The sequence below is a fragment of the Thamnophis elegans genome, chromosome 3 (genome assembly GCF_009769535.1).
Source record: "Thamnophis elegans isolate rThaEle1 chromosome 3, rThaEle1.pri, whole genome shotgun sequence".
NCBI classification, from domain to species: Eukaryota; Metazoa; Chordata; class Lepidosauria; order Squamata; family Colubridae; genus Thamnophis; species Thamnophis elegans.
This window is the reverse complement of record NC_045543.1, coordinates 13,081,090-13,225,268: the sequence shown is the minus strand read 5'-3', so window position 1 is coordinate 13,225,268 and position 144,179 is coordinate 13,081,090. Positions and strand designations below refer to the sequence as shown.

General features: G+C 39.4%; 2 protein-coding genes across 2 annotated transcripts in view; one reads left to right on the top strand and one right to left on the bottom strand.

Annotated features, from left to right (window-relative positions):
• Positions 1-779, bottom strand: part of TDRD15 (tudor domain containing 15) — a 13,483-nt gene extending 12,704 nt beyond the window's left edge. Inside the window, 1 exon segment of the mRNA XM_032212512.1 lies at positions 465-779. The gene's annotated coding sequence lies outside the window, so the exon portion shown is untranslated.
• Positions 780-75,361: 74,582 nt separating this feature from the next.
• Positions 75,362-126,813, top strand: APOB (apolipoprotein B). Its single transcript, XM_032214224.1, has 28 exons — positions 75,362-75,494; positions 80,519-80,634; positions 81,900-82,045; positions 84,326-84,479; positions 84,635-84,796; positions 86,004-86,128; positions 86,254-86,336; positions 88,628-88,850; positions 89,212-89,439; positions 91,241-91,358; positions 91,462-91,608; positions 92,230-92,438; positions 93,600-93,840; positions 95,290-95,466; positions 96,831-97,025; positions 98,584-98,751; positions 100,027-100,238; positions 101,192-101,374; positions 103,261-103,382; positions 103,719-103,929; positions 105,081-105,256; positions 106,284-106,471; positions 107,743-107,882; positions 108,889-109,262; positions 111,679-119,196; positions 120,025-120,139; positions 122,404-122,587; positions 124,902-126,813. The coding sequence occupies exons 1-28, from the start codon at positions 75,431-75,433 to the stop codon at positions 126,531-126,533; spliced, it is 13,611 nt and encodes a 4,536-aa protein (XP_032070115.1). The 5' UTR covers positions 75,362-75,430; the 3' UTR covers positions 126,534-126,813.
• The last annotated feature ends 17,366 nt before the right edge of the window (positions 126,814-144,179 follow it).

Genomic DNA, 144,179 nt, shown 5'->3' with positions numbered 1-144,179 from the left:
CAAGAGCGTTGGTAAGTGAGTTTCACCACATTTTAGAAGTTGGCCACACCCACCCAGTCACATGGCTGGCAAGCCACTCCCACTCAGTCACATGGCCAGCAAGCCACTCCCAAAAAGCAGGCCACACCTACAGAAGTTCTAAAAAAAATTGAAACCCACCACTGGGGCAGCATATAATAAACCAGTTTACTTACAACCCCCCCCTCCCCAAACCCTTTATTATTGGGGGAGGGATAACAAAAATGCAAATTAAAGGCTAAGAGAGAGCAGATACCAACCACCGGGGAGCCACACCTCAGTACGATAGCCATTCACCTCAGTATTAGCTGGTTAATTCCACATTCTGGATTTGCCACGCAGGGAAACAATTAGCAAAACGCCAACAACAGGAAAACATGCTTAAACACGCACGGACGCAAAACACCACACCACGCCTCATTTGAAAAGACAGCGAATGTACAGACCTCTTTGCCTTCCAGGAAATATCTAAAGCCAGTTTCCCGCTTAGGGGCAGTTATCGATGAACTCCTGCTTAAAGTGGCTCTTATTAAGCCTGCTAATGGTCTTTCTTTCTCTTTTTTTAATGGCAACCGAACTTGCGGAATAAAGAGAGACTTTTGCTCAACAGCCCAACGAGGTGTGTGAGTCGAGGCTGTTCCTTCTTGGGGGGATGGGGGGGGGGGTATTTATAAAGAGAATTCAGGCGAGGGGATTCTTCGCGCGCAGTCGGTAGCGACCAAAGTGGCTCTCAGCGACGCCAGCCTCCCTTCAGCCGGTTGCACGCCGCGGAACGCCGAGGGATGTAAACCTGACCGAAAGCGCCTTTGCTGATGCGGCTGCGCAAAGTGGAAAGGTGTGGGGGGACGCTGCTCTCTGATTGGCGGTTTTATTGGAGGCGGGACAAGGCGTGGCGGGCGTGGCTGGGGCGCGGAGCGAGAGGTAGAGCGGGAAGGCGGAGCCTCTGGATGGCGGGCGTGGCTAGGGCGCGGAGCGAGAGGCAGAGCGGGAAGGCGGAGCCTCTGGATGGGCGGGCGTGGCTAGGGCGCGGAGCGAGAGGCAGAGCGGGAAGGCGGAGCCTCTGGATGGGCGGGAGGGAGGAGCGCGAGAAGACGGAGCAGCTGCTGCGGCGGCGTTTTTTTCAACTTTTAATTTCAGTTCGATCAAATGTCCCCCCCCTTTTTGGGGGGGGGCGCGTCACAGCATCGGGTGGACGTAGCTGCCCCAAAGAAGTGAGGAGGGGAGGGCTGTTTCAACTTACTTTGAAGCACCAGGAGGCAAATTATTCCAGCATTAGTTTCCACTAATGGAGGCAAAAGCAAGAAGCAATGGGTGGAAACTAATGAAGGAGAGAAGCAACCTGGAATAATTAAGGAGGAGCTTCCTAACTGTTGAGGGCAATTCACCGGTGGAACGGCTTTGCCTTCAGAAGCTGTGAGTTGCTACATCACTGGAGGATTTTAAGAACTGACTGGGCCAACATTTCTCTGGAATGGTACAAGGTCTCCTGCTTGAGCAGCGGATAGGACTAGAATGAATGTGTTTGAATGTTTATTTTATTTATATGCCGCCCTTTCCCCCCCCCCCGAAGGGGACTCAGAGCGGCTCACAACTCAAACCAAGGGAGGGGGATACAAACAAAATTAAAACGACACGCAACAATACATAATTTAAAACACGCAACAGTCATACCATTCGAGGGGGGGGGGCAACAGTTCTTTAGCCCCAGGCCTGTCGGAACAGCCAGGTTTTAAGGGCTTTGCGGAAGGCCTGGAGGGTGGTGAGGGTTCGAATCTCCACGGGGAGTCGTTCCAGAGGGTCGGAGCAGCCACAGAGAAGGCCCTCCTCCGGGTAGTCGCCAGTCGACACTGGCCGGCGGATGGAATTGGGAGGAGGCCTAATCTGTGGGAAGACCTCCAGGGTCCCTTTTCGCTCTGTTCTGATTATTGTTGTTGTTTTTGTGTATTTATTAGTATTATTATTTGCTTTTACTTTGGAAAAAGTAAAGAATTCATTATCCCTGGTCAGATTTTTGCTTTCCTTCTGCTCAAACATTTCCTTGCATATTATCTCTTAGCGAAGGGGCCGCACATTGTTAATATTTCAGTGACAGTTGATAGCCAAAAATATCTGTACTTCAGTCCACATGTACTGTTATAATTTAGCCCGTGGATACGAAGCCCAGCAGCCTTGAAATAATCTCAAAAAGTTTAAAAACCATGTGTTAGAGAAGCATTAGATTGCATGTTAGGAAGAATCCTCACATTTACTCTTAAGATCGTAATAACTTAAGAGTGTCCCATTGTATTTCTGCAAATTTTTTTTTCAGAGTTGCTAAGTCATTACTACAGATGAGTTTTAAACAGGAACAAAAACATGCATGTCAAAATAAAATTAAATACAGGTAGTCCTTGACTTACCAGCACAATTGAGCCCAAAACTACTGTTGCTAAAAGAAACATTTGTTAAGTGAATTTTGCCTCATTATACGACTTCTTGCCATAGTTGTTAAGTAAACTGTTGCAGTTGTTAAGTTAGTAACATGGTTGTTAAGTGAACCTGGGTTCCCCATTGACTTTGCTTATCAGAAGGTGGCAAAAGGTGATTACATGATCCCAGGACACTGCAACTGTCATAAATATGAGTCAGTTGCCAAGCATCCAAATTTTGATCGTGTGACCAAGGGGATGCTGTAAGTGTGAAAAATGGGCATAACTCCTTTTTTCAGTGCCATTGTAATTTTGAATGTTCACTAGATGAATTGTTTTAAGTCGAGAACTACCTATATAAACTCAGTGCAACCTGGGTAATATTTCTTAAGCAGGTGGTGATGCAGAAAGCTATTTAAAGTTAGACTCACTTCATGCTACATGGCCTTCATCTTGTCTCCATCTCAGTCTTTTTTTTTAAAGCTACGGTTCCAAACATTTTAAGAGGGAAGATGATTGAGCCTCACCATTTTAACCACACTCTTCTACATTTTACCAACTCTATATATACTTTTCAAATGTCGTAACCAGAACTGTACTGAGTATTCCAGATGTGGAAATAACCATAAATTTGCATAAGGGCATTACAATGTTGGCATTCTTCTTGACAGTTATGGTTATTAGAAGGTTTTATTTTAGAGGGTTATGTGAATAAGTTCAACTACTTTGTGTGCCAACTCAGAAAGTTCAGAATGCCCCAGGAACTGCTGATATGGTTCTACAGAAAAATTATTGAGTCTGTCATTTGTACTTCCATAACTGTCTGGTTTAGTACAGGACAAGTACAAATTTGAAAGGCACAAATTTCAATGGATAGTTAGGATTGCAGAAAAAAGATATGCAGTGGAGACAAATTCCTTTATCTAATCACACTTGGCCAATAAAGTATTCTGTTCTGTTCCATTCCATTCCATTTTCTATCATGTTCTCCAACTTCTCTTCATTATATTGATTTTTATAGTGCATTATAATGTGCTTTTGCTACTACTATATTTTTTGGTCTTTGAAAGTAAGGTATTCCAAATGCAAACATACTATAGATTTGTATGAGGATATTACAATGTTGGCATTACAATGTTGGCATTATTTTCCTTTCCTTTCCAAATGCTGCTGTATACTTAGTCCACATGTTCATCGGGCTGCCCATTACCAGCTTTAAAGTCTTCTTCAGAGAGCTTAGATTTCATTAGCATACTGTATATGTGAAGTTAGGATGTTTTACCTCAATGTGCATCACTTTACATTAAGTTGAATTATCAACTGGTTGGCCTTTCATCCAGTTTAAAGATATCCTTCTGCAATTCTTCAGTAGCTTTGGTTTTTTTTATCTACCTGCAGAGTTTATACTGTCTGAAAATTTGGTCAGCATAGTGCTTATCCCAAGAGAAGATAATTTATAAGACGTTTTAAAAGCCCTATCCTGAAAACAGATCCTTTAGAAATTCCATTTCTTAATAATTTCTATTGAGAAAATTTCCCATTTATGCTTACATTTAACTTTTTGAAACCATTTAGACATTCATAAAAAGACAGATTATCTTATTCCCCAACTGCTAAGTTTACTCAGAGCCTTTAATGGGGAATAATGTAAAAAGCTTTTGAAAATCCAAATATTCACAGTTAACAGTTGTAAACAAGACATACTATTTTGCCTTCTGCATTATTACAGGGATGTTACTCTAAAATCCCATTTGAGAAAGATGTTTTGCCCACATGGAACTTGAGATGTTGAAATAATGCAGCGTGTGCTACTTTATTGTATCTATAGATATATTTGTAATATCCCGCCTCTTTTAATCATTACCCAGGATGATGTGACAAAATGTAATTTTCTTTTCTTGGATTGTAAGCCATTTATAACTCAGATTGTAGCAAAGCATTGGTGCAGAAATTATGAAAATTAGGCATTAATTGATGAAAGGTCTCCCATAATTGTAATATTTTAATTTCATCTATTAAAATTGCATATGTTGTTCTAGTTTTATTTAAGATTTTTAGCTGTTGTCTGCTGTACCTTTTATCCCTCTCCTTTGGTTGTAACAAAGATTCATTTGTTCATTTACTGTTAGTGATCATCTCCCTCCATGCGTCTGCTGAAACCGTCCAAAAATGTTTGCAAGTTCTTGAGGCATAATTTAAATTGTAGAGTCTATCGGTAATCCTCACTTAACGGCCATTCGTTTAGCAACCATCCAAAGTTAATGGTGCTGAATGAATGGTTCTTACACCTGTAACTGCCATTGCAGAACCCCTTAGTCACGTCATCAAAATTTGACACTTGGCAGCCCGCCCACATTTAAGTTCACAAGGGCGCTTCAACTCCTTCCCCATCTTCAGTGGTGGGTTTCAAAAATTGTTCGAACTTACTCTATGGGTGTGGCCTCCTTTGTGGGAGTGGCTTGCTGCCCATGTGACCATGGGAGTGGCTTGCTGCCCATGTGATTGGATGGGAGTGGCTTGCTGCCCATGTGACCGGATATGGAGATGCCAACGACACTTGTCAGAACCACCTTAAATTACCTCACACACAGCACTGGCACGCATAAGAATATGATGTAAACTTGTTTTTTAAAAGGCATCTTTGGTTTGCGTTAAAACAACTTCAACACACGCAATGTTCTGATTGCACCACAAACGCAGTAGTCATCCTTACCTTTCACAGAGGCACTGAGTTTTATAAATAAGAGCATGATAGTGTAGAATAATCATATCCAAGGACCAGTGGTGGGTTTCAAAAAATTTTGGGACCTCTTCTGTAGGTATGGCCTGCTTTCCGGGTCCACTGGTGGAACCTCTTCTAACCGGTTCGGTAGATTTGACTAACCGGTTCTACCGAATAGGTGCGAACTGGTAGGAACCCACCTCTGCCTATCTCCATGTACAGAGGCGCTCCTTGGTGGTAGTTCTAGGACTAAAGCAGCCTTCAGCAGTCTCAACTGGCTGCCCCCAGCCCAGATCTCTAATTCAGCTCCAGTCTTCCCACCATTGGGGAGTGCTGCCTCAAGCCCCGTACCGTGGTCAGCCACCCCAGGGCCACAGCACAAAGTTGTGGCTCCCACCCCAGCACTCCGCAGCAATCTGACTCCTTTTAAGAAAAAAAAAATGATAGCATCAAAATATAATTTTAAAAAATCATTTTTACTAAAAATAAGAAAAGGGGAAATGTAAAGCTCCCTTTTTAATTTTAGGGAGTTAAATGCCAACAATAATAGGTGGATTCAATGAAGTATTTAGCGCCCATATCCATGGATAGCAGCTTAAACACCCACAAAATGGTACAAAAGAGAAGTAAGATTGCTGAGCAGCAAATGCAATGAGTCACCAGCTCGTTTTTGTCTGGAAATGCTCCACATGACATGCACACACAAAACGCACAATCCCACAGAGCATTTGTAGCAAGCATATATCTAGAGACAGTAATGATAGATACTATATTAAAATTTCTGAAACCTTACAGCATGTAATTATACGCATATTAAAATAAAGCATGAAATTCTGATCGAGAGTTCTGGCTAAACCCATAGAGCTATAATTTGGGGATAAAAAGATAAGGAACATTTATTTTCTGCAGTTGTTTCTGTCTCTCTTTCCTATTAGTTTCAGAATGATCTTCCTTCATCTCTCTCTCCCAGAAATTTCTGCAGAGATCTCTCCCCTAGACAAAGACTGAAGAGCAAGTTGACTTTAGAATTCATTCCATCATTCATTATTTAAAACATTTATATAGTTTTTTTACCCAATTCTGAATTTAAAGAATAACCATTTTAAAACTATAAAACCAAACATTCTCCTTTTTTAGAGATTTACTACCCCCATCTTTGCTTCCCTATGTTTCAGGATCTTCTCTGATCTCCCCCAGATCTACTTTCTGAAAGAAAAAAAAGCTTAGTGAAGAAAGGAGAGATTTATCTGGATACATGGTGCCCTTCTTGTCTATTCATTACCACTTGGTTTATTTTCCTTACTTTATGGAATACATTTCAATTGAAACCAAATGATTGGGATTTTAAAAACCCTCCAGGTACTAAGAAGGGATTGGGTCCTTTTGTTGTATCATTTTAGTCTTTTCATTATCCATTCCCTCATTTTTAGAAGTTGCCTTTTGTAATCAACGATTTCCATTTTGTTATCAACCAATTTCTCAGTTAGTAAAGTATTGGAGAACAACTTTTCAGAAACCATAAAGATCAAAGAGCTTTCTGCTTCCCTGTCTAAAATAAATACCTTTTTTTCTTAAAATGTGAGCAAGAAAATTAGAGAAATTTACCTAACTTTATTAAAATGTATATTAACGGAGTATTTCACAGAAAGTGGTGTTTGGATTTAACCTGCATGCTTCATGCTTGTTGAATGTTTCAGATTAGTTGTGGGAGAGGTGGTATTGACATACTGTAGTGATAAGCCATTTATTATAAATTCTATTATATCCTGTGTGATATCCTTGAAAAAGTATTAAGCCCTCAAACAAAAATATGAGAGTTTTTAGAAGTATGAAAAGCAATCTTGAGAAATCTCTTTGAACCCTGTCTTCTGCCAATTTAGAGTTTAAATAACACTCTGAATTCTGCCTACACATTTCGCTGTCCACAGATTAACAATACATGTTATTAAGGGCCGATTTCACACAAGCATGCTAATAACTACAGGTTAAAGCAATGGCTCGCTATGGTGAGAGCAAATTACAGAGCTGCACATTCTCACATAAATGCAATCCTTAGCAAAACATTCTTAATTGAGTAAGCTAAGTATACATAAAATAAGGCTACCAGATGTGAGCTGCAAAGAGCTTTCTTTTGTCTTTGCTGCTACCTAAATGGTCATCCAGATTTTTTTTTCTGTTTATATCTGATACTCTGAGAGATTTTGATTGTAAAGCAGTACCATGAGTGATATAGAAAACTGCTTTGCTCCAAGTCAGATCAATTGTCCATCTAGTCCAGTATTGGCAATAGTAGAGGCAATACTGCTGGGATTTGGATTTTAACTAGAAACTTTTTTCTGCAAAGCATGTGCCCTATTACTGCGCTATCACCTTGCCTTATCTGGGGAATAGATGTAAGTCCCATCAAATATAGTGAAAGGAAGTGTATATGCAGTTGCAACAGAAATGAAATTCAGGTGATCCAAGCTTTAACATCTTGGAAGTTTGGTCAAGAGCCTCTTGATCAAACCTACAATTTTAAAGTGCTCTGTTGGCAATAAACTCCGGAGAAAATCAATAGAACTTAGTTGGAACAGATGTTTTCTGTAACAGGTCACAGCCTTTCCCCGTATAAAAAAGCAGCCAGAGGATCAACAATATATCAAAAAAAAGAAGAAGTGACAAGAGACATTGGCTGCAAACTATTCTTGCTGAAAATAGTCACTGTACCTATTTTGCACTCTATTGTCCCAGGATTTATTTTTTAAAACTTTATTGCCACTTCATCCAGCAAAATATAAAACTGGGAAGAGTTATTTCATTTGTTGATGAAGAAGGTTTATGTCATAAATTTGCTTGGGATCCAGGGCTACAGACGGCATTTTTTGCTTGCAACTGGCTAATAAGACTATCTCTCTGGAAGTTATTGGTCAGCTCCCAACCTGGTCTTAGAAAAGAAACTCATTGCTAGTGAAAGTACCTTTACTAAAGCCAAGTAGTTCCAGCGCAGCAAAGCTGCACCTAATTTGGTGCCATGCATCTTGGTTAAGTCTTCTCTTTCCCACCATTCCTCTGGATGTCTCCCCTGTCCAATTACATTCAAACAAATAGTTTTGGTGACAGTCTTTGGTTTGGTAGGTAGTGTGGTTCGCCGGCAGCCTGCAGAGCTGGCAGCAGAGTTGGACAGTGAAGAGGTTGGAAGGAACATGGACCAGTCCTGTAGTCTGGGGAAGGCTCAGATGAGGGCTCTGTGTTGGAGGCAGAGCGGGGTCCAGGGCCATTGGTACTTATGTGCCGTGACCCGTCAAAACTGCGGTCCACTAAAGCGCCCCCAATTAAAGCGCGTACCTGACATCATCAGCAGCGCAACAAATACGACCGCGGAGAAAAAAGGGCGCTTTAAAAAGCGCTTTTAAAGCAAGCCGATTCACATAGAGGTAAGGTTAGGGTTAGGGTTAGGTTAAGGGTTAGGGTTAGGTTTAGAGTTACGTAAGCATTAGGGTTAGGTTTAGGGTTAGGTTAAGGGTTAGCATTAGGTTTAGCGTTAGGTTAAGGGTTAGGTATAGGGTTAGGTTTAGGGTTAGGTAAGGGTTAGGCTTAGGGTTAGGTTTAGGGTTAGGTTTGGGGGGGTTAGGTTTAGATTTACGCGTTATTTTTAAGTTTACTGCTCACAGTGTGCTGTTTTCGTCGCGCTGTGATGACGTCACGTACGCGCTTTCGTCGAGCGCGCTTTAGTCTACCGCAGTTTTGTGGTGGAACCCTTATGTACTGCCTCCGGAGCCTGACATCAGCGAGGCAGAAGAACAGTGTGAGTCTGTTCCCACTGTCTGCATGCGCAGAGCTTCCAGAAAGCAAAAACAAGACAAAAAGGGTGACTCGGGAGTAAGGCTTGGAGAGATTGTCCCTTCCCATAAGACATAAAGAGGAGCAAAGGGCATAAGCCTTTGCAGGAAGCAACTTTGTTCATTCTAGTCGGTTCAAACTCTGAGAAACTCTGTTTGACACTCTGCTCTGTTTGGCCTTGCAAAACTTACCGTATATACTCAAGTATAAGCCGAGTTTTTCAGCCCACTTTTTGGGCTGAAAAAGCCGCCTTGGCTTATACTCGAGTCAGTGAAAAAATTGCCCGAAATGGAGGAGAAAAAGGGGCGGGGCCATGCCGCTGGGTGACGCTCGTGAATGGCCCGGCGCCCCTGTGAGTTTCCCCTCCCTCTGTGTCAGTTTGCCGCGCAGCGCGCACCGCACCATCCCCCTCCTCACGTTCTAATGTAATGCAGGGCTGTCTTACGATTCCCCTTCCTCCCCTCCTGCCGCTCTGCAACGATGTCCCACCTCCTCCTTGTTATGGCAAGCAGCCACATAACGATGTCCCAGAGCTAGTTTACTGTTTTTCTTTGAAATAAATATTCAAAACATTATTGGTATCTATTTTTATTTTGAAATTTACCGGTAGCTGCTGCATTTCCCACCCTAGGCTTATACTCGAGTCAATAACTTTTCCAGTTTTTTGTGGTAAAATTAGGTGCCTCGGCTTATATTCGGGCCGGCCTATACTCGAGTATATACGGTATTGGTAATTAGGTCTTTGGCAGCGTTTCAAGGGAGATAAAGGTGGGTGCTTATCAGCCTTACCCTGAAAGCCTGTGGCAGACTTCTGTAGGACTCTTAACAGACTGTTTGTGAATCATTATGGGCTGTGAATGAACATAATTCACAGCCGTTTAAATAAAAAGAAGTTTTGGGGACTAAGTGTGTGCTTTACGCTTTATCAGGAAGCCTAGGTCAGAATAGCAGGCTGGAGGCTGTTGCATTACATGGTATGACCTTGGACCAGCCGGAAGCTCATGGGATGGCACAATGCGTAGTTTTGATTACCCCTTATCCCTACTCCTTGCCTCCCCGCAGGTCCCCCCGATTGGGTACATGGCTGCTGCAGCAAGATGACAGTCCTGACATTATTGTACTTAGGTGGTAAACGTGGAAAGGGGGGAAATCAGTGGTGGGATTCAGCCAGTTCGCATCACTTCGGGAGAACCAGTTGTAACTTTCTGAGCAGTTTGAGGAACTGGTTTTTGGAAAAAATCATTAGGGCAGAGAGATGGTTGCTAAATTATTTGAATCACTACTGGGGGAAATGAAAATGTCACCTAATTATTTTTATATGGTATTACATCTTGACTGTTCGGAAGAAGCAAGAGAAAGGAGGATAGGTGAGCAAATAAAAGAGTTAAGAAGCCCATTCGGGGGGTGGGGGAGAGAAAGGCAAATGATTGCTAAACTGTTTGCAAATGGATTCCAAAGCTGCTTTCACAAAATTGGGAAAAATATGGACAAGGAGGATTAAGAAAACTTTCAATGATTTTTTTTTCTATTAGAATAATGAAGGCAGAAGACAAACTATTGTGCCTGCTCTCTAGAACAGCATCCCTGTTAGGAATATAATTCTAACGATTGGGTTGGCAATATAAATCATGTAACAATGTTGTACCTGTTTCTTTAAATCATGCCGTAAATGTGATTGGTTGCTGTTTCCTCAATCGGCCATAAGAGGGAGCCAGAATGACTGTTAGCTCTCTCTGTTCATTAGATGCTGGGCTGATCTCATCTGAGTGCCGTGAGCTATTGTAAGTTTCGCAACTATTAGCAAACTTTGTGTACCGAACTGATTATATGATAGTGGACTATGTTATTTGGATTATCCCTTAACTGAAAGACATTGATGACTGACTGTCTTAACTGTGTATGACTTGGACTGTTTGATGGACTCTGATACCTCATTTCCACGAAAGTAAAAGCCTATTTAAACTGCAGTGTCTCTGTATGCTGGTTTGTGTGTTCTCCAACACAATTCTCACAATGCTTCACTGAACATACTCGCTCTCCCAACGGGGAGCTTACCTAACAACCCCCCCCCCAAAAAATCTTTGTTTCCTCCACACACATCGCAAACATTTAGAAAGCAATTGAAAACTTGCATGTTCTCCTAAGCCTTGGGACAGCATGATGGCTGTAGCCACTGTAGGATTTTGATTGTTATGGTGTCTCCTTTGGATGACTCCTCTGAATCTTCCTCAGAGGCTGGCTCGAGGGAAAATGCGATCGTTCCTGGCACATCAGGAATTACTGACCCTGAACTGCCAGCAGAACAGGCTTCAGCTGGGGACAGCTTGCAGACCAGTGAAGAGGATGGAGAGGAACTGCCTGCCATAGTAGATCTCAGCTCATGCAGGGCAGAAAAATGGAGGTCTGCCAGATTGCTTGGGAAAAGGCCCCACCCCTCTTGATGGGCTGCACCAGGAGCTATTTAGCACAGCAGGCAGAGGGAGGCGTTGCTGGAAGCAATGTGTGTGGATTGTGGCTGTGTGCTCATTCATGTTTCCTGAGATTCTGAGTTTCTATAACGCATGAGCTAATGTGGGGGAAGACAATAAAACCCACCACCAACTCCACTGACCCCACTGTGAGTGTGAATGAGTGGGACAGCATAGTTGTTTATACTGTTTGACAGTAACAATTACTTTTCAATTAATTCCTTATTTACAAAGACTGGCCAATGGGTAATATTTTCAAGCATGGTTCCTAAGCCTATCTTGGGACATTTTGAAATCATTTCCTAGAGACAGAATCTGCATTAAAACGGTGTCATCCTTTTAGGAGGAAAAAACATATGAAGAGGGGGGAATATTTCCTACCAACTGGCTGTAAGCATATTGTTTGGATAAAAGAACGGATGTAAGGTACAGTAGAAAATAGCTGAGATTTTTTTTTAATCTGCCATTTATCTACTTCCATACCTAAGGCAAGATATATAAAAGCTTAGAGCTTTATGCCTTCTATTTCCAATTTAAGGTGGTGATATCTGCTTTGATGATCTGTGAGAGTATTTCTGGCAGGTAGAAAGATATATGTAAGCTCCCCCTGCTAGAGAGATCTTACAGTTCAGATGGTGAAATTGAACACAAATGTATGAACTATAGATGCCTATGTCAATTGCTTGATGCCTACTAATTATATAAGGGTAGGGTCAGTAGCATTTAACTTGTTTCAGAAGAAAATTATTACTATATACCAAATAAAAAGATTTCTTTGGTGCATGAATGTTGCATGCAAAAATTACTGCCATATAGTTCTAACCATTTGGACTGTCAGAAAATTACTCTATTATAAAAAGAATAACAGCCTTTTGCATGTAACTTTACTTCTATAAAGTAGGAGTGATATTGCAAAACTTGATATTGGGCTGATTGTTTCTTCCGATATTCCTTTGGCTACGAGCACCATGTAGCATGCAGGTTCTGTTCAGATAGAATAGGTTACAACAACTTTTACTAGAATAATTGATAGCCTGATGATGAAAGAAATGTCCTTCTGGGTTCAGCTCCAAGTGGGGAAGAAGACACTGGAAACATGGAGGCTGCTTGGAAAGATGGTTTATTGTTGGACAGGGCCACATGGCTTGAGCCCTGACCAGAAAAGGTGATCACATGTTTCAATGTTGATGGAGAAGAAGAGAAGGCTGAGGAAGGCTTGCTAGGCTTTTTATACCCTGTTTAGTCCCGCCTCTCTGTTTCCTGTTCCTGTGTAAGAAATGTATTCTGACTGGTTGTCAGACTCCCATGGGGCCATGCAGGGGGCTACTCTCTAGGCTGTGATGAGTTCTCAGTTGCCTTGTGGTCAGTTGAGTAATATCCCTTCCCCTACAGCTGCAGTGAGGAGAAGTCTTTATTATGTAAAGTGGGCTAGCCTGGCCATCTTAATGGCCCATTAGCTGGGGATGGGCAGAAAGCTATAGGCAACTATTCTGTCTTTTGAAACATGTTTCTTTTCACATCAAGAGAAATATTCTGCCTTTTCAATATTTCCTAGGATATTTCATTTTTCTGGGAGAGGGCTGGATGATAACTTCCCACACTGCCTTAATAGGCTTTAATTTGAATCAGGATTGTAGGATAATTACCTATGTGGAGCATATGAGAGAGCCAGTTTGGGGTAGCTGTTGAGGCATCAGACTGGAAATTCACGGACTGTAGCTCCTAGTCCCATCTGGGGCACAAGGGTGACCTTGGGCCAGACATGCTCTTTCAGTCCTAGGAAGAAAGCAATGGCAAACTATTTCTGAACAACCTTCCCAAGAAAACTGCAGGCTCTTGCTCAGGTAGTTTCCAGGAGTTCACGCTAATTCAAAGCAAGCCTTCCCCCTCCAAAAAAAGGATCATAAAAAGGATATCTTCCTATGAATTTGCCTTAAGTTGGCTCAAACCAGGAAAATGGTGCAACATGTCAGATGAAAGGAGGCAGGGAGGAGCATCCTATCCAGACACCCTTTTGTCAAGAAATCCCAGAATCTTCTGCTGCATCTCAGAGCAAGCTAACAATATAGACTGCAACAATCCTATTAGTCAAGGTGACTGTAGGGATCAGAAGAGAATGCAAAGGTTATCTGGCAAAAAAAACCATCCACCCTAGCGAAAAGTCTGCAAAAAGCTATTCACCGCCCATATAAACCAGCATGTTTTTTCATACATTGCAAGACCAGACATGTTTGTATGAAATTTTATCTTTGAAACGGGCAGGAGGGAGAGGTACCATCTTTCAAGAATTGTACAAAATACATCAACAAATTGCAGCTTCCTAAACAATAATAAACAAGCTATCCGCACAAATGCCATTAAGGCCAAAATTGAAAAATCCTCTGATGATGCCAAATGCAGACTTTGCAAAGAAGCTGATGAAACTGTTGATCACATACTCAGCTGTTGTAAAAAAATCGCGCAGACTGATTATAAATTGCGGCACAATTCAGTAGCACAAATGATCCATTGGAATTTGTGCAAAAATTATAATATTAAAACAGCAACAAATGATGGGACATAAGCCTGAAAAAGTCACCGAAAATCAGATGGTCAAGATCTTGTGGGATTTTCGCATACAAACGGACAAAATACTGGTGCATAATACACCAGACATCACACTGGTTGAGAAAAATAAGGTCACAATCATAGACATCGCAATACCAGGTGATAGCAGGGTCGCCGAGAAGGAACATGAAAAATCGCAAGATACCAGGACTTAAAATCGAAATTCAACGACTATGGCACAAACCAGCAGTGGTAATTCCAGTGGTAATTGGCACACTGGGTGCTATTCCAAAAGCACTGGAATTACATTTAAAACAGTTAAAAATTGACAAAATCACCATCAGTCAAATGCAAAAAGCCGCACTGCTTGGATCTGCACGCATATTACGAAAATACGTTACGACGTCCTAGGCCCCTGGGTGGGGCCCGACTAGTAACCAATGCCAAATCCGGCGAAACAACTGGCCGCTGTGATACAATTGTACAATAATAATAATAAATAATAATAATAATAATAAATAATAATAATAATTACAACAACAAACTTGGTTATGGTTAAAAACAGGTACATTAAAGAAAGAAACAGAGTCACTAATCCTGGCTGCGCAAGAACAAGCTATCCGCACAATGCCATTAAGGCCAAAATCGAAAAATCCTCTGATGATGCCAATTGCAGACTTTGCAAAGAAGCTGATGAAACTGTTGATCACATACTCAGCTGCTGTAAAAAAATCGTGCAGACTGATTATAAATTGCGGCACAATTCAGTAGCACAAATGATCCATTGGAATTTGTGCAAAAATTATAATATTAAAACAGCAACAAACTGGTGGGAACATCAGCCTGAAAAAGTCACCGAAAATCAGATGGTCAAGATCTTGTGGGATTTCCGTATACAAACCGACAAAATACTGGCGCATAATACACCAGACATCACACTGGTTGAGAAAAATAAGGTCACAATCATAGACATCGCAATACCAGGTGATAGCAGGGTCGCCGAGAAGGAACATGAAAAAATCGCAAGATACCAGGACTTAAAAATCGAAATTCAACGACTATGGCACAAACCAGCAGTGGTAATTCCAGTAGTAATTGGCACACTGGGTGCTATTCCAAAAGCACTGGAATTACATTTAAAACAGTTAAAAATTGACAAAATCACCATCAGTCAAATGCAAAAGCCGCACTGCTTGGATCTGCACGCATATTACGAAAATACGTTATGACGTCCTAGGCCCTGGGTGGGGCCCGACTAGTAACCAATGCCAAATCCGGCGAAACAACTGGCCGCTGTGATACAATTGTACAACAACAACAACAACAATAATAATAATTGATGAACTAACTCAAAAACAAAAAGAAAACTAACTCAAAAACAAAAAGAATTGAAGGATAAGATCATGGAGCATTTTCTGCTTAATGAGGAAAGGCAACGTTTACCATCACTAAAAACTGTGCCGAAGAAAATTTTGGCCCCTATCATGAAAATGGTTAATGCAGTGTTTTCAACAATTGAACCGGGATCCATCTTGGAAACAAACCAGTTAATGTACAGCGCAGCTGTAATAGTCACTAATGAACTAGGCATTAAAATTAAAGTACCTAGTCATACAACAGAAAAAGCATCAAAGCCAAAGTGGAAAATCCGTTTAGAACAAAAATAAAAAAATTAAGGGCAGATGCTAGTAACTTAAAGAACATGCATGAGCAACGGCTTAAAAACAACAAAATCATAGATCGGCTAATCAGGAGATATAGATTGGATACAAGAAACATCAATGAAGCTGTAGAGATTGTAAAACAGCAGATAACAGCAACAGCTAGAAAAATTGAAAGATATGAGGCACGAATCATCCAATATAAACAAAATCAGCAATTTCGATCAGACCAACGGCGTTTTTATCAAAGTCTTAAAGTAAATGGTGACACCAAAAGTGAAAAACCAGAAAAACAGGCCACAGTTGAATTCTGGAAAGAATTGTGGGAAAATGCAAAGGACTACAACAAGGAAGCAAAGTGGATACATGACTTTGAGAAAAGCATTGGCAACAAACAAATGCAAGTGTTAGAAATAACAACTGAGATGGTCAAAAATCGAGTTAAAAAGGTAAAGAATTGGACATCACCTGGAAATGACCAATTACATGGTTTCTGGCTCAAATATCTGACCAGTTTACATGCAATATTGGCCAGGCAACTGAATGAAATTTTACAAAAGGGCCAAATTGATGAATGGTTGACAACTGGAAAAACATACTTGATTCAGAAAGATCCAACTAAAGGAACAACACCTGAAAACTATAGACCAATAACATGCTTGCCAACAACCTTCAAATTACTCACAGGCATTATGCAGATAACATGATGGATTATTTGGAAACAAACAACATCTTGCCAGTAGAGCAAAAAGGCAACAAAAAGGAGCAGGGGCACAAAGATCAGCTCTAATTGATAAAATGATATTAGAAAATTGTAAGAACAGAAAAACAAACTTGAATATGGTCTGGATTGATTACAAAAAGGCATTTGACTCACTGCCACATAGTTGGATCATAAAATGCTTAGAAACAACTGGCATTAGCAAAAATATTACATCCTTTACTGAAAAGGCAATGAAACAATGGAGAACTGAGTTGGCAGTAGGGAATGAGAGCTACGGAATGGTTAACATCAAGCGAGGAATTTTCCAGGGTGATTCACTTTCACCTCTTCTCTTCATCATCGCAATGATCCCACTATCAGTAATCTTAAAAAAAATGAAATTAGGCTACCAAACAGCCAAAAAGCTGAAAAAATTTCGCATTTACATATATGGATGATTTGAAACTCTATGGAAAGTCAGAAATAGAAATCCAATCATTGACAAATACAGTCCGAGTATTCAGCACCGATATTTCAATGCAGTTTGGCATGGAAAATGTGCCACTGTATCCATAAAAAGGGGCAAAATCATGCATCTGAGGGAATTGAAATGCCCAATGGCCAACTAATTAAATGCAAAGAAAATGAAGCCTACAAATACTTAGGCATTCTGCAGTTGGATAACATCAAGCATGGAGAAGTAAAAACTATTGTCAGACGAGAGTACACCAACAGAGTTAGGAAAATTTTGAAATCTAAATTGAATGGTGGAAATACAATCAAGGCCATAAATACCTGGGCAATACCAGTTATAAGATACACAGCTGGCATAGTTAACTGGACACAAACTGATTTGGACCTTTTGGACCGAAAAACCAGAAAACTAATGACAATGCACTACAGTTTACATCCACGTGGTGATACTGATAGACTATATCTGCCCCGAAAATCAGGTGGCAGAGGATTATTACAAGTGAAGCAAACAGTTGAAGAAGAAAAACATGCACTGGCTGATTATTTAAAAGACACTCAAGAACATCTATTAATCGAAGTAAAGAACAAAAATCTACTGAAGGCCCAACAGACAAAACAAGAATACAGAAAAGATGTGATAAAATCAAGAATGGAGAGTTGGCAGAACAAAGCATGCATGGTCAATTCTGGAAAAAATAAAAGATAAAGTGGACAGGGAACAAACTTGGTTATGGTTAAAAACAGGTACATTAAAGAAAGAAACAGAGTCACTAATCCTGGCTGCGCAAGAACAAGCTATCCGCACAAATGCCATTAAGGCCAAAATCGAAAAATCCTCTGATGATGCCAAATGCAGACTATGCAAAGAAGCTGATGAAACTGTTGATCACATACTCAGCTGCTGTAAAAAAATCGCGCAGACTGATTATAAATTGCGGCACAATTCAGTAGCACAAATGATCCATTGGAATTTGTGCAAAAATTATAATATTAAAACAGCAACAAACTGGTGGGAACATCAGCCTGAAAAAGTCACCGAAAATCAGATGGTCAAGATCTTGTGGGATTTCCGTATACAAACTGACAAAATACTGGCGCATAATACACCAGACATCACACTGGTTGAGAAAAATAAGGTCACAATCATAGACATCGCAATACCAGGTGATAGCAGGGTCGCCGAGAAGGAACATGAAAAAATCGCAAGATACCAGGACTTAAAAATCGAAATTCAACGACTATGGCACAAACCAGCAGTGGTAATTCCAGTGGTAATTGGCACACTGGGTGCTATTCCAAAAGCACTGGAATTACATTTAAAACAGTTAAAAATTGACAAAATCACCATCAGTCAAATGCAAAAAGCCGCACTGCTTGGATCTGCACGCATATTACGAAAATACGTTACGACGTCCTAGGCCCCTGGGTGGGGCCCGACTAGTAACCAATGCCAAATCCGGTGAAACAACTGGCCGCTGTGATACAATTGCATAATAATAATAATAATGAGAAGAAGAAGAAGAAGGAGAAGGAGAAGGAAGCAGGAAGCAGGAAGAAGAGAAGGAAGAAGAAGAAGAAAGAAGAAAGAAAGAAGAAAGAAGAAAGAAGAAAGAAATAATCATGCATTTCACAAAGGATAGAACTTAGTTTTTATCGTAACCATTTTTCTCTAGAGGTTTGTTTTGTGAACTTAAGCCACTAGATGGCAGGCACATGTTTAGAAAAAAAAATGTCGACAAAGATACTGAGTGCTTGAACATGCTTCAAATGGATATTTCTGTTAGAATTCATGTATAGTGTATTTTATAAAATATAAAATACAAAAGCTCTAAATCTGCTACTTTTTTGGCATCTGTGATGGGGGATAGGAGTCAATCCTCGTCTGTTTTCCTGCTTTATAGGATTTATGGGTCTTAGTATCATTATTGAGGTTGACCCACATTTTATTGTTGTTTCCCCTTATATGAGACCCTGTCTTACTACATCAACTTATGAAAACAATGTTTTTGTGTTGCTCAGTGCAGAGAATGATTGCTGTAAAATAAAACTAAGAGAAGGGTGTTCCAGCTGCGTAACTTCATGGCATGTTCTTTATAAAGTCAGGGCCAGCATTTTTCATTTAATATCTGAGGTTACCCCCAGAGCAGAGGTTCCCAAACTTGGCAACTTTAAGACTTGTGGACTTCAACTCCCAGAATTCTGCTGGCTGGAGAATTCTGGGAGTTGAAGTCCACAAGTCTTAAAGTTGCCAAGTTTGAGAACCACTGCTCCAGAGAAATTAAGTTTGTTAACCCTGGGAGTTAATAGAAGGTTCACAGAGCAGCAGCAATCATTTTAATTTTGTTTATTGCCTTTACCCAAAACTGTTATTACCCCACTGGTTTCCCCCCACCCTTTCTTTTTTGTATTTTTCCTATTTTTTAGGATATCAGACACCAAGAGACAGGCAGCCTCCAAATTGTGCAAATAGAGTAAATGGAATGAACTGTTTGAGAAAAATCTATATAAGCAGTTGAACTTTTGCTCCTAGAAATTTTAAGTAGCCATTTGGCTGTTGTTTGGTAATAGTAAATGGAGTAGCATCAGCTAAAAGGTCCTGAGTTCAAATTTAATCTCAGCCAGTAGCTTATTGGTGACTTTTGATAAGGCAGTTTTTCTGAGGTGCTGCATACCTATTTGTAATACAGCTGTCACAATCTACCATAGAAAGATTATTGAAGTGCTACACACAGAAAAAAAGTACTTTTTCCTCCATTTGGGCATTGCATAGTCACCATTTTCCCCATGAATTATTCCCATAATTCTGGGCTGAAAGAAAATGGCTAGTCCAACTAAGAAAATGACTAGTCCATAGTGATCCAGCTAAGCTTTTTCTGACTGAATATTGGAAACCATTTCCATTTCCATTTATTGAATTTATAGGCCGCCCAATCCCGGAGGACTCCGGGCGGCTTACAGAAATAAGAAATCTTAAAAAGATTAAAACAAATAAGACACAACAAATTAAAAGAAACACAACATGCACCCAGTCTAAGCGGGGCTGGACCTCATCAAGAGGTCAACAGCCCCAGGCCTGCCGGAACAGCCAGGTTTTGATAGCTTTTCGGAAGGCCATGAGAGTGGGTAGGGTCTGGATCTCTGGGGGTAGCTCATTCCATAGGGCCGGAGCGGCAACAGAGAAGACCCTACTCCGAGGCGTCGCCAGCCGACATTGTCCAGCTGATGGCACCCGGAGAAGGCCCATCCTGTGCGATCTTATCGGTCTTAGGGAGGTATGCGGCAGAAGACGGAAACGTTTAAAGAGGTCTGCTTTATCAGGTCAAAGATACATTTTTCCCTTTTTTGGTAATCTCTCAATATTATAACTAGATTTATTCATAATCTACTTCATTGAGTCTCCCCTCCACTTTTAAACTTTTATTTAATTCTTAATAGTGTTATTTGATCAGTAAGTTGGATACCTCAATTTTAGATGACCTATGATCAAGTTAAAACATTTCCAGGATAGATGGTTGAAAGAGACTTTCTGTTCCAGGAACTGTGTATTTATTTTATTTTTTTGTCTGACTTTCTGTTACCAGTGAATAGGAAGCCTTTTCCACTTATCCCATAATTATTATGTTTCCTCTGGAATTTTCAGGGAGGAACTGGTGTAACCAAGTAAACAAGGATTATTCCAATCTGCACATTGTTGATAGAGAGATCCCTGAGTTAATTCCACTTCTATTGTCCAGATTCTACATCTGTAGAGAATGCTGTAAAAATGAAATATTTTCATCATTATCGAGCACCTAGGTAGGCTATGTAATCTTGCTCGATTTCATGGAAAAAGGAGTGATAGTAAATAATTTTGATAGTTAAATTATTGGGAAATGATGCAATATTCTCTGAACTCAGTCATTCTGCTACTTTCTCTGTTGCTAAAACAGAACATGTAACTTGGGAAGGGGGCAAGGCCTGTGCTTTAATTGGAAATGTAAAATAAATGTGTTTAACACAATTATTCTTTCTGTATTTAACTATTTTTCTGCTATGCTCCATATTACAATTGCGAGAGTAATGTAGAAAGTCAGCGCCTACCCCTCCTAGAAGAATAAAATATTTTAGGAAATATTTTTTTTAAGGCAGAATATTATATTTCCCCATAGAGAGAAATGGAGAGACATGTTTTAGAGGCAGAAAGCAGCCCCCATTTTGCTTAATAGCCCACAGCAAATGTCAGCACTTAAGAGATAAAGAGCTTATTGAGAACTAGATAGATCTATTCATAGGCAAAGCAAATACTGCAGCAAAAATCCATTCAAGACACGATGTTTTGAAACTCCCTGTAGCAAAGTCTGGACAAAGGCAGGATGGTAGGATTAGAAGCAAACCCCCTCACTCAAGATCCAAAACAGGACGAAAGCCAGTAAGCCACAATAGGAATTGCCCAATGCCCTTTCAGAACACAAGCCCCTTCATTACACCATCCCAGAGAAGGCCAAACTTACCTGGGAACTCAGATAAACAACAAGCCAGAGGATGACCAGTTTAGCTCAGACAAACACCTAGGATTTGCATTTTCTCTTTTGCCTATAGAGCCAGAGATGACCTCTACATAACCCTTCCATGACATCATAGGAATCTGACAACAACCAATAGAATACATGTTTTTGCACAGGAACAGGAAGCTCAATTGCAAAGCCCAAAAGAAGGCATAAAAGCCACCCACTCTCAACTCCATTTTGGTCAGCTGCATCAGAACCACACACCCATGTGGTTCTGCATCAATAAACCATCTTTCCAATCAGCCACCATGTTTCCAGTTTCTTTCTCCCAGCTTGGAACTGAACCAGATGGATATTTCTTCCCACAGTGACATTTGAAGAGGCTCTGGAGCTACAGTCTGATCTTCAGAGGTTTAGTTTGGGTTCCCCCACCCCAGCCTCTGGCTTTCTGTCAGAGAAAGATGTAACTCATGAGCTATGTTTGTGTTATAGTCTTCCATCCAAAGTATTGCAGAATTAGAAACAAGTTGCTGAATAACTTTTCGAATACCTGTTTTGTATTTTGGATTGCCCTGAAGCCAAAGGATTTATTTTGTGCTGAAATATCCAAACGGCTAATAAAGACAACCTATAAATAAAAATGCATTCAGTCTAAAAACAGTCTTTCTGTTTCAGATTGTCAGTTGGATTGGTGGGTGTTTTTCTTTTCTTTAATCTAATAATGTAGAACAGTGTGTTAACCATTATGTTTGGCTTGTTAAACATTTGACATTTACCCTTTGTTTACAAACAGAAGTGATGACCCGGAGCTGCCTCTTTTTTTGACATTTGCTATTGGTCAAGGCATTAAGCATGAAAAAGCACAGTGCAAATAAACATAGAGATCATGCTCTGTCTACATGATTTTTCAATTTTTTAGTGAACCATGAACTTTTATTACAAATATTCAGGTACATATGTGGCAGAAACACAAGTCTGACTGGGAAGTTGGATGATCAGGTCCACCAAAGTCATTCTTCCTCAGCAGTTTTCCTTAGGTTTACATGCAGCCATACATAGAAAGACCCTATAAATATTTAATAGTGTACTATAATTGTAACCCTGATATGTACCTAGCAACTGAATGTTATGTAGAGAGAAAAATATACTCTGGATTTCTTCTTTTGCTTGGATTCATAAAGACATTCATACTGAGACATAAACACACTCACACCGGCCTCCAAAATTGGTTGAACTCCTTTCAACCTGATAGATGCTTCTCTTATTTTAAAGTCATTTGCAGGAGAAGGACAGGCACAGCCTAAGGGCAGAGTCAGGAGAGGAATCAGCCTAGAGTCATTAAGTTCCCACAAGCGGTTTAAGTTCAATCCTTCTTGAATTCCGTTGACTCTTATTTAGCTTCAGTTTTGTGCTGACCATTTGGTGACTGGAGCGCAATGGGGGAGCAATTAAGATTGTCGGAGAAAAGATTGGCAGTTCAAGACTCAAGCACTGTGTGAGGGTGAGCTCCTGTTTTTGTCCCAGCTCCTATTGCCTACCTAGCAATTAGAAATCATGCAAATGCAAACAGATAAATAGGTACCACTTCAGTGGGAAGGTAACAGCATTCCGTGCACCTTGGCATATAGTCATACTGGCCACATGACCACAGAAATGTCTTTGGACAACACTGGCTCTCTTAGCTAGGAAATTGAGATGAGCACACCCACCCACCAGTGGTCAGTTGCTCCTGGTTCGGCCCGGTTCAGCCGAACCGATAATGATGGCGGGAAGCCCCACCTATCTGCCTGGATGCTTCCGCACATGTGCAGAAGCGTTGCGCATACACGGGAGCGCACAAACTGATAGTCAAAATATTTGCAACCCATCACTGACATATAGCCCATGGTCAGATATAACTGGATAGGGTAAGCTTTACCTTGTATTAGTTAATGATTTTTTCTGTACAGACATGGCCAATAAATCATCTTAACTGGACTTAATGTGTGGCCCTGATTCTTCACGCCTGACACATTTGTTTGTTAGACATGATGCACTTTTGAAAATGGCATTGCCATGTAGACCTATCTGGACATAAGTCCACTAGCTTCATTATAATTATAATTGAATTTACTACCAAATAAATATCCATGCAGTGGCATCATGGAAAGGTTTTCAGTATCTTGTGCTCCAATTATATTGGCATTTACTGGAGAACTATCTTCTAGTGGATTAAAAGAAATTAGAACCTGTCCATGTTGATGGACATGTTGATATCCATGTAATATATTGATGTCCATGTAGCACAAATGCTACTGAGACCATCACACAGGTGTTTTTACATTGCCCCCATTACCAATTAGTTGTGAAACTTTTTTTTTGCTTTTTTGAAATGTTATAGGTCATACCTTTTCTTGATTTTATTACATAAATTTCAATTCCCTCCCCAGTCCAGGGGAAGGTTACTGCAAAATCCCCATTTCCTCCCAATCAACTGAGATTTGGGAGGCAGAGAATAGATGGGGGCGGGGCCAGCCAGAAGTGGTATTTACCGATTTTCCGAACTACTCAAAATTTCTGCTATTGGTTCTCCAGGACTGATTAGAATCTGCTGAATACCACCTCTTCTGGGACCCCTGTGTTTGTTAGACTGTTGGTTTTGAAACTGATTACAAGCGAAATGTCATATACCGTATTTTTGGAGTATAAGACGCATCTTTTTTCCTCAAAAAAGAGGCTGAAAATCTGGGTGCATCTTATACAGCAAATACAGCATTTTTTTGCCTCCCAAAGCCCACCCCTTCACCAAAATGGCTGTGCCTAGCCTTAAGGAGGCTTTCAGAGAACTCCTGGGGGCTGGGGAGGGCAGAAATGAGCACAAAATGGACCGTTTTTTCCCCCCCCCCCCAGTCCCCAGCAGCCTCCATAAGCCTCCATAAGACTGCATGCAATTTTTTTGACAAAAAAACAGGCCCATTTTCACAAAAAACAGGCCGTTTTTTGCTCTTTTTGCCCCCCCCCAAGTACTCTGCAAGTCCCCCCCCAAGACTATTCATGCCTTTTATTTGAAAAAAAAAACAGGCCCATTTTCGCAAAAAACAGGCTGTTTTGGGAGGTTTGCAGAGTGCAAAAACTTTTTTTCCCCCCTTTTGGAAAGCTCTTTAGTTAGAGTGATTGATGAGAATTACATTGATCAAGTGCTGTGCCAGCAGAAACAAAGACTTAAGTGCTGCAGGTTGTCAGGGATTTCCTTCTCCAGCACATGGATAAATACACCTGGAAACATCTACCTACCTACCTACCTACCTAATCTCTCTCCCTAACTACCTACTGTATTTCTCTTCTCTAGCTCTCTATCTACCTACCTACCTTTTCTCTTCTCCCTACCTACCTACTGTATTTCTCTCTCCCCCCCTCTATCTACCTACCTACCTACCTACCTTCTCTTTCTCTCCCTACCTACCTACTGTATTTCTTTCTCTCCCTTTCTATCTCTCTATCTCTCTATCTACTTTTTTTAAAAAATTGCCTCTTCAAAACCTTGGTGTGTCTTATACTCCGGTGCGTCTTATACTCCAAAAATATGGTAGTTCTTCAAAATTTTAACATTTATTTTTGATTGCCAATCAATTTTACCCATATTGTTATACAATATGAAACAGAAGTTTTCACGTAGCTTTTATGGTAAAAAAAAAAGTGTTAAAACTCATTTAATTAAATGAGGACAGTTTTGTTTGCTGCAGGATGCTGACCTGTTTCAGAATTAAATTCTAAGACTGGATATGTAGAAAACGGTAAATGAAGCTAGCAGATATAATAGGGACTATGCCCTGCACCATTTTGCATGTAAAGAAAGATAAACATTTATAACTCAAATAGGGCTATAGATAATCTTCCAAAGTCAGAATGACCATTACGTAAGTTCCAGTTCTGGAATAAAATTGCCTGTCTGTCTTCTAGAGTGTGTTTTCTTGAAAGCTGAAAATAATGGAATGTTCTATTCCACTTTCAAGGTATCTAACATTCCACAAACCAACTGCTTTGCTTTTAATTTCTTTTCCGGCCATTGCTACATAAACACTGAAGGTTAGATAAGTGTAGCAAAAGAGCTATTCACATTTCTTTAAACAGCAGTCCCCTAGTCATGACTGTTGGGAAAAACAGAACAGGGCTATCCAGTGTTGGGATTCAAATAATTTAACAACTGGTTCTCTGTCCTAATGGCCAGCTGGGTAGGTTAGGCACAGTGGTCATGTGACTGGGTGGGTGTGGCCAATTCAATGTCACTCACGTCGATGGGCGCTTCGCGTTGGCTGTTACAATGTAATAAGGGTTAACCAGAGAGGCAGTTTTTGTAAGCAGGGCAATAAAAATTAGGCTAGAAACACCAGAATGTTTCCTTTCTGCCTTCCTTACAGGATTAGCCCTGCAAAATGAAAGAAACCAAAGGAGTTTTCTTCCAACAACCGGTTCTCCGAACTGCTTAGAAAGTTAACAACCGGTTCTCCCGAATAGGTGCGAACCGGCTGAATCCCACCACTGGGGCCTACAATGCTGTTATCTAGAACAGTGTTACAACTTGTTAATAATTTTTAATCTCTCTGTAAAACAGCATCTGTATATAATTGATTACACTGCTGCTTTAAATTCAGCATCCAGAATTCCCTTTATGGCTAATGACTTGCCCAGACAGTCTTACGAAACAAACAGAAGCACCCCTACACAATATGGAGGATTTTTTGTCCTTCAAGGAACTATTTCATGACAGTAAAATAGGTTAATTAATTAATTATTGAATATTACTTAAAGGAAAAGAAAGCAACCATCCTTCACCCAAGAATTAAATTAATATAAATCACTGAAATATATTACATATGTTGTCTCATCTAGTAAAATTTTTAATAGTAAAGAGCTGTGGTGACACGGTGGTTAGAATGTTGTACTGCAGGCTACTTCTGCTGACTGCTAGCTGCCAGCAGTTCAGCAGTTCGATTTCCACAGGCTCAAGGTTGACTCAACCTTCCACTTCTGAGGTAGGTAAAATGAGGACCCAGAATGTTGGGGGCAATAGGCTGACTCTGTAAATTGCTTAGAAAGAGCTGCAAAGCACTGTGAAGCGGTATATAAGTCTGAGTGCTATTGCTATTTTGAAATCTATGCCAGAAAGCAGTATCGTTTATTTATTTTTATGGCTTTTAAAATGACAAAACAAGAACAAAATCCCCAAAATAATGGTAGTAAAAATTATATGTTTAATCTCTATCTCAGATAGAGGAGCAAATAAGAGTAGGTTTTGTGTATCATCCAAATGTGGTAAGTTGACTTTATTTAAACAGTCCTTTATATCTTCATTCTCTGATTCTCTGATCTGCTATATAAATATTGACAATTTATATCCATTGAACTTTTATATATTTCATCTCTCACTACTAATTGGAACAATTCTCCTATCTTCTTTTAAGTGATTAGTCAAGATCTTACAGCTTCTTTCATCATTTTTTTAGTATCTCTGTTGCAAATATGTTAGCATAAATGTCTGCTGTGGAGTTACGGTAACTTTATATTTCTTTTTCTGCATTTCTTAGAATAAAATCATAGATGGGCATCTAACCTTCTGTGTCCATAAAATTTTCAATTCACCCCTCAATTTTTAAAATTATTTCTCTTATCATCTTTACTTGTATGATGTATACAGTAATTCAACCATGGATATATGTTTTATGCCTCCCTTTGAAAAATGCAGGTTCTCGGTGTTTCAGAATCCAAATCAAATCCACATTTGTTGTACAAATTCTTCATCATTTAATAGGGAAACATGGAAATACAAATTTCTCAATAGCTTAACTAGTTTCTGAAACACACATTTTGAGGCACTATGATCAGGTACACAACAAACAATGTCATTTTTGATTGGCAAGTAAAACAGCCTTTTCAAAAATTGCTAACTGTGCATATTTCTTGAATCCAGTGCTCAGTAACTAAAGTAGTAGCACTCTCAGCATAATTCTCCCAATTCTTGTCCTTGTCCATATTACCAAAGTTCCAAATCAATATTTATTTATTTATTTATTAGTTCTTAAACTTTTATGTCATCTATTTCCCCTATAAGATGGCTCTGCACAGCTTAGAGTTATAACATAGCAGGCAAAACCAAATCTCATAATTTAATATACCCTCAAGTTTTGTACATCCAATAATGAAAATCTACTCCCTCGTTACTGATGCCTTCTTTGGGCTATCTACTGTAATAAACACAGAACAACATCATTTGAAAAAAATAATTTTAAACAGTGCAATTTATGCATAAATTCAATTCATAAATGCAATGGAATATATGCGTAAATGTGCAATTATGCATATATTTCATTGAGGATACTGCCATGAGCATGATTAGATGTACATGATTACAGATAGATAGATAGATAGATAGATAGATAGATAGATAGATAGATAGATAGAGAGAGAGAGAGAGAGAGAGACAGACAGACAGACAGACAGACAGACAGACAGACAGACAGATCTATCTCAATGGCCATAAGATGGTGTTAGCCCCAAAGATGGAAAGATCATCTGTCAGGATAATGGAATTTTCCAGTGTCATGAACTACAAGACACATTCCACATTCCCAAAGTCTTCCATTATAATTTATCAAAAGTGAAGCCAAAGTAATTTTGGTTTCTTCTGTGAGCCAGCTTCCTTCCTCATTATATGTTGGCTATGGTGCAGTTTGACACAATGCCGCTTTGTAAAAGAGGCATAGCTAAATTCAGTGAATCCCATTAACCGAAGCAACAAAAAATATGACATTCCTCTTCACCAATGAAATAAATAGGATTTTAACTAACAATGTGTTGCTTATTAATTCATTTAAGTTTTGGGGATTCTAGCTGGAAATACCCACTATTAATTGTAATCTTCTCTCTTCATTAAGGGTTAAGCTTCCCCTTGCAAACATAAATGTAGACTTTAATTATTAAACTTGATTAGATGCTGGAAGAGTACCTGATAGAACTATGTTTAAAAGATTATCAGGTGATAGAGGACATTAAATATTTGTTGTTTTTTTAACATGACCGTGTCAGGTTGACATTTTATACTGGTCAGTGTGCTTGGAGTGATTATCTAATTGCTGAGCAGACCAAACATGTTTACACAAACCCCATTTATATGGTTTGGTAAAGGGGTGATGCAAGATACAGGAGTGTGTGATACTTGCTCTAAGTAAGGCAAGTTAAGGTTGCTTAATGTATTTTTAGCCCATAAACTAAAGTCTGATATCACTTTAGCTGATTTCCCTGATGTTTGGCCTGTCTTAGTTTTAGATTAATTTAATTTGCATTATCGCTTTCTTACATATATAATTGTTCACAGTTTTTTTTCCATTTGTATAATCCCCCCCTTGATGGTTCAGACTTATCAAATAAATACAAAATGATGGGCGAACACCTTTTTGTGGGTTAATGTTTGTTGTGGATTATGCAGATGAAAATAAGCCCCAAATATAGATTCATTATTTCCAAGGCCTAAGGTTAAATTCCAAGAGTAATTAAACTGATGATTGGAACAACCAACTCGGTACTTTATAATCAAAGAGTGGCTCAGTCATTTTCAAGGAAATAGAGTACATGCATGCCTCTGTGTGTGTGTGTGTGTGTGTGTGTGTGTGTGTGTGTTAACCTTGCAGTAGACATCAGAAAACAAGTCAGAATGTAGGTTAAAGGTCAATGAATCTTACATCTAATAATTACATCTGATCTGATCCTTTTCAAAACTAGAGTTAATGTCTATTTTAAAGCAATCATTGAAAAACTAAAATAATTGTTTAGTAAAGTGGTGACTCCTAAAGGCATAAAAAATCGTCCTAGATAAGTCCATTTAGCTATCCATCATACCTTATTTTTTGGAGTATAGGACGCACCTTTTTCCCTCAAAAATGAGGGTGAAAATCTGGGTGCGCCTTATACACTGAATGCAGCATTTTTTGGTCTCCCAAAACTCCACCTAACTTTTCAAAAAAAATGGTCGTGCATAACCTTTAGTAGGCTTCTAGAGTGTTCCTTGGGGCTGGGGAGGGCAAAAATGAGAGAAAAGCGGGCTGTTTTTTGCTCGTTTTGCCCCCCCCCCAGCCCCCAGGAGCACTCTATAAGCCTCCTAAAGGCTATGCATGCCTCTTTTTTTTTTTTTTTTACAAAAAATGGGCCCATTTTTGCAAAAAACAGGCCATTTTTTTAAAGGTCTGCAGAGTGCAAAACCCCCTTTTTTAATTTGCCTCTTCAAAATCTTGGTGCATCTTATACTCCGGTGCATGTTATTCTCTGAAAAATACGCTATGTAGAAGTGTGGTGGCTCACAGGGTTAGAATGCTGGGTTGACAATTTACAAGCCGGTGTTCGACACCCAAATGGTATTGCATGGTGGGGTGAGTCCTGTTATTTGCTCCAGCTTCTGCCAATCTAGCAGTTCAAAAGCCTACAACTGTGAGTAAATAAATAGGTACCACTATCGTGAGCTCATTAATGGGGACATGAAAAGAGCATCATCTGGGCATCCCCTGAGCTACGATGATGTCATGGCCAATCCTTTCACCACTGAAGCACTTCAGAGCTTTCAACATGAAAGTGTAGAATCGATCATATATCTGATCGGCAACAGCAGTTCACGATTTCTGAGAACAATCCTTTCCTACCAGGACAAATCTGGAACCTTTTATATGTAAAGCTTTCCTTATGTCAGGGAGTTGCCTCTTTTCTAAAACAGATTTTTATAACAAAACAATTGTTTTTAAGATCTACATTGTTTCTAATTGGGCTTTTTAACTAACAGAACATTTTTATGAAGTAAACCCTATTTAGGTTTTATGCAGTTGTGGGATCCAGTTACCTTCCCTACCAGTTCGCAAATATGAGTGCAAACGAGCACATGCTTGCTTTGCTCGCACATACCACCTTTCGTGCATGCGCAGAAGGTCGTGCATTACATCCATGGCACGACATAACCGCGAACGTCAAAAGCGCGCCGACAAAACCGTGGCGCTAAAACCGCAATGTCAAAAGCGCGCCGACAACAGCGCGCCGACAGAAGCGTGATTTAAGTTAAGGTAAGGGTTAGGGTTAGGGTTAGGGTTAGGGTTATTTTACAGTGCGCTTCTGTCGGCGCGCTGTTGTCGGCGCGCTTCAGCGCTCATTCGTCTCCGCGGTTTTGACAGCACGGTTTTGTCACCACGATTTAGCCACACACGCTTTTGTCGTACGCGCATTTGTGGTGGAACCCATTACATCAGGGCGGGTGGGAGGAGCCTCCTGCAGCCGCTGCTACAGGTTCCCCTGAACCAGACAGAACCGGCTGAATACCACCTCTGGTTTTATGAAACCTAGAAGCTTTTTTTCAAGCAGTTTTCATTCAGGAGTGAATCATTTAACACTATGAAAATCAAGAGACATTTCTCACCCCAGTCAGAAAAATGTGCTGCCAGTGGTAGAAGTGTCAAGGAGTTGGCATCAGGCTATTATAAATATCTGAATCAGGTAACAAAAATGTGTTCTCAAGCATAAAAAAAACATCATTTTGGATAGAAATCCATCTGCCTGTACGCAATCCTAAGACACCAGGAAGATTTAGCAGTGCTGACTCTGCCGTTATTTATCAGCATTGTGGATGTGACTTTAAAAGGGGTATCAGTGTTAAACCAAAGTGAGATTGAAACCGGCATCTGCCTGTTTTTCCGTTTCTTTATCAAGAAAGTTATAAAGAAGCTGCTTTATCTGAAGTCTGTCGATTTCTTGCAAAGCAGCAAGAAATGCTTTACCTTAGTTTATTATAAGATTCAGAACCCCAGAACTTTGCTCCAAGCATACTTGTTGGCTGCAACCTTTGCTCAGGGTAGTAAATGTCTTTGCCGCGTGGCAGTGAGCTATTAAGGTAGGAATGGAACAAAGACCGTTTCTCAGTTACTCATAGCAAAACTCCCTCTAAACAAGAAAGGCTTTACGTACAAATTTATTATCTGCAGCCTAGTTAGCATCCTGATACAATAAAGAATGATAGCATTACCTTTACCAGTATTGCTGAAATGGGCATACAAACAAATTTGAGTTTGATAGCTATTATAAAATGAAGTCATTCAAAACAAGATCTGACAGCTTTCTTACTACTGAGAGTCTCAGCAGTTTATTAGCAATGGCTTTCAGTCTTTTTCTTTTGTGACAATTAATAATTTAAAGGGGAGTTTCTTAAGCTCTGCAATTAGGTTAAATGAGACCTGTGTATACTTAAGGAAATTCCTTAAATAGTAGAGGATTACTGTGGATTCAAGATATGACATGGTCTGAAAGGAAATTACCCTCAACAAAGTAGAGAATCATAAAATCGGATTCATCCTTTGTGTGGCACTAAATATTACAAGAAGAAAAATTAAACTATATACCCATGATGGCGAACCATGCATGCTTAGGGGCCAGGGTGCATACAGGGGACATGCGAGCGCATGCACGAGGGCAGGGCACATGCACGGGGAGACAGTTGCATTGCACTTTGGGGCCTCGTGCAGCGCCCCACCCCCACCCCATTTTGGGCCCGGAAAGACTCCTGCACCATCCTGGAAGCCAAAAATGGGCAGAGGTGGGGTGCATGCATGGGGGGGTGGATGCATGCACCCACCCCCTTTCCCATTTTGGGGGAGGGCAGAAATGAGCAAAAACGTGGCACGACAAAACCGCGGTCCACTAAAGCGCGCCCGATTAAAGCGCGTCGCTGACGTCATCAAGAGCGCGACAAAAACGACCGCGGAGAAAAAAGGGCGCTTTAAAAAGCGCTTTTAAAGCAAGCCAATTCACGTAAAGGTAAGGGTTAGGGTTAGGGTTAGGGTTAGGTTAAGGGTTAGGGTTAGGTTTAGGGTTACGTTAAGCGTTAGGGTTAGGTTTAGGTTAGGTTAAGGGTTAGCGTTAGGGTTAGCGTTAGGTTAGGTTAGGTTAGGGTTAGGTTTAGGGTTAGGTTTAGGGTTAGGTTTAGGGTTAGGTTTAGGGTTAGGTTTGGGGGGTTAGGTTTAGGTTTACGTGTTAATTTTAGCTTTACCGCTCACAGCGTGCTTTTTTCGTCGCGCTGTGATGACGTCAGGTACGCGGTTTTGTCGAGCGCGCTTTAGTCGACCGCGGTTTTTTGGTGGAACCGAGCAAAAAACAGCCGGGTTTTTTTGCTCAATTTTGCCCGCCCCCAGGAGCACTCTGAAAGTCTCCTAAATGCTATGCATGGCCATTTTGGTGAAGGGGCGGGGTTTCAGGAGGCAAAAAATTCTGTATTCAGTATATATAATGCACCCAAATTTTCAGCCTCTTTTTGAGGGGAAAAGGTATATCTTATACTCTGAAAAATACAGTAGTTTCTCTGAACTGAAATTCATGATAATGTCAAAATATAAATATTCAAAAATGCCAGAAAAAGATATATGTGATGCTGAAAATAGATAATGAAAGAAATCTAAAGCGACAGAGACAGAGGAGCAATAGGCAAGGACTGGAAAATGCCCATTTATATTTCAAAATGAAAAAAGGCCGAATTAAAGATTGTCCAAACTACCAAACAACTGTGATTATCTTTAAATCCACTAACTCCTAAGATTTTGCAGTTTGGATTTCAACAATATAAGGAGCCAGAACTGCCAGATGCACAGTCAGGATTCAAAAAGGGCAGAGCTAACATCTGAACAATAGTGGAAAAGACAGGAATTTAAAAATTATTTTCCCTTTATTGATTACATTAAGGCTTTTTCAATACATTGGCCCCAACAAATTACAGATAGCTAATACAAATATAGATGTTCTGTTTCATTACAACTATGTTCTGGTGAATATGTTTAGTAACCAAGAAACAACATTTAGAATGGAATACAGATAAATTAAATGGCTCATGAGTGATAGTTGTATATTGCCACTTAATTGATATGCAAAATGCATAAAACTGAATTATAATTGTTTAGGAAAACCATCAGATATCTCAGCTATGATTAGGATACCAGGTTGATTGCTGAAGATCAGAGACATAAGGAAACTGTTGCTAAGAATGATGTCAGCGTTCTAAATAACGCATCCATAGAAACAGAACTCTGAGGCAGGGAATTCTTCAAAGAACAATTTATTGGATAAATCATATTGGCACAACTGGTGAAAATTGACTCTGAAGTTCCCATGGCTTTCATCTAATTAAAAATAAAAGTTTCCCCTTTCCCCCAACTCACGCTGTCTAGTCAAGGTGCTGGCCAGTTACTTAGTTACTTCACTCCTCCTCTGGCCGGCCACCTGTGAGAATGTCCTTGGTTCCCACAAGAAAACTTTATTGTTTGGTCTACAAAACCCCATCTAGCTATTCCCCGCTCCCTCTATTGCGTGGCAATCCTGAGCCTCCAAGATGGCCTCAGCCAGGTTCACTTCAGGGTTGACAAATGAAAGGATAAAAGAAGAGCAAAACTGAAAACTGATTTGCTGATCAGTACTTCAAAACAGGCCCTGAAATTATATCAATACACAATGCTAACCCATCATCAACAGCTACAAAAGAAGCTGTAGTGACAGAGTTTATCTTCTTGCATTCAAAATTTTATAGGAGGTTGATTACATCCCTGAAATACAGAGGCACTGCTACTTGAGAAAAAACAACAACTATGATACAGATAAAATATTAAAGAGCAAGGACGTCACACTGACAACAAAGATAAATGGCCATAGTTTTCAGTATTGTATAGCAACATAAACCCGTGAAAGCTACACCACCAGAAAAGCTAATAAAGAAACATTGAAGAAAAATTGCCTTTGAATTGTTGTGCTGGAGAAAATTGTCAGGAATATTTGAGACCGTAAGCAGAACAATTGTTCAGTACGAGATGAAGTAAACAAACTGTTTAGTAAAAGCACTATACTAGATATTCTGGACACTAATACAAAGACAGGAATCAACAGAGAAAGCCCTCATGCTCAGAAGAATCAAAGACAATAGAAAGACAGGGAAGACACGCAGCCTAGATATTATCAACTGATGACACAAATCAGAGCCACCACAACTCAAAGCAACTAGACAAGCCTGGTGAAATGAACAACCACAAAAAATATTGCTATGACTGAAACATCTATAAAAAAATCCAAACAATTTCTTCCCCCCCCCCCCAATTAACAAAATAATGGATGCAGATCTTTGCTCTCCCACAAAGTCTGCCCATTGTCAACCTCAACTAACAATTTAAACTCATAATTGAATCAGATTGCCTGCCAGAACAAATGGTGTTTGGATTAGGCATATACAGCTCGATCTTGTCCTTTCCATCAGCATTTCAGTCTTCTTTCATTCTGGCACCATTACACAGCTATCTTTTGAAAAGAGATATTTCCATTTCAGGCCATGCTGCAATTCTGCAGTGTATCTCATCGGAATGTTGTGCTTTTCAACCTGAGTTCAACCTACATATACAGAATTTGCATAGAATTGTCCTACACATAGTCCTTGACCTATAGCATAATTGAGCCCAAAATTTGTTGCTAAGTGAGACAGTAACTCCTTGAACTTACGACGCTGTCAAAAACATTGCCAGCTGCAGAACTCCCCTAATTGGCTAAGACTCAAGCCCTTTCAGTGGGATAATGCAGCCTTCTGATTGATTCAACTGTCTGACAGCTACTATATAAAGAACTATCAGATGGCCAAAGTTGTTGCTGCTGGTTCGGGATTTGTCTTAAAATTAGCATTGTTAGCTGTTACAATAAAGGTTATTTGTTACTGTGCAACCTGCTTCACCTCAGTTCCTGCCTGCTTAGTTCTCTCTTCTGTCCCCCACTTCCTCGCTCGTTAACAGACGACAAGGCAGACAAATTTAAATGGAAAGAACTTTATCAGTCCTCAGCTCTGACTGGCTGCGAGCCCAAAAATAAACATCAAGTCTCTGACAAGATAACAGAATGCAAAACAAAACTCTTACAAAGCAATGCACTTCTCCAAGTGTCTCCTTGAATCAGGTTTACAGAAAACAAATCACTTCTCCAAGTGTCTCTCACAAATAAACCACGACCTAGGATCAATGAACGTTGAACGTTGACTCCTGCAACCAGGGCGTGGCACCATCCGTCCTTTTATCACCAGAAGACGCCACTAACAAGCCCCAGCTGCATTGTTAATCTTGCATCCCGAAAAGACTCACAGGAGACGCCTGCTGAGTCACAACAGTTCTCCATACAGAGCAGTTATTAAATGAGTTTTGCCTCATTTTGCAACCTTTCTTGCCACAGTTGTTAAGTGAATTACTGCAGTTGTTAAGTGAGTAACACAACTGTTAAGTGAATCTGGCTTCCCCGTTGACTTTGCTTGTCAGTAGGTCAGAAAATGTAATCAGATGACGCCAGGACACTGCAAGTGTCATAAGCATGATCCCAGTTGGCAAGCATCTGAATTTTGATCATGTGGCCATAGGGATGCCGCAATGGTTGTAAGTGTGAAAAACAAAGTGAGTCACTTTTTGCAGTGCCATTGTAACTTTGAAAAGTCACTAAATGTATGGTTGTAAATCGAGGATTAGCTGTATATTATACATCTGCAAGCCTCTTCATGCTTAAATGAGACTGTCCCATTGAACTTGGTATGATCTAGATCAGCGAATGCTGGCTGGGGAATTCTGGGAGTTGAAGTCCAGACATCTTCAAGTTGACAAGGTTGAACACTGATCTAGATTGAAAGGGACCTCACATCGTCCCATTTTCCCACAAATGTTTAACACACATAGGAAGCGTCAATCACCTTTTTATTACAAAATCACCATGACTTTGCTGAATAAGTAAATATAGATGAAATTGATTCTGTTAACTGGTTACAAAAACAATTGTGGGATGTCTACTTATCTCCTCTCTTGACTTAACTGTAATTAGACTTTTCTATAAAAAGTGGTAACTATGTATTGAACATATAGTTAAAATGGGATTCAAATCCTATCACAATTATACAGTATAAAAGGACTTAATCATGCTATTGGTCTATCAGAGAGCGTTATCATTAACTCACATTTGAGGCCTTTCAGATTGAGATCTTGAACTGTAGATAAGGGAACTTTAGCACTAGCAGTTCTGGGCAGTGTAGTTGCAGGGCTGTGGAAGAAGTCAGATAATTTTGCTAAAATAAAAATGTGGCAAATTAATGAATCCTCTGTAGCTAATGAGCAACCTAATTTCAGTCATTTCCTACATAATAGATAATAGGGGTTATTTTTTTCCACATGAATTAATATGTTGCTTAATTCTTAAATGACATTAGGCAATTTGTAATATAATAGAAACATGATTGATTTTGGAAGGTATGAGTACTTATGTAATTCTTCAAACATTGAGAAATAGGTTGAAATGACACATATAGAAAGTTTTTAGGACTCAAGTTAACAGTCATATCTAAGATTCATATATTTAAATGGGAATCATTTAAGTAATGTTAACAATGTATTTAAAAACAAAAAATCCCCACTGCCTTCCATCTCCACTATGACTGCAGACTAAGGAATGAATAAAAATAGCGTAGCCATCCAATATACCCAAAACCAAAGTTTTTCCTTGTTCTTCCTAATCATCTTCTGTGTCCCATTAGCTAGCCCTTATTTCTACTCTTGTCCAAGATTCTGAAACTCCCCAGTGTGAAAATGAATTACTTAATTTTAAAGTATGGAAAATAATGGGTGAATGGGATAATTAAATTGAAGGATTTTGACATCTGGTCTGAATAGGAATTCAAAAATTAAAGTAGCTCATTCATCTGTCTATGCTTTGTTTTTGGATTATGCTTTGTCCAGTTATTGTCCAAACCAATTTTGAATTTAGAGTTATTTGGATAGGAAATAGTTGGGTAGATTTAGATTTAGATGATGATGATGATGATGATGAATGATGATGATGATGATGATGATGATTTATTTTTTTAAATATGAGAGGAGGGGATAGATTTGTGTCATGGGTAGCCTGTATCCACATCTTTCAAGTGCTTAATGCCATTTCTAATTTCAGCCCTGACTGGGTTCTTCCCTTGATCTGTAGACTCACAAAAAGCTATGGAAAGGAACTGGAGGATTGTGTAATAAATGTGTCCAAACATAGATCCAATGACCTATTCCGTTTAGAAATAGTTCACTTTTGACCTCACAGATATTTTCACCTTTAATGTGGAATTACACAGACTGGGGTGGGGTGGGAGTTATCCCCAAATCTTTCCAGTTGGAACATCTGAAGCCCATAAAGTCAGCTGCATGCCTGATCCCTCCTCTGAAATCAAGAGAGCCAATGCCCTTCATTTTCTCAGAAATCCCTCTGCATTTACCACATCTTAGTCATGTGTAATCATAAGGTAGATTAATACCAGAAATATCCTTACTTTTTAGGTTTGAGTATTTTTAACCACCCCAGAATCGCATCATTCTTTTCTCCTTGACATTTAATAAAACCATGTTTTGATCAAGATTCAATTTAAATATGGCCCTGAAAAACTAATCATACATTCTGTTTCTGTGGGAAAGTAGAAACGGTTTCTTTTGCAATGCCATTGTCATGTCCAAGATCAACAAAGCAAAGCAAACAAGAATGACAAGCAATTACCAAGCACTGATTTTATACAGTATAAAGAAGTAAAACAGAAATTGTATGATTATGGCTAAAGAAGAGGCCTTCGGTTATGTTCTCGTGTGCATCTATTATTTTTTATGGTATGAAATGAAACATGGTTTAAGTGAATTCAAAATACCATATGGAGCTTTTGTGAATTTGTCTGTGTGTGTGTGTGTGTTTTGTGTGTGTGTAAATCTGTTGCCATCATCATCTATTGATTCTGATTATGCACCATCAAAACTCTCAGCAACCTCACAGACAGATTTTTTTTCCATGACAATCTGATTCTAACTTGTATTTTTTGTATTTTGTATTTATTAGACATTTATAGGCCGCCCTTTTCCCTGAGGGGACTCAGGGCGGCTTACAGTCAAAAAGGAAAGGGAGTGTAGGACAATACAAAAAGAAATGTGCACAAAAGTAAATTCAAGTAAAACTCAACATTCACTCAACATTCGGGAGGGGCAAAAGTAAACTTATCCCCAGGCCTGACGGGCTAGCCAGTTCTTGAGGGCTGTGCGGAAGGCCTGGACGGTGGTGAGGGTACGAATCTCCACGGGGAGATTGTTCCATAGTGTCGGAGCCGCAACAGAGAAGGCTCTCCTCCGAGTAGTCGCCAGTCGGCACTGACTGGCGGATGGAATACGGAGGAGGCCAACTCTATGCGATCTGATGGAACGCAGGGAGGTAATTGGCAGAAGGCGGTCTCTCAAATAGCCAGATCCACTACCATGGAGCGCTTTAGGTGGTGAGTAGAACCTTGAAGTGCACCCGGAGATCGACAGGTAGCCAGTGCAGCTCACGGAGGATCGGTGTTATGTGGGCGAACCGTGGTGCGCCCACAATCACTCGCGCGGCCGCATTCTGGACTAGCTGAAGTCTCCGGATGCTCTTCAAGGGCAGCCCCATGTAGAGCACATTACAGTATTCCAGCCTGGAGATCACAAGGGCTCGAGTGACTGTTGTGAGGGCCTCCCGATTCAGGTAGGGCCGCAACTGGCGCACCAGGCGAACCTGGGCAAATGCCCCCCTGGTCACAGCTGAGAGATGGTGGTCAAAAGTCAGCTGTGGGTCCAGGAGGACTCCCAAGTTGCGGGCCCTTTCTGAGGGGTGTAAGTTTTGTCCCCCCAGCCTGAGTGATGGTATGTTGGTCAAATTTTTGGGAGGGAAACACAACAGCCACTCGGTCTTGTCTGGGTTGAGTATCAGCTTGTTTGCTCTCATCCAGTCTTTAACGGCTTCTAGACCCCGGTTCATCACGTCCACCGCTTCATTGAGTTGGCACGGGGCGGACAGATACAACTGTGTATCGTCCGCATATTGGTGGTATTTTATCCCGTGCCTTCAGATGATCTCGCCCAGCGGTTTCATGTAAATGTTAAATAGTAGGGGGGATAGGACCGACCCCTGCGGCACCCCATAAGTTAGGGGCCTCAGGGACGATCTCTGCCCCCCCACCAACACCGACTGCGACCTGTCCGAGAGATAGGAGGAGAACCACTGCAAAACAGTGCCGCCCACCCCTATCTCCCGCAGTCGTCGCAGAAGGATACCATGGTCGATGGTATCGAAAGCCGCTGAGAGGTCCAGGAGAACTAGGATGGAAGCATGGCCTCCATCCCTAGCTCTCCAGAGATCATCGGTCAATGCGACCAAAGCGGTTTCTGTGCTGTAACCGGGTCTGAAGCCAGACTGGAAGGGGTCAAGTCTTGGTCTTTCAAGTCTTCCATCAGTGCACCCATCACCATCTGCCTTGCTGCTAGTTGTCCTCTTCTCTTTCCTTCCACATTTCTGAGCATTAGAGCTTTTTCTAGAGAGCTAAGGGTTCACATAATGTTTTTGAAGTAGGATGATTTGATCATGGTCATTTGTGCCTTTAGTGAGAACTCCAGGCTGATGATCATCTTATAGTCAATGACTTTTTTTCAATTAATCTAAGAAAGTTACTTAATGCATTCACCAAGAGCGATGATCAGAGCTCAGTTGTTTATTAAAGATGTAGCTACTGTACCACCTTTCCTTATTACATTTGTTTTCACAATTTTACTAAAACACTTGAGAAGAAGAGATAGCTGTGCATCAACATTTTTGCTGAAGAATCTGTTGGCATTTGAGGAAGGGTGGTGGTGGTGTTCTTGTTAACATTGGGAAGGAAGAATGCAGCTCCAGTTAATTCTTTTTGAACTCTCTAACAATCAAATCTTTTTCCATCCTTTTTTTAAAATCATATCTTTGAGCTTTGTTTTTATGATAAAATGTTTTACTCTGCGATGATAAGCAAGCCATGCACAGCAATGCATTTCTAACAAGAGTTTTACTAAAGGAGAGGGGAAAAAAGCTGTCTGCTCAGCTATATCTTATCCTGGGCCAAAAATCCTATGTCCTGCCCTTAGTGAATATATAAGGGTGCCCATAAAGTACACTGATAGACAAGACTATAAAAATTGCAACCCTTTGGCCCATGCTACATCACTGCCATTCAGTAGGTGAAATAGTTCTTTTGTGGCTGTCGTTAAGCCTTCTTAATAGAATGGGCTCAAATAACAAAGTGTAGACCTGTCTCAGCTTGAAACTCTAAGTAAGAACAATCCTTAACTCCATTTATTGTGAAAAGTGTGGTTTACATAGGCAGAACTGAGAATCACATGCCAAAATCCCAAAGTCTAACTTTTTCCTCCCTTAGTTGCCCCCATCACTGGGCCCCTATGTCCAATCAAATTCAAACAAGATGTTTTCATAACGATCACTTCAGCTGTAGGTTTGATATGCAGTTGCATTCCATTCCCAGCTGGTTGCTCTAGAAGCCTGTAAGCTCCTGAAATCCTTTCCTAAAAGAAAAATACCATCTGCACCATTCAGTTAACTATATTCTATACATAATTCAGGCACATGTTCCAGAACCATAAATTGTGGGCTGGTGAACCACGCAGGAGGCCACCAAGCTTTCCTCTCATGAATATCACTATTCAAAACTTGGTTGTATAAAAATATGGGCCCTTGGGTCCAATTAATTGGGATGGCCAAAGTTACCTACAGTCTCCAGCTCATCCTTGATTTTAGAATATGGGTTTGCTTATTCAGATGGTCGCAGCTATCTTTATCAGAACATGCATGTTGAGGTGGGAATGTCAGAAAAAGAGTATATAACATTCCCCCTCTCCAATTTTAAAGCCAAGTCACGTGAAGTGAAATTGGATGTGGCTGTCTTTCACAAATCACACTGACCCTGCCTGAGCTGACATACTGCTAGTTAAATGGTTTGTGAGGTGTGTTTTGAGGTAAATGCAGGTTAACCCTTTTCTCCATCACACCTGAGGATCAGGGCAAGACATGACTGGAAAGAAGTAGAAGTCATATGATAAAACTTCTCCCCAAGGGTCAGAGATCGCAATATTCTTCCGCTATGTGGGCAAATGTATATGGTGTTAAACTCCTTAATATAAGTAGAGGGAAGTATCTGGTAATTATGGGAAGTGTTTATGTTAGAATAGAGAATAGGGATATTGTTTCATCATTCTAGGCCAATGGTTCCCAACCTTTTTTTGGCCATGCCCCACCTAAGCATCTCTAAAATCCTGATGCCCTCTCCTCCTGTGGCATATAATTCTTACTTTACTCAAAAGGTGAACTCGACTCACACAGAGGAAGCCTAAAAGGCCATTAACTTGGTTTAAAGAAGGTTCAAATTGCCCCCATTAAAAATCAAATTGCCTCCCTGTGGGGTGGGGCTCCACATTGGAAACCACTGTTCTAGGCAGTCATAGTCCACGTGAGATATATAACCAATATTACCCCCACACAGTACCAAGAGGAAAGTAGATTGAAGTATCAATTACTGAGATACAGGGCAGGGAGTAAGTGTGCAGCTCTTATCTTATAGCAATGAATTATCTTTTAGAAGAAAGTCTCATGACAATTTGATAGACCTGTAGATGGACATTCTGTTAGGCCAGAATAAATGATGCTAGTCCACCTATACCAGTGTTTCTCAACCTTGGCCACTTGAAGATGTCCAGACTTCAACTTCCAGAATTCCCCAGCCAGCGAATGCTGGCTGGGGAATTCTGTGAGTTGAAGTCCAGACTTCTTCAAGTGGCCAAGGTTGAGAAACACTGACCTATGCTATATTGAATGAGAACCTTCTAATCTGGTATAGGATTCTCTAATAACGATTCCAGGAACCATTCCCTTTTGACAATTTATTTGTACTAAAATCATACCTTACAATTTAATATTAGGCTGAATGCTCAAAAGCACTTTGACTCCTGGTAGGAAGCCATGAAAACACCGATGCAAGATTCCTGCTATCCTAACACCCCTTTAAGAAAAGACGTGCTTATTTAAGAAGGCTGCCTGTAACAATGACGGGACTATTTAGAAGTTTTAAAGATATTAATATTTTAAAATAACCAAATGTCACTTGATTATAGCTTTAGTATTTACTATACCATCCCTGCCATTTGAGTAATTGTTTCAGAGATATTTCCTTAACTAAACAGAGAAACAGAATGACCTCAGGTGGGCAAAAAAGCAGTGGGAGTGACTTCAGATTTCCTGCCAGCTTCCCCATTGAGTTTCTTTGTGGGAAGTGGGCAGGGAGTATCAGAAATCTTCCTTAGTTCCCTCCCTCCTTTCCCTTCCCAGGAGGCAGGTAAGTGACTGCTACTGGGTGGGGTGGGAGCAAGGGATTTTGAGATCTTCTGAAAATGAAGATCGCATGACTGCAGGAGCATCTCAGCAGCCATTAGTAACATTGACAGACACAGCTCTCCCGAATTTCATTCCCTCAGGAGTCATGGGTCCTGGATTTTGGACACGTACCATACATTAGTCCATTTGTAATGCGCTCTGCATGGGGCTGCCCTTGAAGAGTGTTTGAAGACTCCAGTTGGTCCAGAACGCAGCCACGCGAGCGATCGTGGGTGCACCCAGGTACACCCACGTCACACCTATCCTTCGCGAGCTGCACTGGCTACCTATGTCTCCGAATCCGCTTCAAGGTGCTGGTCGCTACCTATAAAGCCCTACATGGCATAGGACCTGGGTACCTGAGAGACCGCCTCCTGCCGATTACCTCTCTCAGACCAATTAGATCGCACAGGTTGGGTCTCCTGGATTCCATCTGCCAGCCAATGTCGGCTGGCGACTCCCCGGGGGAGGGCCTTCTCTGTTGCAGCTCCGGCCCTCTGGAACGAGCTCCCTGTTGAGATCCGGACCCTTACTACCCTCCCGGCCTTCCGCAAAGCCACCAAGTCCTGGCTGCTCCAGCAGGCTGGGGGGAGCTGAGAAGCATCTACCTCCACGGAAATTGAATGTTGGTTTTGTTTTTAATATGTTGTCTTTGTCTCATTTCCCCCCTTTCCCTTGTCTTTTGTGAGCCGCCCGGAGTCCTCCGGGAGTGGGCGGCATACAAGACAAATAAAATGAAATTAAATAAATAAATAAATAAGTTTTATTTGCCTTCAAAACAATGGCAGCGCTGCAGTGGTTTCATTTCATTCCATTTATTTCCTGTCACAAAGCTTTCTTAAATGATAAGAGTTTCAGAAATATATCTTCAGGAAAACAAATAGTTAAGGATAACAGCGGAGATTGCTCAGTGTGCAAACATGTCTGCAGAATTAATGTTCAACTAAAATAAATTTGTTTTGGTTTCCTTCACAGAATTTTTAGGACAACAAAATGTGCACATTCCTAGAATTCTGCAAGTCCAGCTTATTAAACTGAAATTCCTTATAATTGTCTCCACTTCTCATTCAATAAAATTTCAGGAGGGGGAAAGGTGAAGGAATTCAAAATATTATGAATAAGATCTTCTCAAAAAAAGTGATTTAAAGAGGTATGATCAACCAAACATTTAAAGGTATAACAAATCCATCTTCACTTTGCTTTTGCAGGAAGAAGCCCAAAGTCCAGGAGGTGGGCATTTTCAGAGTAAACTGACAAATTAAACACATAGAAAAGTTAAAGCAATTTGCATGGGATAACTTTTAATCTCTGAGTGAAGACAATAGCTTGAATAAATATATTGGGAAAGGTTAAATGGCATATTTTTAAAAAGTAGAAATCCAAACTAATTATTTTTGTCCAGTAGTTCAGCTTTAAAAATGAGTTGCATGAACAACATGCTGTACCATTCTAATTTTTAACCTCAGTTATAGTTGGTTGAAAGAGTTCCTTATTTATTTATGGGGCTTTATGCTACCTCAATCACAGTCAGCTCTCAGATTTTACAGCAAAAACACTAACAATGAATTGACAGGTTAAAACAATACAGTGATAACTGCAATATACAAGTACTATAAATAATACTGTGCAATAAAGCAAACTATCACTATTTATTTACATTCTATACACAGCATAACCCCAAGATTATTTTTGGAATAATTGGGATTTTATAAGACTCAGGATTACCACAGTGGAAAGGGTCTTTCTTGATTCTGGGCGTAAATCATTCCATAGGTCAGGAGTCCCCAAACTTTTTAAACAGGGGGCCAATTCACGGTACCTCAGACTAGGGGGGATGGACTGCCTGGGTGGTTGTGGCTAGGTGGTCATGTGACCGGGTGGTCATGGCCAATTTAGCAGTCCATTAAACAATGCACACAAATTAAACTTTAATTTGTTATGTTTCTGGGTGGAAAGCAGGTTAGCGAAGGGACGCGGGTGTCCCCTTCCTCTCTCTCTCCCTCCCTCTCCAAAAATGGGCCCATTTTTGGCCTCCTCGGCCTTCAGAAGGTGGGTGGGGGCCGGAGGGTAGGTGGGGCAATGGGAGTGGGGCAGCCTTGTGGTCCCTCGTCAGTGGTGAGTTTCAAAAAAATTTGGAACCTACTCTGTGCGTGTGGCCTCCTTTGTGGGAGTGGCTTGCCGGCCATGTGACCTGGTAGGAGTGGCTTGCCAGTCAATCTCTCTCTCTCTCTCTCTCTCTCTCTCTCTCTCTCTCTCTCTCTCTCTCTCTCTTTCCTTCCTTTTGTGTCCCTTTTTTCTTTTTTTCTTTTATCTCTCTCTCACTCTTTTTCTTTCTTTTTTTCTTCTTTATTTTTTTTCTATTTTTCTTTTATTTCTTTTTTTCTTTTTTTTCTCCTTTTTTCTCTTTTTTCTTTCTTTCTTTCTTTCTCTTCTCTTTTTTTTTCTTTTCTTTCTTTTTTCTTTCTTTCTTTATTCCTTCCTTCCTTTCTCTCTCTCTCTCTCTTTCTCTCTCTCTCTGTCAGTCTGTCTGTCTGTCTGTCTCTCTCTCTGTGTGTATGTGTGTGAGTGTGTGTGTGTGTGTGTGTGTCAGTGGTGGGTTTCAAAAATTTTGGAACCTACTCTGTGGGTGTGGCCTGCTTTCTGGGTCCACTGGTGGAACTTCTTCTAACCGGTTCAGTAGATTTGATGAACCGGTTCTACCGAATAGGTGCGAACTGGTAGGAACCCACCTCTGTCCCTCGTGGTTAATGGCTTCACTGGGCCGTATCCAGCCCCTGAGCCATAGTTTGAGGATTCCTGCCATAGGCTAGCGTTTTTCAAATTGGTCCATAGAGCCCTAGCTTTCTGTGAGAATTTTGATAGGGTTCCATGAGACAGTAAAAATTTCACTCAAACACAGTCACTTTTCTTTCATTTGACCTTTGCCTCTTGATTGGGCAAAATTCTGAGAATTTTTGTTTTAAAACAGTTTTCACAGCCAGGAAAAGTTTAAAAATCTCTGTTAGAGGAGTCAAGCCTCTGTGGAGAATTTCCCTTTCATTACATCTCCCAATACATGGGAACTATCAAGAGGCGTTCTCTGTTTTTATATGGTGGATAGACAGATTCAACACTGAATAAGTCATACTGAAGGTAACTGGGCTCCAAAATTATACAGAGCTTTATAAGGAATAACCAACACGTTATATTGGAAACAAACTGACAATTGTTTCCCCAAGATGGCGGCGCGTTTAGACGCTGCGGCTTTAAGCTCCTGGTGCCACAGTATAGTTAGGCAAAAACTAGTCTATACCCACACGGAGTTATTAAAAATTAGATCTTCTAGTCGACTAGATATTACCAGCGACTTCCAGCAGTCTCATAATATTCCGAAGTGACATAGTAAGACTGCCAGGCTCTCTCCATGGATCGTTGTTGGGCACAGGAGGCGGAGAAGAGAGCGAAAGCAGAAGCGGGGATGCAGAGCTGGTTTGCTAGTTGGTTACAGAAGCAGACCAGCATTACCAAGCATTTTTCTAACCAGCTCTAGATCCTTTGTCCACAAAACTGATGAACTAGAGCTATGGATGGCAGCGAATAAGCTCATTCGTGACTGCTGTGTGATGATCATCACAGAGACCAGGCTTCATCCACTTGTACCGGATGCGTCAATGGAGCTAAACTAACCACACCACACACCGCTTTGGCAGAAACAGCAACTCTGGTAAAAGCAAAAGTGGAGGACTTTGTATTTACACACATAATAACTGGTGTACTAACAGTAGAGTTGCTTATACTCACTGTTCTGCAGATGTGAATTCTTAACTGTCATTTGTCGGCCATTTTATTTACCTAGAGAGATATCTGTTATAGTTATCACTGCTGTCTATATTCTACCTGATGCAAATGTTAGCGCAGCGCTCTCTAAGATACATGACGCCATTGAGAGGCAGCAGCAAACTTACCCTGAGGGCGCTTTTATCGTGCCTGGGGATTTTAATCAAGCCAGTCTAAAGTCTGTTCTCCCTAAGTTTGTGCAGTATGTGCAGTGTACCACCAGAGGTAAGAATACTTTGGAACGACCTCCCCGTGGAGATCCGGACCCTTACTACCCTCCCGGCCTTCCGCAAAGCCACCAAGTCCTGGCTGCTCCAGCAGGCCGGGGGGCTTGTGAAATATCCAGCCCCACAGAAATTGTGAATGTTGTGGGTTTTTAAGTGTTGTCTTGTTTATTTATCCTCTTCCCTGTTTATTGTAAGCCGTCCGGAGTCCTTCGGCAGTGGGCAGCATACAAGACCAATAAAACTAAACTAAACTAAACTAAACTACTCTAGAGACCATATGTACTCAAACTTAAGACAGGCATATAGAGCAATTCTCCTCTCCCATCTGGGTACATCTGACCACATCTCTCTGCTACTGTGCCCAAAGTATATCCCCCTTGGGAAAAGGATATGACCAGTCTTGAAAACTGTCAAAATCTGGCCGGAGAGAGCACTCTGCCAGTTGCAGGACTGCTTTGAGACTACCGAGTGGAGTATATTTGAACATTTGGAGCTGCAAGACTTCACTGACACTGTACTCTCATACATTAAAACATGCACAGACAATGTAACAGTGAATAAGCGCATCAGAGTTTACAGTAATCGTAAACCATGGATGTCAGCAGAGGTACAATCACTTCTGAGAGCCCAAAACTCCACCTTCAAGGCAGGAAATGAAGGCAAATACAATGAAGCCAGGGCAAACTTGAGAAGAGGCATTAAGGCGGCTAAACAGAAATACAAACCAAAGGTAGAGACGTATCTGGAAGATAATAACTCAAGACAGGTGTGGCAGGGGCTACAACACTAACCAACTATAAGGGCAATACGAAAAAAATAGCCAATGCTAATGCCCTGCTAATAGAGGAGCTAAATAGCTTCTTCACCCACTTTGAGATCAAAAGATCAGTCTCTGTGGCTCTAGCCCAAAGACCCTCTGACCTCCAGCCACTCACCCTGGATGAACATCAAGTGATAGCTGAGCTGAAGGCTGTAAATCCCAACAAAGCTGCAGGTCCAGACTGGGTGTTGGGGACAGTGGTAAAAACCTGTGCTGACCAATTAACAGGGGTCCTGACAAGGATTTTTAACCTCTCCCTGCAACGGGCTAGAGTCCCATCCTGCTTGAAAGCAGCCACAATTATCCCAGTTCTGAAGAAAGCAACCATAAAAAACTTGAATGACTATAGACCCATTGCACTGACATCTAAAGTGATAAAGTGCTTTGAGAGACTGGTCCTAAAACACCTCAGGTCCTGTCTTCCACCAAATTTGGATCAACACCAGTTTGCTTATAGAAGCAACAGGTTGACAGGGGACGCCATCACCACTGCTCTACATAGTGCACTGAGTCACCATGAGAAATCTGGGAATTATGTCAGAATGCTTTTTATAGACTATAGCTTGGCCTTTAACACCATCTTACCAGGAATTAAAAAGTTGACTGACCTGAATTTCCCTCCCCTCACTTGTGAATGGATCAAAACTTCCTGATGGATCTTCCACAAACAGTAAGGGTTGGGTCCTTTACATCTTCCACGCTGAAGCTCAACACAGGCTCCCCTCAGGGCTGTGTGCTCAGCCCATACCTGTACTCGCTGTACGTATACATATGACTGCATATCCTCTGATCCATCCAACATCATAATAAAGTTTGCAGATGACACAACAGTGCTGGGTCTCATAACTGGAGGGGATGAATCAGCTTACAGGGAAGAAGTCCAGAAGGTATCTGCATGGTGCTCAAGAAACAACTTACATCTAAATACTAGTAAGACAAAGGAGATGGTGCTAATTTCTGGAAGCAAGAGAGGAACCTGCCCCACTGTATATTGAGGGGGGCTGTGTGGAGGGGGTTTCCTTTTTTAAATTCTTGGGAGTGCTTATTAGACAAGATCTCACCTGGAAAAACAATATGTCTCTGGTGATTGGAAAGGCCCAGCAGAGACTTCATTCCTTAGATTCCTGCGAAAAAATCAGGTGGAACAACGGCTGATGACCTCTTTCTATCGGTCCACCATAGAAAGTGTCCTCACATATTGTATTACAGTATGATATGCTGGTTTAACAACTGCAGACAGCAAGGCGCTACAGAGAGTGATCAATTTGGCACAAGAAACTGTAAGTTTTTATAGTAAACCGCTGTCAAGCCATCTGTACCTGGTGCTTTCCCTGACTTTAATTGCTTAATTACCTGCAGGATTTCCCCCGAGGTTATTGGTTGATTCAATTTTTGCCTGTGTTCTTCTCTAACTGAAGGTATTTTCTCTTTGTCTAAATATTTGTCTATGTCTAAACCATTAATTTTATCCCCTTTATACAGTTCTGTAAAAAATTCCCAGAAAGCCTTTTGAATCTCTTCCTGTTGAAACACCTCCTTCCCTCTGTAAATCAGTTTAGATATATTTCGAGTTTTCCTTTTTTTCCTAATCTGATAAGCTAACCATCTGCCAGGTTTGTTTGCATTACAAAAAGTATTGTGTTTTGCATATAATAAATTAGTAGCTACCTGGTCAGAGATCAACATGTCAAATTGAGATTTTAATATGTTAATAGCTTCCTTAACCTTGTATCGTCTGGGTTCATTGTTAACTCCAGCTCTTTTCTCTTAATTTCCTCTTCCAGTTCTGTTCGTTTTAACCCTTGCTTATTTCTATGTGTTTTATTTATATTCATCAAAACTCCTCTCATATATGCTTGCTTGCGTCCCATACAAATTCCATAGATGTACCCTTATTCATATTCAAAACAAATATTCAGATAGTAATTTTTTACAATCATTAATATACTTTTCATATCTAAATAAGTTTTCATTCAATCTCCAAGACCTTCTTGCCTGCACTACCCTTCCCAACTCCATCCAAACTGGGTTGTGGTCCGAAAGGACCCTAGCTGCAATCTTTGTTTTCTTGACCCTAGAAAGCAAATCATTAGTGGTTAGGATAAAATCAATCCTTGAAAGGGATTGATGCCTGTCCGAGAAGAAAGTGAAGTCATATTCCTCTGCATTTCTTTCTCGCCAAATATCTCTCAATTCAAAATCATCCATAATGTCAAAGAAAGATTTGGGTAACTTTGCTCGCATCTTGGTATTTAGGCGGGAAATCTTCTTATCTCTCTTAGTGTCTATCACTCCATTCCAGTCACCCAATAGTATACAGGAACTATAGTCCCACTGTACTAATTTAGCATGAAGATTTCTATAGAATCTATCTTGCTGTTGATTGGGAGCATAAATTCCCAAAAGTAATGTCTTTTTCCCTTCTAAGATTAAGTCTAAAGCAATATATCTTCCGAAGGGATCTGCTTCTATTAATTCAGCTTTCATATCTTTTCTTAAGTATACAACTATACCATTCTTCTTTTCCATAGCAGAAGCTGCAAAATGTTGACCAAGTTTTGAGTTGATCAAATATTTTTGATCAGTTGACTTGATATGAGTTTCTTGCAAACAAATTACATCGTTCTTAAACTGTTTGAGATAATGAAATATTTTCTTCCTCTTCTGTGGGGAATTCAGTCCGTTGACATTCCATGTTAAAATCTTAGTTGTCATCTTTGGTTGGTTGAAGCATTTTTAGAGCTTCCTGCACGGCCTGTTTAACCTTAGGTCTAGCTCCTCCCACTGCTTCCAGATTTGTTATTGTAGTTCCTTGATCGATGGCCGATGATTGTTGATGCTGTTGCTTTTTAGCTTGTTTATCCATACGTCTAGTAGTCATGCGGCTAGGTCTTAGTTCCATAGCACCTTGCACTTCTAGAGAAGAGAGATGCTCCATCTTGTCTGGATGGAATAATTCTCTTAGAGAATTATTTAATATGATCCAAACGGAAGGTAAAGTCCCTCCATCTTGGAAGACAGCGTTTATATCTTTGATACCCAAAGAAGATCAAGATACTACTCAACCCAAAAATTATAGACCTATTTCATTACTGAATGTAGATTATAAAATTTTTACTAAAATATTAGCAAATAGGTTAATGTTGGTCATTCAACAATTGATACATATGGACCAAACAGGTTTTATACAAGGGAGACAGATGAAAAGTAATGTTAGATTAATTATTAATGCATTAGAATATTTGGGAAAGAACAACCAGATCCCTGCTGCGTTTATATTTTTGGATGCTGAGAAGGCCTTTGATCGAGTTAACTGGCAATTTCTGCTGAAGATACTGCAAAAAATGCAGATAGGAGATAATTTTTTACAGTCAATTAAAGCAATATACCAACAGCAAACAGCACAAATTATAGTCAATGGAAATTTAACAGACTCTTTTCAAATTGGAAAAGGTACAAGACAGGGCTGTCCTTTGTCCCCATTATTGTTTATTATAACTTGGAAGTATTGTTGAATAAAATACGGGGCTTGGATGGTTTAAAAGGGATCAAGATTAGGCAGCAAGAATATAGAGTCCGCGCTTTTGCGGATGATTTGGTCATAATATTGGAACAACTGCAGGAATCCAGTATGGTTTTAATGAATACGATTAATCAATATGGTCAAGTGTCGGGTTTTAAAATAAACTTAGGAAAATATTAGCTATAAATATGAATATTAAACAAAAGGAAGAATTAGGAGTGATGCTAGGATGTGAGGTAGTTAAAAAAGTCAAATATCTTGGAGTTAACATTTTAACTTCAAATGGGAAATTATATAAGCATAATTATGAACCACTTTGGCATAGCATACAGACAGAGATGAAAAAATTGGAGAAATTGCACTTATCTTTGCTGGGTAGGATAGCGGCAGTGAAAATGAACATTTTACCAAAATTTTTATTTCTTTTCCAAATGTTACCTATACTTAAAAAGATGCGAACCTTTTAGAATGGCAGAAGGGTATCAACAAATTTGTGTGGGCAGGAAAGAAGCCGAGGGTAAAGATGAAAATAATGCAAGATGTACGTGAGAGAGGAGGATTGAAACTACCTAATTTAAAACTATATTATGATGCAGTGGCATTATCTGTAATTAGTGATTGGACTCATTTAACCAATGATAGAATATTGAATATTGAGGGACACGATCTGGTATTTGGTTGGCATGCTTACCTGTTATTCAACAAAAAATTGGATAAGAATTTTAAAAGTCATATTTTAAGAAATGCTTTATTGCGGGTTTGGAAGAAATACCAATATAAATTAAATGACAAGATACCCATGTGGGCAATTCCTAGACACGCAATTGAAAATATGAATACAGCACAAAAACAGGACAGAATTACTTACAGACAGCTTCTTACCTCGGAAAGGGGGGTATTACAATTAAAATCTTTAGAGGTATTAAAAGAGGAGAAGGTAGTTCAAACATGGTTTCAGTATGGGCAATTACAGGCTAGGTGGAAAATAGATCAAAAAATTGGTTTTATCCAAGTTGAGGATAATCTGTTTAAACAAATAAGAGATCAAAGCTTAATGCATATAAAGAGGATATATAATGTATTAATACAGATGGATTCGGAAACAGAATTAGTTAAAGATTGTATGATAAAATGGGCTCAAAATATTGAGGAACCAATAATGTTGGATACATGGGAAAGAATCTGGGTAAGAAATGTGAAATTTACACAAGCTCAAAATCTGAGAGAAAATTTTTACAAGATGTTCTATAGATGGCATTTAGATCCTAAAAAGTTGGCTTCTATGTATCCGAATGTACAGCCTAAATGTTGGAGGTGTGGTTCTCTCGATGCTACATATTATCATATATGGTGGACCTGCCAAAAGGTTAAGGCATTTTGGATAAAAATATGGTGGGTCATGCAAAATGTTTTTAAAAGAAGGATAAAGTTTAGTCCTCAGTTATTTTTACTAGGTATATGTACTGACTTTACAGTGGTAGAGACCAATTTGATTCTGCACCTGATAACTGCAGCAAGACTGTTGGTGGCGCAATATTGGAAGAAGGAAGACTTGCCTACAATCCAAGAATGGACATTGAAAGTAACAAACTTAGCCGAGATGGCTAAAATATTGGCATATCTCAAAGATCATTCAAATGAGATATATAAACGAGACTGGAAAAAATGGATTGACTATATACAAAATAAATACGGGACTAAGAAATTCCAGTTAGCCTATGCTTAAGATCAGAAATGATTTAAACTGTTAAAAGTCAGTTCAGTAAGAAGAAGCTAAGGTCAATCTAGAATGTCATTAATTTCTTTATTTCTTTTTTCTCAATAGATTTTAGACTGTGTTAGTTAAAAATCCATACCGTGTACGGGTTCTGGGAAGTCGGGGGGGGAAGGAGGAGGGGGGGTGGGGGGGTGGAGGGAGGGAGGGGCACACACAACAAAAAAAATTGTACTTCAATATCTTAATGATTGACAAATGATGACATATTTGTGTTTTTTTTTTAAAGAAAAATAAAAAAGTTCTGTTTAAAAAAAAAATTGGCACAAGAAACCATTGATTGCCCTCTGACACCACTGGATGAATTGCCAGGTCTCACTGCTTTAGCAGAGTAAGGAAGATACTCAGAGATGATTCACACCATGGTCAGTGTCTCTTTGCACTTCTACCATCAGGCAGAAGACATCAAAGTATAGCCAGCCGAACAAACAGGTTTAAAGATAGTTTCTATCCTTGGGCTGTGAGACTTTTAAATAAAACCACAATCACTCCATGCACACGCTAGTTTTTTTCATTTTCTTTCTTTTTTCGTTTCTGTTATAATTTTGCACCTGTGAGGTTAAAACCAATTTCATTGTATTTAAGTACAATGACAATAAAGATTATACTTATACTTACTTATACTTACTTAATTAAGTTCTCCTAATGGAACATAGTTTTTTATAACAGTGAAGTCAAATGGCAGTTACAGGTATGGATAAATAGTTGTTTGTTACCTGTGGTCAGTGGTGGGTTTCAATTTTTTTTAGAACCTCTTCAGTAGGTGAGGCCTGCTTTGTGGAAATGGTGTGCCAGCCATGTGACCAGGTGGGAGTGGCTTGCCATCCATGTGACTGGGTGGGCATGGCCAACTTGTAAAACTTGCAAGTCTTAAAGCTGTCAAGTTACAAGACCCTTGCACCTCTAACCCTTTAGGAAAAAAAAACCCCAGGGGTGTTCAAACTTGACAGAGTTAAGACTTGTGGACTTCAACTCCCAGAATTCCTCCTCCAGTCATGTTGGCTCAGGAACTCTGGCATTGAAGTGTGCAAGTCTTAAAGCTGTCAAGTTACAAGACCCTTGCACCCCTAACCCTTTAGGAAAAAAAACCCAGGGGTGTTCAAACTTGACAGAGTTAAGACTTGTGGACTTCAACTCCCAGAATTCCTCCTCCAGTCATGTTGGCTCAGGAACTCTGGCATTGAAGTGTGCAAGTCTTAAAGCTGTCAAGTTACAAGACCCTTGCACCCCTAACCCTTTAGAAAAAAAAACCCCAGGGGTGTTTGAACTTGACAGCTTTAAGACTTTAAGGTTTAGATAGGACTCTTAGAGGCAGGCAGGGCAATTGGTGAGCCAGCCAATCAATGAGTGGTGAGTGGGGAAAGCGTGGTGCAGACGGACGGGGGAAGAGAGCTGGAACCGGTTCTAAACGGCACAGTAGATTTGTGGAACCTCTTTTATAGAAGAGGTGAGAACTGGCAGGAACCCACCCCTGCTGTTGGTCTTCAAGGAACGCTTCATATAAGGCAAACTGAAGGAGGCCAATAAAGATATGATTAGTGTGAGTGATTATGTTCATTACCATTTGTTTAATGACTGTTTGAAGTTACAATGGCCCTGAAAAAAGTGACTTATGACCGTTTTTCACACTTCCAACTGTTGAAGCATCCCCATGGTCGCATGATCAAAATTCAGACATTTGGCACCTGACTCATATTTATGATGGTTGCACTGTCCTGGGTTCATGTGATCCCCTTTTGCAACCTTCTGACAAGCAAACTCAAGAGGAAGTCAGATTCACTTAACAACTGTGTTGCTAACTTAACAACTGTCGTGATTCACTAAACAAGTGTGTCAAAAAAGGTAGTAAAATGGGGAATATTTCACTTAACAAATGCCTCACTGAGCAACAGGAATTTTGGACTCAATTGTGATTGTAACTTGAGGATTACCTGTAGCACATTAGCCAAAGCAAAGAAAAGACACTACTGGCCATGCCTCCACTTGATCCTCAAGTTAGAATAAGTTATGAAACCAGGAAAGACCCTGTTACATGCTGCCGTTGTGGAGCAGCACAACTCCTTCCAGAGTCTAAGTTGGTATTTAACAGATTAACAGAGTTGGAAGGGACCTTGTAGGTCATCTAGTCCTACACTCAAGAAGGAGACCTTACACCATTTCTGACAAATGGCAGTCCAATCTCTTCTTGAAAGCCTCCAGTGATAAAATTCCCACAACTTCCGAAGCCAAGCTGTTCCATTGCTCTCACTGTCAGAAAATTTCTCAGTATTTTTACATTGAATCTTTCCTTGATCAGTTTCCATCCATTATTCTTTGTCTGGCCTTCAGGAGCTTTGGAAAACAGGTTGACCACCTGTTTTCCAGGTGGCAGCCCCTGAAATATTGGAACATTGCTATCATGTCTCCTCTGATCCTTCTCTTCACTAGACTAGCCGTGCCCAGTTGCTGTAACAGCTCATCAGTCTCCAGTTTAGTCTCACTAATCCTGATTTCTCTTCTCTTTTCTCTTTTGACGGCACTCATTTGTCCATCGCGGTTTTGTCGGCACACATATGTCAATCGCACATTTGTTGGTAAACCCAACTGGGTATCATCTGCATATGGATATCTCACATTGACCTAACATAAAAGTAAACCAGCAGCTACTTCCAGATGTTCAGTAAAAGGAGGAGGGGGGATGACAACTGAGCCCTGGATTTCCCTTACCTTATTTTAATGATATAGTCAATTTTGAAATATTTCCAGGCAAAAGGAAGAAAGAAAAGCATGCAACAGAGTGTCCATAAATGCACTCTTAATACTGTTTGTTGAAGTACACTGATTGACAAGATATTTTTTCTAGGTCTGCCCATTTTAAAAGCAGTCCTTTTAGGTTGACAGTGATGAAAAATTCTTTTGGACTGGAAAAACCAAACAACTAATCTAGTTAGTTCTCCAAGAAGGCTTGGGCCAAGATAAATTTTTAATTGGAAATTTAAAATGGCTCCCACCGGTTGTTTTCTTTGTTATTTACAGGAAATAGGGGTCATTATAACGAATAATGGCTGAATAATCGTATTATTTTTTTCACTGGAGAAATCGCTCATCCATCGGTTTCTTTTTCTTGAAAACGGCGTTTTACTGAGTATAAAAATGAATATATTGTAGTTAATGATTGAAGAAATGTTTACTTTGCTTTCCCACCTGCCAAATAAGTTATAAGCAACTCAAATCAACTTGTGAATATATATGAATGAAAACATAAGGTAAGTTTTCAATCATTAAAGCACGTTTTCAAAACAAGCAGTCAAAATGGTCAAATAAAATTAAACAATAATGAAACCAAACATTTGTTTTAAAGGAAATACATATGAGAGAGAGGGAGAGAGGGAGAGGGAGAGAGAACAAACACAGAGAACAAACACAGATAAAGGGGAAGATCATTTCCTTGGGGTCAAAAATTGCTAACAAAATATTGTAGAGATTACAAAGGACAGACATATTTATATGACTAGGGATGAGATGGGTGAAAAATACATTTTTGTTTAAACATATCCAATTATCTATTTGTTTATTTTCTAAACTACTCAACTTTAAACCATTCTGGGCAACTTCACAAAGTTAAAAAAAACATCAGAAATTTCATTTTTTTAAAAAACCCTAAACTTCTATAAAATCTACAATGTCTGAATGCAGCTACTGATCTGTGCCCATACTTTCCTAAAATGGGTAGAATATGAAGAAGGTTCATGAAAGTGAACTTAGAGGTCTCTGTAAGTACCTTACAAGCTCATGAGAACTTGTAAATGGATTCAGAAACTGGATGGGGAAAAAAACTTCAAAGGCTTGATCCGGTAGTTAAGGCACCAGGCTAGAAATCAAGTGAGTTCTAGTCCTGCCTTAGCCATGAAAGCCAGCTGGGTGACCTTAGACCAAGTCACTTTTTCTCAATCCATCGTACCTCATAGGATTGTTGATGTGAGAAAAATAGGAGGAGGAAGGTGTGTTGGATATGCTCACAGCCTTGAGTTATTTGTAAAAATAATAAAGGCAGGATGCAAACAAATAAATATTGTTGAAAAGAACAGCAAACAAAACTGAACCAGCAGTTTTATATTGCTTATGTCTTCAACAAACCATGTACCGTAGCTGTCAATTAGAATATTTTTCATGAGTCTTTCTCCTTGTTTTTGATTCATCTGTTCCCACCAGCTCTTCACACAGAAATATAATTCCTAACAATAATTAGGATCCAACAAGAAGTTGAATTCCATGGTTTTTTTTCTTTTTATATCACTACAGCAATTGTTTACGATGTCAAATATACAGAGCCTACAACATGCCCAGAATTAAAGCAATGCACTTCAAATATATCCAATATGCCAATTACCTCCAACAGACCTATTAGATCCCACAGATTAGGCCTCCTCCGAATTCCATCTACTGGCCAATGCCGATTGGCCACCACCCGGAGGAGGGTTTTCTCTGTGGCTGCTCCGGCCCTCTGGAACGAGCTCCCCGTGGAGATTCGGACCCTCACCACCCTTCAGGCTTTCTGCAAAGCCCTTAAAACCTGGTTGTTCCGACAGGCCTGGGGCTGACAGATTCCCTGGCCCCGCTCGAATTGTGTGGTTGTTGAGTGTTTTTAAATTGTTTGTAGTTGTTTGTCCGTTGTTCCTCTTGTTTGTATTCCCCCCCCTAATTTTGGTTTGTGAGCCGCCCTGAGTCCCTCTGGGAATAGGGCGGCATAGAAATCCAATAAATCAAATCAAATCAAATCAATATTAGGGAATAATTCACCTAAAGATATGAATACTAGAAAAACATATCCAAAAAATTGTCTTCCTAAAGAAAAGTTGCTTGAAATAATATGCCCATTAAAAATGGCTTTTGTACAAATGCATACATTGGAAAGCATTTATATAAAAATGCATAGAAATATCAATGCAAACAGATTCTGCTAAATGTACAGCCGATAGAATAACATTGAACTTATAGTCATTGAGAAATTGATGAGAAATTTTGTGAAGAAGTGAACTGAAAGAATTCTCTATCCCTATCGATAGTGTCAGCAACATAATGTAGATAGCAGCAAGATTAGCTGTTCAGGGCATTTGTTTCATTATCACCTACGGTAATCTATGTCTGCAAATAATTTTTTTGTTAAGTCAAACGCAGCATGCTTACAATTTCATATGCCTACAAAGGAAATTATAAACCATCTGGTTGGCCACCATATTAGGCTGGTAATTGGCATATGAGCAGAAATTAAATCGATCTGGCCTAAATCACATGGTACTGCTTCATTGTTCATTAATAAGCCTAGCCAATAACATAAGTGGTGAACCGATTATGTATATTAAGATCAGCTTGAACTCAGCTTTGACTTGAAAAAAAAAATTGCATCAGAAAGCTATCTGGAAAGCATTGCCATTGGTTTTCCACATTACTGGTAACCTTCAGCTCCGGTGCTTGCTTCAGAGACAAATACTGCTACTGCCAAAGAATATTCAGTTCTTAAGGGACTGTACAGTAAAGCTGCTATTGGCCTTTTAGGTTTGTGCTGAATTTCTATGATGTAACTGTATGGTAATACTTTTTTAAACAAACCAGCAGGTTCCTGGGTATTTTTTTTTCTTTTTCTTGTTTGCTCATGCCATCCTTTCTTCACAGGGAATTCAACCCCATTTCTGACACCATGAGTTGTTCATTTATGTCACGGTGATACATGAGGTGAATTGAGGATTTATTAAGTTTGGTCCCAGCTCTGCCCTGGCTCACAAAGGAACTTAACATATTGGAGGGAGCACAGCATAACAGTGAAAGATCCAGTTTGGGGTAAATACTAAACTTGTGCAACAGTGATCCCGTTGTGGTTGAAGCTGTCCATTAAATAAACTCTCCCATTTGGCATTTTAAAAATGCCAAAACATTTTGTTTGTTGGAGCAATGGTAAACAAAGTCAGGCTGGTGTTTTAAGTAATCAGATATTGCCCCTATGTATTTGACTTCAAACCATTTAGATTCCATTGATTATTATGGTCTTGTCCCATGAAAGGGATTGTTTCCTGTCCTCTGAAATGATAATTGGCACAACTTACTTTACAACTCTGCCCCTTAGTTTCCAAAACTGGTGTGGTATTTGGAATTAACAATTCATAAGACAATTGGCCTCCAGGATCATTTGTAGGACTCTAAACATTCCTACAAAGACAGAATAGCTCAGTGGTTAAAGACGCTGAGCTTGTTAGCTGACACTCTGGGTTTAAGATCCAAGAGGTGCGCAACAGGGTGAATGCCTGTTACTTACCCCAGCTCCTGCCAACCTAGCAGTTCGAAAGCATAGTAATGTGAATAGCAATAGCACATGGACTTATATACCATTTCACAGTGCTTTACAGCCTCTCTAAGCGGTTTACAGAAGCAGCATATTCCCCCCCCCCCAACAATCTGGGTCCTCATTTTACCTACCTCAGAAGGATGGAAGGTTGAGTTAACCTTGAGCCTGGTGAGATTCGAACTGCCAAATTGGAGGCAGCTGGCAGTCAGCAGAAGTAGCCTGCAGTACTGCATTCTAGCCACTGCACTACCAGAGCTCATAATAGATAAATAGGTACCACTTCGGTGGGAATGTAACAGCATTCTGTGGTCCTCGGCATATAGTTATGCTGACCACATGGCTACGGAAGCATCTTTGGACAAAGCTGGCACCCTCAGCTAGGAAACAGAGATGGGCACTAGAGTTGGACACCACTGGATAGGGGACATTTTTATTTTTATCGTTATACATCCTATATAGAAAAGCATTGTCACAATATTTTTTTAAAGACAGGGAAAAAATAAACTTTCTCTGTGTTCTCCACCTGCAATAATCACATAGTTTTAATTTTTGTTTGGGGAAGGCATCATAGCTCAAGGATAAGGACAGATGACTCAGCTTAGTTCTAGAAGGCATTAACTCAATGTTCAAACATAACCTCTGCTTGCCTCTTCATTTTTTTAAAGGTGTATATTTCTTCACTATCTTCTCCAAAATACATTCCTGAATGCAAATATACTGTATTTTTTGGAGTGTAAGACACACCGGAGTATAAGTCGCACCAAGATTTTAAAGAGGCAATTTTTTTAAAAAAGTTTTTGCACTCTACAGATCTCCCAAAAATGGCCCATTATTCACAAAAATGCATAGCCCTTAGGAGGCTTGTAAAGTGTTCCTGGGGGCTGGGAGGGGACAAAAATGAGCAAAAAACCCAGTCTGTTTTTTGCAAAAACAGGCCCATTTTTTGTCAAAAAAAGGGCATGCATAGCCTTTAGGAGGCTTTTAGAATGTTCCTGGGGGCTGGGAGGGCAAAAATGAGCAAAAACTGGCCTGTTTTTTGCTCATTTTTGCCCTCCCCAGCCTCCAGGAGCACTCTGGAAGCCTCCTAAAGGCTATCCAAGGCCATTTTTGCAAAGGGGGTGGGGTTTCGGGAGGCCAAGAATGCTATATTCAGTGTAAAAGACGCACCCAGATTTTCACTATCTTTTTGGAGGGAAAACGGTGTGTCTTATACTCCAAAATACTGTATATTTTTTTTTCTTCACGTGTTTGAAGTGGGAAATTACTGTATTGTAAAATGTGAAGCAGGATGCATTTGGAAGAATAACTCTTTCAATTTGTCAATTTGATTGGAAGGTGTGAATATGGTCAAATTGTTTAAAAATGAAGACCAGGTGAATGTTATTTGTTCCTATCACAGGTAAAACTTCGATTTGCATTTGGAAAGCACCTTCTTTGAAATAAGCAGAAAGTAAGTGACGGCAAGAGATTTTCCTTTCTCTGTGAATCTGGACAACAGTGATAAATCAGGAGAGATAATATTGAGTTGGGTAGTCAGGCTTTATATTTTAATATTTGCTACAATGAACATATTAAAATACAAAATACATTTCTATAATGCTTAATAGATAAATACTCTTATTTAGAGGACATTCTAGTCACTCCATTATAGAGATTGATTATAAAAACTTTGCCCTGATTAAATAACCAGCAATACTTCTTCAGCTATATAAAGGAAACTTTTGAACAAGGTCTCAGGTAGTACTGCTTTCTCATTCATTTTTATTTATCTTTTTGATCTTTATTTGAATAATTCATGGGAAAAGTGCTGTATATTCAAATTTGCAAGAAGATAAATACTAGATGAACAACTTGAAGAGGAATGATGAATTCTAACAAGCCACAGTTATGAGTTTGATTTAAATGATCTAGTTGTGAATATTAACCATGTATTCGTAACTTGAAATCTACACAGCCTGTCAAATGAAATTTTACTCCTTCACGAATAGGATATTTTTAATTACCCTTAAGATTTGAACATCAAACCTAGATTTTGTCATTAATTATAATAAATCAATTAATGAATAATACACATCTTTAAAAGATATTACAGCATATTTTTTCATCTTAATAGATAGTATTTAAATTCAACTTATCATAATTCCCAATATAAAATATACTCGTTTTATATGGCATCTTTTCCAATATCTATCAGTAGTTTTAAAAATTTTATACCTAGTGCTTATACTATTTAATGTTATTTATTCTTAATTTCAACAATATCAAATATGCAATTATACATAATTCCATAAAAATAATCTGTTAATTTATTATTTTATTTATCCTCAATTTATTTTGTTTTTTATATATAACAGGCAAACATATATAAACTCCTATTTTTCCAAAATAACAACCCTTGAGATGGGTTGGGCAGAGAGACCAAAGTTAATCTACATTTATATATATTCTGGTTCCTAAAGCACAATCTAAAACGGTCACTATAGTGCAAAATATAGTGCAATGCAAGTAAATGCTTTTTTTAAAGCAGACCAAATATGTAGTTTATTTTAGAAAATATACAGTAAGTATTTGTTTTTTTGTTTAGTTTATTATTTATAGGCCGCCCTTTTCCCTGAGGGGACTCAGGGCGGCTTACAATTTATAGGGAAGGGGATACAAGACAATAAAACAATAAACATGAAAACAGTGCAAGTAAAAATAAAACACAACATTCATCATTCGGGTGGGGGCAGATTACGATCTTTATCCCCAGGCCTGACGGGATAGCCAGGTCTTGAGGGCTGTGCGGAAGGTCTGGAGGGTGGTGAGGGTATGAATCTCCACGGGGAGATCGTTCCAAAGGGTCGGAGCTACTACTGAAAAGGCTCTCCTCCGCGTAGTTGCCAGTCGACACTGACTGACAGATGGAACTCGGAGGAGGCCTAATCTGTGCGATCGAATAGGTCGCAAGGAGGTAATTGGCAGGAGGCGGTCTCTCAAGTGTCAATTTGTCACTCCTCATATATCAAATAGTTATAGTTTAATATTCTTGTACATCACAGTGTCTTTAGGCTGATACTATTGCTGGGGTGGGCTTCAAAAATTGCAGCAAAGGGTTCGCTGCCCTGCTGCTGGATGGGCATGGCCAGGGTGGGTGTGGCCTAGTCCTGCACCACAGTGGAGGGGGGGGGTTCATCCTCCCCAGGCTCTTGAGGTTTTCCTCGAACCTCTGGGAGGGTGAAAATTGGTTCCCCCCAGGCTCCAAAGGCCCTCTGAAGGCCAGAAACAGGCCCGTTTCCCAACTTCCGGAACCTCTGGGAGGCCCATTTTCCCCCTCCCGGGTCTCCACTTGGCCCCCACACTTACCTGGCATGATGAACGGGCCATGTGGAGTGGTGGTGGGATTCAAATAATTTAACAACCGGTTCTCTGCCCTAATGACCAGCTGGGTAGGTGGGGCTCGGTGGTCATGTGACTGGGTGGGCGTGGCCAACTTAAGGTCACTCACGTCAATGGGCGCTTCACCTTAGCTGTTACAATGTACTAAGGGTTAACCGGAGAGGCAGTTTCTGTAAGCAGGGCAATAAAGATTAGGCTAGAAACAACACCAGAATGTTTCCTCCCTTCCTTCATTACAGGATTAGCCCTGTGAAGTGGAAAAAAACAAAATGAGATTTCTTCCAACAACCGGTTCTCCAAACTGCTTAGAAAGTTAACAGCCGGTTCTCCCAGATAGGTGCGAACTGGCTGAATCCCACCACTGATGTGGAGACTCCTGGGAGCGGTGGGAGGGGAGGGGTGGGCATGGCCAGCCAGGGGTGGCATTTGGGCGTTTGCCAACCTTGGCAGATTCCTAGCTAGAGGATCACATGAACCCATACGAACCCCCAACAGCCCATCCCTGCTTGAAACAGTGATTCAAAATTTACTTTGAAAATAGATAAATACTTGCTGCAGAATCTTCAGAGCCAGGTGTGGTGAGATTATAATCCTATACATTTTTATGGAGAAATTTGTTCCACTGTTTTAATGTAAACTTCTAATTTTCAAATTAGAATTACTTACCCACATGAAAACTGAACTGACTACTTATTCTTTTTCGATTAAAGAGGAAGGAGATGGTCTTCAGTTCCGGGTCTCTTTTGCTCTCACTTTTCTCTTGGATAAATACCTTAAAATAAAATCAACTGAACAATAATTGGGATCCTATGCCTTTCAGATACAAGATAGAAACATCTTTGCTGACTCAGAAATTTGTTCTTCTTTTCTTTTCTTTTTTGCTCATATTGTAAGTTCATGAAAGCTGAAGTTTATTGGGCTGATTATAAATTGACACAAGGTTTTGTTTTCTCATTATTCGTTTGCACGTAAATGTTATTTAAATTGATTGACTTTGTCCTTTTTCTCCTTTGCTTCTTATATATCTCTAGAGGAGCAGGATTTTAATTTTACGGGAAGTATCTTTTCATTAAGTGATACAAAATGGTTGTGAGTGATAAACGGGCATTTTTCTAGATGCAGGTCATATGTACTTGAAAGGACTCAGTAAGTCCTTTGGAAGAAGCCTTGTTAATGATGACTTAGCAACTAGTTGTGAGATGGAAAGTGGGATCCTTTTACAGTAATTGTATCCTCAGATGCATTGTTTAAAATGTTAAGGCCAAGCTAGAGCTAACATTTTAAAACTTTGTCACATCATTAAAGAATGCTTCCACTAATGTTCCCTGCCTTTTCATCCTGCAGTATAGTTTTGTCTGAAGCAGAGTCAGGCCATATTTTTCATGGATTCCAGTTCTGATCTATATGTGTGTGCATAAGAGAGAGGGAGAGGGGGAGGGAGGGGGAGAGGAAGAGGGAGAATGTCAGGCCTCCAGTCATATTCCTTTTAGGATCTTTGGCCTGCCACACTCTCTCTTATTTTACTATGCTGTTTCATTAGTGGGGTAATTGGGAAGGGGAATAGTAAGGAGTAGAATGTTGTTGTCAAAATAAAACATTCCTTTCTAGAAGCCCAAGGTCATTCTTTGGCCCCGCATCTCTGCACCTGACTGGAACTAGATGGGTGGAAATGCCAGTGTGGTGATGGACTTGTAGGTGTGGGGGCAAGATCACGAACTTTCAACTGGGTGGAAAACCCCGGAAGCTTTCAGATTCGGGTTTCCACAGATGTACCAACATGTCTCTCTTATTAAATTGGAACTTTGAGGAAAGCTATGCCTTGGACTCTGATTTAATTCTGGATGATATTTGGAATGCTGACAGAGAATGAGAGAGGGAGGGAGAGGGAGAGAGAGAGACAGAATGTAATGCCACTCAAATACTTCATAGTTTACTGTTGGGCTTTTTGGCTCAAATTCACAAATTTGAACTTCAATTATCTATTCTAATTTACTGATAACATTAATTATTTTTCAGCAGAAAAGTTAAACATGGACAAACTAAACTCAAATCTTCAGAAAAACATTTCTTAAGATTAGTATCAGTGTAAGTTCAAGGACTGGGCAGAAACGATGGGCAAAAATATAAAGTGCTGATAGCACACCTGCTGCTATCTTTGCTGGATAGCACAAGGTAGCAGCCATGTCATTTTCATTTTATTAGTCATTATTACAGCCTAAAGATTCCATCAGATATAAAGACGTGCAATCTCAAGATATGATTGCAATGGTTTATTTTACTGTTCTTTTATTGAAGGAATGGTCTATACTAAGACTGCTTTAAAGATAATTCTTGCGTAGGAGATTACGTTGACAATCCAAAGTTAGTATCCAGACAGAAAACTTAGTAGGCATTTAGCCATGTGCACATTTTACATGAATCAGAATTCTCATTTTCTCTTTTCTGATAGTAGGTAAGTGCTACTAGTTGGCAAATCTTTAATTCACTCAGGTCGATGGGCGCTTCGCCTTAGCTGTTACAATGTAATAAGGGTTACATAAGAGAGGCAGTTTCTGTAAGCAGGTCAATAAAGATGAGGCTAGAAACAACACTAGAATGTTTCCTTCCTGCCTTCCTTACAGGATTAGCCCTTTAAAGTGGAAAAAAACAAAAGGAGATTTCTTCCAACAACCGGTTCTCTGAACTACTTAAAAAGTTACCAACCGGTTCTCCCGAAGAGGTGCGAACCGGCTGAATCCCACCACTGGGCAGTTTACTTTACTTGTTCCCCCAATACCTCACTAGTTTTTTGTTCCCACAAGACAAGGTGCTGGTGTTGAACCCCCATCCCAGTTCCAATGGTTTGGTATAATTCTAAACAAAGTTATAGACTCAGTGATCTGCACCAGTGGTGGGTTGCCAATTTTTTTACTACCAGTTCAGGCACACTCGCAACACTTGTGCGCATGCACAGAAGCATCCGGGCAGGTGGGCGGAGCCTCCCGCCACCGCTACTACGGTTTCCCCCTGATCTGGGCTGAACCAGGAGCAACCCACCTCTGATCTGCACCTTTTATTTTTATTTTCTAAGAATGCCTCTGAAGGCTATGTAGAAGTATTCTCAAAAACATATACTGTATGACGCTTTGGACCAAGTTAGTGCATTATTCCTATTTTTGTTATTGATGTCGTTTAACTAAAAGACTCTAAAAGTAACCTCTAAATACAACAGAAAGCCTGGAACACTCACTATTTGTGTTGTATTATTATATTAATATATTAGGAAACACAGGGAAATATATTACATGAGGAGTTTGATAAATTAAATAAATATACATAAGGTAAAGGTAAAGTTTCCCTTCGCACATATGTGCTAGTCGTTCCTGACTCTAGGGGGTGGTGCTCATCTCCGTTTCAAAGCCGAAGAGCCAGCTCTGTACGAAGACGTCTCTGTGGTCATGTGACCGGCATAATTAAACACATAAGGCACACGGAACGCTGTTACCTTCCCACCAAAAGTGGTTCCTATTTTTCTACTTGCATTTTTTACATGCTTTCAAACTGCTAGGTTGGCAGTAGCTGGGACAAGTAACAGGACCTCACCCCGTTACGCGGCACTAGGGATTCGAACCACCAAACCTTTCAATCGACAAGCTCAGCATCTTAGCCACTGTGTCACCGTGTCCCTTAATATATACCTAAGTGTAACTAAATATGGACATTTTATTTGCTATGAATTTTATAAATGAGTTGCTTAGCTACACAATTCAAGCTTTACATTGTTTTTAACTAAACACTATTTTAGTTATCAAAGTGAGCTTTACTTATCAAAGATTTGATTGATATTTGGTAGGATTCCTCACTATAATAAAAGTTTAGAAAACAGTAACAGATAACTGGGATAAAAAAGTGAAAGGAAATAACTTGTTCAGCTTCTGTAAGAAACATACACAAACACACAGAGAGAAACATATATGCAATGATATTAATGATTCAAGAGAGGTTATTCAGAGGTTAATAGGTAAGGGAAGAAATTTTTAAAAATTGTTATTCAGTTACTCTGCCAATACGAACCCAGTTCTCTTTGTCATCTATCTTAGAAGTCAAGTGTATGTTTAGCACACATGCAAAGTTTCCAGGCTGTCCCCCACCCCAAATACCTCCTGTTCAAAGAGTTCAGAAAACAGGACAAGAAAAATCTCTGGGCATAAGACTTATTGCTGGGCAGAATACATAGGTGGAACTGTATATGATTCAACAGAAGATATCTTCATATGATTCATTTCTGCATTTGTTAGATGCATTGTTTTATTACTTGAAAATAAGTTGATAAGAAAACTCAAAGTACAGTTATTTTGTAGGTTAAGAATCTCATACAGGTCAAGTGAAAACAGTCAGGATTTTTCCCAAGGAATTTCTTCGGACCAAACTCCCAAGACAGTAAGAGAATTATATTGTATTATAATTTAAAGTGCAATCCAGTAAAGATCCGTTCAGCCTCACTGACTTCAATGGAACTCATTTAAGGAATAAGGGACTGCATCTTCACATACAGTATTTATGTATCTGGGAAGATATATAAAACTGAAATAAATTTTCGGAAACAAAATTACACATTTAAATAAAAATGGCTTTCCCTTATAAAGTTATAGCAGCTAATACTTTGTGGGAAATGAGCTATAACTTCATTGGAGGTTTCTGTATTTTGTGAAATTGGCCCTGAAAATAATGATGGAAATATATTTTGTGCTGAAAAATGAACCTAGAGAGTGAATTGTGAACTGAATATGAGCACTGCAGGAGATCGGAGATCGTCCTTGACTTATAATGACAACTGAGCCCAGAATTTCGGTCTCAAGTTGTTGCAGTTGCAAGTCGAATCACCACGTGCCTGGACTCGATGTTAAGACGGCTTTTGCAATGATTGTTAGGCAAGTCACTGGGGCCGTTAAGCAAATCCAACACCAACTTATGCAATGAGTGTTTTCTGCTGGAAAACAGCAAAAAAAAAAAAAATGTTGCAAACCTGATAATGTAACCATGGATGCTGCAAGTAGTCATAAATGCAAGCTGGTTGCCCAGCTCCCAAAATGCAATCACATGACTCTGAGTGTGTTGTGGTAGTCATAACATTAAGGAAGAGTCATAAGTAATTGTTTGAGTCTGTTGTAACTTCAGACTTTCATTAAACAGCTAGTCGTAAGTCAAGAACTACCAGTAAAGTATTAATCTAACTTTAGCCTTTTAGAAAGGAAAATTATTGAGGGCTACACACACACACAGACACACACACACACACAGACACACACACGCGCCACAGTCAACTGATTACATTTCAAGCACTTGGCAACCATCTCTCCCTTATGGCGAGTTACAGCATTCTGCCGTCATGGAATCACAATTTGTGACAAGTTTTTTTTTGCTGAGTTTGATCTTTTCAGCTAGTTTCCAGGGAAAAACTGATCATAGGAATAAATGGATTCACTTCACAACCAAGCCGTACACCAGAGGTGGGTTCCTACCAGTTCGTACCTATTTGGTAGAACCGGTTCATCAAATCTACTGAACCAGTTAGAAGAGGTTCTACCAGTGGACACGGAAAGCAGGCCACACCTACAGAAGAGGTTCCAAGTTTTTTTGAAACCCACCACTGGTCCTTGGATATGATTATTCTACACTATCATGCTCCTATTTATAAAACTCAGTGCCTTTGTGAAAGGTAAGGATGACTACTGCGTTTGTGGTGCAATCAGAACACTGCGTGTGTTGAAGTTGTTTTAACGCAAACCAAAGATGCCTTTTAAGAAACAAGTTTACATCATATTCTTATGCATGCCAGTGCTGTGTGTGAGGTAATTTAAGGTGGTTCTGACAAGTGTCGTCGGCATCTTCATATCCGGTCACATGGGCGACAAGCCACTCCCATCCAGTCACATGGGCAGCAAGCCACTCCCACAAAGGAGGCCACACCCACAGAGTAGGTTCGAACAATTTTTGAAACCCACCACTGCCATACACTTAATAACTGTCACATTCACTTAACAACCAGCTGATTCAGTTACAGACCGCAGCAAACGGTCCAGTCACATGGGTGCCTCAATTTATGACCACTATGACTTATGAAGGAAATTTGAGGCTCCATTATAGCTGTCAGTCGAGAACTACCTATAGTTAAGTGTGGGTGTGAATCTAGGTCCTCCATCCTTTGTCTGGCACTCTAACCACTATGCCATAATTGGCTATTAGCTTCCTAAACAATCCTGAACCACTTCATTGTTTCTGGAGATGCCTGCTGCATAACATTTTCTTCCCCACAATCTCCTTTGAACAGTTCTGTAGACATTTTGCTTACCTTCGCTAAGCTTCTTTTAAGATGAACAGGGGGGAAAAACGTTAACTGTTAAGATGATGTCCTTCTGTTACTAAATAGCACCTGTTCCCTTCACTTCCTAGACACCAGCTACTATCAGCAGATAATCTCTAACCTAAATATACATTTTGGAGTTTCCTCATGATAAAAGAGTGTTAACACAAACAACGAAAAGAATTGCTACAGATTTCTCTAAGCCAGGGGCAGCCTTGGAAACAGGAATTGAAGCTTAAGTCCTACTCAAAGATGCACTGGCTGCTCTTTCTTCCCAGAAGGCTGGAGGTGGACTAGTGGAAGATGAGATAATGAGAAGAAAGAAGGGGTAACTCTACCTCCATCCCATCGCTTTTGCTCTCATACCAAATTATTCAGCCAGGAGAACTTTTTCCCCCTATAGGATTCAAAGCCTCCTCTTCTTTTAGTAATAGTACTCCAAGAATACCTCTTGTACCAGTAGTAGTTACTACACATAATATTTACTAATGTATATAGAAGCCTTTCTGTGACATTGGCAGATAGCTTTAAGCATATTTACTCTAAAATGTATTCCCCTGCGTAGGAAGTTAGCACCCACCCCACTCCTAGAAAAATGAAATATTTTTAGGAAATATTAAAAACGCAGAATATTATATTTTCCCTAAAGGAGAAACATGTTTTTAAAGACAAAGCAGCTTCCTGCAGCTCCTTGTCCCCTCCTTCAGATCCAGGATGATGGGATTAAGACATGGCCCTCAATACATGATAGGATTAGCCCTCTACCCAACTAGCAACAGAACTCACCACATGGCACCTGGGGAGATTACATCACCCAGCAAGATTCAACCAAATTTAGGACCCAAGACAACCTACAAAGTTACACTTGCATGGTCCCATGGGAGTCTGACAACCAATCAGAATACATTTCTTACACAGGAACAGGAAGCTCTAAGGCGAGACCCAAAAGAGAGTCTAAATCTATCTCTCTTTCACACCCATGTGCTCATTTTACCCAGGACCTCAAATCATGTGGTCCTGCTCACCATTAAACCATCTTTCCAAATATCCTCCATGTTTCTGGTATCTTTCTCCCCACTTGGAACTAAACCCAGATGGACATTTCTTCCAAAACCTGTTTCTATAGCACTTACAACCTGTTAAGTGTTTTTTTTAAGTTTGCAGCTTCAGGAAAATAATTTTGTAGTGCAGGATAGAATAGAATAATGCACACAAAGCCTCCCTCTGACACTCGCACAGTTATACTAACAGTTATTTTTCACCTCAAACAACCAGACTTTTCTAAAAGTAGATTTACTCTACATCTGAAATATATGCATCTATATGTAATATAGCATTCGCATCTTTCCTTTTGAAAACACAGCAGATTTAAATTGTATTAGTGGAACAGAACTCTATATTTATACAGTAAAGCAAACTTACAATCAAATTTTGAAATAAATAAATAAAACCTAGTGTTTTACAATTCCAATTAGTTTGGAGCTATTCTACTGTGTTTTTAGTGTTTTAAAATATGATAATTTTCTTTTTTAAATGGTCATTGCATTGAACGGCACATCAGTCTGTTTTGTGCATACAAAACATAGGTTTTGTTTTCTTTTTATATTAAACATGGGAAAAAACATCTCTAGACAAACTAAAGCCAATGGGCTTTATATCCAATAAAATCTATGTTAAAATCATAATTTCACAGCCTATCAATCAGTTGCACATAAATAAGAGCACAGCACACCCTAAGCTATAATATAATAATAATCCTTAAATTATGATAGCCTATAATTATTAGGTAAAATACATAAAATGGGGTGATAACATCAAAAGGTTTTGCACTTTAATTGTATTAAATGTTTATAATGGATTATTCATCAGGTTCTGGAAAATCTTTATTGCTTCTGTGCAGCATCTAGCTAACTGCACTGTGACTGTGATCCATTCCAGTGGTGGGATTCAAAAAATGTTACTACCAGTTCTGTGGGTGTGACTTTGTGGGTGTGGCTTGGCTTGGTGGGCGTGGCAGGGGAAGGATACTGTAAAATCTCCATTCCCTCCCCACTCCAGGGGGAGGTTACTGCAAAATCCCCATTTCCTCCTGATCAGCTGGGACTCAGGAAGCAGAGAATAGATGGAGATAGGGCGAGCTGCACTGGCTTCCCATTGGTCTCCGGACACGCTTCAAGGTGCTAGTCATTACTTTTAAAGCCCTACATGGTTTAGGACCTGGCTACCTGAGAGACCGCCTCCTGCCATTTACCTCCCAGAGACCAATAAGATCTCACAGATTAGGCCTCCTCCGGATTCCATCTGCCGGTCAATGTCGGCTGGCGACTCCCCTGGGGGGGAGGGCTTCTCTGTAGCTGCTCCGGCCCAATGGAACGATCTCACCATGGAGATCCAGACCCTTACTACTCTTCCGGCCTTCCGCAAAGCGCTTAAAACCTGGCTGTTCCGGCAGGCCTGGGGCTGTTGAGTTATCCAGCCCCACTCTAAGCTTCATATATGTTGTGCAATTTTAATGTTTGTTTTTTAAAAAAAATTTATATGTCCCCCCCCCCTTTTTTTTCCTGTAAGCCGCCCAGAGTCCCTAGGGAGTGGGTGGCATACAAATCCTAATAAAACCTAAAGTCAGAGGTGGTATTTATTGGCTCCCCAAACTACTCAAAATTTCCACTACCGGTTCTTCAGAACTGGTCAGAACCTGCTGAATACCACCTCTGATCCATTCCTCTTTAAGCAACCACTGAAGATAAACATTTAACATATATAACTGTTTGAGTTCCTCAAACTTTATGAAATTGACTACATATTTCCATCCTATGTGTACCATAGTGTTATGTGCTCCTTCTATATATTTTATTACTGTTATCCTTGGGCTCTGTTCCATACATACATTCCATAAATAAATAAACAAATCCCATATGCATTTGTTCTTTCTTTCTTTTCTTTTCTTTTTTGACTGTAAGCTCCTCAGAGTTACTAAGAAATCAAAAGATAATGCCGGAGGCGATGAATATGATGAACATTTATTCCATGCTGAAGAAATGTATCTAAGCATATCCACATAGTCACCAGTGGTTGAGAATGTTTACTTGTCCAAGCCTACCGAGATAAAGTACTCTGGCAAGCTATTATTTTATGAACCACAGTGGGAAACCTGGAGAGAGAGAAATAAATAATCTAGAGTTACCTTCACTATGCTTTTTAAAGCAAAGTTTCTGGATTCATGTTTATACTTCAAGGTTACATTTATATCCTGCTTTTCTTTCAAAGGACACATGACAGCATACAAGATTCTTTCCCCCTTTTTATTTGAACTATAACCTATATGATAAATTAAGCAGAAATCTAGAAATCATGGGATCCCATGAACCCATTCCCAAAGCCACAATGGAATGTGTCTAGTTATGTCTTAGACTTTGGCATTGCTCCAACTACTATATTTGAAAACAAAATGATTTATGGCTAAAATTATTGGCATATACTACAAGCCAGGATGACAGGAAGTGTAGCTTAGCATTGTGTGTGTTAAGTACTAGTGTAAGTCCTCGGCTTGCGACCGGTCCTAAATCCTTGACTTACGACCGACCGCAAGTCCTCGACTTACGACTGACAGCCGGCTCCTGCTGAGCCGCGTCTGATTGGCTAAGGCATGTCTGGCTGAGCGCGGGCTGTTTCCTCCATTCCTATTGGTTGCCCTGCTTGACAGCTTGAGTATAAATATCTGTCAAGCAGGGCGAGGTGCTGAAGTCTGTATATAGTTACCTGTTAGCTGGTTCTGTTAAAAAGCTGCTCTACTTACCTCAGCCATTCCACATCTCTTCTATCAGCTCAATATTCAATACTGGCGACGAGGGGGGGGGATGCTGAAGTTCTTTCAATCAGGCCTCTCTAACCCAGCCACCGCCTCCCTGCAGCCTGGCCTAGCACCTCCTCAATCCGCTGCGGCACCGCTATTCCACCTACCTGATTCGAGGATTCTGTCTCCATTGGTGGGCCCTGATGATGTCACCTGGAGCTCCACTCCGATCAGGGAGGAGCTACAATGGAGATAACCTGCCTCGCCGGCTGCTTCTCTCCAACTACGACATTCTGGGTGGGTCCAGCGCCGCCCCGCCTACCTAAGCAAGTACATCTGCCCAATTACCGTGCATGAGTACCCACTGGGGGGGGGGGAAGAGTGTTAAGTATTAGTGTAAGTCCTTGACTTGCGACCGGTCCTAAGTCCTTGACTTATAACCGGCTGCAAGTCCTCGACTTATGACTGACAGCCAGTTCAAGCTGTCAAGCAGGACGAGGTGCTGAACTCGATAGTTACCTGTTAGCTGACTCTGTTAAATAAAAGCTGTTCTACTTACCTCAGCCATTCCACGTCTCTTCTATCAGCTCGGTATTCAATAGTGTAAAGATAAGGTCAGTGAAATACCCATTCTCCCACGAAGTGTGGATCCATCATTTATTCTAGACACACATACATTTGAAATACCTTGCAAATTCATCCATCTTTCAAATTACCTTTTCCAGATAGATTTTCTTGAATCCTTGTCCTGCAGGTTCTTTTCCCTTAGTTACAGCATGTTTGTTATTGTCATGTAACACTGGGCAATCCAAAGCCCTTGTGTAGATCCCAAATGCATTTTCACAGTCTCCAGAGATCGTGCTGCAAAAATGTATAGGCCCCCAGTCAAATTATGTTGATATTATCTCCTGATTTTTGGTATTGAAAGCAAGCCTTAAAAGAGTTGTATTGCCCACTGGCTTTTTCTTATTTATTTTTATCCTAGCTTTATTACTTTTTATAAATACCTCAGGGCAGGGAACATATATAATACTCCTTCTTGCTCCTATTTCCCCCACAACAAAACCCTGTCGGGTGAGTTAGGCTGGGAGAGAAAGTAACAGGCCCAAAGTCACCCAGCCAGTTTTCATGCCTATGGCAGGACTAGAACTCATGATCCCTTGGTTTCTAGTCCTAGGTTTTAACCACTAGACCAAATTGAGTCTTCTTTTAGATGTACTGTAAATTTTAATATTCCCTGTCTAAAAACATAAAGATTGTATCCAACACAGAACTTCCATATTACCAATGTACTTGTTTGGAGAAGTATATTATACAATCTTCTTCCCTGCTAAGGCCATAACCTTCAGCTCACTTAAAGACTAAATGTTATTTTCTTTGGTAGGATCTAAAACAGGAGCCAAGGTGGCGCAGTGGTTAAATGCAGCACTGCAGGCTACTGCTAGATCAGCAGGTCAGCGGTTCAAATCTCACCGGCTCAGGGTTGACTCAGCCTTCCATCCTTCCGAGGTGGGTAAAATGAGGACCCAGATTGTTGGGGGCAATATGCTGACTCTCTGTAAACCGCTTAGAGAGGCCTGAAAGGCCTATGAAGCGGTATATAAGTCTACTGCTATTGCTATTGCTATAAACATAAACTGACCCACAATTCTAACGTGGGGCAGAGAAGCTATCCAGCATTTTTCTCCTCTTATCAGTTTGTGTTTGATTTGAAAATTTATTTCAGTCATTCTTTCAAAGGGAAAAATGATTTTGGAATAAGCCCAAGATTAAACATGATGTTCCTACATCTATTTAGCTATGGAGGCAATCAAGGAATATATGTGTCGTGTTATTGTTGCACTTTTCATTGTACAGTACCACCATTTCTCCATTTGTATGCATCCTCCCAAGTTTCTTTGCTTTAATTAAATCCCCAAAAGTAACATTACAGGGGAACTATCCCGATTTCCCTGCTTGCAAAGTTTTAGGTGCTTAGCAAGAAACCATCCCTTCTTTGTATTGTGAATTCTGTTTGCTTAGGTTCCAATTTTTGCTAGGAAGAGTAGGATATAAATTCTTAGAATGGTGAACTTGGTGAATTTACCTCCCTGGCCTGGACTACTGGTGCATACAAACTTTCTTGCCACACTGTAAAAAGGGTCTTTTAAGAGTGCTCTTACCCCTGCAGGTAAATCCAGTACAAGGTTCCCATAGGAAATGGAGGGGAAAGGTGGAGCCAGAGGAGGGGCTAGTAAAGCTGGGACCAAAACCTCTAAAAAAACCAAATAAGGTGATAAATAGCTAGATGGAATCTGCTTAACAGTTGGAAAGTCCCAAATGCTTTGGGGTAGTAAGCCAACCTGGCTGATCTTTGGCAAACTGAACTGGTTGGTGATTATACTTATAGTTGTACTCTGGATCAAAGGATACCCTTTGGGTATTGTTTTCTATTCAGCGCTTTTAGCTAGCGCACGGAAATATATATTTTCTCCCTAAGTGATAGGTGCCTTTGGCTTCATAGCTAGGCATATTTTTTTTGCAAGCCCTTGCAATGAAATCTCCCCCATCAGTGATAAGACGTGACTGTACAATTTCAAAGGGCTATTCTGCTTCCCTGTGCCTTCTAACACCCATTGGCATGGCCTGAACCAGCTCAGAGTAGCTCACTGGGGCTGTTGCAAAGAGGATACAGGACTATAACCTTTGGACCTTTTGCAATTTGCTCTAAACGCTCTAAACCCTTTGGCTCAGCTGCTTTGCCTGGGAGTATTTAAAGGCAGGTCCAAGTAGGGACAGTCAAATTCACTCTGTTGTTGGAGGACGAGAAACAGAAGGAAGCAGAGCAACCCCAAGGTTGCCTTTCAACATGGGGCACCCACAGCTGTGGCCCCTGTTGCTGCTGCTTCTGCTAAGCAATGAGGCTTCAACACGTAAGTAGGGACCTCTCAGGTGGCCTGGGGGAGAGGGCCGGTTCTTTTTAACTCCAGAAACAACCTCGATGTGAAAATATTCAATAGTCAGGTGGCTAATAATAGGAGCGGTTTTGACAGATGATTAGAATTATGGCATGTTGTTGTAAGGAATTTATTAAAATAAGAATGGTTCTGGATCTGGCCCATTGGCATGCAAAGTGGTTTGTATCACCTACCTTCCATATTAGCATGTAGTATGGGCTCAACATACACATGATTTCAACTTTAGAGGGAATATCGGGAATTGAACAAATGATCTGATGGGTTGGAATCGTTTATAAGATGTTATAGAAATGCTGGTTCTGCTTATTTTTAGGGATAGTATTTGCCTAGGGGGATCCCTTCTGTCAAAGAGTTTCTTTCTTAGATTTATATCCTACTTTTTCCCATTTGAATCCCCTGTCTGGTTTTGGCTGTCGTTTAAAAAATAGAGATGATGAGACAATTTACAACTTGAAAATTAAATCTTTACCTAAGTTATTGCTTAGGAGAGTCAGAATAACAGTCAATAGTAGTTGTATCAAGAATATCCTTCCTTGGGAGTCCATCTATTTTGAGGCAGAAGGGGTCATTTCAGATTTAAACACCATAGGATTGAACAACGATGCACTTGCAATCATAAATAGGGCTTTCAGGGAGCCTAACGCAAATGTTAACTGGATTCAACAGGGCAGCCTAATAACCTCTTTATTTTATCAGGTATTATTTATCAACACTATTTACAGATCAGCCAGGTCTACAAGAGTTTGCATCTCAAGCCCCATCATGGATTAGATAGATCTGATTCCCCCCCCCCCCCCCCAGTATTTAAATTATTTGTCTGGTATTGCAATCAAGGTTGTATTTCAGTACTTGTACTTATTTCCATAGAGGATTGCCTGATTGGTACATTTAAGAAAGGATATGCTTGGATGGGAATCGTGTTGCTTGGAACAAAAGAAGTTTACTGGAGTTTGTGTCTTGTTTCTTTTTGTATCTGAATGGTTGTCATATTTCACACAGTGAGGTTGCTTCTCTGTGCATTTGTTGCCTACTTAAAAAAAATAGCATTCAGCAATATTATTTCCTCCACTATATTCTAAAGTTAATGATGGAACTCACTGGCTTCTGAGATGAAACAAGTTGGATCTATCAAGACTTGGATAAACACACAGGCATACTTATGGGTTACATCCAATGAGCTACATTCAATATTATGTGAGGAGATTTAAGAGAATATTCCTTGCAGAGAGGTTTATTGTTATTCATTATTATTATTTTTATAAATGGCTCAAGGCAACAAACATATCCACTGCACCTTCCTCCTCCAATTTACCCCACAACAATTCTGGGCTGAGAGAGATGTTGACTTTCGTGCCAAAGGTGAGACTAGAACTCACAATCTCCTGGTTTCTTGCCTGATGCTTTAACCACTAGACCAAACCAAGGCTCTTGGTTCCACAAAAATCTAGAGCAGGTTTAGAAAATGCAACAGTTTTGGGAGATACTTATTTAATCCAAATTAAGAGTCTCTTTATATGTGTTACCAGAAGCAGATAGACAGACAAATAGTAATATAAAAGAATTTTTAAAAAAACGATTCATTCAGAGACATGTATGAATTACATGTTTTATCTCACTGAAGCAGTCACTTTCAGGTTTTGTAGTAGATGGTGTTGATTTTTGCTAGTATGATTTTCACCCATGTCAATCAAACATGAATTGCTGTTTTCTGATCATCCAGGTATTTCTGTCTTAACTGTTAATACTACCCAACACAAAATATTGACCTCTTGTTAACAAAGAGAAAAAAAATCAACCTAGTTTTACAGTTCAATCAACAAGCTTAAGATCATCGTCTGAAATGGAGCCCTGCCTTAATACTTTAAAATCATATAAACAGCATAGTTTCATAGAAACTATATTACATTTTGCTAATATAATATACAATGGAAGCTGTGGGGTTTGGGTCTTTTTAATTTTTCATTGTTTTTATTATCAAGCCCATAAAAAAGGCCTATTCATCTGATACTTGATTTAATACAATAGAAGTCTATAACATTAAAAAAAACTATATCCATTTTGTAAAGAGAGAAATTCCTGGGCCTTTGTTTCCTGTTCATAAAAGGTTTTATAGACTACGAAAATGCTTGCACAAGAATCTATCCCAAATGTAAGACCAGACAGTATCACATGATTCTTTATTAGGGTTGTATTTTGCTAGCTATATTGCCTTAATTGTTGCTAGACAAATGATTTCTAAGCTGGAAAGGGCACAATTAATTGCATTTTTTAATTTACTCTACAGAATAAAAAAAATTATTCAATAGAAGACTTTCATTCTACGGAAGATGAAAGGAGTTACTTGAATAAGTATTTTATTCAAAATAAAAGCCCTGTTTGTTCAAGTAATTCCTTTTTAATATCTTCCTTTATGTGATTCCTTCTTTTTTCCTGGCTGCTATAGAATAATCATTAAGCAAACTTTCAGGTTGGACTGTCACAGAGTACATGCCAATATGTGCAACAAAATTATACACGCTTATGTGTATAATCTTTATTATGAACTCTTCAAACTTGGGAGAAGAATGAGCAAGCCACAAAGATTATTATATCTGTGCAATATTAATTGCCTGGAATCTACATCCATAAACTTTAATGTGATGCAGACAATCATTTTTGTTTGTGATGCTATATGGTAGCCAAACCTGGATTTTGGAAAGCAGGGCAGAAAAAATACTGACACTTTACGACTGATGCAAGAGAAGATTTTTGAGAATCCCATAGATAGTCATGATCACCAACATCCGATGACAGATATGGCACAAGAAGGAGAAAGATAGTCAAGGAAACAAATGGATTATGGGATAAATCAGACTTCTCATATTTTGGAGGCCTTAGCAAACGCCCTGCTTCCTTGAGAAGCCCACCATGGTGGTAGAAAAGGAAGGAAAGAGAAGAGAAAAGGCTGATCAGCAGAAGTAACAGATTAACAGAGATGAAAGGGACCTTGCAGGTCATCTAGTCCAACCCCCTGGCCAAGCAGGAGACCCTATATCTACCTCTACCTAGGATCGAACTTATAACCTTCAGTAAGGTGGCTGTAGAGGAACACAGCCTGAAGGGTCCAACTGAAGAACAGATACTTTTAGAAAACTTAAATCCATGTCATCGCTAAGAATCAATGCCAAGTTGTTAGCCCATCATCAGTTAACCAATCACTTGGAAGCTAATAGTAGAAGAAATTCTCTACGCTCTTTGAAATTATATTTCAGTATTTAAAATCTGATTCAGATTTGGGGCGGATGGGGGGAGAATAGGGAGAGTGACAAAATCAAGTAAGTAAATGTATCCGCAATACTTTTAAAAAACAAAAGCTATCCACTTGTGTTTAATATGGTGGTTATTTTATTTGTCCAGTGGATTGCAAAAGGATTTTTTTCTCCACTACTAAACCCTCTTCCTCTAAAATAATTACAGTAATGATGTACAATTTCTACTCAGACCATCCAAGTAATTTGCCTTCAGAAAACTGAAAGAATTTTAGCTTTACATACTATAGGGCTGGAAAATAAACTGTATTTATTGTTGTACTTCTCATGTTCCAAGTAGCGTTTACTTGGCTTTTGGCATATATTTTGATGGTTGTGGAGGAAGGGCAGAATAAAGGAAGCTGCATAATAATTTATTTCCCAGAATTATAATTGGGAAATGTTGGCATCTGTTTTTTTTAAGTTTTCACACATAACAGCAACACACACACATGGGAATGGCAAGGAAAGGACAGAAAGAGAAAATTGACTTGAAAATGAAATATTAGTAGAATTTGCAGATTAAAATCACAAGAGTCAAAGATCAGAAAGTGCTTATGAGCAACTCTGGAAAACTTGTTTATTCTTAAATGCTTGGCTGATTACATGGCGTTCTTCTGGAGGGTCAAAGTATCCTGTGAGTTTGTTTGCTCTCTGTCCCCTGATAAGCCTTGTTTTTCCAAACGTTGCCCTTTGGCGCCATCTACAGACAACATGGAGGTCTCACACTTTCAATCAAACAGAAATCGTCCAGATTTTTCAGTTTTATCTTATTAGCTTTGTAATGGCGGCTTTGCAAAAGAAGGGAAAGAGGAAGAAGTGGGATTTTTGCAGGTTTAGGATTCAACATTATATTTAGATGTAGGACGAAGAATGCTTGGTCAACCTATTTGAGAAAATATTAATCAAGGTATCTAGCACCTTTTTTTTCAAGACCACTACTAAGGGAGACTGAAATAGTAATGCTCATCAGCTGATCGTTTTCATTTAGTTGTCCCTGTATATCATGAATACCATAAATGCAGTGGTGGGATTCAAATAATTGAACAACCGTTTTTCTGCCCTAATGATTTCTTCCAACAACCAGTTCACCAAATTGCTCAGAAAGTTAACAACCAGTTCTCCTGATCTGGCTGAATCCCACCACTGCATACATGTGAGATTGTAGTTCCAGATGATCATGGTTATACAACTCCCATAATCCTGATCCAACAGGGGCATGGTAGCTAGAAAAAATAATACTGTTTTGCAATGCATCTCACTATGCTGTCTACATTTAAATGTATGTGTGGTATAATCATAGAAAGTAACTATTGTTTTAAGCTTTGTGCTTTCTCCAAAGAGCTCAAAACATTATTTGTACATCATTTTAGCCTCAAGAGAACCTAATAGAAAGATTAAGGAGAAATATGTTTATATTTTCAAATTAATCCAATGACTTGTGTCACAGAATAAGATTTGGTCTTGAATGTATTCCGATGTGCCCTGACAAAGTAACCATTTTTTTTACGCGGAATTGTTTGTAGTATCTCAACATGTCCTGAGAAAATAAATGACAGAAAAACAAAAAAAATAAGTTCTATGCGAATAAGTTATTTACTCAGAATGCATAATAAGATGGACTGCACTTATTTTGCAATCATTGAAATCCAAACAAGAGGAAATTCATTCAAACATACTTGTGTCTTCTAGGAGATGCAACCAGATTTAAGCCCTTTAGAAAGTACATCTATGATTATGAAACCGAAATCACAAATGGTGTGGCTGGAACAGCAGATTCCCACAGCGGCTCAAAAATTAAGTGCAAGGTAAGAAATGGGTAGGATCAAATATTTGGAGATAATCAGGCTGTACATCCTTCTCAACATACCAGCACCTTAAAACTATGTTCAAGTAGATGGGGAATTCACATATAGCAGAGAGAACATAAGCCTCCCCCCACCAAAAAAAACCCTAATAGTTGTTATTGTAATTGAGTTTAAATGGCTGATTTTAGCTAATGACTTGAGATCAGGGGTCTCCATCCTTTCCATTTGGAGGATGGGTAGAGGTGGCAGGGGTGGGGCAGTGGAAGAGAAGGCACAGTTTCACACACGTGCTCCTTTCACAAATGCAGCTTTGTGCACATGCTCACTGTCAGAGTTTGTCGCAAAAAATCAAATCCAGAAAGCACACAGAGATCACTGATTCAGCAGGATTCATTAACTTCTTTGTATACATCATAACACATGAATAAATGTACAATGCCAACAGCAGATTCTTCCAACGTGGTAGAAAGGAGAGATCAGTTTTCAGTTTCAATTCAGAGAGCAAACTAGATTCGTTCTCTTGCACAGACTCAGAGCTACATAGGTAAGCCACGCCTAGGCTCTGAGCCATCTGGCATGGCTCTCCGTCACCAAATAGTTCCCACTGGCTGACCCAGTTGTCATGCCTATACATTGGCTGACCTTGTTACCATGTCTTTGCCAGTTTTATGAATATTCTGACACTCACCCACCACTTCCACAGACCAGGTCTGAACAGGCTACGGCAGCAAACTCTGGTTAGGGATCCCTCCTCTAGATCTCATATGTGCTACATACAAAATACAGCTGTTTAAAGTTTATTCCTAACAACTCTTTTCTGGCTAAAGCTAGAGACATTCTCTGTTTTTTTAATATATATATATATATAACAAGTATAATCTACTCCTCTCTATAGCCAATTTCTCTGATCACAATCCCATCTGATCTGCATAGCATTCTAGTCAAAACTGTGGAAATGATCTAATGTATATCAAACGATGCCAGCAGATTGATGAACTGAAGCCCTGAATCCTAATTTTATTTAGTACAGCAATGGCCATGGGTGCTCCCCTCCTTCCCTGGGCTTAATTCCACTGCTCTCTTTTAAACATCTTAATTACTGCAGCTAAGTAATTAAGTAGCAGGATCCCCAGCCATCTGTACACAGCTGCACGGGAAAGTGGCAGTAGCTGTTCTGAAAACATCCTGCACGATATGCCCAAATGATTCCAGACTAATTGGCTTCATAGCCAGTGTTTTACACCTTTAAACTTCTCTGTTTTCAGGTTGAGCTGGAAGTTCCACAACTCCATAACTTTGTCCTGAAGATGAACCAGTGTATCCTTGAAGAGGTGTATGGTATTGATGCCCAGGGAAAGGCTCTGTTAAAGAAATCGAAGAATTCAGATGAATTTGCTGCTGCCATGTCCCAGTAAGAAAAAGCCCTAGCTAATTTTCTATAGGATTCTAACGCTAACTAAATGTTTTCTGACGTGAGTGACATTGAATACTGAGCAATCCCATCGGAATAGAGCTGGAAGGGACCTTGGAGGTCTTCTAGTCCAACCCTCTCTGCTGATGCAGGAAAACCTATAATATTTCAGACAAGTGACTGTCCAGTCTCTTCTTAAAGACCTCCAGTGATGAAGCATCTACAACTTCTGAAGGAAAGCCATTCATTCCACTGGTTAATTCCCCACACTGTTAGGAAGTTTAAATATTCCTTAATATCCTTAAATATCCCAGGTTGCTTCTCTCCTTGATTACTTTCCATCCATTGTTTCTTGTCTTGACCTTTGCTCCTTTGGAAAATAAGTTGAACCCCTCTTCTTTGGGGCAGCCCATCAAATAGTGGAATACTGCTATCATGACAGCTATGTCTAAGGGTGGGCTTCAAACATTTCAGCAATGCGTTCTCTGCTCGGTTGCTGGGTGGGTGTGGCCTAGTCGGCCTCCTGCACCACGGTGGGGGGGTGCGTTTTTGCCTTCCCCAGACTACAGAGGCTTTCCTCAAGCCTCTGGGAGGGCAAAAACTGCCTTCCCATGGCTCTGGAGGCCTTCCAGGAGGGCCGTTTTTTCCCCTCCCCGAGCCTCCATGTGGGCCCTGCACTGCATCCAAAATAGGTCATGTGGAGACTCCTGTGAGGGATGTGGTGGGGTGGCAGGGTGTGTGTGGTAGGTGGGGCGGGGCCAGCCAGGGGTGGCATTGAGAGGTTCTCTGAACCGGCCATAATGTTAGCTACAGGTTCTCCCAAACCCGGCCGAACCTGTAGCAGCCCACCCCTGGTTGTGTCCCAAAGGAAGAACCACAGAATGAACTGTACAGTTCTGTTGCAGATAACTTTTATCCTACACTCAGACACAGTGTGTTGCTACAGCATTCCATAAGCTTTGAAGCAACTGGCCTTATCTTATCCAGAAGCCTGCTTTTCTTCATATCTTTAATGATCATCTTTCTGATATTCTTCATGGAGCAGAACATGAATAGTCTGGATGCTTTCATGTAAAGCATCCAGTAAAGCATCCAGCCGGAAATCTCTTTTGCAGGCATAGAGCCCCATGTAGGAAGGAAAGGTTTTAGATTTCCAAACACCCGTTCATTTTTTTCCAAAGTTGTGAAACACAAATTCAGGGGGAGGAAACCCCCATTTTTGCAAGTCACCTATGAAAAAATTTTTAGGAACACAAGTGTTTTATTTCTTTGTCTGTTGGAAGAACATTTCAAGCAGAAGGTGGTTTGAAAACAGAGTTTTGCTAAACAATTCGGGACATATAAAATTGTATATGGACAAGGAAGGACCTGCTCTTTGTTATGACAATCATTAAAACCATGTCACCAGCAATTGCCAGAATGCATTTTAAACAGAAACACATAAAAAGAGAGAAAGAAGAATTCCAGATACAAATGAGGAAAAAATGCCCTGAGGCATTTCAGAAAAAATAAACTCCTTTTAGTGGAACTCCATTCCATTGCAAATTTAAAAAAAAAACTTTTTTAAAAAAAGGAACACATTTTCTGAAATGCATTGGGCCAAATAAAATCTTGGGATTTCTCCTTCTCTCTTTTGTTTTCTTTATGCATCATGACATATACTGTAATATTTTCTTTTTTTTAAAAAAAAGTAGATATGATCCTGGCGGAGATCCTACAATTTGGGGAGAAGAGATATCTATATATTTCAACTATAACAGAGAAGCTTGACGATGATGATGATTTATAGATATGTAACGAAAATCTATATAATATTCTATCATAGAGAATAGTTGGAGAGACAATATGCTAGGCATGGAGCTATTTTATAATGTAAAAGAAATCAGGAAAAATATGACAATCAACTATCACACTTAAAGGTTTTAAAACTAATGTAGGATTCTTTATGAGACTGCCTGGTGTGAACAGATTGGGTTCAGAGAATGATATACTGCCAAGCATCATGATAAAGTCGACTGAAGTGATTCATGAGGATGGTGCAAGCAATTGGTGCATTGTGAAACATACTTAAAAAGCTCTTGAAGATAGAAACAAGCCATAGCAATCCAAAATGCTTTGGAACCCCCAAGTGGTAATAGATGCTGGGGAATAGACCCAAGAACGAGATGGCTGGAAAAACAAACAGAAGACTATTGAAGACTATGGGATTGGCTGGAACGTGAAGAAATGTTCAACTATGTTTTTCTTTCTCTAAATATGTAAATTTTTTTGTTTGGACAGATATGAGCTGAAAGTCAAAATTCAGGATGAGAGGAACGTTGAGCTGTATCCTGTGGACAATGAAGCTACACATATACTCAACATCAAAAGAGGCATCGTCTCTGCTCTCCTTGTGCCAACAGAGGCAGAAGACAATATCCAAACATTGCCCATGGTAAAAGAACATATCCATCCTGTTTTCTTTCAATGAATATGATTAAATATGGCTCAGTGACCCAGGCAAACTGTTGCCCCTGTGAGAAGGGGTTTTTGGGTCGTTAAACATGCTTTGATTGACTATAGAGAAATGTGGTATTTTTGTCTTTGTAGGATACGGTCTATGGAGAATGTGACAGCAACATTGAAGTAAAAAATAGAAAAAGCAATGCTCCTAATTTAGTAGACATTGAAATAACAAGAAATCTGAAATCTTGTGAGAACTTCAACCCTATCAGAGATTATGTCAGCCCAATTGCTTTCATTAAAGGCTTGGTAAGTACACGGAGCATGAGAGAAAATATGCACTATTTGTGTTATATGACTGGGATATACCCCATTTTCCATAATCACTATCATTACGAAATTAAGCTATCATTTTTATCAATATAATTTAATGAAATATCTTTTCTCGGAGATCAAGTAAGATTTTTTTTTTTAATGAGCAAACCAAGTATTAAAATTAAAAAAGTGAAATGCAAGTTTCTAGCAGGAGTCGTGATCCAAGATCCTCACTTTGTTTTGTTCTTGGGATTGGCCTTTCTAAACCTATGAAGTGGTTCACAACATGCAGAAGATCTCAGATTAAATTGGGGCATTCTGCCTAAAAAGTAAATCCTTTTGCTCCTTTTTTTATTTCCTCTGGGAGGGGCCTTTCATCGTCCACCTTTGGCCTTACTCCCAAGTCGACTCCTGTTCTTTAGCTGTTCCCTTCATCTGGCAACTCTGCGCATGCGCACACTGGGAACAGGCTCCAGCTGTTCATCTGCTTCACTGATGTCTGACTCTGAAGGCAGCTGATAACAGGCATATGGCTCTGCCCCCCTCTCTGCCTCTGACACAGAGCCTTCATCAGAGCCTTCCCCAGACTCCAGGACTAGCCCATGTTCCTCCCCAACCTCCTCATTGTCTGAATCTGCTGCCAGCTCCACTGGCAGGCCACAACAGTTTTTTAAAATTGTTGCTAATATAAATGATAAATAGTGATAGGTATGGATTAAACTGGAATTTTATATGATTTTTTTCAAGGGAGGAAGATCATTTAACTGTATATTTGTTATCCAAATGGAAATGCAGCAAAAGCAATTCCAATCCACACCGGCTCACCAAAAGAGATGACAAGCTAAACAAGTCGTCATAGAAATCATATTCTAGGGACGGCAGCCCTAATTGTTATTCTGGTCACTGTAAATAATCAAATACTGTTTGAAGATGACCCACCAGTTTGGGTAGAAGAAGGACTGAATGTTCCATTCTTCCTTTGCTCCATCCACATTTGTACTAGAACGATTAGCAAGAAGGGAAATAGTCAGCAAGTCCAATGCAATATAAAAATGCAGCATTTCTAGATGAAATGGTGAAACTCTCTAGGTCCCTCCTCTATGATTCCCAGCACGAAAGTAACATTAATGGATTTTTTTTAAAAAATAAGCTTATAGTGGTTTTGGTTTTGAATCTAATTCAACTCCAATTTTGTTTGTAGAATGCACCTTTATCCACCCTGATAAGCAGCAACCAGCATTGCCAATACACTGTGGATACAAAGAAAAAGCATATATCTGAAGCCATTTGCACTGAGAAACACTTGTTCCTGCCTTCCTCGTACAAGTAAGTTGCATAAGGTTATTCCCCCGACCTCTTCCTGATCACAGTTTACATCTATGCTTGCAAACCACACCACGTTACTTTATACCAAGCTTTGTATTGCTTTTTTTCCCCACTTATTGCAATAGAAATCAATATGGCATGATGGCGAAAGTCATTCAAACTCTGAAATATGAAAGCATTGCCAACATCAACAACAGGAACATGGATGGTAAGTCTTTAAGCAATGGTTTCCACTTTGATTTAGTTCCTATCAGTCATGGAAGGCAGGGGTCCAGACCTCCAGTTTGTGGATTGGCACCACCTGCCAGAAACCAGGCCACATAAACAATCCATGGGAATTGGAAGCCCCATCCGCGGGAAGCAGGCAGCATGCAAAACCATACCCCTCCAGTCGGTAGAAAGCCCTCTCTCCATGAAACCGGTCCCTGGTGCCCAAAAGGTTGGGACTCACTGATGTAAGGGGGGGGGGTTCTATGTTACCCATAGAGGGGAAAAAATGAACCAATATTTTACCTACCTGGTTTCCTAGAGGAGGCCTTAAAGGAAGTATTTAGGTTTATTAATTGACCGAAGAATTGTCCGTTAGAAGGAAATAATGGAAGCAGCCACAGTTGTGGAGTGCAGTATCTCATTGACTATTATGCTTCTTTAGAGCATTAATAAAGATTTTAAAATCATCAGTGCAAAGGCTGAATGCTTTAATAATTACCCCCATGCAATACGGAGAGGAATTGTGAGCAAATTTGTTTTGATTTATTTTTTAGTATTTTAGTATTTTATTAGGATTTATAGGCCGCCCTTTTCCCTGAGGGGACTCAGGGCGGCTTACAATCATTAGGGAGGGGGTGCAATTCAAAATAAACAATATGTGAGCAAAATAAAATAATAAAAACACAACTTGCATTCAACATTCAACACTCGGGTGGGGCAAATTAGAGGCTTATCCCCAGGCCTGTTGGGATAGCCAGGTCTTGAGGGCTGCGCGGAAGGCCTGGACGGTGGTGAGGGTGCGTATCTCGATGGGGAGATCATTCCACAGGGTCGGAGCTGCAGCAGAAAAGGCTCTCCTCCGTGTAGTCGCCAGTCGACATTGACTGGCGGATGGAATTCGGAGGAGGCCCAGTCTGTGCGATCTTATCGGTCGGAGGGAGGTAATCGGCAGAAGGCGGTCTCTCAAGTACTCAGATCCACTACCATGAAGGGCTTTAAAGATGGTCAACATGACTCAGGCACAGAAGGCAACAAGATCTTTGGCTGGTCGTTTTTTTTAAAAGAGTATCAAGCCCATCAGGATTAGTTAGCAAAATCTATTTACCACTGGTGACTTGAGCCGTGGTAAACACACACATCGGGTTAATGTTTCCTATTAGACTCATTTGGAAATAGAAGCATTTCAATGTGACATTATCCCAGTTGGAACGAAGCTGAAACACTTCCGGTTTGCTCACCTGGACATCCGGCTAGCTTACAAACGAAGAAAATTGATTCTTTTGCCAGAGTCCAGGATGAGAGTTTGTATCCTTGAATGATGTAACATAAAACTTACTATGATAACTAATGCAGTCAGTTGTCGACTTACAACAATTCATTTAGTGACCATTCAAAGTTACAACGGCAGTGAAAAAGTGACATGACCATTTTTCACACTTCTGACCGTTGCAATATCTCCATGGACATGTGATTAAAATTCAGGTTCTTGGCAACTGGTTCATATTTATGACTGTTGCAGTGCCCCAGGGTCGAGCCGAGGAGGCACAGTGGTTAAATGCAGCACTGCCGGCTACTTCAGCTGACTGCAGTTCTGCAGTTCGGCTGTTCAAATCTCACCGGCTCAGGGTTGACCCAGCCTTCCATCCTTCCGAGGTGGGTAAAATGAGGACCCGGATTGTTGGGGGCAATATGCTGACTCTGTAAAACCGCTTAGAGAGGCTTGAAAGGCCTATGAAGCGGTATATAAGTCTAACTGCTATTGCTATTGCTATGTGATTCCATTTTACAACCTTCTGCTCAGCAAAGTCAATGGGGAAACCAGATCACTTAAAAATCGTGTTACTAACTTAACAATTGCAGTGATTCACTTAACAACTATGGCAATAAAGGTCGTAAAGTAGGGCAAAACTCACTTAATATATGTCTCAGCAGCAGAAATTTTAGGCTCAATTATGGACATACATTGAGAACTACTTGTACTGCAGTAAGTTAATAGCCGTTGTACCTCATGCTGGCTAAGCATTGGTGGAACAAAGTTAGGTATCTAGACTTTGCTTATTCCCTGTATGCACCAGAGGCATCCATATTTCACATCATTCCAGAGGATCCTTCAACTTGTAGGAATATCTTTAGGGTGGGCATGAGTGGTTACAGTTGGAATTCCACTCAGACAAAGCTGACTCTTGAAATAGCACAAAACAACTACTTGTTGTTCAACTATCCTTTGAGCTTGGCAGTGACGTAATGGTATCAATTTGAAAGATGCTTTTTTTTTCTTCTCCCCCCCAGTTACTGGCCTGATAAAGAGAGAACTGTCTTTGGAGAAGGTGGAGGCCAAAATTCTCAGGCATGGTGATGCCGTTCTGAAAAGTCTTCAAGAATTAAAAAAACTGTCAGTCTCTCAGCAGAACCATAAAAGAGCCAACTTGTTCTACAGATTTGTTACTGGCCTGAGAAGCTTGCATAACAGCACACTTGGCCCAATGGTGCCAAAGTTGATGGAAACATCCAGGTATTTCATCATCATCTGTTGACTTATTGTAATAGAACCCTACAGTGGAAAGAAATAGGCCACCCAATGGATGTTCAATCGTATGCCTTGACCCTATGACTTGGCCATAATCAACTTACACTGAAGCCAATGCTGATGAATATAAGTCAGGGAGAATAGTGGGCAAAGATTTTACTAGCAGAGCATAGAAGACTCGGTATGGCTCTGTGGATAATCTACTTTTGTGACAAGATTTATTTACTTCTCCCTATATCAGTGTTGGCGAAACTTTTCGGCAACAAGTGCCAAAATGGGAGCATGCACATGCCTTTGAATACATTCTAATTCCTCTGCTTTTTTCTTTTCTTTTCTTTTTTTATAGAGCCATCACAATCCAGGCCCTGGTTCAGTGTGGAACCCCAGAATGCTTGGGAGCTATCCTTCAAATATTGAGGACTAGCGACATTGACCCTCTGGTGGCAGATGCAGTCACATTCAGCTTGGGACTGCTACCTTCTCCGTGCACAAAAACAATACGGGAGATTCTAAATATGGCTCAGTACCATCCAAGCCGAGCATCTTTCTATGCCTTGAGCCATTCAGTGAATAGGTATGTGATAACTTAGTGTATTTTTGATAAGAAGAGTTGTTGCTTAGGAATATAATTTAGCTAATGCAGCATTCACTAAAGTTGTCATTAGGAGTGCAACTGTTAACATAATGAATTGCTTAAATTAAGCCGCTATTAACATTTTAATTGACTGAAAATGAGCATCTTTTGGGCACGAAACCAGCAGTAATGCTGGCAACAACCCACCCCTGCCTTTGAGAACATGAGAACTGCCACGTGAGCCTTCATTGTTATGACTTTTGCATTATATATGTTACCAGCAATGTGTGTAAAACTGGCCTTGTATAGATTGCCTAGGATATCTATAGAATGTGTGAGGTTTTTAATTGCAATTTTAATAGATTTGTATGCCGCCCAATTCCGAAGGACTCTGGGTGGCTTATATAAAACAGTTTAAAAATATTTAAAAGAGTTTAAAATACAAAACAGAACAGATTAAAAAAACACAACATACACTCAATAATAGTGGGGCTGAAGTCCAATCAAATATCCGCAGCCCCAGGCCTGCCAGAACAGCCAGGTCTTAACAGACTTTTGGAAGGCCGAGAGAGTAGGGAGGGTCCGGATCTCAGGGGGTAGATCGTTCCAGAGGGCCGGGGCAGCTACAGAGAAGGCTCTTCCCCGAGGAGCCGCCAGATGACATTGTGTGGTCGACGGTACCCGGAGAAGGCCCGCCCTGTGGGATCTTATTGGGCGCTGGGAGGTATGTTGCAGGAGGCGGTCATGGAGATATCCAGGTCCTAGGCCATGTAGGGCTTTAAAGGTGATAACCAGCACCTTGAAGTGTGTTCGGAGACCGATAGGAAGCCAGTGCAGCTCATGGAGGATAGGTGTAATATGGGTGTACCTAGGTACACCCAGTATCACTCGCACGGCTGCATTCTGGACCAATTATAGTCTCCAAACACTTTTCAAGGGCAGCCCCATGTAGGGCACAAGAAATCTCTTGGTTACCTTAATATGCAATTTACTTGTCCTAGGCATTGTTTATAATAACCCTAACCCTTTATTGAAAAGTTGTGTATGAAAGAGAAAGAAAAAAATGCAAAATAGGTCGTTCTTACTGAGAAAAAAACAGGAGAAAAAAGACCAATATTGACCAACAAGGAAGGCTAGAATTGCATTTTACCTGGATTATTTTATACTTTTGACAGTTTGCCTTTTCACATTGCATAAAATGCGATGTGAGAACCATTAAGTGCTTTTTTTTAATACTTTGACATAACATTTTTGGCATTCTTTAGATTTCCTACCCATTCTATAAAATGCCTAATTTGACACAGTGATGGAAACATATACATTCTCTCCCCCTCCTAATGCACATCCTTTAAAAGATGCTAACCAGGGGGTGGGCTTCCCAAATTTTAGCAACAGGTTCTCTGCCTGGTTGCTGGGTGGGCATGGCCAAGTCGGCCTCCTGCACTATGGCGGGGACATTTTCACCCTCCCTTGGCTCCAGAGGCTTTCCTCGAGCCTCCAGGAGGGAGAAAATGTCCTCCCTCAGGCTCCAGAGGCCTCCAAAGGCTGGAAATGAGCCCGTTTTTGGACTTCCAAAACTTCCAGGTGTCCTGTTTTTTACCCTCCCCGAGCCTCCGCGCAGCCCCTGTACTTACTGTACAAAATGGGCCTCGTGGAGACTCCTGGGAGGGGGGCAGGATGGGGGGCAGGTGGGCAAGGAGGGGCCAGCCAGGAGCGGAACTTGCAGATTTACAAATTTCACATATTAAATTATCTTGCAAATTTTGAAAGATCTTTCCAAGTTTCCAATCTTATTTTCCAGATTCTACTCTCAGAAAAAAATAATTACACCAGAGTTAACAGATGTTGCAAACTTTGTAACATCTTTGCTTGGCAACGAATGTTCAGGAAATGAAGACCTCACCTTCCTGACCTTGAGGGTAATTGTTTGTAAAAAAATACCAACTTTTAACATTGCAGATTAATATTACTTGGTGGGGAGGGGAAAAAAACTAAACTTGTATTTTCTGTTGTGCTATACAGGCCATTGGCAATATGGGAAATGTTTTGGAAAATGTCAATCCCAATGTGAAACAGTCCCTAAAACTATGCATTCGAAGTAATGTTGCATCCCTTGACGTCCAGAAAGCAGCTATTCAGGCACTGAGAAAAATGGATCTAAATGATGAGGTAAAGCTGACTACTCTGTAACTTAATATGCTTTTTCAAATATTCTGGGTTTTTTTATGGGTATCGAACAAATCTCATCTCTAAAGATACAACAAATTTCACATACATTGGCTAAATTAGTTTCAAGGTATTGTTTTGAATAAAAGTGAAGTCATATGATTCTATTAATCATATTAATATCAAAAATGGACTTCAAACATTTTGATTTTCCATAAGAATGTAGCTTATGATTCCTTTGTTTGTGTAATAGACATTTGGAGAATTAGATAATCAATAGCAATAGCACCTAGACTTATATTCCACTCCATAGTGCTGTATAGCACTCTGTGGTTTACAGAATCAACATATTGGCCCCAACAATCTGGGTTCTCATGTTACTGACCTAGGAAGGATAGAAGGGTGAGTCAACCATGAGTTGGTCAGGATCGAACTCCTGGCTGTGGGCAGAGTTAGCCTGCAATACCACATTCCAACCCATTACGCCACCACAGCTCTGGTGAGTTTTAAATGCACTAAATCCTAAATTAGCAATTAAACCAGCATAGCATAGCAAATCTAGCATAACAATTAAACTAATCACAACTGCTTAGGAAAATGCTACATTTTTTCCTTTTATTTCAGGATCGTGGAATGCTAATTAGAGTCTTCCAGGAGGCCCCTTCCCCAGCTGATAAACGTTTAGCGGCATATCTCCTACTGATGAAATACCCTTCCAATGATTTTTCCAGAATCATTAAAATTGCTTTGAGGGACAAGAATGAACAAGTGAAAAATTTCGTAGCTTCCCACATTGCCAATGTCTTAGATACTACTGATTTTTACAATGAACCGTAAGTCATTTTCAAATCTGCTGAAATTGTTTCATACTTTATGTTTTAGTTGAGGTTATGCTTTAACCTTAATGAATAACTTCATGAACTTCATAAACTGTTTCAACTTCTCCACTCATTGTATTCCAAAACAACTAGACCCAAAGATAGTTTCTTTGGGTCTAGTTGTTTAGATAGTAGGCTGTATTGCTATTATCCTTGTCATCTTTTCATCTTCTCCTATTTCTCACCTCTCATATTTCCTATTACCTTCTCCTAATGGTATATTATGATTTATCAATTGTTGTTTGTATCTTATGATTTATGTTGTTTGTATATATGCTGAGAGTTTATGTACTGGACACAATTCCTTGTGTGTCCAATCAAACTTGACCAATGAAGAATTCTATTCTATTCTATTCTATTCTATTCTGTTCTGTCATTTTCTGTTCTGTTCTGTGTTGTTCTGTTCTGTAACTCAAAGCCTGATTCCATAAGTGGATGTCCTGTGAGGCCAAAATTAAATGGATTAACCTCAGTGCCTTTGTGTGGGGGCTAAAGAACACCTCTTTGAGGTGTTTTTGAGATATTGAGGCATGTATCAAAGAGAGCTGAACAAATCAAAAATGGACCTGCCTCTAAATGAAAAGATTTTCCAAAATTCTCTGTGCAATCTTGATACTCTTGGAACTTTTTCTTGAAAGATGATGAAGGCAGAAGGAAAAGCTGAAGCAAAATTGCTCCCCTTTGGAAGTAGGCTATTAATCTGAACTGTGAGGCAAAATTGCCTTCTCCTATATTCACTTATCTAAGGTCTTTCTTAAACAAAAACCTGTCCTAGTTAAAAGTAACAAGGACTTTTAGGGGGAAAAATGTGTTTTAATGTCAAATGAAATATTTTGTTCTCTGGGAACTCTTAAAGCTCATGATTTTATTTAGAAAGTTATTTTAGAATTTTTGACCCCTGTTTCATTGATAGGGCTGCAATTAAGTAGTAATTCAGAATTTAGTTATAGGGTTTCCCCTTCAGAACCCCTTTTTCTCTCCTCCCATCACCAGCAATCCAGTTGCTAAAGAGATCCCTAAAATGATACAGTAAATTTACATTACTGAAAACTACCTCAGCATTATTAGGATATTTTTTTTAACTTTCTTTTGCTTATTTGGACATTCTGTAATCAGGCTCAGAATCAAAATTCAGGAGGCACTTAAAGGAAGCCAGATGCCAACAGTTAAAGACTTCCGAAGATTTTCACGGAATTATCAAGTTTCCAAGATGGTGACTGTCCCATGGTCTGCGGATCCTTTCAGAGCAAAATTGGAAGGAAATCTGCTGTTTGACTCAAGCAACTATATAGCTAAGGAAACCATGCTGAAAACAACATTAGAAATATTTGGACTGAAACCTCTGGATATATTTGAGGTACGACAACTTTTAAATGCTTTCTTCTTTCTCCCTGTTTATTTTTTTTTCTACCCCTTACTAATATTGTTATCAAAGTATTGCATTATTTACCATTTTATTCAAATACTGTGCTGGAACTCAAAACAGAATATAGTTTTAAAAGTCAATCCTATATAAAATTGCATCCAACAGACATGCAATTTGGGTTCCACCACAAAACCGCGCTCGAATAAACCGCGCCCGACTAAACCACGTAGCTGACGTCATCAACAGGGCGACAACAGCGCGAAGACAGAAGCACGCTGTAAACACTAAACCTAAAATTAACCCCTAAACCTAAACCTAACCCCCCTAAACCTAATCCTAAACCTAACCCTAAAACTAACCCTTAACCTAACCCTAAACCTAACCCTAAACCTAACCCTTAACATAACCCTAAACCTAATCCTAACCCTTAACCTAACCCTAAACCTAACCCTAACCCTTAACCTAACCCTAACCCTAATCCTTAACCTAACCCTAAACCTAATCCTAAAGCTAACCCTTAACCTAACCCTTACCTTAAGTTGAATCAGCTTGCTTTCAAAGCGCTATTTAAAGCGCCCTTCTTTCTCTGCGCTGGCTGTTGTCGCCCTGTTGATGATGTCAGCGACGCGGTTTAATTGGGAGCGGCTTAGTCGAGCGCGGTTTTGACGGGTCACGTGCAATTTGAACTGCCAAACTGCAGCTAGCAGTCAGCTGAAGTAGCCTGCAGTACTGCACTCTAACCACTGTGCCACCTCGGCTCTTAAGAATAAAATTGCTAAATCTGCAGCTATTATGATCATGCTAATATCTTGATATCAAAGGACAAAGTCTGTATACAGTGATGACCAAACACAACACCAAGGAGCCATTAATTTTACATTTGAAATTCCAAAAAAACTTGAAGTCGTTCTCTTTATTTACATTGCAACCCAATAATTAAACATTTGGAATTAAATCACTTTGAAATCAAGACGCTTAAAATTTTAGTTACCGTCACTCACAAATCTACAGTAATACAGTTAATCTCCTCTTCCCCAAATGCATAATTCATTTGTTTGAAACAACTTAATCTTAAACACAGGAAGTCAATGAAGATTTATAAATAAGGTAAATAAAACAAACCAAAAGAAAGTAACAATTTAAAAAAATCTAACAAATAAAGTATTCCAAGCGAGCCAATAGATTTGTGGTGTTGTAGCAACTTGACAATATGTCTTTCCTGAACAAGAAATAAAAGAAAATCCTTTCCTGGACTGCATTTAATTTGGGACTATTAAAGCTCTAAAATGTGTATTTCCCTATGGAAAGAACAATCTATCTTCCACAAGATTTTCTAAACTGGTATTTTGGCCAAGAAACACCTATAGAACTTCTACTAAATGTTTAGACAAGTTAACCCAGGCTTTCCAAGTGAAATGACTTCCATTTTCATTTAACCAGATTGGTCTGGATGGGAAAAACCTTGAGCCTACTGTTGAAGCAATGTTTGGGCCAGGAGGATTTTTCCCTGACGCTGCTACCAAAGCTTTGTACTGGATTGATGGAAAAGTACCAGAACAGGTTTCTCAAGCCCTTTTTGATTATTTTGGATATTCCAAGGATCCAACACAGAATCAGGTATGTGTTTTCTTGGTGTTTTTGTACTGTTAAGTTTTACAAATAAATTAGAACCTCTGTAGAGTATTTGGTCAAGTTTAGTAAAATGCTGAAATAACTGAACTACTATTAGGTTCAAATGCTATCGCATTCAATGCAGGTTTCTCACTATTATCTTTAAGTAGTTAAATTTGGGATTAGGTATGGCTTTTTTTTTCTAAACTAGTACTGAATAAAAATGTACCAAAGTTACTAATTACTATCAAACTTAAAGTAGTGACCACAATGTAAATACAATGGTGATATGAACAATTAATATTATTACAATTGTTAGTACAACTGTTATTACCCTATTACATAGGTTAAAACCGATAGGAAGGCAATGTAGAATTGAGAACTACAAAGGCTAAACATGTATGCTAATCAGTGGTGGGTTCCGCATCCCGTTGCAACTGGTACAGTGCAATGGGGCCCAACACTCACCACATGAATGCGCGCAGCAGCGCCTCTGCAACGCTCCAGCTGCTTGGCGTAGCGTTGCACAGGGCCGTACGCTCCATGCGCTTGCACAGAAGTGCCAAAGAGCTCAAATACAGGTAAGGAGGGCTGGTTGGCCCTCCAGAGCACCGTACCAGAACGGTATTTGCTGCTCCCAGCAGGCACTGTTACGCCAGTACTGGGGCGTACCGCCTACAACCCACCATTGATGCCAATACAGAAGGCTGTATAAATTTTTTTATATTGTTTTGTTTGTTTTTAAAGGTAAAAATGTTTAATAAAAACTATTTTTTTTAAAAAAATGGATTAGGTATGGCTTTATATATACAGTAATTCAGTTTATTTAATGCTGAGTCTGTATTTCCAAAAGAGTTTGCAGTTTTTCTGCAACACTGAAATAGCACTAAAAGCCACTGGCCATCATTTGGAATTGTCCTGTTGTAAGGTGATTCATTGAATGTCTAACCAAATGAGTATTTTAATAATATGGACAATTTTCTTAGTCTACCGTTCCTTTCCCTATGTGTTGTCAAATCAAAAGGTCAAGCATAAAGCAGAACTTGAGTTGATAAAATTTATCCTAGCAGTTGAGGTTCCTTAAAAAAAAAACCAGTGTTCAGTTTTTGATCTGTCCCGATATTCTTTTGCCCTTTTACACCAGAGATTTACCAGCAAATTTTACAAGCTGTATTTATTTCAAAGTATTTTTAAAATAAAACTTTGAGAAATCCTGCAGATTAATAGTTGAAGCCCGAAGCTTTTTCTACATGTAGATTAAGTAAAATTTATTGAAAATGTGGTATGTCATCAAAGCTGGTTTAAATTCTTTCTTCAAATGAGATCAGAAATTTCATAGTGGGATTTCCCCTTTTTCTTGTTTTTCTTAGGATATTATGAAAGGAATCATGCTTAATTTTGAGAAAATGCTTAAAGAAATCTCCAGCAAGCAGCAAACACCAGATGTCAAAGCCTACTTCAGAATCTTCCAAGAAGAATTGGGCTACTTGAAACTTAGCGATATTAACTTGTTGGGAAATGTGATTCTGAAAAGCTTTAAAACCTTGCAGAGTATACCTCAGAAAGTAAGTCTTCAAATACTAAACAGTATATTCAATGTTCCTTTTTTATTTCCTATTCATTAATCAGTCTAATTAACCACTAACCAGTTAAGTTTGCATCCTCTATGTCCACTTAACTATGAAAAAAGACACACAGAATTCAATGTGAAGTCCTTCAGAGTTGCGTACAAAATTACTAAGAGGCCCCCAAAAATAAAAGCAGCTTTTATTCTGGAATTATTTCTTTATTTTAATTTTATGATACCTCTTATAATCCAATGGAAGCTGGATAAGAGGAGGAAGTATGCAAGCCTATTAAAAATAAAATATTTCCTTCGTGGAAAGTTGATTGCTCAAGATGAGCAAGCAATGTAGCTTTTGGTTTTTGTTTTTAAATAGTAGTCTTTCACTGTGTTGAAACCTGACAACCAGATTAGCATTAGCAATAGCACTTAGATTTATATACCACTTCAGAGTGCTTTCCAGACCTCTCTGAGCATATTGCCCCCTACAATTTGGGTCCTCATTTTACCCACCTCGGAAGGATGGAAGGCTGAGTCAACCTTGATGACTAGATGAGATGCCACTTATATTGTTCCAATTTGTGGGATGTAATTTTTTTTTAAAGTGAAAAACAGACCTGGGAATCTGATTTGTATATCGAACTCTGACATGAGAAGGGATTTTATGCTTTTTGCTTTCTCTTGAGGACTATGTGAACTGAACAGGAAGTTTTTAATGGAACCCAAATGATAATTTTAATTCCAGTGCAAATTGAAGGCAGATGGAAAGCGATCTGGATTGGAATCATAATAGGAACAAACGATTAATGTTCCTTGATCCTCCCATTGGAGCCCTAATACAGATTAGCGCACACACACACGCGCACACACAATACATACATTCATTTTGACGAATTTCATATTCTTCCTGGCTTTCATCATACAATCCAGATTGTAAAAGTCCAGCAAAAAGGGTGGGATTTTTTTAAACATACTCTGTACATTTCTTCTGTATGGTTTTCATTGGTGTAATATATCTATCCCAACTGAGGTGAAACCACTATCATCACTGAGGTAATTTTTTGGTTGTGGGACACAGTTACACAAAGCATTCATATCAGAAGGTTGTTACTCTGCAAGGGATCTTGTCCGTAAAGTCTTTAGCAGTCGCAAGGTCATAAGGACCTTCACTCCCAGCCTTCCAAAACTCGGAGCCGTGTTTAATGGACAATATCTGGAAATACTCAGGCTCCCTACTTCTGTGTTACACTTCTTGTTCAATACAGAAATCGATGCATGTTCTCCCTGCCCCCAGCCAACAAATCCCTCCCAATATTAAGCTACAACATTTTTTAAAGGAAAACCAGCAGAGGGAAGCAAACTTCCTCTAACAATACCTATTTGCTTTTATTTGGACACGTGTTGCATTCCTGAGATATGTTTGAACAAGGCTTAATTTAACTAACTAATGGAATTTTCTTTGAATCTTTATTCAGTTTTCAAAAGGGGAAGCTAGAAAAACTCCCTAAGAAGGATGCAAAGGTTAGCTCATTTGTTTTTCCGTGTGTTTTTCCCTGCAGATTGTCCAGGCCATTTCCCAGGGGGCTGAGAATGATCTCATGGCTCACTACATCTTCATGGACAATGAGTTTGAACTTCCCACAAGTGCAGGACTGCAGCTACAAGTAGCTTTCTCTGGAATAGCCACCCCTGGAGCAAAAGTTGGAATGAAAATTTCACAGAGGAATGTGAGTTTTATTTTCACGCTAACTTGGAAGTTTCTTCAATAAACCTACAATTCAACAGATGCAGTGGTGAACCACAGTAGTGCAAACAAGAGCCACAAATTCAGGGGGGAGATGGAAAGCGATCTGGGTTGGATGGATCTCATTACATTTTGCAATGCTCCCCTTAGGGTTATAGGGGTATACGATCTACCTAAAATCAACAGGAGCTCTTGGTGTAGGATTTCATCAATCGCCTACCCAGTGGTGGGATCCTACCAGTTTAACAACTGGTTTGATGATAGTGCACTGCATTCACATGCACAGTTTAGAGAAAACTTACCATCCACATTACTGCTGGGGAGGAAAACAATCCACACTGCCACGCGAACCCAGCTGAGAGGATATCAGCAAGGGAGGGTGGATGGGCCCAGTTGATCGTTGGAGCAAACCAGTTCATTCCCAGCTCATCGTCAGAGCTACAAACCTGTCCAAACCGGTAGAATCCTACTCCTGGGCCTTCCTATATTTCCCCTATACTGGAAGTAATGTTACATCATGGCAAGCAGAATTATGATGGTCATGTAGGAAGGTACATAGTTCTTGTTCTTTAGGTGAGTTTAAGTACATTAAAAACTATTTTTCTGTGGAGTCCATCTAGGAATTCCATATTCAGAAAAGCACTTCTAGTGGGGGGGAAACCCCTATTCAAATTCATAAATATATAGCTTAGGCCCAGGTTATTTCAGAAAATATTTTTCTTGTATGAGCCTCATAACTTACCAAAATTGTTAGGTAAGTTTCATCTTTGGATATCATCACTTCATCTGGTGGTGATATGAAACCTGGTCTTCTCAGTTATTCCTAGATTGCAGAAAACACACTTTATTGGTGATCTATTTTCTATAGAAGCCTACGAGAGAATCTTAAAGGCCCATCTTTATGCTTGGATTTTAATCATACCTGATCTGGTTGTTGTTTTTTTAGAAAAGGCGTTTATAGAAATGAAGTAAATAAATACTTCATTGTATGATAAATAAAGTGCTGAAAACAGCACTGACTTTGAAATGTGCTTATTCCAAGTTTAAATGGTTTTCATGTATGTAAATCAGACTTTTGGAGAAATGTAGATACCAATATTTAGTAAATCCACTTCAAGATCTGAAATATATTGTCTGTCATCCTGGGGAGGATTACTATCAGTAAGTAAACTATCAGAAACTAATTCTGGTTTGCAACATCATGACAAATATTTGGGAAAGATTAAAGAAATATTTGTATCTTATATGCATCTTCTAGATCCACGCAGATTTGGTTTTTAAACCATCAATGGCAGTTGAGTTCATAACTCATTTAGGAGTGAATATCCCCGAGTTTGCTAGAAACGGTATACAGATGAACACCAATATATACCATGAATCTGGAATCGAAACTAACGTTGCATTGAAAGCTGGACACCTTAAATTCACCTTTCCTGCACCAAAGACCCCAGTCAAGCTTTTCAGCATGAGGTATTGTAACAGTTTTGTTTTATTTATTTATTACATCAAGCATGTATTAGATAACATATATAAGCATAAACATGATTTTGGATACATGAAATGGATACAAATGAAAAGGAATATTAGGACAGGGACTGTAGTCATGCTGGTGTGCTTATGCACGCCCCTTACAAACCTCTTAGGAATGGGGTGAGGTCAACAGTAGACAGTCTAAGGTTAAAGTTTTTGGGGTTTGGGGAACAACCACAGAGTCAGGTAGTGCATTCCAGGCATTGACCACTCTGCTGCTGGTCATACTTTCTGCAATCGAGTTTGGGAGTGGTTTACCTTAAGTCTGTATCTATTGTGAGCTCGTGTATTGTTGTGGTTGAACCTGAAGTAGTCATTGACAGGTAGGACGTTGTAGCAAATAATTTTATGTACTACGCTTAGGTCACACCGAAAGCGGCATAGTTCTAAATTGTCTAAGCCCAAAATTTCAAGTCTGGGAAAACAACTTTTCCTTTTTGGTTGCTAATTTTTTGTTCCTGCATAAAACATTGATGTGCAGTACCGGTTTTGTACAGAGATGTTGTCCAATATTTTTTTTTAGTGTTCTGTTACAAAAAGTAGTTCCTGGGTGCAATTATGATATGCAAATCTAGTCATTGTCTTTCTCTACATTCTGAAATGAACTTAATCTGCAAATTGCTATAAAGTTGCCGTTTCTATCTTGCAAATAATATTTTTAAGCAGCCTGAATACCTTGGGCTGGGCATGTCAGTTTAGAGTTTTTGTTTTCAGTCTTCCCTAGAAAGACCAGACTCAAAGACAATATCAGAATGTGAATTAACCTTCCAAGAACAAGATTAAAGATTTGCACAAAATATTTTAATTGATGACTATCTATTCTTCATTTTAATTGCTAATTGGTTGAATCAGTAGAAAGAGAAAAGACCATTGATTTCCTTTTCCTTTTACAGCAATGTCTTGCATTTGGTCACCCCAACCCGAACAGAAGTGATCCCTCCACTGATTGAGAATAGAGTGTCACGACATTCTTGCTCTCCTTTCTTCACTGGCCTTAAATTCTGTACCAGAATAGAATATTCCAATGCTAGCTCTACAAATGCAGCACCTTATTATCCACTGACGGGAGAAACTCGGTAAGATAGCCCATTGGTCTTTCTCTGAATGAATCATTAACTCCTCTTTGATTCTTTGATATTTTCAGGCCAACCCTTCACCAAAGATAGAAAGCTCGTGGGACTGTATAAAACATGAATACATTCAAGGGTAGGATTGAAAAATGTTAGCAACTGGTTCTCTGCCCGGTTGCTGAGTGGGTGTGGCCATGGTGTGTGTGGCCTACTCAGCCTCCTGCACCATGGCAGGGGGGAGACGTGTCGCCCTCCCCAGGCTACGGAGGTTTTCCTCAAGTCTCCAGGAGGGTGAAAACAGCCTCCCCTGGGCTCCAGAGGCCCTCCGGAGGCCAGAAATGGGCTTGTTTCTGGACTTCCAGTAGGCCCGTTTTTCAACGTCCCAGAACCTCCGCGCAGACCCTGCACTTACCTGGCATGATGAACGGGCCGCGTGGAGACTCCTGGGAGGGGTGGGCGGGGCCAGGAGGTCCTTCCAACTATGGCTTTAGTGAACTGGATGTAAAATTAACATCCAGTTTGCTCAAACCAGTGAGAACCAGCTGAATCCCACTCCTGCATACATTCAGATAATGGTCTGTTTTGCTTACTTTGTTTTCCTCCTGGTATTAAAGGGAAATGGTTCTTTGTGAGGTGTTGTACCTTTGTTGCACTTGCTTTATTGGCTCCAAAAATTAAGCCCCTCTTCACCATCCTGAAAGCTAGGAATCTATTTGTAATGAATTCTTTGAGATGTTGAATTATTTGTCCATCATAATATTTTTACATTTCCATGGTATAACCTCAGGACAGACAATCCTGATACCAAATATTTTATATTGTATTCTGTATCTTTATATTTTATTGTGCCACCCTTTACTGCAAACATCTTTAGAGTAGTTTTAATGTGATAACTTTTATGGATAACTATTCTGACCCCCTCCTCCGTCCAGTAACGAATGCCGAGACAAGCTTAACTGGAATGTACTTTAATAGCAACACACCAAAACCTCGGTGGCTGAAAGCCAAGCAGAACAAACAGATAAGGACTTTGGCAGCAACTCAGACAAACTCAGGCAGCAATAAACACAGATAAGGCTTGGCAGCAATCCAGCCTGCCAAGATCACAGTAATGTCCTCCGACATTCAATCCTGCGTTGACTTCTGCAAAGAGGGCCGTGTGCACAAGTAGCTTTTTATAGTCTGGAGAGTAGCTTAATGACCACCAGCTGAGTGCAATCACCTCCTGTAATTGCGTAATTGTTCCTGACACCTAGTAGCTCTTTGATGGCGTGCATCCAGGAACAACTCACTACTGGCCTCCAGCTCACTCTCCCTTGTCTCCTCCCCACTGGTCCAAGGCTCAGGTGCCTCCTGGTGGCCAACCAGCCTCTCTGCACCCTGCTCGGAGTTGGAACCCTGTCCAGGGTCCTCCACATCCTCCAGAGCTGACTCAGAGGGCCCCTCACTGTCGGAGTCTGGTGGCAGCTCCAACGGCACCTGCTGGGCCACAACAGATAACTAATAGCAATTGAAGCTGTATTTCCTTATCCCAAAAGTGTCAGCACTGTAGAACTTCGCCTTTAATTATTCTGTATATAAGTTCCACATGCAAAACCATATGGATGTGAAGTGGAGAGTATATCATTAGAATGGCAACTAAAATGCAATGCAGAAAAGGAGTAGGTGAGGAGGGAAATGAGAATATACCACATACCCTAATTATTGATAGACCAAAGTGAACTTAATATTCTTAAATTGTTAAAGTCATCATAGCTTTCACATGATGTCTATTAGATCAGAGGTTCCCAACCCATGGGCCATGAGGGATTTGCAGTGGTAATTCTTTTCTATCTTGGCTGTTATTCCATTTAATTATTCACAATGAGATATTGTCTTCTCACTTTATTTAGGTTTGAAATTGAACTGCAACCGACAGGAAAAGTAAAGGAGTACATTGCAAGTGCTAATTATGAACTAAACAAAGAGGGCAAAGACTTGGTGGACACTTTAAAATTCATTGCTCAAGCCAAAGGTAAGAAACTGTGCAATTTGTTGTACAGTAATGGGAAATCTTTCCGTAATTTGCTTAATAGTAAACCTCTTCTCTGACTAAAACTAGTACAAAATCACCAGGTTCCTGCCAACAGGTCTTGGAAGGTCAGGATGCAGGAAATTTTTAGCAATTTTAATGAAATCAACACAAATCCAACATCTATCCACAATGACATACTGAGGGAAAGCTTTCCAAACAAAGATTTTAAGTATTTAATATTTGAACTGAACAATATTTTGAACTGCATTGATGTTGACCATTTATTTTAATGGACCACCCACATTTGTAATTATCAATTATAATTATATGTTTCAGGTGTAAAAGAAAGTGAAGCCAAAATCATCTTTACATTCAATCGAGGCAGAAAAATCTTTACCAGTGACTTCCAGGCCCCCGGTTTCAACATCGATTTTGGCACCAACCTTAAGATTACCGATTCCTCCAATCAAGGAAAGAAAGTAGTTGCCTTTATCTTAGACATAATCAACAAGAAAAGTCCTGAAATTACCATCACAGGAAGCCTAAGGTAATGATGCCTTCCCCCTCCCTAATTCTTATAGACATCCCAAGGCTGATAGTATTGAAATAGGCCTTGATTTCTTAACTCATGCTGTAAAGATCCTGTTGACTGCTTACAAGGGTGGGAGAAGAATCTCTAGGGTCAATTCCACTTGGCATAATCTCCAATGAATTTCAAGTGATTTGGAGTCAGTTTACAGTCGCCTTAACTTTGTGTGACTAGGCAGTGCTTCCTCCAATTGAACTCATAAGAGAATGCCAGCATCATCAATCAGTGTACTATCGCCCCAAACTATGGCAGCAAAAATTCTATCACCTACATTCCACATAGAAAAGGGAAAAATAACTTTGCTCTCAGTGCCAATCCTTATTTCCAATACTTTTCTTCTTCATTTTTTTCTGATCATTTTGAAAGAGTTACAAAATGTATGATGGTGGTGTTATAAATTTTGCTTTTGTGAAGATAATTTGCACTGTTGTCTGAATACTTTTTCTAACAGAGAGAGAGAAAGAGAAAGAGAGAAAGAGAGAGAGAGAGAGAGAGAGAGAGATGATAGATAGATAGATAGATAGATAGATAGATAGATAGATAGAGATAGAGATAGAGATAGAGATAGAGATAGAGATAGAGATAGAGATAGAGATAGAGATAGAGATAGAGATAGAGATAGAGATAGAGATAGATATAGATATAGATATAGATATAGATATATGTAATTAGAGTTACAACCCCTGGTATGCCCAAATATGGGAGGAAGTCCACTGCTTCCATTGTCTGTCCATCGGCTCGTCACAAGAGACCATCCAGACAGAAACCCAATATTTTTTACTGTTGCCTTTGTTACATTTGTGTTGTATTTGTGCTGATAAATGTATTTATTTATCAGCACAAATACAACACACACACACACACACACACACACACACACACACACACACACATATATATATATATATATATATAGAGAGAGAGAGAGAGAGAGAGATGTATGTATGTATGTGTATATACATACATACATACATACATACATACATACATACATACATAAATACATACATACATACATACATACATACATACATACATACATACATAGATATATTATGTATAGTTATTTATAATGTCTGTATTTCTTTTTTATGATTTGCTTCTACCAGCTCTGCTGCTGGGAGAGAATCATCCATGGAAGCGGCAATCTCTATTCCCCGCCTACAGACTCAAGCTAAAACAGATATATCCTACCATCGGTCAAGTAATGGAGTGATATTCCAGATTGACTCCTCGGCTACCTCATACGGCTCATCAGTTTCAGAGAGGATTGTCTTAAGATATGGTAGGTTCCTTTCGTGAAATGAAATCTTTTCATCAACAAACAACAATAAAAACCTCAGCCTTCTGATTCTGTGTATGTAGGACAACACTTCTCCTATCACACCCAAATTTTGTCCAGCGCCTTCAGGGAGCTGCCTACTGGAGCTCAAATCTTTGTAGTGACATACATTAAGAGAGTTGGAAGGGACCTTCTAGCACATCTAGTCCAAACCCCACCCAAGCAGGAGACCTTATACCATTTCTGACAAATGCCAGTCCAATCTCTTTGTGAAAGCCTCCAGTGATGAAGTTCCCACAACTTCTGAAGGCAAACTGTTCTATTGGTTGATTGTTCTCACTGTCAGAAAATTGCTACTTTCTTCTAGGTTAAATCTCTCCTTGATCAGCTTCCATCCATTATTCCTTGTCTGGCCATTGGGTGCCTTGGAAAATACCTCTCTAGGGCAGCCCCTCAAATTTTGGAAGACTGCTATCATGTCTCCCCTAGTCTTTCTCTTCACTAGACTAGCTATGCCCAGTTCCTGCAACTGTTCACCGTATGTTTTAGCCTCCAGTCCCCTATAGAGAGAACCATTCAGGCTTGAAGGGTACAATTTGTCATTAAATCAGAATATGGATATCACACAACTCTAGCCCACGAGTTGAGTAGTTTTGACCATGAGGGATGCAATATCCAGTTCGGTTGCCTTGTGTATAAACATTTAACTGCTTTGTTAAGACAGAACATTGCCTGGGGTATACCATTGAGGAGGTAGCCTACACGTCATTCCTCCAAAATATGGAACACTTCACAAATATGTGTGTCATAGGGTTGAGTATGTCCTTTATTTGGAAATAGATCTTTGCATGGACAAAATTTGATCTCTAGCATGGTTCTCTATGTTCCTCTGTCTTTTCCACATACAGTATAAGCTCTACCTCACCTCATCAGAGTAATTATCTGTATGGAAACCGGTACGATTTTACTTTCAATTTCATAATCCAGGTTCTCTAGGAAATAATATGGGGTCCTTGGTTCTGTCTTTCAGATACAGAAAAAGTAGAGATTCAGTGGAACTCAGGCACCAGCGCTTCTTTGAAGAGAATGTCGGCCAATCTGCCTGTAGATGTGAAAGATTATTCAAAGGCTCTGCAGAAAAAGGCAAATGGACTTCTGGATCACAAAGTAGCTAATACTGACATGACACTCCGGCACATCATTTCACATTTTATTGTGGTAAGTAGATGTGCCCGTCGTAGTTGCCATTTGTCAAAGTATCTGGTACAGTTCAGTGGTGGGATTCAAAAAATTTTACTACCGGTTTTATGGGCGTGGCTTGGTGGGCGTGGCAGGGGAAGGATACTGTAAAATCTCCATTCCCTCTCCACTCCAGGGGAAGGATACTGCAAAATCCCCATTCCCTCCTAATCAGCTGGGACTCGGGAGGCAGAGAAAAGAGACAGTCAGAAGTGGTATTTACTAGTTCTCCTATCTACTCAAACTTTTCCGCTACCAGTTCTCCAGAGCTGGTCAGAACCTGCTGAATACCACCTCTGGTACAGTTGATTTGAATGTTCTAGCTGTAGGAGGTGTCAGTATCTTCCAAAAAAAGGCCAAAGTTCAATGGCAACCAAGCACAATTTTGACAATGGAAATATCAGGGATCAGGAAGCCAGGGGACCCTAGAGTGTGGGGATGATGTAGTGGCTACCTCTCCATGCAAATTGTAACTTGAGTTGTTGCAGTACCTGGGACAAGAGAATCTCATGTAGGTTCTTCCCTCATATTTCAGCAGTGTGGAAAGAAAAGGTGGCATGCATCAGTTTGCACACAACTGGAGAATGTCACACGAGACCATATCCTCACTGTTTTTAGGATTTTATCCCTGGTGGGAACTGTTCGAATTGTTACATCTAAATCTGTTCTGACCCCCCTCGTCCCACACCAACATACTCTGAGCCAAAGATAAGTTACGGCATTTAATTAACAGACAGACAGGTCCTTGGCAGCAAACCGGCACAGACAAACTTGGGCAGCAATCCAGCACAGATAAGCCCTGGCAGCAATCCAGCCTGCCAAGCTCACAATAATGTTCTCCAACATTAGTCCTGCATTGACTTCTGCAAGAGGGCCGTGTGCACAAGCAGTCCTTTTATAGTCTGGAGAGGAGCCTAATTGCCACCAGTTGAGTGCAATTACCTCCTGTACTTGCGCAACTGTTCCTGACGCCTATTATCTTCGGTGCCGGGCATCCAGGAATAACTCACTGCTGACGTCAGGATCACACTCCCTTGTCTCCTCCCCACTGGTCCAAGACTTAGGCGTCTCCTGGTGGCCAACCAACCTCTCTGTGCCCTGCGCAGAGTCGGAACTCTGTCCAGGGTCCTCCAAAGCCGACTCATCGGGCCCCTCACTGTCAGAGTCTGGTGGCAGCTCCAACAGCTCCTGCTGGGCCACAACATAAATGTAAGATGCTTGTATTGTGATAATTTATTATGATTTTTCAGGCAACCAATACCTGGCTGGAAAAGACATCCAAAGATATACCATATGTCCAGAACCTGCAGGACAAATTAAGTAAACTTCAACAACTTGACTTTCAAATCACAGATGTAATCACCATTCCTGAAGAGCTTTTCTTTAAAAGGTAAAGCCAAATATCATTGTTTGTTTTGTCTGATGCTGGCAAACCCCATGAGAATTTCCAAGTTAGCCTTCCCCTACTTCAGGGGTGTCAAACTCACCGTAGTGGCAGCTCACGTTATGTATCATGACTTTTTCCCCCTTTGCTAAACCGAGCGAGGGCATGGCCAGCGCATGATGCATCCAGCCCACGGTCTGCGAGTTTGACAGGCCTGCCCTACTTGAAGGCAACCAGAACTATGGACTTCAACTCCACCACCACTACCTCCAATTCTGCAGCCTATATAGACGTTAATGAGAATGCTGGAGATTGAAGTCCACATATTGAGAAAACATTGAAATTGATGTAAACGGATGGATGGATGGATGGATGGATGGATGGATGGATGGATGGATGGATGGATAGATAGATGGATGGATGGATAGAGGGATAGATGGATAGATGGATAGATGATGGATAGATGATGGATAGATGGATAGATGGATAGATGGATAGATGGATAGATGGATAGATGGATAGATGGATAGATGGATAGATGGATAGATGGATAGATGGATAGATGGATAGATGATGGATAGATGATGGATAGATGGATAGATGGATAGATGGATAGATGGATAGATGGATAGATGGATAGATGGATAGATGGATAGATGATGGATAGATGATGGATAGATGGATAGATGGATAGATGGATAGATGGATAGATGGATAGATGGATAGATGGATAGATGGATAGATGGATAGATGGATAGATGGATAGATGGATAGATGGATAGATGGATAGATGGATGGATGATAGTAAGTAAAAGCAATAGTTAACCACTTCTTCAGTGGTGTTCTCTTCAAAAGATAGCTTTATTGGGACTTTTTCCAAACAAAATTATTAAAATGCTTGTTATTACTGCTTTTGTCTGCTATCTATTAAAATGGGCATATTTTAAAATGGGCATGTTTTGAAGAAGAATAGCGCATTTTTAAACTTACAATGGGTAATTCTGTGTTTCAGTGATGGCAAGATTACATACGTTTGGAATAAAGACAGTACTTTCATTACTATCCCGGTGCCCTTCGGTGGACAATCATCACAGGACATGAGCGTACCCAAGACTCTGAGAGCACCAGCACTGGTGGTGGAATCACTGGGATTAAATATTCCATCGCAGGAGTATAAAATTCCGCAATTCACCATCCCTGACGATTATACACTTCGGGTACCTTTGTTGGGCGCTTTTGAGATCACTTCCAACTTGTACAACAATTACTACAATTGGTCCGGCTCCTATTCTTTAGCTAACACCACAAAAGAGGCCCACAGTCTGAAAACAAGATATTTTGTAAAAGCTGATTCTGTTTTGGACTTACTTTCGTATAATATACAAGGTAAGCATCAATTAGTGTTATAAAAGCAATTAATTAAGCACCGGTTATGTTTTCCTATGTTTTCAAAAGTCACCGACTCTTTGCTCCGAACACACCACATCAACATGAATGGTTTTAATGTTTTATGTTTACACAGTTTAATTTAATGAGTTTCTCCCCAAATATAATAATTCTTACTATTTGATTAGTAGATTCTGAAAATGAACTCAACATACTAAGTCCTGACTGTTTATGCAGAGACCTCTTAACAGCCTGGTTGGCTTATTTGCATAAACACTGATTGCCTTTTTTAAAAAACATATTAATTGTATGACACTAAAGAAAAGCTGTACAATACTCTTATTACAAAGTATTGCACAATCTTGTGTCTAATTTTGGAGCAAGGTTCTGAATCAGAAATTACTATCATACAAGAGAGATGGAGACTTTGAGATCTTGTGTCTGCCCAAGATCACCTAGTATTGTGTAGTCTTCCTCATACTGGTACCCTCGTTGTATTTTAAGTTTCAGAGGGCACAGTGATTGAGAATGGCAGAAGAATGATTTGAGTTCCAACTTGAGCCAGGCTTGTGCAAGAATAAATAAAAATGAGATCCAGACAGCTTTAAGGAAAGAAGAAATACTATTCCTAAAAGCAAAGACTTTGCCTTTAGATGCAGCTGCAGAGAAATGGGGTACTGTTTTATAGGGGAGCTTTCCTGGGTGTAGAAGTATCTATGTACTGATTCTAGTGTAATACTTGAGGAGTGTGTGTACGTATGTGTAGGTACATTATTTATAATGTTTATTCTTGTGAACATGCAGTTCCGCTGGGAGATGTAATTTAATTAACTATTTCTGTTTACACACCTTATCCTTTGATATGTGCATTGGTTCCACCACAAAACCGCGGTGGAATAAAGCGCGCTCGACGAAAGCGCGTACGTGACGTCATCACAGCGCGACGAAAACATCATGCTGTGAGCGGTAAATTTAAAATTAAAGCGAAAACCTTACCCTAACCCCCCCAAACCTAACCCTAAACCTAACCCTAAACCTAACCCTTAACCTAACCCTAAACCTAACCCTAACCCTTAACCTAATGCTAAACCTAACGCTAACCCTGAACCTAACCCTAAACCTAACCCTAACCCTTAACCTAACCCTAAACCTAAACCTAACCCTTACCTTTATGTGAATCGGCTTGCTTTAATTTAATTTTAATTTTAATTTAATTTATTTTTAATTTTTTTCATCGCGCTGCTGATGACGTCACGTACGCGCTTTCGTCGGGCGCGCTTTATTCTACCGCGGTTTTGACGGGTCACATGTGCATTAGGTCTGGGTAACTTATTTGGGGATTTGAGGAAATTTGAGGAAAAGATTTTCCCCTGTTCACTATTTTGACTTGATCTTTAGCTTGACTTTAGCTTGACTGTCAATTATCTAGTGGAGATGCTGATTCTCAGTCCATGGTGGATTTTGTTAATGTTTTAAGGGAAGAATGAAAACAGTATAAAGAATAAAATATTTTATTCTGATATAAAAATTCTCAGAAGAATTTGGCAGCAGTAATCTAATAAATCTAAATCAGGGTGTCGAACTCGCGGCGTCACATTGTCACGTGACATACCATGGCTTTTTCCCCCTTCGCTAAAAGGAGGGTAGGCGTAGCCAGTGCATGACGCAGCCTGCCCGTGGGCCATGAGTTTGGCACCCCTGATCTAAATGGAAGCAAGTTGAGAATAATCATATAGTTCATGTTACCATATAAGCCTCAAGTAGGCCTTGTAATTGACAAAAAAAAAGTAATTTGCTACAGCTAACACCCATATCAGTCCCACATGCTAAAATGTCAAACAAATTATAACTGGGTTCAGACATTGAATTAAATTAACATTATTGTTAAGTTTTCAGTGAAACTTTTAAGCAATCCTTGCATGCCTTTTTAAAAAAAAGAATAATGCCCAAATAATCTATTATAACTATAATCTGTTATAAATCCCACTCAGCAACCTAGTTTTGGTCTAATGGTTAAGGTGCTGGACTTGGAGCAGGGAAGCCCAAGTTCTAAACCTCCCTTAGAGACAAAAGGCAGCTGGGTAATGTTTGGTCAGCCATTACTTCTGAGCTTTAGAAAAAGGACAATTTGAAACCACATCTGAAAATTTTGCCAAATAAACTGCATCGCCTTTGACACTAGGAAGGAAAAAAAAATTAGTCCTATTCAAGTCGGTCTCTGCCCACAGTTAATCAGAGCAAGGTCCCATTAAACACAGCATGGCTTACTTTTAAGTATACAAGCATTTTAAACATCTGAATTACATAATTCATGAATGATGAATGAGGAGAGATGAATAAGCATTTAAACATCACAATAGTTCAAGCTACTTGGCACCTTAAAGTTACTAATGTTTTTCCCCCCATTTTATTTCAGGTGGGGGAGAAGCAAGTTATGACGGAAATGGACTTACCTATGATTATGAAAACTCACTCCGTCACAGCCTCCTCAATTCCAATTTTAAATTCAGCAGGGTCAACCAATATGGACTCAATCCCACCGTCAAAAATATCATGACATTGGAGACTTCCAGCCCCGTCGGAGTTATGTTTGCCTTGTCTGTCAATCATGATTCCACTGAGAATGACCAGTCACGTGTTGTTTTTACCAAACTAGAAGGGCAATGGAAGGTTGCTACAATTTTTGCCAAAACCGAATACTCACAATCTATCATCTCTAATAAGAACAATCTTGACTTGGTATGGGATTCATCCCTGACTTTTGATTCTTCCTTGTTCGTGGCTACTAACCAAATGAACCAAAAAATTACAGCGGATGCATGGAGTCTCTCCTCTACCACAAACATACAGAATTTCATTCTGACTAATGAGGCTTCCTTAAAGTATCAAAACAACCAGCTGAAACTGTCATCACAGGCAAAGGGAGCCTATCCAAACTTTGAAACAAACAACAAGTTTGAATTAACTTTAGACAAGCAACAGGCTATCCTTCATTCCGAATTAAAGACCACTTACTTTGAAAATGTATATTATGCCCTGATATCAGGCTCTGTTAATAACCAAGGCCTTGAACTCATCAGTGATTTGTCATTGGAAAACAAAAGGAACAAAGCCGAACATAAGTCTGCTCTAAGTATTAAGCAAGATGGATTGGTGAGCAGTGCAACAACAAAATTGCAGCTTTCCTTACTGGTCTTCCAGAATGAAGTGAATGCACGAATTGGCAGTTCTGGTGCTTCTCTGAAGATTGACACCAATGGAAGATCAGGGATACACAATGCAAGATTCAGTTTGGATGGGAAACTAGCCCTCACAGAAATAGCACTGTTGAGCACATATCAAGGGAGCATTTTGGATATGGACAGCAAAAATATTCTGAACTTCCGAGTAAAGAATGGAGAACTCCGATTTTCAAACAGTTTGACAGGATCCTACAAACAAATGAAGTTTGAGCACACCCATGAGCTGAACACCGTAGGGTTGTCCTTGACGTACGTTTCCAATTTGGACCACACTATTAACCCAGACATATCCCACAAACATCATGTGGACCTGCAGCTACAGCCCTCTTCGATCACAGCCAACTTGAACAATGATTTGAAATACAGCAGTGCCATTGTAAACAACAAAGCCCGCTTGCAGCTTGAGTTCTTCAAGGTAAATCTGGATGGTAATATTAAAGGTGCTTATAGAGGCAATGAGATAAAGCATACCTATATCTTTACATATGGAGATCTGACTGCACATATGAAGACGGACACAGCTGCAAGCATCCAAGGCGCAGCGCTTACCCATAAAGTTAACTTGAACGTCGCAGGACTCTCTTCTACAATCGTTGTCAACACAAACTGTGATTCCAAATTCTTAACCTTTTCTAATGAAATACGGTCTGCGGCTGTCCCCTTTACTGTCACTTTGGATATGCATACTAATGGAGACGGACGCTTGGCACTTTGGGGAGAACAGTCTGGGCGGTTGTATAGCAAATTCCTGCTAAAAGCAGAACCTCTTGCGTTTGTCTTTTCCCATGATTACCAGGGATCAACCAACCACATCACCAATTCTAGGGGAAGATACAACACTGGATTAGATAGCAAAGTCACTGTTGTTTTAACTCCATCTGAACAAAGCAGTGCTTGGAAAACGAAGAGTCAGCTGAATAGCCATGTATATACCCAAGACTTTAATGTGTTTAACAATGCTGAAAATATTGGTGTGGAGTTGACTGGACAAACTTTAGCTGATCTTTCTGTACTAGACTTTCCTATGAAGATACCATTCACAAATGATGAAAGACTTAATCTAATAGATACCCTGGGTTTAAGAGAAAATATAGCCGAGCCTCAAGAATTTGGCCTCTCTCTTTCTCTCAAATATGATAAAAATGCAGATGTGCATGTCATCAATCTACCTTTCTTGGAAAGACTTCCGGCATATTATGAGCAATTCAGACATTCCATCTTAACTGCAATGAAGTCCATTCAGAAGAATCTAAAGAGCATAAATATAGACCAGCTTATGAGAAAATACAAAACAGCATTAGATAGGTTTCCCCAGCAAATGAATGACTATGTGAACTCTTTCGATTTGGAAAGTAAGGTGAATAAATTGAAAGAGAATCTGGATGCTTTCACAAAAGATTATAGCATAACAATTGAAGACCTTCAAAGCACATTGGAAAATGCTAGAGCTAATCTGCTAAATGTTTTGACTAAGCTGCAAGTATTTCTGACTGAAACTGAAAAGTATGTGAAGGAGAATTTTGACTTAAGACCAGCTATCATGCAACTTATCGAGACAATTGTTGAAAAAATAAAAGTTCTAGATAAGCAATATGAAATCAGTGTGACAATGATCAACACAATTCAGCAACTCCAGTCTTATATGTCTGAGTATGACCCTAGCCAAATAAGAAACAACGCTGCTGCTTGGGCTCAAAATGTGGATGACACGTACAAAATCAGAGCTCAGATACAAGAAAAACTTGATCAACTGAAGAATCAGATTCAGAATTTCGATGCCCAACGTATTGCAGAAACTTTGAAGCAGCAAATAAAAACAATTGATGTCGAAATGCTTATAGGAAAGTTAAAAGTACAATTTCCATTTGAAAAAATAGACCAACTCCTTAGAAAAATCAAAGACATCCTTCTAAATTTTATGGAAGATTATGAGATATCTGAGAAGATCAATGCATTCACAGTCCACATGCATAAACTTATTGAAAAGTATAATATTGACGAGCAGGCCAAGGTTCTAATGGATAAGGTGGTAGAATTATATAAACAACAGAAAATCTCAGAAACAGTTCAGCAGTTAGCCATCACATTGAAAAAAATTGACCTAAAACCATTCTTCAATCAAATTTTGAAGTTTATCGATGATGCAATTAAGAATCTCCAAACATTTGACTATAAAAAGCTAGTTGATGGTATCAATGACTTCCTTGACTCTGCAATAAAGAAGCTGAAGTCCTTTGATTACAACAAATTTGTAGACGAAACAAACAATAAAATTCGGCAAGCAACTCAAAAAATCAATGACGAAATTAAAGCTTTGGAGCTGCCACAAAAATTGGAAGCCGCAAAACAATACATCAAAGATGTCCATGCTGTGATTTCCCAATATATTGAGAAATGGAAAGATAGTAGACTTGCTGCAACAGTGAACTGGTTCAATGATCTTCTAAGCTCTACAGCAATAGAGGAACTGAAAAGTAAGATCTATGATTTCCTGGAAGATGCACGCAAAAGAATTTACCAAATGGACATTCCAACAGAATGCCAAAGAATCCTTCAAAAAGCAAGCCAGCTATACAGGACCGTAGTCTCCTATCTAGTTGACAAATGGGACATTACTGCAAAGAAGATTAGTGTTTTAGCAGAGAAATACAATGCAAAAAATATGGCTGACCGTCTGAACCAGTTCGTTGAAACTGGGTTTATTGTTCCTGCAATCAAGCTAGGCATAATCAACATACCAACTTTTGAAGTTAGTCTCCGAGCCTTAAAGGATGCAACATTTCAAACCCCAGATTTTATTGTTCCACTAACAGACCTTCGTGTGCCTTCTTATCAGATAAATTTCAAGAGATTAAATGAAATCAGAATCCCAGCTAGATTTACTACTCCTGCATTTGTCATTCTAAACATTATTAAAGTTCCCTCCTATACAATTGATTTTAATGAAATGAAAGTGAAGATCGTGAGGATAATAGATCAATTAATGACAAGCGACTTTCAGCTGCCAGCAACTGATACATACTTTCAAGAGATGAAAATCAAGGATCTTTATTTTTCAGACTTTTCTTTACCTGAAATGAATTTGCCCCAGTTACAAGTACCCGAATTATTGATTCCAAAGCTGAACTTGAATGAATTTCAATTTCCAGATATAACAATTCCGGAATTCCAGTTACCACGTATACCACATACTGTAACTATCCCTACATTTGGAAAGCTGTCTGGTACTTATAGAATTGCTTCTCCCTTCTTTACGCTTACTACTAATGCTGGTTTTCAGAATGTAACAGCAGATGCCCACAGCCCAGAATTTGTAGCCTCTCTTTCGGCTATAGCGGTATCCAAAATCGACTTCCTTGCTTTCACCCTAACTGCAAATACTCACCTTTTGGCACCTGAGATGAAAAAGTTAATCCTAAAAGAAAACCTGAAGTTCACCAACTTGTACCTTAAAGCCGATCACGGAAGTGAAGTCGTATTTTTGACAACATCCGTTCAAGGAAATGCTGAAACAACAGCCAGCTTCCAGACTACACGTAATGCTATAGAACTGCATAACAAATTAACAGTCAACCTGAACAAGATTATTTCCATGGACAGCAAGACGCTTTATACACATAGGCTCAACATTCCAAGCGCCCAGTTCACTAGCCAAGCTGAATTAAGCAATGAAATAAAAACAGCATTGGAAGCTGGACACATTTCAGCTACTTCCACTGGTAAAGGGAATTGGAAATGGACTGCTCGTGACTACTCTGATGAAGGAACCCACGAATCAAAAGTCAGTTTCACCATACAGAGATCCATAGCTGCATTTGTAGCAGAAAACAGGATAAGTGCCAAATACCTAAGGGTCAACCAAAGAGCGGTGTATGAATACAACTTGCCAAGTTCTTCAAAGCTTCAGGTGGAGTCTACAATTGAGTCTCCGCAACTTGGGCAGAGTGTTTTAAATGTGCAAGGCGCAGGGAACCTCGTACAGCTGAAAATGGAACTGTCTGCTACACACAATGCTAAGGTGACGGGGCGCATCTCCGGGACAATAAATAATGGTGTGTCCTTTTCAATACAACCATTTGAAATTAAAGCATCAGCTAATAACAATGTGAATGTGAAAGTTAGCTTCCCATTCAAAGTAGTTGGAAAAATTGAGTCTGTAAATGCCTACAGCTTGGTGCTCAGTCCTTCCACTCAGCAAGTTAGCTGGGTAGCTGAGGGAAGATTTAACCAATATAGATACACTCATAACTTGTCTGCTGGTAATAATGAAGATAGTACTGAAGCTATTGTATCCATGAATGGTGATGCTAACTTGGAATTCCTAAATATCCCTATTTCATTTCCTGAACAATCTGTTCCCTACATTGGTGTCAGGATACCCCAAGTGCAAGAATACTCTCTGTGGGAAGAAACGGGGCTGAAAAGGCTACTGAAAACTCCAAAACAATCATTTGATTTAAATGTAAAACTTCAGTACAAGAAGAACAAAGATGTACACTCGTTTCCAATTCCTTTAGATGGGGTGCACAAAACACTCAATTATTACATCGTGAACTTCAACAAACATTTTGAAAGAAATAGAGACCATACTTTAGCATTTCTGACAGACTCCTACAACCAAGCCAAGGTCAAGTTTGACAAATACAAAGTGGATACTTCAGTAAACCAAAGCCCACAAATCTTCAGGATTCCGAGCTACACCATTCCTGTGCTTAATATTGAAGTCTCTTCTTTTACAGCAGAACTCCCAACTTTTGGCTATGTGCTTCCAAAAGAAATGAGGACTCCAGTTTTCACTGTTCCATTTGTCGGGTTTTCAATGCCATCATATACCGTTGTCCTTCCATCACTGGAGCTGCCAGTTCTTCATATTCCCCAAGGCCTGAGAACACTGAAGCTTCCCAATTATCGAGTAAGCCCTCTGCCAAACCAGATCTCTATCCCAGCCTTTGGAAATATTACCTATGATTTCTCATTTAAATCTAGCATGATTACCCTGAATACAAACGCTGGCTTTTTTAACCAATCTGATATTATTGCCCGATTGAGTTCCTCCTCCACTTCTGTGATTGATGCCCTACAATATCAGTTGGCTGGGACCACAAGCATCACAAGGAAGAGAGGTCTGAAACTAGCAACTGCATTATCCCTGAGAAACCAATTCATAGGAGGAAATCATGACAGCACTATCAGTTTCACAAAGAAAAACATAGAAGCTTCAGTGGTAACTACAGCAAAGATTACCGTACCGGGCTTGAAAGTAAATTATGGACAGGAGCTTAAAGGAAATGCCAAAGCAATACTGATAATATCTTCAAAAATAAATATAGATTATGATATTGATAACAATTATGTCAATACTAAAGCAGCAGTTGTCCACGAAGCTAAACTAGAAAGTTTTATATCTTATATATCGGCTGATACATTAACCAATGGTTTTATCAATGGTAAATTTTATGAAGGAAAATCATTTTCTGGGAAGTTGGTTCATGAAGCAAATACTTATTTGAATTCTAAAGGTATTCGATCAGGTATGAAGTTTGAGACCAGTTCAAATTCTGCGGACTTCTGGAATTTTGATGCAAAAGAAAATGTTGCCATCGAAGCATCTACCGATCGTATTTATGCTTTATGGGACCATAGTGGAGAAAACTATCTAAATTATTTCCCATTACTTCGAACTAGAGGAAATCAGATCTGCAAAGTAACTCTGGAACTAGCTCCTGGTATTGTGTCAGCAGGCCTTCAGATACAAGTTGCCCAACCAAATAATCTCTTTGATGAGACTTCTGTTAATCAAGCATTTTCACTGACTGTTAATAATGGAAATCAAAAAATTAGCTGGAAGAGTGAAGGCCAAATCCTTAATTTTTTCCTTGGACATGGCTTGGAGTTAGCAAATGATAATGTAGAAGCTCAAGTTGACTTGTCAGCATCTTGGGGAGGACGTATCCATTTCCTCAGAAAAGTTATAGTGCCAATTTATGAAAGGAGTTTATGGGACATCTTAAAATTAGATCTGACCACTAGACCTGAAGAGAAGCAATACCTAAATGCATCTACAAAAATAGTATACACAAAAAATGAAGATGGGTATTTTTTCCCTATAAATGTCAATCGACTGGCAGATGGCTTTACAATCATGATTCCTGAAATTCAAGCAAACGGTCTTGACAATCCATCTTACTCCATTGTCCAACGTGAGTTCAAAATCCCTGAAAAGTTGGAAAGTTCATCATTTGATATCAACCTTCCTCTGCTACCGAAAGTACAATTTCCCCAAGTTAATGTAGTAACCAAATACAATAATCTGGAACAAAATAAAATCCCATACTTTGAGTTGACTGTTCCCAAGTACCATGTAACAATGCCCCAATTTACTCTTCCAAAGACACTTTATCTTGGCAACCTAAATCTGGATCTGAATGCTGCAATCAACAAGATAGCTGATTTTGATTTGCCTACAATTACAATCCCTCAACAGCAGATTGAAATACCAGCTTTCACATTTTCTTTACCTGCTGGAATTTACTTCCCCAAATTTGGAGCTTTGTCTAGCTCTGTCAAGGTCGCTTCCCCATTGTACACTGCTACCTGGAACACAGCTGTGAAGAACACCAAGGAAGCCTTCGAACATTCCATTGACTTTACTGCAAATTCACCGCTGCAGTTTCTGGAATACGATTTTGATGGTAAGTATATTCTAGATTATTTTGAATTAGATATAATTGATTGGAATTGAAGACAGATGATTTGAAGGAACTTCTGCTCCTTTAAAATGTAACATAGGTAAGATGAGGCAGAGTAATGGGTTTTTTTTGGGTGGGGAGTTTCAGAGTTTGTTGCATAAATTCAAATCCAGAAGGCACACAAAGATAACTGATTCAGCTGGATTCATTAACTTCTTTATATACATAATAGATGGATAAATGTACAATACCAACAGGTGGGTCTTTCAAGTAAACACAAGGCAGAAGAGTTGCAGGCAAACACAAGTAGCTAGTTTCATTTCAGCAGACAAGCCCAGACAGACTGTTTTTTTACTTCTCAGAGCAGCCAACTGCATTAGTTTTAATTCTCAGCTAAGCCATGCCCAGACTCCAAGCTTAATTCTCTGCACAGAGTGAGATCTGTTGAAGCTTCCATTGGCTGACTTAGTTGCTAGGCCTATTCATTGGCTGACCTTGTTCCCATGTCTCTTCCAGTCATGAATATTTTAACATTGAAAATATTGATGGATATCCATTGATGGATATTGAAATCCATCTGGATTTTATATATGGGTGAAAAGAGATTAGACCAGAGAAGTAATGATTAAACCTGTATTCATGACACCAGTTTTGCTGTCTGCATGTTGTTATAACAGCTACTTTAGAACTAATGAATTAACAATTTGAAATATTCTATTAATTGAAGGTAAAAAAAACCACATATATCTCAAGGACACTGTGCAAAAGTCAGTCTATGTATCCTAAATTTGTGAAATGTGATTTCACCCATATAAAACCTTTCCTTTCTAGGTACATCCACCTACAAATATGAAGGCAACCGTTTCACACTAAATACACAGTATGATTTAGCTCATCCTGACCTAAGTGGAAAATATAAAGGTGTCTACATTGTAGAAGGTGACAGGTAAATATACTCTCGCAAAGTGAAGGCAAATATACATGTCCAAAGACAATGTTACAGGATCAAAATCTGAGTCAGAGAATGTGCTTGCTGTGTACATTTCTTGAACAGAAATGACTGAAGCCTGGGAAACAGGCCCCTTGTCTGTCAAGAGGAATGCTGATTTACTAGCAGCCGAGGTGGCGCAGTGGTTAAATGCAGCACTGCAGGCTACTTCAGCTGACTGCAGTTCTGCAGTTCAGCTGTTCAAATCTCACCAGCTCAGGGTTGACTCAGCCTTCCATCCTTCTGAGGTGGGTAAAATGAGGACCCAGATTGTTGTTGGGGGCAATATGCTGACTCTGTAAACCGCTTAGAGAGGGCTGAAAGCCCTATGAAGCGGTATATAAGTCTAACTGCTATTGCTATTGCTATTAGGGACCATGTGCAGCTTAAGGAAACAATAATTAATGACTTAATGGCCAGCCATCAACCTCCTAATTAATAATTAAAAGCTACAACCAGGCACCATATAAATATAATGCAGGCATATAAACAGTGGACATATTCTGGAGATAATGAAGTTCTCAGAGGATGGGTTCCAGCACAAGCCCAAAAACCTGGAAGAATAAACCTTTGATCCTGGGGATTGCTTTAGATTATATCCTAAATATATTCTCTTTGTTAAAAAGCCTATAGATCAGTGGTGGGATTCAAATAATTTAACAACCGGTTCTCTGCCCTAATGACCATCTGGGTAGGTGGGGCTTGGTGGTCATGTGACTGGGTGGGCGTGGCCAACTCAAGGTCACTCAGGTCGATGGACGCTTCACCTTAGCTGTTACAATGTAATAAGGGTTAACCGGAGAGGCAGTTTCTGTAAGCAGGTCAATAAAGATTAGGCTAGAAACAACAACTAGAATGTTTCCTTCCTGCCTTCCTTATAGGATTAGCCCTGTAAAGTGGGAAAAAACAAAAGGAGATTTCTTCCAACAATCGGTTCTCTGAACTACTTAGAAAGTTATCAACCAGTTCTCCCGAATAGGTGCGAAGTGGCTGAATCCCACCACTGCTATAGATGAAACTATACACCATAAATAGGGATCCATTGAGCACAGTGGTGGGTTTCCAATATTTTTACTACCGGTTCGCTCGCGCACACAACGCTTCTACGCATGAGCAGAAGCATCCGGGCAGGTGGGCGGAGCCTCCCACCGTCACCACTACCAGTTCGCCCAATCTGGGTTCAACCGGGAGCAACCCACCTCTGATTGAGCAGTGTTATGTAAGGGAGACTGTACACCTTACTCCGTAAGCATTATCTGGCTTCTCCACTGATTTTTGTTCGACAGAAGATTGCAAAAGCTGTTCACATGACCCCTGGACCGCAACCACCATAAATATGAACCAATTGCCTATCATCCCAATTTTGATCACATGACCACAGGGATGCTGCAATGGTCATGAGTGTGAAAAATGGCCATAAGTCACTTTTCAGTGTCGTTTTAACTTTGAAGAGTCACTAAGCAAAATGTTGTAAATCGAAGACTACCTGTGTATTAAAGACAGGGTTATATTTATGACTGGTAATGATAATATTTAGCAGGCTTCTTTCCCAGTGGAATTGGATTTGGCCTACAATATCATTTATTTTATAGAACACCACCAACATTTTCCTTTTAACTCTCTTTGATAGAATCACAGAGTTTCAAGTACGGCTGTTTGAAATACTGTGCCATGTTGACTTTTTAAATTATTCTTTCCATCATATCAATTCAAGGTCATACCATTTAATGATTCAGTAGAGTAATTCAACCATTTGCAGTTAGACTTTACGACCACGCTTGAGCCCCAAACTTCTGTTGTTAAGTGAGGCATTTATTAAATGAGCTTTGCCCCATTTCACAGTTTTTCTTGCCACGGTTGTTAAGTGTATCACCGCAGTTAATAAGTTAGTAACCTGGTTGTTAAGTGCCCTCCACATTGACTTTGCTTGTGAAACGGTCACAAAAGGGAATCGCATGACCTTGGGACACAGCAACAGTCGTAAGTATGAACCAGTGGCCAAGAACCTGAGTTTTGATCACATGATCATGGGGATGCTGCAAAGGTCATAACGGTGAAAAACGCTCATAATTCACAGTTTTTTTAACTTTCAACGGTCCACTGTATGAACTGTTGCAAATTGAGAACAACCTGTATAATAGGCTATTTTTAAAAAAAAAAAAATGCTACTTTGCATTAATGAGTAATTAACTTATCCTGTGATTACTTTGTGTCTCTTTTAGACTTATTCGGGACACAGCATCCCTGGACATCACCAGTCCAACTTTCACAGATGTCCAAATGCGCTTCCAGCGAGATGATTCAAGCGTTTCTACATTGATATCATCTCCTTCAGCTGGTACTCTTCGTATTCTTATCAGTCTGGACTCCAGTGTTCTCAACAGCAAGATTGCCTACCAACCTCAGGTAGGCAAGATTAAAATTAAGACTATGCTGCATAGTTCAAATGACCTTCAGTTTTATCCTGACCAAGTTGGACTGACTTCAGTGGGACCTACATCTGGTTACTGTCATTAAAACCCCCACTAATTTGCTCTTAGCTGCAGCTTTGATTTGTCCCTCCTTACACAAAGACATTTTTTTCAGCATGGCGAAGTCCAACGTTCAGGCACTAAAGTAGAAAGATGAAAGGGAATGTTAATCTATTATTTCCTTTAATTTATTCTGAAATGCTCCCTTAATCAAATGTCCCCTTAATCAACAGCCCTGTCAGAACCTCCACAATTAGTTAGAGGCCAGTAAAATGTTAATGTTGTTCCCCGTATGTATTCAATTGCTATCATTTAGTTGGCATATAGAGACTGATTAATTCAAAAGGCATACTGAGTAAGAATAAGTGCATAATATTGTGTTGATGTGCATGTACAGTATACGTGTATGTGTATAAATACACCTATAAACATATGTATAAGCTAAACATTCAGATACCTGAATACTGACCCAATTAAGGAATACTTAAGTATTCTCAATACTGACTATCAGTATTGATAGTGATAAGAAGTGTAGCCATCAGTGCAACTTTTATTAGTTATGCACAGTGCACTACTCAATCCTACTACAGGTCTATTTCATACAAATGCAAATAATACAAATAGAGATAAAGATTCAGAAACAGAAACAGAAACAGAATAGATATAGAATAGAATATAGAATAACAGAGTTGGAAGGGACGTTGGAGATCTTCTAATCCAACACCCTACTTAGGCAGGAAACCCTATACCATTTCAGACAAATGGTTGTCCAATACCTTCTTTAAAACTTCCAGTGTTGGAGCATTCACAATTTCTGAAGGCAAGTTATTCCACTGATTAATTATTCTAACTGTCAGGAAATTTCTCCTTGGTTCTAGGTTGGTTCTTTCCTTGATTAATTTCCATCCATTGTTTCTTGTCCTGCCCTCAGGTGCTTTGGAGAATAGCTTGACACCCTCTTCATATCCCCACATATTGGAATACTGCTATCCTGTCACCCTTAGAAATTTCTTTTTAGTTCCAGGTTGCTTCTCTCCTTGGTTAATATGAACAAGAGAGATATTGTGGTGCAGTTCAAGATCTCTTTAAACAGAACTCAGTGAATGAGCACTGTAGCCATAACACTTTTTTTCCCCATTCAGTGCTTAAGGGTTTTTGTAATACATCTACAGCAGATGTGTAGTTCAGTTTGTTATTACCATTTCTTTAAAAGACCGAAAAATAGAAACAGAACTAGTATCTGTAATTTCCAGTAGAAATGTTTCGTGACCTGACAAATGCACGCCCGACACAAGCGCGCCAACAAAACCGCGGTGATAAAACCGCGACGTCGACAACGCGCCCACAACAGTGCACCGACAAATGTGCGCCCACAAAAGCGCAATTAGGGTTAAGTTAAGGGTTATGGTTATGGTTAGGGTTAGGGTTATGGTTAGGGTTAGGGTTAGGGTTATGGTTAGGGTTAGGGTTAGGGTTAGGGTTATTACCTTGTTTTCACGTTGTTTGTTGATGGCGTGCTTTTGTCGGTGCGCATTTGTTGGTGCGCTGTTGTGGGCGCAATTTCGACGTCGCGGTTTTCACGCCGCGGTTTTGTCAGGGCACTTTTGTCGGGCGCGCGTTTGTCAGTGAACTGAAATGTTTAAGTATTTTTTTAAAAAAAAGCCTAACACTCATTAATGGGAAATGGGATACAACAAGTACCAGCACATGTTAAAGCAACATGGACTGATTAGGCCTGATCCATCCATTCAAAACATTCTTGGCAGAGAGGTGGCAAATAAATTTAACAAATAAATAAATAAAAGATCCTAGGATACCTTCTGTCCCTTCTGTTCTGTTGCAATTCTGCTAATTATCAGTACCATCATATCTGTCATTAGCTATCTGGATTTAAAATTAAATCTTAAATAACATCTAAACGCAAAGTGTTGGCCAAGGATTTCAGATAGAAACTGAATCATTTGAGTACTTTTTTATAAAATGGTACATTTTTAACAATTCTATATCAATTCATAAATGGAATCATCATATTATGGGTGGATGATTGCTCTGAAAAGAAATGCTTGTGCCAACAAGGTAGACACGTTACTTATATTTTTATATGCTGTGCTTTTTCATTTCAAATTCTTTCAAGATACTATAAAACCAGCCAAAATATAACTGATTTCATTTAATGCAACAGTGAGTAAATGTCTTGTTCCGTAACAAAGTAGAAAATCCTTCATACAAATTTTATTTTGCATTTACAGTCTAACCCTCGGAATGAAAAGGATATCTTAAAAAGTGAAATATCCTTCAAAAATCCAGAACTGATTCAAATCAAAACCAACTGGGAAGAAAATGCTGTTCCAGAGTTCCTTGAAGGTTTAAAAGAGAAGGTCCCTAAAATGGCCGATGCTTTGTACCGTGCTGCTGACAAGTACCACCGTGAACATACAGGCATGGAAATCAGCTCTGCTGCCTCAAAACTGAAGACTACTCTGAGAAGAAATATTGACAGCACATACACGAACACAGTAAACAGCATCAGTGAATTAGAACAACAGCTTCATGAAGTAACGAATCAGGTCACAGGACAATACGAACAGATTAAGGCACAATCCAAAAAGCTATACAACAAAGCTGCAGATCAAGCTAGCCAAATAGATTATGACCAGATCAGAACCCAATTTTGGGATGCCATAATGGATGCAATAGTAGAATACCATAAACAAATCAAACGTCTCATTGACTCCGCCATTGAGTTTTTGAAGGTAACAAGATTCCAGGTACCAGGCCTTCCTGGGAGGCACACCGGTGAAGAACTTTATGTGAAAATCACTGAAAAAGTAGCAAAAGCTGTAGATCAGTGCATTACAAGAGTGCAGGAATATTTTGATTCGTTGGTTGCCTTTGTCAATAAAGCAGAAATTAAAATCCCAGCTTCCTCTGAGGTAATCAAAGGCAGTGACGTACTTGCAGAAATCAAAACATTTTTAACCCATGTACAAAAGAAAGCTAGTCAGATATTTGTTGGTCTCCGGGAGATTGACTTTGCACAACATCTAAGAAACCTAAAAGAAGGGATTCAGCAAGTCTTCCAAAAGATAGAAGAGCTTATCAGAAACTTACAAGCTCAAAACTATGACGATCTGAGAGAGAAAACAAAACAACTGCTTGTGAAGTTCTTACAGGGCCTGAAGAGCGTAGCAGGTGACATAAAATATTTCGCTCCTCGCATTGAAAACATTATCCAGAATACTTTCTCCGACATTTCTAATAAGTTAGAAGACATTCTGCACGGCATAAGAGATTTGAGGAAGGAATATTTTGACCCAAGTGTTGTTGGATGGTCAGTAAAATATTATGAAGTGGAAGAAAAACTGATCAACTGGCTGAAGACTTTTTTTAATACTATACTCGAGTGGCACACCAAATGGATAAACGATACTGCTAACTGGATGATAAACCTGACAGACCAAGCAAAAGAAGTTCTGGAGAACCAAGAAAAACTTGCTGAGCTTTCTAAAACTGCACATGAAAAGATCCAGTATTGGTCTAAAGTAGCCAAACAGAGAGCTGCCGAACGAAACCAACAGGTGCAGGCAAAGTTGCAAGAGTCATATGAGCAGCTTTCCAATTCTTATGGAACACTCATCAGTGAGACAAAAAGATTGATTGACTTGACAATTGAGAAGTACACTACATTCTTCCAATATCTCCAGAAGCTACTCGATTGGCTTGAGAAAGTGACAGCTGATACTTTGAGGCCCTACATAGCTGTTCGCCAAGGAGAGCTCAGAATAGATATCCCGAAACCGTTCAATTTGTCAGCAATTTATCAAGGCCCATCAAGCGATGAAGACCTTCAACAGAAACAAACTATTTTGGTAAGACCCTGATCTAAATGCCACCCAAAAAAATAAATAAATCGGTGAGCAGCAAAATTTCATGGATCTGTAGATTTATGCCCGGGCAACTGTGGAACAGATCAAGCAGAATGTACAGATGTACTCACAGGGAGGGGCGAGGATGATACAAATTGTGATCACATATTTAAAGGCAGCAATCTGAATTTCTGCACTATCAGTAAACTATTTTAAGCTGTTGTATATGAAAACTAAATAATCTGTGAGTTAGTTTGTTCCTCTGCAAAGTCAATAAATGAATTCATTTATTTCCTCTTATTGTCCTTTATTATAGGTTTTACTTGTGGGAGCTAGTTCATGATCCGTTTGTTAACGAAAGGTTTTACACTGGCTTCAGAGCACAAATCATCCCTTGTTGTTTAATATATTTTGCAACTGATCTTAATAAATATTTGTAACTCTACAGAATAAGATAGAGGTCACACTAAATTAAAGAATGTAAATTATAAATAATTTTCAATTGGGAATAGAACAAGTGTTCCTAAAGTCAAAAAAAAAGAGGAGATTGTAGACAAATACGGGGATGAAATCTATGCATTCTATATAAGAAAATAAAAATGATTCAGATGAATTATTTTGCATGCAAAGCAGTCGTTGCTTTATTTATGCCCCAAATAGTTATTTTTCCTATCAAGGTCCAGCACCAGACTTGTAAAAATATTTATTTCCTTATTAACCAAATTAATATTTTTTTCAGAACATGTGCACATTTTTTCAGAACATGTGAACATTTTTTTGTATTTCTATTCATCTTGTGCAATGTTTTCATTCTTATTCCACTCCAAGGACAGCCTTGGCAATTCATGAAATGAATTCTTTCTTCATGCACACGTTATGGCAGTTCATGCTTTATTGCATTAGTGCTACATCTTCCGGGGGGGGGGGGGGGATGCAGTGTTTCATAAGCAAATTCATAATCTGCTGCTCAGTTTTTAAAGATGTAGGACATCCTTACAGAAAGCTTACAATATTTAGCCCACAGGTTTGAAAGTTATCATTTCTGATAGCAAAATATTTGAGCTTAATTATTTATTTTGTTTCATGTTTTGTTAGAATGTTATGTACTAGAACTAGAGTTCAAGCAAATAGGCTTCCTTCTCCTCTTTTCTTTCTACTGACAGAATAAAAATATGATGTAATTTAAGTAAAAAAAAATATGCGTGTGTGTGTGTGTATCTTTTAATTGAACTATTCATTCTGATAGTTTCTACATCTTTCTTCTTCAATTAAGAGTTCTGTGTGGCTGGTTTCACCTTTAACATCAAATAATATATTGATATTGCATATACAAGTAGGAATATTAAAAATTGCTCCATTCTTCTTCACAAATAGAGTCAAGAATAATCAGAATTTAATTTTACTTTCACTGATTCCCATCTTTCATTATGAATAAACCTGCGGTTATGGTTTTAATGTATTATTATTTTTTTATACAATTCCCAGGACTGAAAGTTGAGACACGTAACTCTTTCTTTTAAACCATAAGTACTGGCTTGTACACAACTACCAGTGAGGAATCTGTTAAAATGAAAGTTTTCTTCTGTCATATGTGTAGGAAAGATGACGTTTCTTTTTTTAATATTTTGTTTTACTAAACATTTTGCAGGAAACATAAAATCTAACATAAACTAATAAAAAGAAAAAGAAGAAAAAGAAAAAAAAGCACACAAAAAAGAATAAAAAGAAATAGGAAGAAGCTTCTGATTTCTTTTGCAGCACATATAGTACAATTGCAAAACTATCTCTTACCCTATGACTGCAAAAATAAGCTCACTTTTTTCTATTCATTTATTTACTAATCATCAAAATCACAAATTATAAGCGCATTTTTTCCATTTCATATAGAAAGTCTATACAAGCTGTCCTTAACTTACAAACAAACTAGGATTGGAACTTCTGTCACTAAGCAATGTAGTCATTAAGTGAATTGCACCCACAATTGCCAAGGGCCTTAATTTTTATCACATGGCCATGGGAAAGGGGAGATTTTAATGGTCGTATGTGTGGGGACTGGTTGTAAGTCGCATTTTTCATCCCCATTGTAACTTCAGACAATCATTAAATGAATGGTTGTAAATCAAGGACCACCTATAAAGGGTTTTCAGTCAGCCACAAATGTAGTTTCCCCCCCCTCTGATCAAAGAAGTTAATTTAGCCATTTCCACGAGTTCCATCCTCTTCACAAAAAAATGAAATATGATGCTTCAACCTACATTTCCAGAAGATACCTTCTTCCTTGCAAAATAATAGATAAGGTATAATATGGAGGTGGGATTAAACAATTTTCATATTCCACATTGGAATATGACTGAACTAGAAGCCAGTATTTGGATATAAAGGATACTTAGAAAGCTTTTTTGAAATAAAGATGCTGTTTACCCCAATGAGGGCTTCACCTCCATCCCTCCCACTGGACATCATGTCATCAATAACTTCAAATAAATACTAACATCTCCACCTTTGAAATAAATTTATACTGAGAAACAGTGCTGGACTAAAACTTGGGAGAGCCAAATTAAAACTTCTGCTTGGCCATAATGACTTCTGAATTAGCTCAGGCCATTCAGCTGAATCTACAGAGATGCCGTGAAGTTAAAGTGGTGAAGGGGAATCATGCAACACTCAGCTTTTGAAGAAAAACAATATATAAATGTATATGTTCTTTCTTTCTTTCTTTCTTTCTTTCTTTCTTTCTTTCTTTCTATCTATCTATCTATCTATCTATCATCTATCTATCTATCCATCCATCTATCTATCCATCTATTTATCCACCTATATATCCATCTATTCTACCTATTTTCTATTTCTTCTTCTATATATTCTATTCTATATTTATATTTATTTAAATAAAAATAAAAGGCTGTAGGTATGTATGTTCCAGCATAACTCTGGAACACCTCAAGCAATTTCTACCAAACTTGGTACACAGATTACTTACTCTCTGGAGAAAAATACTGTGGGGATAAGACACCCCTAACACTGCTCGGGGTGTGGGTTCTGTTAAGAAACACCCTGTTGTGCCTTTAAATGGATTCTACCGTACAACGCAGTGGAGTTGCCTTGGTAACGGCTTCACAGTACTCCACAAGGCTGCTGTCTCTGGTAGAGGGGAAAATTCAACATTAGAAATTATGTTTGGTCTGGACATTTTCCCTAAATACCTGGGCAATGCAGGGTTACCAGCTAGTATCAAAATAATTATCAACACTACAAGGAGCAATGCAAACTGGACATTCTCTCTAGCACAATTTTTGCTAATTGCAAGGGGATCTTGAAAGCCCAATTGGGGTGAATTTGGTTATAGCACTCTTCTTGTTGAGGCACAGCTGATTCCAAGGAAGTACTAGCAGGCTAAGCAATGCTGGTTGCTTCTCAAGAAGTTCTGGGTGCTAATGCTGGACTAGTTGCAGACCAAGTAACTTCACTAACCTCTATTTAAACAGACTGTGCTTAATGTTTTCACTGGATCATTGTTTAAATATGATTTCATTTATAGATAAAAGGTAAAGGTTTCCCCGTCCATTCATGTCTGACTCTAGGAAGCAGTGTTCATCTCCATTTCTTAGCCAAGGGAGCCAGAATTGTCTGAAGATACTTCCATGGTCATGTGGCCAGCATGATTATACTCAAAGGTGCACAGAACACTGTTACCTTCTCACCGAAGTGGTACTTATGTATCTACTTGCGTTTGCATACTTTTGAATTGCTAGGTTGGCAGGAGCTCAGGCAAGTAACGGGATCTTGCTCCATCGCACGGTGCTCATGTCTTGAAACCCAGGCTGTTAGCTTTTCAGCTGACAAGCTTGGCATCTTTAACCCCTGAGCCATCGTGTTCCCTTCCATACATTGGAAATAGAACAGCAGAGCACCTGGAAAGAGATTGAGATTGAGATTGAGATTTAGTTTATTTGTATGCCGCCCTTCTCCGGGAGGGACTCAGGGTGGCGAACAACTCGGAGGGGGAAAGGGAACATAAAACCCACTACCCACTTAACATAGTTAAAATAAACAAGAATCATGCAGCCATACAGGTTGAGAGGGGAGGGGAACTCATCAACCCCAGGCCTGCCGGCACAGCCAGGTTTTGACGGCTTTCCGGAAGGCCTGGAGAGAGGTGAGGGTCCGAATCTCCACGGGGAGTTCATTCCAGAGGGCTGGAGCTGCCACAGAGAAGGCCCTCCCACAGGTGATAGCCAGCTGGCATTGGCTGGTGGATGGAACCCGTAGGAGGCCGACCCTGTGCGATCTAACGGGTCTTTGGGAGGTAATTGGCAGCAGGCGGTCTCTCAAGTACCCAGGTCTAATACCAAGAAGGGCTTTATAAGTTACGACTAGCACTTTGAAGCGTATCCGGATACCGATCGGTAGCCAGTGCAGCTCGCGGAGGATAGGTGTAACGTTAGATTAGATTTCCTAATGATACTCCAAAGAACAAAATAAGTATAAAAAGTATTACAAGAACAACCAAAAGGCTGTTGTAATCTTTTCTGGATTGCGTTTTTTCCAAGCATCTGAGAAAAAATAAAATTTATTGAGTTAATAACTTATCAATTAATACACTAAAGCTGCATAGGCATGCATGATCCAGAAAAGGTCTAAATGAGGCTATGGATGCTGTGGCCTCTCTTTTATTCTATCTTCTATTCTACTTATTATTAATAATAATTCTACTTGTTATTATTTTATCTTGTGAGCATGATAAACCTCTATCTGAAATTTATTCACAGTTCATTGTAACGCATTACGTCAAGCTTCATTTAAAAAATGCACTCACTAGCTCTACCTGTGAAGCAATATGATTATGTTCTACATGGCATAATTATTTTATCAATGTAGTCTCCTATGAAGAAAAACTCCTGAACGAAAACTCTGAGGTAAAATGTTTCTAGCTAGTCAAATGGTGGCACTAGAGCAAACTAGTGAGGAAAACTCTGAGGTAAAATGTTTCTAGCTAGTCAAATGGTGGCACTAGAGCAGTTTCTCAACCTTGGCAACTTGAAGATGTCTGGACTTCAACTCCCAGAAGATGTCTGGACTTCAACTCCCAGAACTCCCAGCATTCGCTGGCTGGGGAATTCTGGGAGTTGAAGTCCAGACATCTTCAAGTTGCTAAGGTTGAGAAACACTGCACTAGAGTATACACAAAATATATCTGGCCACCTGGTTTCATTAAAATGTATGTAATATAAACTATTGTTCTGTTTCATTCTCTGCTCTGATCTCCCCTTGGTTACTTGGTTGGAAACTGTAGCCCAAGTAATTCATACATCCTCACATATAGCCTCAAATGAAACGTTGCTAGGTGAAGGGTTCCCTCCTATTAAGAATCTATGTTTCAGAGGTTCATTCAAGTATGCCGTTTTCCCACACTAGCATTTTAAAAGGATCATGTGTGCATAATAGGCAGAACATTAGGTCACTTGTCTCACTTACAACAATAATCCATTTTGATATGGGTCAAATTGACACAAAGAGCCCAACCATACCAGACCTATTGATGAAACTGATCCCCTTTCCACCAAACTAATGAAATTTTCAACTAATGGGCACTTAAGTTAATAAAGTGTGCCACGCATCTGTTAGAAGCCATTTGTAAAAGAACCCCTCGCAAGTTCAGTCCTGAGATCATTTGCACAGCGTTTGAAAGGCATCTCACCAGGACTCAGCAGGGAATCAAATTAAGGGAAGTAGCACAATAAATGTGTGAGAAATAACATTAGGATACAAACCGTGAGCAATAAAAGCCCCTTTTTTCTTTTCTTTTCTTTTTTTTTATAAACGTGACTGCTATTGGTTGTCCAAAAAACACTACCTCATAAATGATCAAATCTGCCACAGTGTCAGCAGCAGTTTTGGCACTGACCTTAATGAATCCAGGGCACAGCCTTTTCAAATCTTTCTCCTGTCACTTACTGCTATTTTATGGCTGATCACACAGTCAGATAGACATTTAGACCTGATTTGACCTACCTATATTATTATCACAACAACAGAATTGTATCACAGCGGCCAGTTGTTTCGCCGGATTTGGCATTGGTTACTAGTCGGGCCCCACCCAGGGGCCTAGGACGTCGTAACGTATTTTCGTAATATGCGTGCGGATCCAAGCAGTGCGGCTTTTTGCATTTGACTGGTGGTGATTTTGTCAATTTTTAACTGTTTTAAATGTAATTCCAGTGCTTTTGGAATAGCACCCAGTGTGCCGATTACCACTGGAATTACCACTGCTGGTTTGTGCCATAATCGTTGAATTTCGATTTTTAAGTCCTGGTATTTCGCAATTTTTTCATGTTCCTTCTCGGCGACCCTGCTATCACCTGGTATTGCGATGTCTATGATTGTAACCTTATTTTTCTCAACCAGTGTGATGTCTGGTGTATTATGCGCCAGTGTTTTGTCCGTTTGTATATGAAAATCCCACAAGATCTTGACCATCTGATTTTCGGTGACTTTTTCAGGCTTATGTTCCCACCAGTTTGTTGTTTTAATATTATAATTTTTGCACAAATTCCAGTGGATCATTTGTGCTACTGAATTGTGCTGCAATTTATAATCAGTTTGCGTGATTTTTTTACAGCAGCTGAGTATATGATCAACAGTTTCATCAACTTCTTTGCAAAGTCTGCATTTGGCATCATCAGAGGATTTTTCGATTTTGGCCTTAATGACATTTGTGCGGATAGTTTGTTCTTGCGCAGCCAGGATTAGTGACTCTATTTCTTTCTTTAATGTACCTGTTGTTAACCATTACCAAGTTTGTTCATGGTCCACTTTATCTTTTATTTTTTCCAGAAATTGGCCATGCAATGCTTTGTTCTGCCAACTCTCCATTCTTGATTTTATCACATCTTTTCTGTATTCTTGTTTCTTCTGTTGGGCCTTCAGTAGATTTTTGTTCTTTACTTCGATTAATAGATGTTCTTGACTTTCTTTTAAATAATCAGCCAGTGCATGTTTTTCTTCTTCAACTATTTGCTTCACTTGTAATAATCCTCTGCCACCTGATTTTTGGGGCAGGTATAATCTATCAGTATCACCACGTGGATGTAAACTGTAATGCATTGTCATTAGTTTCCTGTTTCTTTGGTCCAAAATGTCCAAATCAGCTTGTGTCCAGTTAACTATACCAGCTGTGTATCTTATAACTGGTATTGCCCAGGTATTTATGGCCTTGATTGTATTTCCACCGTTCAATTTACATTTCAAAATTTTCCTAACTCTGCTGTCCTGTGACGTAAGTTGTGAAAGATTAAAATAGGCAGTTTTGTACTAATAGAATAACATTTATAAATCACATGTTCTCATTGGCTATACTTCGAAATTATCTAATTGTATAAGTCAGAATGTCTCTGAACCAAAGCTTTAGAGTAAATGTATTTTTCCCCATAAACAAAAACCTGAATATTATGCAAATGTCTTAATATAGAGTATATTTATCTCTAAGTATCTGTTGCCTATTATTTTCTTTTTTCCCCTGCTCCTATATCTAAGGACCTCCTTGCCAAAAATTCTTTGACTCCAGCACCTACAGAGATCTCTTATGCCCTTGAAATAATTCTAAATTTAACTTTATTTACTTGAATAATTTCCTATAACTGTTCCTTCTCCCAAATTGACTTTTACTATATAGCATTTGAGATAGCCTCCTGTGCAGTGATGGGATTCAAAAAAAATTACAACCAGTTCTGTGGGCATGGCTTGGTGGGTGTGGCTTGGTGGGCATGACATGGGAAGGATACTGTAAAATCTACATTCCCTCCCCACTCCAGGGGGAGGTTACTGCAAAATCCCCATTTCCTCCCAATCTGCTGGGACTCGGGAGGCAGAGAATAGATGGGGGTGTGGCCAGTCAGAGGTGGTATTTACCAGTTCTCTGAACTACTCAAAATTTCCACTACCAATTCTCCAGAACTGATCAGAACTTGCTGAATACTACTCTGCTCTTGTGATATCTCAGTCATAAAGGAATTAATATCACCTATTTCTCTTGTTCAGCTGACTAGGATGTTAGTTGATGTTCTAAACCAGGTGTTTCCAACCACCAGTCATGCCAGAAACCAGGCCACGCAAACCAGAAAAGCTCCACCCCCTTGTATCAGACCAATTTCAAGATTACAAAATTAGATACAAACTCCTCAATTTTCTAGAACTCTAAATCCAAAAGAAAAAAAACCCCACAGAACATGTTTTCTATTTAAAACAGGTTTAACTATGTTACAGTATTAATCAAATGTTGGGAGTGATATACTAGTATGTCAATTAAGACCTATTCTGCTGCAGAGATGGGGTTCAGCTGCACTAAAGATTTTCAACTGGGAAGAAGTACGCTAATATTTTTATTCCTACACTTACGAAAAATACATTTAATTGTTAACAAAAATTACTTCCATCTTTAGGGAGATATACTTAGCTCTTTGCATATAAAATTGAAGAGATCAGTGCAGAACAGTTTATATGAAAAACGTGGAGATAATTTAAGAAATTGTACTAGTTGTCCATTAAAATCAAATCAGGAAGGATTGCCTAGCCATTGGCATCCACCTTCAGAAAACATTTTTTACAGTGGCCGAATTTTATAATTCCTCTTGCTTTTATAATTCTGCAGGCTTGTTGCAACCACAATCATCTGTGATTTCACTGATCATCAAATTTGGCCATTCAAAATCTCTTAAAAGGAGACTAGTGTTGATTCTTTATCTCCATTTTTCTCCCAGCATATTCTTATAATTTCTTCACATGTGTTAAACTGGTTTTCTTCACCATTGTTTCTTGGCATGCCAGCACAGGATGTAGTCCAGAACAATATATATGTGACAGAGCAAAAAACCAATTCCACGCTCTTGGTATGCTGGAGGTGAATGGGAAGCTTTTAGGAATGTCTGTCTATTGAAAAAAGATCCCCCCACCCCCCATAAAAGAAGGAGAATTCCTCCCATATCATTCACTTTGTGTGCTCCTGGTTGTTGGGAAGAAGGCATGGCCCATTTAAATCAAAAGAATTACAAAGAGGTTTCTGCAATCTTCATTCAACACTTCCCCATAAACATACACCTTTGCTTTAGGAAATAATAGGGTGTGTCTGTTTGTCTGTCTGCCTGCCTGCCTGCCTGCCTGCCTGCCTGCCTGCCTGCCTGTGTACAAATTTATTAAAAGTTTTACAAAAAAATATAAAAACTAACAAACTGAGAAAGTAAGAGAACAAAAAGAAATAGAAAAAAGATTCTGATTTCTATGCAGCAGCTATAAGTGCATTTATAATATAAACACTTACTTTATGACTACAAAAATGAGCTCGCTTTTTAAAGTCCATTTTTATTATTCTCTCTCTTTCTCCTAATCGAAACCACAAATCATGAGTGCAATTTGTTTTCTGTTTCAAAAAGTCTATAAGGGATTGCCAGTCTATATGGAATAAATGAATCCGTTTAGTCATCTCTGCAAGTTCCATCCTCTTCACCAGCCATTCCTCCATTGCGAATAATGTCAAGTTTTTCCACTTTTGAGCATATAATAATCTTACTGTATTTGTCATATATAAAAACATGACCTTTTTCTACTTGCCTGTCAATCAGTTTCCTGACAGTTAGAACAATTAATCAGTGGAACAGAAATTGCCTCCAGAAGTTGTGAATGCCCCAACACTGGAAGTCTTTAAGAAGAGATTAGACAATCATTTGTCTGAAATGGTAGAGGGTTTCCTGCCTGAGCTGTGGGTTGGACTAGAAGACCTCCAAGGTCCCTTCCAACTCTTCTATTCTATTCTATTCCCAGAAGAAAAGTCTCTGGTTTCAATTGTGTTTTAACTTTTAAAATATTCTGGAATAACACATGTATCCAAAATTAGTAACAGTATGGTTTCATGATGAAAAGTCATTTCAAAAAGGCTTTTAGTGGAAAGTGAGGGCAACCAAATTTACTATAATCTGCTACAGGTAGTCCTTGATTTATGACCACAATTGGAAACAGAATTATGTTATAAGTCATTGCAATCTAAGTCAAGTTGGACCCAATTTTATGTCACTTTTACTGCAGTCATTAAGACCCATGTTATTAAGCAAATCCAATTTCCAATGTGTGTTTCCCGCTGAAAGTCAGCATAAAGGTCACAACTTGTGATCAAGTGACTGTAGACATTGCAACTGGTCATAAATGTGAGCCAGTTACCAAGTACTCCAATTGTGATCATATGATCATGGGGTGGTGCAACAATAATCGACATGTATGGTTGTGCGACTGTTGTCTACTTTTATTATTTGTATTTTGTCTTTTATGTTCCCCTTTTATTCCCCCTTGAATTGTTCGCTGCCCTGAGTCCTCCCAGAGAAGGGCGGCATACAAATAATAAAATACAAATACAAATACAAATCATAAGGTTGTTGCAATTATAGGTTGTAAGTCATTTTTTCCAAGATCGTTGGACTAATCTTGAAATTGTTCCATTATTTATGCATGTTAATAGCCTTCCTGAATTTTTTATTTTTGTCTTTCTTTATTTTTCTGAATTTTACTAAACAACATCAGAGTAAAAACGATAAATATGAACTTTTAAAAGATAAACAAAGTAACGGAAAAGGAAAAAAAAACAGAAAATATGCCTGCAAGGAAAAAAAAATAAAAATTGCAACCCTCCATATTCAATATTATCCGCAATAACGCTTATGTTAAAGACAAAAATCTGTTTTGAGTGGCTTCATTCTTTGTTACAACTAAGGAAAAAAATATTTGTTTTTTTAATAAATCGATTTGTAGGACTCTTTAAAGTTCTATGTTTTTTATTAATTTAACAAGTTAACAAATACAGTTCCCCAAATGTTTAAACACTCGTGATTCAGGAAAAAGTTTACTTTTTCTACATTTTGCAATAGTAAACTTTTGACATAATAACAGAAAATAGATGAATTCCTTGCTGACTTTATAAACAATAAACAAACCCCTTATTTTCAGTTTCAGTGATATTCACTAGTGCTGAATATAGATGAAGGGTTTCTCCCCCCCCCAAAAAAAAAAAAACAGGGAAAAGAGAGTTCCGTATAGAATTAATATGAAGGCTTGCAAGAAGATCTGATTGGTATGCTTGTCCCCTCCAGGTGTTTTATACCCTGAAGGTTCACTGAACTTCAAGTGTTCATCAAAAGTCATTTATTTCCCAGTCCTCATAAGTAGGCTGCCTCCTAGTGTGAGTGAAAAAGGATAAAGCTGTATTAGAAAATAGCCACAGTATTACTTTTGTAAAAAGGAGTTTTTGTAATAAAGAGGGAATATTAAGAACAAATGAGAAATAAAAAGGAAGAAAAGGCCTCCCCTGTGGTGTCACTCCTTAAGTGATTAATGACACTTAAAGGAATTCACCAATGGATTCTCCCAGCAACTGAGCACTGCTTTGATGGAATGTGTTCAAGATTGCATTGTATTCCAAAATCCCCAGCTGTTTGGGAGCACCTAAGGTTTGTGACTGCCAAACATTGAGGACAGTGGTGGGTTCCTAACTGGTTTGCTACCAGTTCGCTGAGAGAGGGTGTTTTGGCCGTGCGCAAAAATTTTAGAGGTAGAAAGATAGAAACCTTTGGAGAAAGACAGTCCCTAAGGTAATTGTACCCCAAGTCATGTAGAGCTTTAAAGGTGACAACCAGCACCTTGAATTGCATTCAGAAACACAATGGCAGCCAGCACATATGTTTTTTACAAAGTTAAGAACCATGCAAGCAATGGTTTTTCCCCTATATAATCTATGGTGGCAAATGTTGGTCTGGGAAGAAGCAGGCTAGAAATAATATTGATGCTTTTGAACTTTGGTTTCGGGCAGTGGTGGGTTGCCAATTTTTTCACTACTGGTTTGGGCTCGCATGCGCAGAAGCATCCAGGTGGGTGGGTGGAGCCTCCCGCCACCGCTACTACTGGTTTGGCTGAACCGGGTGAAACCGAGAGCAATCCACCATTGGTTTTGGGTTAAAACTCAAAGAGGATACCACTGGTAACCAAAACAAACAAACAAATCATCAAGGCACCTATTGGAAGAAATATCCATCTGATTCAGTTCCAAGCTGGGAGGAAGACACTGGAAACATGGAGGCTGATTGGAAATATGGATTATTGATGAAGGAGAACCACATGGGTTTGAGGTCTTGGGCAGCTGACCACACGGAGTGGAGTATGAGGGTTATTTATATCCTTTCTGGGCTTTGAACGTGAGCTTCCTGTTCCTGTGGCAAGAGCATGCATTCTATTGGTTGCTGTCAGACTCCCATGGGGCTATGCAGAGGTCATAGCTGAGGTTGTCTGAGCTCCCAGGTTTGGTTGAATCTTGGAGGGTGTAATGAAGAGGTTTGTGTTCTAAAAGGATGTTGGGCAATTCCTATTGTGTCTTAATGGCTTTGTCCTGGTTTGGATTTGGAGTGAGGGCTAATCCCAGGGTATGATGGATTTTTATGTTGCCGGGGATCATTGTGTGAAATAGGTAGCTACATAACTTTTATAAATAAATAGGCAGCTTCATACGAGAAACAATCATAAAACAATCTACGGTAGTTTATCAATCTGGGTTGAAAAAAATGGAGAGACCACTAGATGGTAGCAAAGGACTAGAATTTGCTAAAGGTAAAGTGAAGAAGTATGGAATAGCACAGGGGTCTCCAACCTTGGCGATTTTAAGACTTTTGGACTTCAATTCCCAGAATTCTGGATCTTAAAGTTGCCAAGGCTGAAGACCCCTGGACTAGCATCAAGTCTTCTTCTGTAATAACCCACATGCTTTGGTAATATAGATTGGTACTGATTCTCCTCTCATTCAAGAAAGCCTTGAAGATTATATGAATACAGTGGGTGTCTGGCCCATAATATGGTTATGGGGAAATGTATAATCCAAACCATCTAACCAAATATATGATTATAATTCTGATTATGATTTTAACAGGTACGCAGTGTTCTACTCTGCTTCATTTTCTTTGCTGTGCTCCGTCCAGAGTCTTATTATTGAAATGGTATATGAAAATTTTTAAATGAATAAATCAAGGGGGCATCCAGTTTTTCCTAGCCCAAATCTGGTAGTGATACTTAGAATCTTTAACTTCTTTAATATTTATTTTTATATAAGCATTAGATTGAGCAATGTGATGGCCCAGAGGTGAAGGCACTCACCTCTCATTCAGAAGGTTGAAAGTTCAATCCCAGGTAGCAGCAGACGTGTCTTTCCTAAGGTGTAAAGAAAAAAAGTATCTGCTGTGAACTCTGTGTAGGTGTCAGAAAGGGTATCCAGCCAGTAAATGCTCAGCTCCATCCAGTTGCCCCAACTCTACTCCAAATTAAGGGATGGCAGGGTTGTAAAAAGAAAAAAAAATTACATTGGTTCTGTGCATGTATTTGGAACAGCTCCATTTTCTGATCAAAGATTAAAACCAATAATATTTTGTGAATTAGCATAATATGAGAGTAACCCAGATTTTTGCAGACTGTTGGCACCCTGCTTGTATTAAATGACGGTCCCAAATAAATTCCTTGTGAAGTCTACAGATAGGCAGTTTTTTTTTATTCTAAACATAATGTTACAGCACAAGTTCTGGCCCTTTCATATAGGCATATGACTTTTCTGCACCTGCAGAGGGAGTGGATTTGTTTACAATGTCACACAATCCTTCATTACCCTCCTATGGCAGACACTCATGTCTACAGACATGTAAAAGGGATCCTATCAGATGCAAAAGTGTCATTAAGTTGCACCAAACACTAGCTCAAAGTTTTTTTAGGAGGAAGAAACAAATAATTATGGTCTTCTCGTTTTTTTGAAATACAAAATCCAGCTGCTAAACTCAAAATTGTTTCCAACTTTTGCAAGATATACAGTACACAGTTTCTTCGATAGATAGAAACATGCCTCACATTTATTTTGTCCTTAAGGTATGCTTTCCTTTTTACAAGCCCAGATAATATAACCCCAAATGAAGTGGCATTGGTAATTTTTTAAATTGGTCCATCATATGAGTCACGTATGCTTTTTCATCGGGTACAGTGTTACAAGGTCTGCCTTACTTCACAAGATTTTTTTCTAAATATGCAGACCAGCTGTAGGCCTAAATAGGTTTTTGCTATCTTTCCAGTTTTCTCTGCTTTCAAAGCTTGATGTAAATTGCAATACAAAAATTAACAAAGCCACTGCTGCCTTCAGCAGATACCGTTGACCTTGAGTTCTGTAAATTAAAAGAACAGAGCAGGCCTGTTCTTACTCTTTTAATCAGAGGTAATTTTGACAAACTGCTTCCATATACTTGCTAATGCTTTTCTAAGCTACTCCACATCATTTCAGCACTCATTTCTATGTATGAAAGCTTTATTGTACTCCATTATCCTATCTGCTACCTACACACACGCACACACACACTTTTGTACATACTTGTTTGTTCTCAGTTGCACACAGATTGACTTCCAGTCTAAAAAGCCCACCTGTAAAGCCCTTGGACCCACAGACATAGTGGTAAGACTGATTCAGCTTAAATCCTAAGTTTCAAGTCACTTGTCAATCACAGATGTTCCAAAAGAAAGGCTTCATTTCAGTCTCCTTATCATCCCAGCTACAAAAGCAATGGAGGTCTACTTTTTATTTATTGAACATTTTCTCCTGCCTTCCCCGTGGGTCCTAAATTGTGATGACATTTGGACAGAGATGGGTTCCTACTGGTTCGAACCAGTTCAGCGATGTAGGTAGTAACTTGGCCTGCCATGCCCCTGAACCAGTTCTCTCAGCGGTGCCATAGGCACCGCCATCTTGTTTTTTGCTTCTGTGCATGCGCAGAAACATTTTTTAAGTACTGTGCATGCATGCATAGCGCGTCCCTGAGCGAACCAGCAGTAGCAGCAGCCGAATCAAAAATTAGGATGCAACGTTGATGAATAAAGTATTAACTACAGCTGAAAGTGCATAATCAGTAACAAGAGTTGAGGTCACGTGGAATGTAAGCTACTTCATTTCTTCATTGTGCAGGTGTACCTGAAATTGTTGCCAGTTCAGAGTTTTTATATTTTAAATGTAAGAAGAAGGAGAAAAATATAAAATATTAGAAGAGTAATTGAAATTGGGTCAAATGATGCATGTAAAGTCAATCCAACTAATTGTGAAAGATTTGCAGCGCTTTAATGGAAATGAGAAACAGTTGACTAGTGCTATAATATATATTCAGAACACATGTAAGTACTAATATGTGGTATTTGGAAGGATATTCCCCAAGTTTGGGAGATTGCATGATGATGTATTCGGATACTGTCAGGTGCAAAAATTGGACCCCATATAAAATTCCAATTAATATGATTTATTGCTCATGCCTCTACACAAGAATCTAGTCAACTAATGGTCAGCCCTAAATTGGCACAAATAAGAATCAAAGAAATTCAAGAGGAATTGGACTTGGACAATTTGTAGGAATGCATCTAGGCTAATTACTCACTTGACTCTGCCCCCAATGACTTCTCTTACAGATACTATATTATTGTTACACTATCAGTTTGTGTGAACAATTCTTCATAATGGATGGTTGTTCTCATCATAGAAAATAAATACATTTGAGAAAAAGAGAGAAAAAAATGGATCCCTGGGCCACAAAAACATCTACTGTGTATTAATATTGGCTTTACTGAAATCTTATGTCTGAACCACCAAGTGGTGTTGCACTCCGGAATCACATTTCTGAAGCTGCATCCATTGAAATATCCACTGATAATAATAAAACATTTTGCATAATAGTCTTTTTCGCACCAAGCAAAGTTTTGGTGTTGGGATAACTTGGAACTTTGGAAAATTAATTTGGAAAAGACAACATAAGAAAATGGATTTAACATTCATTAATAGCATCTGAAAATATTACATTTTAAATAAAATATTCTACATACATTTTTTTTAATCCAATATAATAGCAAAGTGCATATTTCCAACATAGATGTATATTTCTGTCTACCTCTCTGTTTCTATGAGACTTAAGATAGTATTTTAAATTTCCAAATTGTATGTTTAATGTCTTATACTAGGAACGTTTTTTTCAAATGTCCTGGAAACTCTTACAATTTAGATTGCCAGATGAATAGCTTCTATATAGAACAGATTTTCTTTATTGTTTTTACTGTTATGCACAGCAGTAATGAATGTTATTTTTACATAGTAAAGGACCTGTGCTAATCTTTCATTTATTTTGCTTTATTTTTAATTTTATTTTTTTTAGAAAACAGTTGTGATGAAACGTATGAGATCTAGCAGTTTAATAAAGCACATTTGTCCCCATTAGGTCTCATTGAAAAGCAGATTAGACTATCTTCCAATGATGAAAATTATTTTCTGGTGCCTGGTGTTGATAAATGAGAAGTAATATGTATATGATATTCTACTCCAGATTTCTCAGTCTGAATGGAGTGCGCATGTAACTGAAAACCCAGCTTTTGCAAATATAAAGATAATAAATGACAGAAATATTGTTTTCTAATAAAAAATATTATTGTAATAAAATATACTAAGTTAGAATACCATTCTAATAAAAACATAAAATCTCCAAAAAAAAACTTTAAAAACCTTTTACTACCATTTTATATTTATTCATTTTTTTTATTCATTCATATTCACACTACATTCATTGGATACGATCTTCATTTGCATAGACTACATCCACTGAATTCAGAACCTCAGGATTAATTTAAGTCCTGTTTGGCCATTGCAAGGAATTACTAAATTTGAATCCAACCTATTTTTTCTAATTTATTTTTAAGCCAATACAGTTTACAATATAGCAGTTGACCCAGAACCCTCATTCAATCTGACATTTATTGTCTTTTAGCATTTTCCAAAACCAGCCACCAATGTGGTCTAATTATAGTGGCACTTCATAGCAATAGCAATAGCAGTTAGACTTATATACCGCTTCATAGGGCTTTCAGCCCTCTCTAAGCAGTTTACAGAGTCAGCATATTGCCCCCAACAACAATCCGGGTCCTCATTTTACCCACTTTGGAAGGATGGAAGGCTGAGTCAACCCTGAGCCAGTGAGATTTGAACAGCCGAACTGCAGAACTGCAGTCAGCTGAAGTAGCCTGCAGTGCTGCATTTAACCACTGCACCACCTCGGCTCATACATGATGGTCATTGTAGAGTTGTACTACAAGCCCTATAAGGCATTGCAGCAGACACAAAGTGGTAGGGCTTAGGAAATTCACACTGACTTGCTGTACACATCAATTCCCAATGTACGAATGAAGGCAAAACTTGAAGTAAACAAAGATTTTGGGAAATATCTTTCAAAGTATTTCTTTTTCTCCTGTTCCCTCAATATTTCCATTAAACCAAATGTCATGACATCATAACAAGCTAGATTGCCAACTATTTTATATAGAGAGAAATGTTGGTTACATTTTCTACAAATTATAGCTCTTGAAATGTAAATCAGAATAATTGTCCAAATCAGTGATTGTTGAAACTGATTGACAAAGATCAAATAAAAAATGGAATAATTCTTGTGGTCTCACTAATGCTCAGAGCACCAACTCTTTTTTTAAAAAAAAATTGGATTGTCGGTTACTGTATATATATAGTGTTTATATTAGCATTCTGTTTGAACAGAGAAAATAGATATTTAAGATGAAAATGTGAATTTG

Excerpts from the sequence above, each read along its gene's own strand:
- APOB (XM_032214224.1), top strand. The coding sequence starts at position 75,431 with ATGGGGCACCCACAGCTGTGGCCCCTGTTGCTGCTGCTTCTGCTAAGC. Across the intron at positions 97,026-98,583 it reads TGCAGAGTATACCTCAGAAA|ATTGTCCAGGCCATTTCCCA; the intron begins GTAAGTCTTCAA and ends TTTTCCCTGCAG. Across the intron at positions 105,257-106,283 it reads GAGGATTGTCTTAAGATATG|ATACAGAAAAAGTAGAGATT; the intron begins GTAGGTTCCTTT and ends TCTGTCTTTCAG.